This window comes from Schistocerca gregaria, chromosome 8, assembly GCF_023897955.1.
Source record: "Schistocerca gregaria isolate iqSchGreg1 chromosome 8, iqSchGreg1.2, whole genome shotgun sequence".
NCBI lineage: Eukaryota > Metazoa > Arthropoda > Insecta > Orthoptera > Acrididae > Schistocerca > Schistocerca gregaria.
The window spans coordinates 174,539,142-174,683,320 of NC_064927.1; the positions used below are offsets into that span (position 1 = coordinate 174,539,142).

The 144,179-nt window shown below is 40.6% G+C and overlaps 1 protein-coding gene across 1 annotated transcript; it reads left to right on the forward strand.

Moving 5' to 3' along the window:
• Window positions 1–30,093: 30,093 nt before the first annotated feature.
• Window positions 30,094–87,484, forward strand: LOC126284728 (protein takeout-like). The gene is made up of 6 exons (XM_049983862.1): window positions 30,094–30,202; window positions 55,448–55,540; window positions 63,690–63,840; window positions 72,219–72,355; window positions 80,944–81,093; window positions 86,952–87,484. Exons 1-6 carry the CDS (start codon window positions 30,139–30,141, stop codon window positions 87,104–87,106), a joined length of 750 nt encoding a protein of 249 aa, XP_049839819.1. The 5' UTR covers window positions 30,094–30,138; the 3' UTR covers window positions 87,107–87,484.
• The last annotated feature ends 56,695 nt before the right edge of the window (window positions 87,485–144,179 follow it).

The following is a 144,179-nucleotide window of genomic DNA, read 5'->3' on the forward strand; positions in this document are numbered from 1 at the left end:
GCGCAAATACTGAATGAGCACTTTCTTATTGTCAAATGGCTTGTGAGGGCCAAAGATATGATTCCTGTAGATTTAGTTCTCTGGGGAGCACTCAACGATGCAGTCTATGACGTAACCCCAATTACACGAGACGATGTGTGTCGTCGAATCACCAGTGCATGAACTACCATATCATCCACTGCAATTACATCTGTTCATCGTTCTTTCGAATGGCAGATGTGTCTTTCACGCCATGGTCAATAGTTTGAACAAACGCTTAAATAAAGGACAATTTTTTTTAAGATAAAATTAATGTTATGTGATTTGGACAGTTACAAGATCATTGTTGGTAAATTGTTTATTTCATTTCCCTGTGTACGAAATTGCACTGTAATGTCAAATAAGTGGACAGCGTGTATTATACGTAGTTGGTAAGGCTGTTTGATATACTTGCGTCCGGCATAAAACGATGGTTCGCCAAGAAAAAGCTTCGTGGTGCACAGATGGTCACCAAGCTATTTTCAGAAGAATGTTCAGTTCCACGAAAGTATCCCATATGATATAATTTAGATCAGTGTAGATAGAGACAACTGTCCTACAGCATGTATTTTATCTTTAAGAAGCACACATCCACGTACAGGAAAAGATGAGTGAAATCTTCCTTGTAACATTTAGATATTTAATACAGTAGCTGATTTTTGCAGCATATAGGACCATTTGAAGCGCTCTGACGAAATGAGAAAAAAATGTGCGGTGATCTCTCCTGTACGTACGAATAACGGAAGTTTTGACATTAAATTATAATTTAGATGTGAATAAGACTACACAAAGAATGCCTGACTTACCACACGTGAAAGCCTCGTAGCAAACGCTACACAGTACCAGAATTTTACAGTTTGCCAGAATCCGTCAGTGCCTTGCTTCGGTATATATAGCGAAAGACGTTTCTCTGAAGCTGGAATTGTTTACAAAAACAAACGAAATAGCTTTATATCTAATGACAGTTTCTGATTTCAATTAAGTGGTCCTTTCTAATTGGGAGAAACCTTTGTTTGACTACGAGACATCTGACTCTAAAATGGTACCAATTGCGTGCAGTAGCAACTCGGTAGTTATCCTTACACTACGGACTTCGCAAAAAAATAATGCCAGGAAGCTAAGACGCAATAAATAATTAATTAGAATTTTTATGTGAAGAAAGAGGGTGTTACTAATTGAGCTGATAATTGCAACACCACTTTTAGATGACTGACGATGGAACATTAACCCAAAACACATTAGCAGAAATACTTGAGCTTATCTGTGTTTACCACCACTGAAGATATGAACACTATGTAACTAATTAGCATTCAGTAACTAACAGCACAATTACTCAGAAATAGCTTATTGCTCATTGCAGACTGTGGTATTTTAGTTATAAGTGTAGGAAATATTTTTTTCTAGTACATGGAAGTGTACAGCAATTTACTGTAGAGTAAATATGTGACACACAAGGTTTTTACTGAATGAGATAAAAAGACTTTACTGATGATATTGAATGACAATTTTAATTTCGTCGCACGCAATATAAGTAACGTTTCCACTAAGCTTCAGTCACCGTATTGCCTACACTTCTTGATAAGGAAGCTGGCTGGCACTTTGCATTTTGAAGTCTACCTCGTTTCATGTTCCTCAGCCATTTGGTACATTTTATAAAGAAAGGTTAGTTACCATTTAGCTGATTTTGTTGTACTAGAGGATTTTAGGAGATATTAACTTTAAATTATATTGGTTCAAATAGCTCTTAGCACTATGGCATTTAACTTCTGAGGTCACCAGTCCCTTAGAACTACTTACACCTTACTAACCTAAGGACATCAGACACAACCATGCCCGAGACAGGATTCGAACCTGCGACCGTAGCGGTCGAGCGGTTTCAGATTGTAGCGCCTAGAACGGCTCGTCCAATCCGGCCGGCCTAAATAATATTAGCTTCCTTTTGTAGCTGCTGAGTACAAAAACAAATTTTAGGTGTATGGAATATAGGTTAGGTGTCACTCATTAACTACACGATGAAGCGCTTAAGCCATCTTCACTGAACAAAAAAATATTCAGAATGAAGTACCACAGTTGAGAGAAACTGGATTCACAAAACGACAACTGACTGCGCAACACATATGCTAAAAATAAGTAAATCTGCAGGTACTTTAGAGACCAGATGGTTTGCCTCTGTCGGAGACGCCACGTAAATTCACATATTACGCATTAGATTCCATACAACAGCTTGCAATTCGCATGTACCAATATACAGTAACCATCCACAAGATGCATTATCATATCCATTCCACCTAATTGATATAATAGCTATTCCTTTGCATCTTTTACACTCTCGTAAATTGCATACACATTCTATGGCCAATGGAAAAAGTTGTCAGGACGGATACCACATTGCAATACACCGCCGTCGGACTGGTTGCCAGCTCAGCCCCTACGACTACACGACGTTCGGGCTACGTCATTTGCAGCGCGGCCTGCAGACGGCCTTCGACTGCACCGGACCAGAGAAAAGAGGGCGTGTAAATCAGCAACAGAGGTCGATCCCGCCACAAAACTTTTGCTGCATCCACAAAAGTCAAGTGCAACCAATCAGGCATTTACGACCGTACACCCGCCGATTACGGCGGTTACGACGCAGCCAGCCAGAAAAAGAAGTCTGCGCCGGATCCAGCGCCTCCACGGCGCAAGGCGCAACGCACTCCCCAGCCTGTTAGTATTCTGTCAAATTCATTGGCAAGACTGCAGAAACTGCGAACTCGAACAGATCGTAACTTACGTGTCAGTTCGTTTCGATGTGCGCCGCTCAAGGGGAGCGAGCACTCAAAAGTTTGATAGTCAAACTAATGGGAAACGAACTCTGACTGTAGAAGCGTTCATTGCGTTGTTGCCTCAACCAAGCCTTGTGTTCCAAGTATTTCGTCTGGTTGTGAACTTACTTTCCTGATAGGAGCTGGTTACTGCATTTGTTACTTGTTCGTGTTTGGGGTAAAATACTGGGAGCGAAAGGCTATTTACAATTTGTATAGAAACCAGATGGCAGTTATAAGAGTCGAGGGACATGAAAGGGAAGCAGTGGTTGGGAACGGAGTGAGACAGGATTGTAGCCCATCCACGATGTTATTCAATCTGTATATTGAGCAATCAGTAAAGGAAGCAAAAGAAAAATTGGGAGTAGGAATTAAAATCCATGGGGAAGAAATAAAAACTTTGAGGTTCACCGATGACATTGTAATTCTGTCGGAGACAGCAAAGGTCCTGGAAGAGCAACTGAACGAAATGGACAGTGTCTTCAAAGGAGGATATACAGGGTGTTTCAAAAATGACCGGAATATTTGAAGCGGCAGTAAAAACTAAACAAGCAGCGATAGAAATATACCGTTTGTTGCAATATGCTTGGGACAACAGTACATTTTCAGGCGGATAAACTTTCGAAATTACAGTAGTTACAATTTTCAACAACAGATGGCGCTGCAAGTGATGTGAAAGATATAGAAGACAACGCATTCTGTGGGTGCGCCATTCTGTACGTCGTCTTTCTGCTGTAAGCGTGTGCTGTTCACAACGTGCAAGTGTGGTGTGGACAACATGGTTTATTCCTTAGAACAGAGGATTTTTCTGGTGTTGGAATTCCACCGCCTAGAACACAGTGTTGTTGCAACAAGGCGAAGTTTTCAACGGAGGTTTAATGTAACCAAAGGACCGAAAAGCGATACAATAAAGGATCTGTTTGAAAAATTTCAACGGACTGGGAACGTGACGGATGAACGTGCTGGAAAGGTAGGGCGACCGCGTACGGCAACCACAGAGGGCAACGCGCAGCTAGTGCAGCAGGTGATCCAACAGCGGCCTCGGGTCTCCGTTCGCCGTGTTGCAGCTGCGGTCCAAATGACGCCAACGTCCACGTATCGTCTCATGCGCCAGAGTTTACACCTCTATCCATACAAAATTCAAAACCCCTCAGTGCTGCTACCATTGCTGCACGAGAGACATTCGCTAACGATATAGTGCACAGGATTGATGACGGCGATATGCATGTGGGCAGCATTTGGTTTACTGACGAAGCTTACTTTTACCTGGACGGCTTCGTCAATAAACAGAACTGGCCCATATGGGGAACCGAAAATGTTGCTGTCCCATCGTCCCTGCATCCTCAAAAAGTACTGGTCTGGGCCGCCATTTCTTCCAAAGGAATCATTGGCCCATTTTTCAGATCCGAAACGATTACTGCATCACGCTATCTGAACATTCTTCGTGAATTTGTGGCGGTACAAACTGCCTTAGACGACACTGCGAACATATCGTGGTTTATGCAAGATGGTGCAAGGCCACATCGCACGGCCGACGTCTTTAATTTCCTGAATGAATATTTCGATGATCGTATGATTGCTTTGGGCTATCCGAAACATACAGGAGGCGGCGTGGATTGGCCTCCCTATTCGCCAGACATGAACCCCTGTGACTTCTTACTGTGGGGACACTTGAAAGACCAGGTGTACCGCCAGAATCCAGAAACAATTGAACAGCTGAAGCAGTACATCTCATCTGCATGTGAAGCCATTCCGCCAGACACGTTGTCAAAGGTTTCAGGTAATTTCATTCAGAGACTACGCCATATTATTGCTACGCATGGTGGATATGTGGAAAATATCGTACTATAGATTCCCAGACCGCAGCGACATCTGTTGTTGACAATTGTAACTACTGTAATTTCGAAAGTTTGTTTGCCTGAAAATGTACTGTTGTCCCAAGCATATTTCAACAAACGTTGTATTTCTATCGCTCCTCGTTTAGTTTTTATTGCCGTTTCAAATATACCGGTAATTTTTGAAACACCCTGTAATATGAACATCAACAAAAGCAAAACTAGGATAATGGAATGTAGTCGAATTAAATCAGGTGATGCTGCGGGAATCAGATTACGAAATGAGACGCTTAAAGTAGTAAAGGAGTTTTGCTATTTGGGGAGCAAAATAACTGATGATGGTCGAAGTAGAGAGGATATAAAATGTAGACTGGCAATGGCAAGCAAAGCGTTTCTGAAGAAGAGAAATTTGTTAACAACGAGCATATGTATGTGTCAGGAAGACGTTTCTGAAAATATTTGTATGGCGTGTAGCAGTTTATGGAAGTGAAAGATGGACGATAAATAGTTTACACAAGAAGAGAAGCTTTCAAAATGTGGTGCAACAGAAGAATGCTGAAGATTAGATGGGTAGATGACATAACTAATGAGGAGGTATTGAGTAGATGTAAGGTGTAAGGCAAGTCCAACACCTTGCATGAAAACCCTGACATGATAAGCAAATCCAGTAGTATGTCACATAGCTCCGAATAAATAGTGACATTAAATTAACCAAAGTAATACGAGTAACGAGCGAACATATGGAATACCACAGACTAACACAAGAATGCCTAAATGCATGTCGTACCTTCCCACCGTGACACCGATGCAGTTCCGTGGGGAGAAACGAGAACAGAAGCCGAGAGCAGAACCGTGTTAAGCTAGAAGGCCCTACGATAAGGGACGGACTGGACATCTACGTCGCCAGCTAACCACTAGGGCCACACAACCCGCAAGTTTTAGTGTGAGACTTTTTCGCGTCTCTGTTACATTATGACTACCCCACAGCCCATGTTAAAAGATAGAGCCCTCCAGAAGAACAGTATAGATCTTACGATAACGCTAAAAGGACCACACCAGCTGCAGGTTTTAGCGTGAGACTTTTTCGCATCTCTGTTACGTTGCAAACTTTACAAACATTGCCCCACCACGAAAAGTATAACGTTTCTCATTGGATAGACAGAATTTTTGTAGGCGGAGCTTAAGGTTAACATTGAGACCCTGATTGGTCAGATGAAAACACAGCCAGATAATTTTTTTTAAACCAACTTCGGTAAATTGTAGTAAGAAGAAGTTAGGAGTGAGTTAGTTCCGAGACGGCGAGCTGGATGGCTGCTGCGCCGGCCGCTACCCCCTCTGAAGCTGCCTAACCAACGACAAGGTAATGAACGCACGCGATGCCGCATAACAGCGCATAAAGCTTCACTCAGAACTGCAGAAGTCTCATCTGTTACACCCCCTTTTCGCGTAATACTAGTGTCGATCGTTAATTAAAGCTCATGGTGTTCACATTTGCCACTTGAAGTAAAAATCTGAAAAGCGATGATTTTTCTGTTATATACTTATTGAGAAGCCACATCAGCCACTGTAATATACGACAAGTTAGATAAGTAATTAAAGATAATTGAGGGTCACTGTAGACCATTTTGACAGTTTGCTCTTTTGTGAAACTTAATTTAAACCTAGATTATAGATGTGATATGGCATAGGTCATCCTTCGATCCATTGTAGAACTTCTAAACCCACTCAGGGAATATTCGTTCACATTTTTGTTGAACGCAGTTGGTTTTTACCAACCTGTATTAAAACACTTCCTTTTATCAATAGTGCAATTTATAAAGAATGTTTTGTGAATAGAATAAAATTTCCAATGGTAAACTTAACTCCTTTTTCGACGTTATTTTACCAGCTAACTAAAAATAGGAAAGCCTTGAACCCCTTCCACTAAATTTAGTTAGTATTAAGATTCTTTTACAGGGAGTGCAGTGGAGCTGAAGCTGAAATCATTAAGTATTTGGTTATATCATCGCTAGTCTCACAGAACTCTTCTGAATTCTACATGTCATGTGAGGTCTGACGTCTCCTTACCTGCAACAGGTCCCAGGTTCAAACTAGTCAATTCCCTAAAAAAAACGCGCTCAGAGCGTCGTTGCGCGAAAGTGGTAGGGAGACACGATATGGAACAAACAGACAACACCATGAATGTTTAGATAGTATTGGAGCGAAGAGAACTTTGTGGCGCAACTTGATTAGAAGAAGGGATCGGTTGGTAGGGCATATTCTGAAACATCAAGGGATCATCAATGTAGTAAAATAGTTTAAATGGCTCTGAGCACTATGAGACTCAACTGCTGTGATCATTAGTCCCCTAGAACTTAGAACTACTTAAACCTAACTAACATAAGAACATCACACACATCCATGCCCGAGGCAGGATTCGAACCTGCGACCGTAGCAGTCGCACGGTTCAGGACTGCCCGCCTAGAACCGCGAGACCACCTCGGCCGGCATCAATGTAGTATTGGAGGGCAGCGCGGAGGGTAAAAATCGTAGATGGAAACCAAGAGATGAATCTACTAAACACATTCAGAAGGATGTAAGTTGCAGTAAGTACCGGGAGATGAAGAAGCTTGCAGAGAATAGAGTAGCATAGAGAGCTGCATCAACCCAGTCTCAGGAATGAAGACCACAGCAACAAGTTGTTCGTGACGGTCAACTAAGACCATTTGTGATGAACTCATAATGCTCTTAAATACAAAAGATGAACTCAATGCTCATGTGTTCCTTGCGCAAGTGTTCCAAGTCCAGGATACTCAATTTTCACAGTAAAATTTCATGGTTTATGTAGGTACTAAAACTCTTGACCATTAACAATAATTACATAAAAACAACAACAAAGAGTACATATGATTCATTCACATCTTGGGCGCTAGGTGGGAACAACTTGCAGTACTGTATTGGTGGGTCATTTCTTACTTCGATAACCTGCAAAAATGCAACTAGATATAATATTTATTTTTATCCGACTAATATCCATACTGGCATTCCCCTTATGACAGATTGCTTGCGCTGCAGATGGATGTTGCCATCTCACGAAATGAAAATGGATTCTGAAAAATTTAAGCGGATGCTAATATACTGCTGTCCAAAATTACACCAAACCTAAATTTTGCAAGGTTGCGTTTATTTTGCCACAAATTGTTATAATCAAGTGATAGCAAAGTAGAAACAATACAAAGAATACAGTGCGTAAAGAACTGCAACTTGCGAAACTGTGGCCAAAGACGATCTTCGTTTATTCCAACTTAACGAATTGACACACATATTCCGACAAGTGGTTGTTGCGCTCAGTATGTGATGTGACTACCTGTGCCAACAACACAGGCATGACAAACGACGTGACATGCTGTGAATGACGCCATCAGTCTCACGTTGAAGCAGTAGCGCCCATTCTTCCTGTAGCGCTGCTCGCAAGTCTTGGAGAGTGGTTGGTGGATGCTGACTTGGTGCAACCCGTGTCCCTAGTCCATACCTGACGTACTCTATGAGATTCAAATCGAGAGAGCGAGCACGCAATGTCTTCCGTTTCCAGGAGACGCGTGCTCTTTGAGGTCAAGCATTTTTGTCCAACAATACGAAGTCAGAGCCCACAGCATCTCGCAACAACTGCCAACATCTCGTCATGGTACCTGAGAGCCGTTATAGCTTGCCGATGACACCGCACAATTTCTTGAAGAGGTGTTCGAGCGGTCAACATAATCTCTGGTTACATTATTAGGGATCATCTTCTATATCGGTCTCTTTCCATAATTTTCTGGATCCCGAAACCATCTTTTACGTTCCCTCCAAATTCGAATCCGCCGAGAATCACTGTCCAGACCAAATCGGTACACATTTGTGAAAAGACCATTGGTCCTCTGACCGTCCAGGTAGCATGTTGACGACTCCGCTCTATGCGTTCCCTTCTGTAAAGAAGCGTCAGAGGTTCACATACAGCAGGTCTCCGACAATAAAGGCCACTCTGACAAAGCCTTCTATATAACGTTTGCTTCGCTACTATACTTCCAATGGATGCTGCGATGTCAGATGATAGTTGCTGTGCACCACTAATGCAGTATCGTAGTGCTCTAGCAGCCAAATATAGGATCTCTCTTTCTGATATTACACGTAGTGGCCGAGCCTTGGTCTCCGATATACAGGTCCTATCTGTATAAATTATCGCCACGTATGAGAAAGAACAGACCGATTCACATTAAGCCATAGGGCCAAATGAGTACGTGACTGTCCTGCTTCCATTCTTCTCATAGCCTTCAATGGCAGAGAGCCTGGTACACGTCTTGTCTGTTCCATACTCCACCGTCTGTGATTGTGTACACAGAGGTTGTGGATGTGGGATAAACCGCCAAACACTCTCCTTTTGATAGATTCCCTGAGGTCATAGTTGTCGTGGTTGTGCGTTGACTGGAATGGCATTTTCGGTGCAGAAAACATATCTTACAGTCATCTAGTGACGGTTTCTCTGATTACATCGTGAATTAGTCACAAGATAAGTAAAGAATGATTCGTTGCTTTAATTTTGGACAACAGTGTAAATGTATCATCACAACCTATTAATGTAGATAAATTGATGTTATTCACTATTATTTTCCCCTTGTTCTATAAGAGTACTGACGTAAGTTTTTGTTAAAAGGAATAGTAAACGTCCGCAGCTCGTGGTCGTGCGGTAGCGTTGTCGCTTCCCGCGCCCAGGTTCCCGGGTTCGATTCACGGCGGGGTCAGGGATTTTCTCTGCCTCGTCATGACTGGGTGTTGTGTGATGTGCTTAGGTTAGTTAGGTTTAAGTAGTTCTAAGTTCTAGGGCACTGATGACCATAGATGTTAAGTCCCATAGTGCTCAGAGCAATTTGCACCATTTGAATAGTAAACGGCGTGTTGATTTGAAGACATTGTGGTTCAATTTATATTTAACGTATCTAACATGTGGATTAAATAAAATAGATTTTAAAATATTTTTGTAATTTATTGGAAATTCACTATCTACCAGATATTGACCTCCTATCTGAGGAGATAGTATATTAAGCCACAGCCGGATTCTCATCGCGTATCTGTTTCATATGTTGCCTACAAGGCTTACAGAATCTCTTATATTGGTAAAAACCGAATTACTGTGCCTTCGTTAACGAACCAAGCGTGAAAAAGAAGTACATTTAACTGATAAATTAGTAGAACTGTCATAAATAATTTTCAGGTTTGTGAAGGCAGAGATTACTGTGAAGCAGAAGAATAAAATCTGTCAGTGACAGTTCATCGACTTCCAGGTTTACGTTTTTCATTTGTGTACTGTACAAGCACTTGGTTTAGTATTACAGTCAGTTCAGATTATAAACGATCTTCACGGTATTTTGCACTAAAACGCCAAAGACGCTGGTATTGGCATGCAAACAAGCAGAATACGGCGACGCGGTTGGCAACGTCTATGTAAGTCTAGAAGTGTCTGGCGCAAATGGTACATCGGTTACTGCTTCAGACATTGGGTTTTCAAGATTTAAACGAGTTTCAATGTGATGTTACAGTCAGCGCACCAGCCATGGGACACAACATTCGAGGTAGCGATCAAGTGGGAATTTTCCGGCACATTTCACGAGTGTACCGTGAATATCAGGAATCCGGTAAAGCATCAAATCTCAGACGTCGCTGCGGCCGGCCTGTGAGAACGTGACCAACGACGACTGAAGAGAATCGTCCAGCGTGACCGAAGTGCTACCCTTCCGCAAATAGTTGCAGATTTCAATGCTGGGCCATCAACAAGTGCCAGCGTGCGAACTATTCAACGAAACCTCATCGATATGGGCTTTCGGAGCCGAAGGTCCACTCGTGTATCCGTGATCACTGCACGACACAATGCTTTACGCCTCACCTGAGCAAATGAACACCGACATTCGATAACTGTAAGCATGTTGCCTAGTCGAAGGAGTTTCTTTTCAAATTTCATCGAGCGTATGGACCTTTACGGGTATGCATGGATCCTGCATGTCAGCAGGAGACTGTTCAAGCTGATAGGGCCCCTTTAATGGTGTGAGGCGTGTGCAGTTTCAGTGATATATGGGAGCCCTCTTGCATCTAGATACGACTCTGACGACACGTACGTAAGCATCCTGTCTGATCACTTGCAACCAATTTTGTCCATTGTGTATTCTGATGGACTTGGACAATTCTAGCAGGACAATGCGACACCCCACATGTCCAGAATTGCTACAGAGTGGCTTCAAGAACACTCCCCAGACATGAACATTATCAATCATATCTGGCGTGCCTTGCACCGTGCTGTTCAGAAGAGATCTCCTTCCCCTCCTACTCTTACGGAGTTATGGACAGTCCTGCAGGATTTATTGTAAGAGTTCCCTCCGGCACTATTTCAGACATTTGTCGAGTCCATGCTGCGTCGTGTTGCGGCACTTCTGTGTGCTAGCGGGGGCTCTACACGATATTAGCCAGTTGTAGTTGTTTGTCTGGTTCTTCAGCGTATTTTGCGTATTTGCGCGCCGTGAGTTACACTACCCGAGGACGTTTACACATTTTCAAACTTTAATAGTAATGTTATTGTTTTAAGCCCTTAACAAAAGACTATGCCTCTTATGAATGGGTTATTCTAGCATGTTAACTTTTTAAAATTGGACAGAAATTTCAAAAAAATGTGGAAAATTTTTGTTGCTTCGGGAATCCGTTGCATGTGTAACTACCAACTGGCCCTTGAACCATGGACAATGAAGCGAGTTAGTCAGTTAGTAACACAAAGTTAATCAATACTCTTTGAGCGAATGAAAAGATTGCTTTGGAGGGATAACAGTTCATAACATAAAACTAATACCACTTACTTCGGTTAATGTGTTCGAAAGCAACACATTTCCTGACAATATTTAGACCGAACCGTGATGATATTAGTAGTTTAATTCAGCTTCCCATTCACGCTGTACTGTGCGGCTGCTTTAATGCTTGTCGCCATTAAAATTTGACTGTGGTTCAATAATTTTTGAAGTAATATGAAAGTAGCCAAATGAGAACAGAACATGCCCCATATGACATCCGTTAACACATTTATCCAACTGGGAGAGGAGACGGTCAGTTCCTGTTTCGCAGAACGCTGTCGGCCGCTGACGTATCTACAACGGTACCCACTCTTGCAGTTCCTCATTCGACTGAAACCGACGTCCTCTCACGTTTTCCTTCAGGTCGGCGAAGATGTGAATATCACGCGGTGAAAGATATGGGCTGCACGGAGGATTCCTGAAGCGAAGCCTTTGTTCGATTGTGGTTCTACGCCCGAGAAACTTGATCGCCGGAGTCCAGGTAGCGAGCCGGTGAGGAATGCAGGCCGCGTCTGTTGCACAGCTGTCTGAAGGATAGTCGTTCCGCAGGCGCTAGAAGTACGGTATAGCGAGCGGGCGAGGAATGCTGGACACGCCTGCTGCACAGCTGGTTGAAGGATAGTCGTGTCGTAGGTGCCAGTCGTACGGTACTATGACAGGTGGACGAATACACTACATCAGTCAGCCAACATTGAAGATCAAGACCCAAGAACTGCGCGTACCCTACCACACTGACAGTATCGACGCGTTTCAGTAATGGGGCCATATGACGCGCGTTCTGTGTCTCACTGCCGGTGTTTGGTTTTGATTTGGCTGTCCTTTATAGTATAGCACGACAACAGATCCTACAGACAAAGAATGAAGACCCAGGTTTGTCCACTGATTCCAGTGTGCCATGACGCACACGCTCTGCGAATATACTGTTTACTCCTCAATTGTCCTAACATTCCACGCAAAACTTTCATATCCATAGCTGCAAAATGTTTATAATTTTCGACGCAGCTCGAATGTATATCACTGTCCCACGCGAAACCTGAACAACTGCCCTCGCCTCTATAAAGATACACGAAAAATAGTGTTTTGAGAGTAGTAGAGCTCTGATGGGCGGACAGCGCTGCCTTCTTACTAGTCCCAATAAAACAATACCAGTTGCCTTTATTTAACAATGATTGGTATTGTTTTATTGGATATTGACCAACCTTAGTCCTACACTCCAGCCAGAAGATGGAGTTACATTCATACTGGTCCCTACAAATGACACACTTAGGCTGTGAATCCATGTGATACAGATCAGCATCAGACAGCAGTCTCGAAAGAGTGGACACTACGCAGTACAAAGCATTATGTGGATGTCGTCCTCGAATGATCCACTATTAAAGCTGCAGCGAATATTCCTCTGTGAGATATTCCTCCTGCGGCTCTGTTTCAAAGCATACGAGTCCGTTGACAAACAAAACCCGGGAATTAACATCCTACTGTAACTGCGGAAGATATTGGATCAATAAGCAACTTCCACTCACCGCAGCTGAATAGATGGAGATGCAAGCAAGAGGTCCTAGGGCGTAAAAAAGTCATCTTATACGGCATTACAACAGGCCATACGGAAGTTTACAGACTGATGCCAGAACCAATTTGACGCTTCAGAACCACGACCCAGCAAACGCAACGGCAGTGGCATTCCTGGCTCACTATCACGACCCATGTGTGTTGTATATAGATGAAACCTAGTCTAATGATGACTCTAGTAGTGTATATCGGTAACCTCAAGCAAACAAGGAGGTCTGTAAAGCTGGATGCACACTCCACTATTATGACAGCCAAGCTGATTGCCAGTTTGGAAGCCCTGATATTCTCACAGACGACAACAGCAAACACACTAGTCACAATCCCCGATAGCATATCAGGTTTGCAACTGATTAGAAACCACCCTTTTAGTTGAACCAAACCCCATGCATGTAGCAATTATCAACGTCGTGTCTCGGTTGTACAACAACTACAGCAACGTCGTTGTAGGATCGATGAAAGGCTACTGTGGGACATCTGGAACTGAACAAGTAGATGTCGTAGTAAAGCACGCATTTCTATATCGAGTTACTGAATAAGATAAAATCCCTCTCACAAATATGATACCATGCTTAGAAAGTGGTTGCCATCAGTCAGGCAAGAGGAATGGTCGAGGACATCTGAAACTAAATGCAGTCACTAAGCACTAATTCATCCCATGGTATAAAAATAAACAAACACAAAAAGACGCAAACACTGAATATTTCCACAACACTTATTGCAAGACTGAAATTTAATCTTTGGAAGTTCAACAAGACCTCTGTCGGCTCAATATAAGTGCCACCTTTCTATGTGTTTCTGGAGAGGAAGGAGATCCAAACCAAACGTTCCTACAATGCCCTCCGACCGCGCACCAAATCAAAGTTCTTGTAAGAAATCTTCACGCCCTTGGCCATCAGTTACAAATCAGCAGCCAAACTTTTTTTACATCCAATGACATAACAAAACAAATAAATGATATGTACGAGCTCGTCAACGGTGCCAACATCCACATATATTTCCAAGCGCTTCTGAACTAATCGACTTAGTAATTAAAATGACACGGGATCATCAAACCATAATTAACTTACTTATGCCCTGCTGCTCCGCAGGATATGGAACGCTCAGCCCATAAATGTAGGTCACTATGTATCTCCTATATGTATGTGTCTCAATACTGGTGTATACACACATATCATTGTTATGTCTAAATCTGACTCTTACATCGAGTTCTCATGTTCTGTCTGGATGGTATGTGTAGATCTGCACAAGATCCAATCCGCTGTCCGCAACTTTTGACACTATTCTTACACTACTTACAAAAGAACATTTTGTTTTTAATTTAGATACATTCCATTATTATGAATTTAACTGGGAATGTCCCAATTGTAAACCAACGACGATATATCACTTCTTATTTTGTTACCGGCAGTATTTTGTAGCATACTACCTCTGTGTATCCTGTGTTACATTTTCGTCTTGTTTACTCAGTCTAGTACAGTGTGGTTGTAAAACTCGCTTTATGTCGGAACTGCCCTTAGTTAAGCCTGCGTCTTCGTACCAGGATACGACTTAGTGTAATATGTGCTCTGAATAGTCTAAAGAAACTGTAGTAGTTTGACGTTTTCAGTGTTAATATGGCTGAGTAAGTTACGAAAGCCAATTTAAAAATAATAAAAAAATATTGCTTGGCTATTGTTGGACGGAACAATAAGATAGTGCCTCCTGTCGGAAAAGACGCACTCATCTAAGAATACTTCAGAGAATCAGGGGTGCGTAAGTGGTACGATTCACTACGTCATAGTACAACTGATGCCATACGTTTGTTGTCAGGAGATATGCAGACACAGAGACTTACGGATTTTGAAGATTTCATAACAATATGATGTGTTGAAGAGTCTCCAAGTATACAGGTAATTGCAGGGATTTTCGAGCTTTCTGATTCTTGTGAAAATTTAGAGAAAATCATGTTTTGTTTTATTGACTTAAGAGATACTTTGAACCTTCTAAAATTTGAGGCAAAAAATCTAATCCCCGAAAAAGGATACTCTATGGAATTCTGAGCTCCTCTTGTAGCACCTCGGATGACCCGAAACGGCCGGCCTGCACCATTTCGATATACCTGTAACATCTGGGTGTAGTTAGAAGCATTTCAATAGAATAACGCGTTAGCTTGGCGACATCAACCGTTAGTACTTGTACGAAAAAGACAATTCTTTCGCTTGAAATCTTGATGTTACAGACACTTTTGTTAGTTTATTTGAGATCAAATGGTATAAGGGTGTCTTTCAAGTAAGAGTGAGTGGTAAGAAAGTGTGCTCGTGCAGAAAAGATACGAAAACATCGTATTCAATACGCTGTCGAACCAGCACGTCATCAAAGCGTCCGAAGAATAGACGTGAGACGAGAGCAGTTCGAAAGTAGTTAGTGCTTCTGCTATGAAATTCAAGGATAATGGCCAGTATTTTGATATGAATAAAGGACTGAGCTATATTATTAAAATTTTCATGCCTTTTTCTCTTTTATTTCTTAACGTGCAATGCAGAAATCACGTTGCAAGAACGAAATCCTCCAGACTTAGGCTTCACAATAATTACTACTTGTCCAAAATGCTTGGAACTTGTTATACCAAGTAAAGGGTTTATACTGAATGCATGTGAAATGAGCCGCCGAATCGCTCTAGCAATCGCATCCTTGGAGTAAGCCTAAAACGAATTGCAAAGCTTCGGGCATTCTTATAACTGCCACGAATAACATTTCAGTAGTTCCATGAAAGGATATAATGTTGATAGCAACGGCAAAAGCACGACAGTTTAATCGGAAGACTTTTTTAAAACTATTTTTCTTCGTTTTTTCGTATGTGGAACACATTTGAAAACTTCAAACGCGGTCTTCACTGCAAGCATTATTAACATCTTCAAGTTCTGTAGTTCCGTCTTCCGCAGTTGCTTGTAATATTACGGTATATTGATAATTTTACTTTTGGAAAGCACTAGGAACTGAATGTGAAATGTGGAAAGCAAAAACCCCAAGTGGCAGCTATAAGTAGAGGACTAGCACGAAAAATGGAACAAAAACATAACATATAGAAAATCGTCCACACAACTTGAATGTAGAATTTAAAATATTGCTACGTCATAGAAAAAACAACCACCAGAACTGTTTATAACCTCTAGATGCATTGCTCCAAAAAGTAAACTAAATATTAAAAATGTATACGTATTACAGGGGCACTGAAGATGCCTTGCAGAGAATAAAGGTGAAACTCGTATGGAACGAAAATTGTGTTACATTCAGTTGCGTACACACGGTCCAAAAGCAAAAATCATCAATATACCGTAATATGTCACGCAGTATATTTCCAAAATTTTCAATATTTTATGTTTTTCGTAACATGACACTCAGTATATTTCCAAACTTTTCAGTGTTTTTTTAAAAATTTATCCACAATTATGAAACTACTTGTCAATGTGAACCATGTAGGGGCTTTAGGTTAGTTAATTTAAACAATATTTGTTAGTAAACGAGTGTGTTTTTTGCGAAAATTGAACGACTTTATTTTAACACTCGCTAATTACACAAAAAGCAATATTTATAATACCTCCTACATCGTTTACTAGCTACTTTCACGTTTATTATATAGATTTTTTTCTTTTCTCTTTTCTCCAGGTTCAAATTGGCACCAGTTGCGGTGTATGCAGCAGATCGCTTCAAATTAAACATGTCTCGGGAGAATTTCTGCATTGTCGCTATTTTGTAATATTTTTTCACAGTATTGTTTATAAAGCATATAAATAATTGTCATGAAAACGCTTCTTTTGATGACGTTACAGATGTGTTATCCCTTAACATAGATATGCACGTGTGCTCTTTTGAACGTAACACTGTTACAAGTTAGGATGATTAAAACATTACAGGTCTGAAAGGAACCTTGGCGTCAGCTTTGAGACTGTACCCTTGTCACAATGGTTACCACCAAAATCGATTAAAATATTGATTAGTGAACATTTTTATTTATCCTTTCTGGAGCATCACAAATTCACACAAATATTTAAAACAACCTTGGTGTCAGCTTTGAGGATGCGCATTTGTCAGAATCTGAATGGTTACCACCGAAATCGATTAATATATTGATTAGTAAACTATTTTTTATTCTCTCTGTAGTATCACATATTTACACAAATAGTTAAAACAAACAAAAATTACCCCACATTTTGTCACATGAACTAACAATTAATTCACTGGCCTTTTTCATTTCACTTCATCACCATTGACACACTTGACTAGCACACAAGTACATATCAGTATTGAGCAGGTGACAGAGAGCTCGCAAGTCACTAATGTGTGTAACATATAAAATGCTGTATTTGAATAACCTTAAACGCCTCGTCTAGTCCTAAAAACTTTCGTTAATGTCGCGATGGTTGAAACAAAAGTCGCTGTGTTTACTTCGCTTCCCATGTTCCCAGTATGAGTCTAGTACAGATATCGTTACAAAGACCAACCTTTTGCTGACTGCATTTGTTACACGTTTCGGAAATTTACGGAATCCCTAGAAGAAGTTTGTTACTTGGATGTGCATACCCGAAAAATCTGATCATTGCAAGGGAAAAATATGTTCGAAGGATTGTGAAGTGTTTTACTTGTCTGAACATTTCTGTGGACTAGACGGTGCATCTTTAGAAGAGAAGAAGTAACTGGACAAGGCGATGAAGAAGTTCGAGAAGAAACTAACCCAATTATCCGAGATATATGTGGATGAAATGGGGAATCTTCACATGATTTTGTTACAGTGATGCTTCACTCCAAAATGTGAACACGACATTGGGTCACCTGCGGTGTCAAGTACATGGGAGCTTACAAGAGTCCCAGGACTGTTTTCAAACTGCTCTTCATGGTGGTCTCTTAAAAAAGTTGATGACAATGGTTTCTTTCCAGAAAATGGTAATTTAGCGGAGGGAAATGAAGGACACAGTATTCACACTATAACTGGTTATCTGTAAAATCCACATCAGTCTCCGTAAATTATCACAAAACGTACAGGTGCATCCATACTTAGTAATATGCTGACCAAAATCTATATTTGTTTATACAGTAGAACTCCAGTTATCCGAATTCCAAATATCCAGATCGTCAATTACCCTGATAGCTCTGAGGAAAAAGAAATTTTTACTGTATGATTAAAATATTTGGTTTTATACGGTACTTATTATGGTGTTGTACGCTTTATTATCGTTCTAATGTCAATCGGCAGAGAATGTTGTAAGAGACAAAACTTTCCAGTGAACAACGGATGCAATACACACATAGTTGTGTGTACAGTATGAGCATTTGTGTTGTCATGCTATGCGGCCTATATATATCTCTATTGTACCCGTAACGTGTACACAGATTTTTCGTTATTCGTTCCGCCCCACATGTCTTTCGCTTTGTTTTGTGCATCTGTTTAAATTTACTGTGAGAAATGTGTCTTCTAAAAGGAAACGTGATGTCGTATCTTTGGCAGACAAAGTAAAAGTTCTTAAACACTTAGAAAGTGGTGTGAGTGATAAGCAAATATCTACAATGTTGACGTGGGAACACTAAAGATATCAGCCAGAGAGAAGGAAGTCCGCAATTTTAAACTTTGTGTCTGTTCCTGAGTGAAGATGGGTGTTCGTGGAGAATATCGATGAAAACAGGAGAAAACAAAGACCTTGAAGAGGTTTCGGAAATTGCGAACATTGGGAAATCCTCTTCCACGACCGATTGTTTTAAAAAAAGACGAACTTTTATCTGAGAAAATCGACAGTTTATCTTCGATTAAAGCAGAAAAAACCGATATTTGTAAGTTGAATTTAAGTGGCAAAAAACTATGAGCAGACCAAAATACAGCAGAAAAGTTTGTTGAAAAACTAGAAGCTGAGGTTTGATCTTATGACCTTGAATTGTTGTACAATGCGGGTGACAAAGACCTTATTTGCAAGGCGCTGCTGAAAACATCTTCAGCTTCTAAAATGGAAAGCAGTGCGCTAGGCGGTAAGATTGATAAACACCACGTTACTGTGTAATACTGTCCTAACTGTAATCAAAAAATACCCGTAGAGTTGATAGGAAGATAAAGAAATCAACAACCTTTCGCATATATTAAAAAACTTGTCATATTTTACAATAGTTAACAACAGGCCAAGAAGACTGCAACTTCGTTTTTTGAATCGTGTGACTAAATTTTCATACCTGAATTGAATACATACAAACTGCTATAGGGAAAGAAGCCAGTAAAGTGATGTTACTTCTGGACAATACACCCATCTACCCTACAGAAAACCTTCATGGTAGGGAAGATGGACATGTCAAAACAATCTTCTTTCCGCCAAGTAGCTAGTTTGCTTCAGCCAATGGACCAATTTGTTATCCAAACTACACTACTGGCCATTAGAAGTGCTACACCATGAAGATGTGCTACAGGCGCAAATTTTAACCGACAGGAAGAATATGCTGTGATATGCAAATGATTAGCTTTCCAGAGCATTCACACAAGGTTGGCGCCGGTGGCGACACCTACAACGTGCTGACATGAGGAAAGTTTCCAACCGATTTCTCATACACAAACAGCAGTTGACCGCCGTTGCCTGGTGAAACTTTGTTGTGATGCCTCGTGTAAGGAGGAGAAATGCGTACCATCACGTTTCCGACTTCGATGAAGATCGGATTGTAGCCTATCGCAACATTGCGGCTCGGTATGGTCAAAATCGAATGACTGTTAGCAGAATATGGAATCGGTGGGTTCAGGAGGGTAGTAGGGAACGCCGTGCTGGAGCCCAACGGCCACGTATCACTAGCAGTGGAGCTGACAGGCATCTTATCTGCATGGCTCTAACGGATCGTGCAGCCACGACTCGATCCCAGAGTCAACTGACGGGGACGTTGGAAAGACAACAACCATCTGCACGAACAGTTCGACGAAGTTTGCAGCAGCATGGACTAGCAGTTCGTAGACCATGGTTACCGTTGACGCTGCATCATAGACAGGAGCGCTTGCGATGGTGTACTCAACGACGAACCTGGGTGCACGAATGGCTAAGCGTCATTTTTTCAGATGAATCCAGGTTCTGTTTACAGCATCATGATGGTCGCATCAGTGGTTGGCGTCATCGCGGTGAACGCACATTGGTAGCGTGTATTCGTCATCGCCATACTGGCGTATTACCCGGCGTGATGTGCCATTGGTTACACGTCTCGGTCACCTCTTGTTCGCACTGACGGCACTTTGAATAGTGTACGTTACATTTCAGATGTGTTGCGACCCATGGCTCTACCCTTCATTTAATCCCTGTGATACCCTACGTTTCAACAGGATAAAGCACGACCGCTTGTTGCAAGTCCTGTACGGGCCTTTCTGGATACAGAAAATATTCGACTGCTGCCCTGGCCAGCACGTTCTCCAGATGTCTCACCAATTGAAAACGTCCGGTCAATGGCGGCCGAACAACTGGCTCGTCACTACTCTTGATGAACTGTGGTATCGTGTTGCAGATGCATGGGCAGCTGTACCTGTACACGCCATCTGAGCTCTGTTTGACTCAATACCTAGACGTATCAAGGCCGTTATTACGGCCAGAGGTGGTTATTCTGAGCGCTGATTTCTCAGGATCTACACCGAATTGCGTGAAAATGTTTTCACATGTCAATTCTAGTATAATATATTTGTCCAATGAATACCCGTTTATCATCTGCATTTCTTCTTGGTGTAGCAATTTTAATGGCCAGTGGTGTATAAAATGACATTACTGAAGACAATTATTGAGAGGCTTTTCATGGGAGATGGTAGTGAATAAGGCATTGTGGCTCATCATCAGAAATTGAATTTAAGAAGCAGCTCTTACGGTGGCAGAAGTGTGGAGTTTGATTAGGATAACCACCTTAAAAAGAACTAAACTAAATTTCGCCTGAACAGGCCATGAAGGTCCAACGGTACCAACAGGCCAGCCTGTCATACTCACCCCACAGACGTCACTGGATGCGGATATGAAGGGGCATGTGGTCAGCACACCGCTCTCCCGGACGTATGTCAGTTTAAGAGACCAGAGTCACTAATTCTCAATCAAATATCTCTCCAGTTTGCTTCACAAGGGCTGATTGCACTGCACTTGCCAACAGCTCGGTGGACACCTTCAAAAGAGAAGGAATCTGAAGCACGGATGGGGTACAGGAAGACGAAGATGGAACGAGTAACGCGAAAAGGAATAGGAAGGAAGAGAAGAGAAGCGGCAGAGGATGAAGTAACACTTGAGGACGTCACAAAGGTCATTTGGAAAATTCCTGGGCGTTCCGACTGCGGTGCAGAGGATGTAGGCGAGCGACGTGTTTCTAATTCTTCGAACACTCTATTCCAAATTCTCAGTGCCAATGAACTTACTCAAAGAGACTGACGGCCAGAGGAATAACACTGTCACTGAACCAGATTCAGCTGATGAGGAGTTTGTGTCCCTTGACACTGCGCTAACGTATATGGGGCGGAGGCCTGAGTGTGACTGCATACACAGCTGCTCGCAGTCAAGCGGTTGCGAGATTTGGTACACGTAAACGACGGAACACAGGAAAACAACTGGCTCTGACCTATGTAGTACTGATACTACTTGAAAGTACAGTACTGTACAAAATGTATGTATACACAAAAGTAGCTTTTTATCCAGTTATCCGGATATTTGACAATCCGGGTCGGATCCGGTTGCGAGACATCGGGATAGTTGAATTTCTGCTGCTTCTAAGACATTTTCTCTATTCTTTTATAGAGGTTGCGGCAGAAACGATGACCTAAGGACTTGTTTTAAATTGCGCGCCGCTCTTAAACATGGCCGCTTCCAAACAATAGTTGGTGTGCGCACATCCCTGGCAAATCCTGCAGTCCGCGTATTTCCGTGTCCGCATTATTCTGGCGTTCGTACTTCTTACGTAGTCACGTCGTGTTAGTCGCGAAACAAGTTATGAAACCACTCTCAATGCGAGTCCATCGAGCGGCCTGTTAACAACTGCACTGCGTGTTGTGAGCTCCAAGTTTCTAGCACTTTACAAATTTTGTCGTCTTACGTGCCACTATTTTTTAACTAAATACACCGACTTTTTCTGCCTAAAAACATCGTCTCTCATTATTTATTACTAGCATGCAAACGTAACCTTACTATAGGATGTTAATACAAAGGCAACTACAAACAAGCAGAACGCCGAACCCTTAAAATATTTGAGAAAGCTATTCCTGTATTGCTTTTCCAAATTAAACTACCATGTGAGTCTTCTTGACAACATTCATCCATAACATAATGTACGAATTTATTGCGTTCATAGAGATTCACAACGTGGAATGCTTTAAAAGAAAATACTCATGTCAATGGAACTAGGATTCGCGAGCTGAAGCTTTCGCAATAACTTAGTTATTGTAATATATTATGTAGGTGTACAGTTGATCTATATGTTTTGATGAGCGAGTTTCTGAGTATCAAAGTACGTGACATAATTGGGCCTGTCTACTGACTGCATTGATTTAGGTCCCTAAATGTTTTACACTACCAGTATAAATTTCAGCATAATACCTCTACTCACTCCTGAGAAGTGAGGGTTCTAACAGACGAACTAACAGAAAGACGGAGAACAAATGCTAAAAAAGATTTTCTTTATGTTTTGTAATTAGAAATTATCAGTCCTGATATTTTTTCCTTACTTTTACTCTGAACTTGCTTCTTTACACTACCATAGTATTGGACATAAATGTCAACTTGATACCTCTAGCCGTTTCTGAGAAAAAAGGCATCTTAAGAAATAGGCAGAAAGACGAGCAGATATCAGCCTTCTCCAATAAAGGTTCCGTTTTTACTGGATGGGGAGCGGACCCTAAAAACTGCTCGGAAGGCTAGGTGAACCTCAGTATTAGGTTTTCGGTATATGTCTTCGTTGGAATCCCAAAATGATCGTGAATTACTGTTGTAAACTCTCTTCTACAGAGTCTTACTGACGTTTAATTGAAACAATTTCGGCGCGGCGATCAGATGTGCGTAACTGGTGAGTACCAAAGATAACTCTATTCTACAAGACCTAAATTTGTTACACAATACGTGTTGCATAAAGCTTGTATCTTTTCCTTGTTTTTGTTCTGGTTTTCAGTCCGAAGACTGGTTTGATGCAGTTCTAAATGCTCTGCTACCCTGTGCAAGCCTCTTCGTCTCTGAACAAATAATGCAATCTATATCCTTCTGAATCCGCTTACTGTATTCGTCTCTTGGACACCGTCTACGATTTTATAAGATATCTGAGAGGCAATATAATAAAAAGAAAGTTGTAATGAATTTCATATGTTATTTGTCTATTTACTAGTTGTAATTATATTTTCATGGATGAGGGACGGGCCTTGAAACCCCAAGTCAAACCTAGATAAATAATTATGCGAATGACGTCATTCCGTAATATAGTAAGTCACAATGTGCCAGACCATAGTATGTGTTCTCGACAACACATGTTGCAGAATCGTATTTGTCAAACAGACATGGAGAACATAAATTGAAACAAAGAATGCAGTCCTCCCGCATTTACAGGGAATGCTGATAGTTTCTATGGGAAAACATGTCTGGGTGGTATTGTGAAAAAATTTCTCCTTCCCGACAGTACAGGCCGCCGCCTCATACACGTCTGTCTTTCCAAGCTCAAACGCTAACCACTTGACCAACATGAAGTCTAACGCCGAGCGCCACTCATAGTTACGTAACACACTTAATAGACCCGTTAAACTTCTCTTGCGGTTTTCTCGGAATTGCCAGAGTAGAGCACCTTACTGTCGGCACGTTATGTTGTCTTAATGGCCTATTAAAGGTGTACAAAGTCTGAAACACATCTGTGATCCCAACATCGTGACCTCCTCTTGTTAGTTTAATGAGCACATATCTGATCGTATTATGAGTTGAAATTACTTTCCCTCTCCCGTTGAATTTTATCATGGCTATATTTCTTTTCAAAATCAAATTTTCACCGTATATTTATTAATGTTTACGATTCCTTACCTCAATCGTTAAAACGGTGCGCTTATAGGATCACTTTGTTGTCCGTTGGTCTTTCCTTCTACTAAGAAAACTTTTTCTCAGAAACGGGTACAGACATTAGGTTGAAAAGGTATGCGGTCCTTCTGTGGTGTCAACCATTTTGAGACTCCCAGTCAATGCAGCCAATAGTTACTGTCATTTATGTCACATTATCCCAGAACACAATCCTCAAAATCTAAATACGAAATACAATATCTATACACGTGACTATGTATGTGCGGATCCCTCAGAGCGCTAGTCGTTCTCGTACTTGCCCGTTTTGTTTTTTCATGTAATGATGCAGCACTTTAACAGATGATCCTGACTAAAACTAACGATACTGGTTTTTGCGCTGATTCTCTGTGTAATTACTGTGCAGTTGTCACCAATAAACGAATTGCAGCCCTACAGATTGACAGTAAGGTTTCAATCTCATACGTCATAAATCTTCATATAATCTTACCATGACTCGTCTGCATATGAACTTCCTACGCGAAGCCGTAACAGTGACTCGCTCCTCGGATACAAAGTCGGATGAGCACTAACGTTTGAGCACTTCAGAACGAAACAATAAGGCGCAACCTGATGCTGAAGAATGTGCAATCAGCTCTCAGCGTTCCCGCGAATTAGTGATGTGTGCGGGATACAAATGACTACATTATACCACTGGCGACAGGACTAACCTTCGCCATGTGGTCTGTCTTAGTGAGCAGCTGATGTTCAGTGTGCTTCAGCTGCTAACTACAGAAAGACAAGTCCTCTTTTACCATTATCAAAGTGGAGAAAAGAAACTGCTTTATGCAAAAACTCTGAAGTAAAATCATTTTACATATTTTGTAAATATAAATAGTTTCCAGTGCTTTGGATTGTGAAATTTGTGTCCAAATTTGTTTCATCAGTAGCTTAAACTTTTTTACCATAAACACTACGGTGTAGAAACTAACAGCCTTATATTCTGAGGAGACAAATTTATTATACGTGTTTTCCTCAAACCAAATACACTTGAAACATTATTACAAAAAATAAGGTCATGGACTTAAAATTCACTTAAGTTCCTACTATCTTTGTTGGTGGAGATGGGAAAATTTCATTCTAAACTTACATCTTTTCTTCCAGAATACAAATTAAACTTTTTTAAAAGCATTCATTGCAAAGATGTTTATGGGTAATCTGGCTTTGTAATGAGCTTGCTTGAGGAATTCTAAATTCATCTGAATATTCCTTCAACTAAAAGATGGCGGCTCGGAGACCATTGATGTTCATCTTACATTGAGCTACCTTTGGTGAAACTAACTCATGTCGCTTTGATAGGACAAGAGACATCTTTGGTTTCTTTGGAACACCTTTTCCATAGGAACAAGACAAAAGTTGTCTCTGAATCCAATATGACGAGCATCATCCCACTAACAGCATAATATTCTTTCCGTTTTCTCAGTGTTTTACAGTATTGATATCACACTAGCCAGAGACAAACTAATGTAATGGAAAAATGGGCACAACAGACAAATGTACGTACAGCGACAGTACTCCTCATCAAGAAGAGAAAATCATTACTAAGAACTAAGCTACAAACATCAGGACAGAACATCCTGTGGACAAAGAAAACCAAATACCTTGGTATATATTTGATGAAGCACTGACATTCAAAGAAAATACGACACAATGGAAAAGAACAGCGAAAAACATGATGAACACGAACCATTTTTAGAAGCAAAGAAGTGAATATCAAAAGAAGAATGCAACTTCATGACTAACACTTTAACTGACAATTCTACACTGAAGCGCCAAAGAAGCTGGTATAGGCATGCGTATTCAAATACAGGGAGATATGTATACAGGCAGAATTTGTCACTGCGGTTGTCAATGCCTACATAAGACAATAAGTGTCTGGCGCTTTTGTTAGATCGGTTACTGCTGCTACAATGACAGGTTATGAAGATTATAGTGAGTTTGAACGTGGTGCTATAGTCGGCGCACGAGAGATGGGACACAGCACCTCCGACGTAGTGATGAAGTAGGAATTTTCCCCTACGACCATTTCACGAATGTACCTTGAATATAAGGAATCCGGTAAAACATCAAATCTCCGACATCGCTGAAGCCGGAAAAACACCTGTCTAATATCGTGTATGGCCCCCGTGAGCACGCAGAAGTGCCGAAACACGACGTGGCATGGACTCGACTAATGTCTCAAGTAGTACTGCAGGGAATTGACACTATGCATCCTGAAAGGCTGTCCATAAATCTGAAGCACGGAATTGACGCCTGGATCCAGCACGTCTGTCCATAAATCCTTAAGAGTACGAGGGGCTGGAGATCTCGTCTAAAACAGCACGTGGCAAGGCATCCCTGATATGCTCAATAATGTTCATTCCTGGGGAGTTTGTTGGCCAATGGAAGTGTTTAAACTCGGAAGAGTTTTCCTGGGGCTACTATGTAGCTATTCTGGGCGTATGAGGTGTCGCATTGTCCTCCTGAAATTGCCCAAGTTCGTGGGAATGCACATACACATGAATGGATTCAGGTGATCAGACAGGATGCCTACGTACGTGTCACCTGTCACAGTAGTATCTAGATGTATCATGGGTCCCTTGTCACTCAAACTGCCTACGACCCACGCCATTACAAAACCTCCACCAGCTGACGTGGAGGTTCCTTTGATTCATGAGGTTATCTCCATACCCGTACACGACCATCCACTCGATACAGTTTGAAAGGAGACGTGTGGCCAGACAACATGGCTCGTCACCAACAGTCCAGTGTCGGTGTCGACGGGCCCAGGCGAGACGTAAAGCTATGTGTCGTGCAGTCATCAAGGATACACGAGCAATCCTTCGGCTCGGAAGGCTCATATCGATGACGTTCGGTTGATTGGTTCGCACGCTGACGCTTGTTGATGGCCAGCATTGAAATCTGCAGCAATTTGAGGAAGGATTGCATTTCTGCCACGTTGAACGCTTGAGTCGTCATTGGTCCCGTTCTCGCAAGATATTTTTTCGGCCGCAGCGACGTCGGAGATTTGACGTTTTACCTGATTCCTGATATTTACTGTACAGTCGTTATGTGGTCGGACGGGAGAATTCTCACTTTATGGCTACCTCGAAGGTACTGTGTCCCATCGCTTGTGCGCCGACTGTAACACCACGTTGAAACTCATTTAAATCTTGATAACCTAATGTATGAAGCAGTAACCGATCTAACAATTGTACCACACACTTCTAGTCTTACACAGGCGTTGCCAACCGCAAGCGCCGTATTCTGCTTGTTTGCATGTCTCTGTATTTGAATAGGCATGCCTATACCGGCTTCATTGGCGCTTCAGTGCAAAATATCGTGAAAATCGTTTATAATCTGAACTGACTGTAACATTAAACCAAATATCGATATTTTCATGCAGTGCATTTCCTGTCCTTGTGCAGTACACAAATAAAAAACGTAAACCAGCAAGTCAATGAACTGTCACTGATAGATTTTATTTTTCTGAATTATTCAGTTAAATGCACATTTTTAACGCCTGCTTCGTTAACGAAGGCACAGTAATTCCATTTATAGCAATTTAAGAGATTCTGTAAGCCTTGAGGACTACATATGAAACAGATACTCGACTAGTATTGGGCTCTGTCGCCGTTGGTCCCGTTCTTGCAGGATCTTTTTCCGGCCGCAGCGATATCGGAGATTTGATGTTTTAGCGGATTCTTGAAATGGTCGAAAGAGAAAATTCCCACTTCATAGCTAGCTCGGAGATGCTGTGACCCATCGCACGTGCGCCGACTGTAACACCGAGTTCAAACTAACTTAAATCTTCATAACCTCCCATTGTAGCAGCAGTAACCTAACAACTGTGCGAGACATTTGTTGTCTGATGCAGGCGTTTCCGACAACAGCGTCGTTCTCTGCCTGTTTACATATCTATGGATTTGAATTCACATGCTTATACCAGTTTCAGTGTATATGGCGATTCACTGATCGTACCAGCAGTAAGTGCAAAATGTTTAAGCAGGGATGGCTAGAGGACAAATGTAACGATGTAGAGGCTTATCTCACGAAGGGTAAAATAGATACTGCCAACAGGAAAATTAAGGTGATCTTTGGAGAAAGGAGAACCACTTGCGTGAATATCAAGAGCTTTGATGGAAATCCAGTTCTAAGCAAAGAAAGGAAAGCAGAAAGGTGGAAGGAGTATATAGAGGGTCTATACAAGTGCGATGTACTTGAAGACGAAACTCTACCATCTAGTGATCAAGATGTATGAGACAGGCGAAATACTCTCAGACTTCAAGAAGAATATAATAATTCCAATCCCAAAGAAAGCAGATGTTGACAGATGTGAAAATTACCGAACTATCAGTTTTATAAGCCAGAGCTGCAAAATACTAACGCGAATTCTTTACAGACGAATGGAAAAAATAGTAGAAGCCGACCTCGGGGAAGATCGGTTTGGATTCCGTTGAAATATTGGAACACGTGAGGCAATACGGACCCTTCGACTTATCTTAGAAGCTAGATTAAGGAAAGGCAAACCTACGTTTCTAGTATTTTTAGACTTAGAGAAAGCGTTTGACAAGGTTGACGGGAATACTCTCTTTCAAATTCTGAAGGTGGCAGGGGTAAAATACAGGGAGCGAAAGGCTATTTACAATTTGTACAGAAACCATATGGCAGTTATAAGAGTCGAGGGACATGAAAGGGAAGCAGTGGTTGGGAAGGGAGTGAGACAGGGTTGGAGCCTACCCCGATGTTATTCAATCTTTATATTGAGCGAACAGTGAAGGATACAAAAGAAAAATTCGGAGTAGGTATTAAAATCCATGGAGAAGTAATGAAAACTTTGAGGTTTGCCAATGACATTGTAATTCTGTCACAGACAGCAAATGACTTGGAAGAGCATTTGAACGGAATGGACAGTGTCATGAACATCAACAAAAGCAAGACGAGCATAATGGAATGTAGTCGAATTAAGTCGGGTAATGGTGAGGGAATTAGATTAGGAAATGAGACACTTAAAGTAGTAAATGAGTTTTGCTACTTGGGGAGCAAAATAACTGATGATGGTCGATGTAGAGAGGATGTAAAATGTAGACTGGCAATGGCAAGGAAAGCGTTTCTGAAGAAGAAAAATTTTTTAACGTCGAGAATAGATTTAAATGTCAGGAACACGTTTCAGAAAGTATTTGTATGGAGTGTAGCCATGTATGGAAGTGAAACGTGGACGATAAATAGCTTAGACAAGAAGAAAATAGAAGCTTTCGAAATGTGGTGCTACAGAAGAATGCTGAAGATTAGGTGGGTAGATTACATAAAGAGGAGGTATTGAATAGAATTGGGGAGGAGAGGAGCTTGTAGCACAACTTGACTAGGAGAAAGGATCAGTTGGTTGGACATGTTCTGAGACATCAAGGGATCACCAGTTTAGTACTGGAGGGCAGCGTGGAGGGAAAAAATCGTAGAGGGATACCAAGAGATGAATGTACAAAGGAGATGCAGAAGGATGTAGGCTACAATAGGTACTGGGAGATGAAAAAGCTTGCACAGGAAAGAGTAGCATGGAGAGCTGCATCAAACCTGGCTCAAGACTGAATATCACAACAACAAACGGTGTGCTTACCCATTTGGACTTCTTTAACGCAATGAAACGAATTCTTAAAATATTGGACATCTTTATCTTCGGCACTTGGCAATTTAATTATATATTCGCCTGTATCCCAAATCGATCGGAGCTTGCTGTTTCGTTCTTATCTAGTGCTGAGCCTGCTGTGTATCCTGCACGAAGCAATCAACTTTGCAGCGAATGAAACCGGGTTTCAACAGAGGTTGCAGGGATCTGGTACCTGTAGCCAACAGACGGGTGCTGGCTCACCTTCAGCTTCGTATGTGCACTTTTGTCTACAAGTTGTGCGAAATCGTAGCCTTGATGCGACTACGCGGCGACCGGTTACTCTGGGGTTCTGCAACGACCTTGAAAGCGGACATTTAAGAAGTAGGGACAGACCTGCCTTCTCCGCCACACGTGCTCCAGCTCCAGAGACGTCGCGTTGCTGTTACAGCCACCATGGGGTCCTCACCGCTGGCGCTAGTGCTTCTCCTCGTCGCCTTCGCCGGCGCCGCTCAGCTGCGTGAGTGCTTACCGTGCTGGTCCGCAAAACTCAGACAGCCGCGTGGCGTTCTGAGCTGAGGAGACCTGTACACTTTTGCGTCACTACTGCCGTGACCAACAGCCAACAGCCAACAAGGTCTCCATTACCGTCGTTTTCATTTATCGTGGCTCTTTGGATACGTCCAACAGATGCTATTGCCCTTCTAAATTGAAAGTGCTTTTTCATTTGGTGACCGGTAACCCACGGTTACTGTAGCACATATTAGGCCTTCTTCCCGTTTAATTCACGTCTACAGTTCGAGAAGAAATATTGCCTAAAAGCCTTAATACGCCCTTCGCGATACTTAGAGGAGTGATACGCAGAGGACAGCAGTGTATTCTCAGATTTGCCAGATTTGATTCTTGAATCTTACTAGCAAGGGAACCTCCCCATCGCACCCCTCTCAGATATAGTTATAAGTTGGCACAGTGGATAGGCCTTGAAAAACTGAACACAGATCAATCGAGAAAACAGGAAGAAGTTGTGTGGAACTATGAAAAAAATAAGCAAAATATACAAACTGAGTAGTCCATGCACAACATAAGCAACATCAAGGATAGTGTATTCGTAGGAGCGCGTGGTCCCGTGGTTAGTGTGAGCAGCTGCGGAACGAGAGGTCCTTGGTTCAAGTCTTCCCTCGAGTGAAAAGCTTGCTGTCTCTATTTTCACAAAGTTATGATCTGTCCGTTCGTTCATTAACGTCTCTGTTCACTGTAATAAGTTTAGTGTCTGTGTTTTTCGACCGCACCGCGAAACCGTGCGATTAGTAGACGGAAGGACGTGCCGCTCCAATGGGAACCGAAAACATTTGATCGAAAGGTCATAGGTCAACTGGTTCCTCCACAGGAAAACACGTCTGATATATTCTATACGACAATGGTGACGGCATGTGCGTCACATGACAGGAATATTTTATCGACCCACCTAACTTGTACACTTGGCGAATGGGTAAAAAGATTCTTCTACCTTGCCCGATTTAGGCTTTCTTGTGGATGTGATAATGACTCCCAAAAAAAGTGATGAAAACATAAGAGTTTGTCACATAAACTGCAACAAATGAATGCAACAGTTTCACAGTCTCACCGTTTTCCTTGTGCTCTGTCAAAACGTATGTTTTTAACGTTTTCAAATTTTTCCGTTTGTAGACCGTCAAATCCTGCAAATGTCCAAGCAAATCTGAACATGTCCATTAATTTTGCAGAGCGAAGTTGATTATGTGTGAGTGCCTGAACTTTGATAATTAACGCAAGATCACGTAAACAGTACTGCTCTGTGTACCTGTGCAGCTTCGCAAAATAATAGAATCTTTTCACAAAGTATTTCACTTGCCGAAAACCAAACACATCTAACGGTTGCACAAGAGGTGTACAACCTGGAGGAATGGTAATCACGTCTACTCCCACACTAAAATTGTCTGAAAACAAAAAATTAAACTTTTCACTCGAGGGAAGACTTAAACCCAGGACCTCCCGTTCCGCAGTTGCTCACGCTAACCACGGAACCACGGTGCTCCCGAGCTCAGACTGTTGCCTATCTTGCTTAGGAACTACTCAGTTTGTATATTTTGCTTATTATTTTCATAGTTCCACACAACTTCTTCCTGTTCTCTCGATTGCTCTGTGTTCAGTTTTTTAAGGTCTATCCACAGTGCCAACTTATAACAAAATCTGAGGGGGGTGCGATGGGGAGATTCCCTTGTAAGGGATTCACGAGATTGTTTGTGTCAATCTGCGTGCGTTTGCCAGTTCAGGTCTTTCAGTATCTCCGTGACGCCCTCCGATGACTCCAATAAACGGGTGACCAACTGTGATGTCCTTCCGTGTTCAGAACCCTCTGTTAATAGTAATTTGTAGAAGTCCCACACAACTGAATAATTTTGTAAAATGGCTCACAAAATGGTAATAAAGTAGCGAATCAGTATTGCAATTACCTGAAACTATATTATCAGCTTTAATCGCACGAAACAAATATGGCCACGACTTCAGTGAAGAAAATGTAAGTTAAAATGTTAAAATCACTGCTGTGTGCATGTACATCTGTATGATCACTCTGCAACCAACAATTAAGTTCCTGGTAGACGGTTCATCGGATCACGTTCGAGCTATTTCCCTACTGTTCCACTCTCGAACAACGCGCGGAAAAAGCGAGTGCTTAAATCATTCTGTGCGAGCACAGATTTATCTTAATTGTTATGGTGATCATTTATTCCTATGTAGTTTGGCAGCCAACAAAACATTTTCGTCCTTTGAGGAGAAAGTTGCTGATTGGAATTTTGTTGCGAAAACATCTTTGCTTTATAGGCTGACATCCCAGGTAGCGTATCATATACGTGGCTTTCTCTCTCCTATTTCGTGATAGCACAAAACGAGCTGACCTTCTCTGAACTCTTTGAATGTCCTCCATCAGTCCTATATGATGCGTATTCCACACCTCACTGCAATACTGCAAAAGAGACGGACGAACGTTGTGTAGGTAGTCTCTTTAGTAGATCCGTTGCCTTTTCTAAGTGTTCTGTCAATGAATCACAGTCTTTGGATTATCAGTGGGATCGTTTCTTCTTAAGTAATTAGCAATTCTAATATTTAAGTAATTTGTAGATTTTACAGCCTTTATATTTGCGTGATTTGTCATGTAGCCAAAATCTAGCGCATTCCTTTTATGAATCGTGTGGAAGACTTCACAGATTTTTTATTTAGAGTTAATTGCCACTTTACGCAGCATGCAGATATCTTGTCAAAGTCATTTTTTCGTTAGCTTTGATCGTAAGATGAGTTTACATGACAATCCATGACACCATCACTCGAAAACAGTCTCAGAGGTATTCTAATGTTCTCATGTAGATCATGAACAGCAGATGGCTTGTAACGCTTCCTTGCGGAAATCCAGATATTGCTTCTGATTTAATCGATAATTTTACATCGGTTACTACGAACTGTGACCTTTCTGACGAAGCCGTTGCAACTGAGTCGTCAATCCATAACACGCACTTTGATTGGAAGTGTCTTGCGAGGAACGGTGTCAAAAGCCACCTGGAAATCTAAAAATACGAAATCAGGTTGACATCCCTTGTCGACAGCGCTCATTAACTCCTGAGAATAAAAGTCTGTGTTTCACAAGAACGATAGTTTTAAAATCCGTAGTCACTCTTTGTCCTCAATCCTTTACTTGAGAGGCAGTTCACAATGTTCGAACATAGGGTATATTTCAAAATCCTACCGAGAATCGGTGTTGGTGAAATGTATCTGCAATTCAGAGAATTGCTCATATTTTCTTTCTTGGGTACTGCGGTGATTTTTGCAGCTTTACAATCTATAAGGTGCATATGATTGTTAAGTACAGAGCTAATGTGTCAGTATACTCTGAAAGGAAATCGAGTAGAATACAATCTGATTTAACCTGCTTCGCTACAACAAGGATATCTACATCTTATTTCCTCCTGTTGGCAGTTGTTCTGCAATATTATCTTCGTCTTCTTTGGTGAAGGAATTTCAGAAAACCATATTTAGTAACTCTGTTGTATAGGCTCTATCTTTAGTAACATCGCTATTGGTATCGCACGGGGAAAGTATCGACTGCGTCTTGCCGCAGGTGTAGAGTACATTCGACCAGAATCCCTTTGGGTTTCCTGCCACATTTCGAGACAGAGCTCCGTTGTTGAGACTATTTGAAGGAATATCGCAGTGAAGGCCCATAGAGTAAATATCTCTGGAGTGAGCATCCACATGCGCAGAACAGATTTTTTGTTGTCAACATACATTGCCGGCCTGGTTACGTGTTCTAGGGACGTCGTGTGTTTGTCCGTATAGCGCCCTGTACGTTTAGAATGCCACTACATCCCTAGTACAGACGGATTCGTTCAGTGATTAGCACACTGGATAGCATTCGGGAGGACGACGGTTCAATCCCGTCTCCAGCCATTCTGATTTAGGTTTTCCGTGAATTCCCTAATTCGTTTCAGACAAGTGCTGGGATGGTTCCTTTGAAAGGGCACCGCCGATTTCCTTCCCAATCCTTCCCTAACCCGAGCTTGCGCTCCGTTTCTAATGACCTCGTTGTCGACGGGACGTTAAACACTAACCACCACCACCAGACGGATTTTTTCCGTACGTCTCGTGGATTATTTATATTTGTTGCCCAGACATTTTAACAGTATCCATTTAATACCGGGAATAAACCAGCTACGTAACTTTTAAGGGCAAGTGATATTGCATTCTGCTTCTTTGCGATAGGTCTCACAGTTCAGATGCACTCGGTTTTTGATAGTTTTCGGTATGATACGGCGCTTTATAGTATTACAGAGCATGACGTATATTTTTGCAGTGTCAGTCATGCAAAACGACTTGACAGTACGCTAGTACTTTTGCAAGTGTCCGAAAAACACCGCATTTGCCACACATTAGCGACTATACCCCTGCTAATTCGCCCTTTTTTCTGCTATTACTGCGTATTTATTTTCTCGTTTTTCCGACCTAAAGCACATTTCTTTTACTGGTGACACTCTGAAGTATTTATTTAATGCGTTTTACGTACTTGCTCCCAGTTTATTAAATAAATAGTAGACTGAGTAATCTATATACATAATCGACAAGTCACTGATAAATGCATAGAAGATAGCATTTGCTGAAACAACTAGCCATTCCCTTTCCTGTTCCACTTGCAAATTTACGAGAGGAAGCGATTGTTTGTAAGGTTTTGTACGAGCCGTAATATCCATTATACAGTCATAAAATTGTAGAAAAGTAGGTCTCATACTAATATGGAGGAGGAGGAGGAGATTAGTCATTAGAAGCGGAGCGCAAGCTCGGGTGAGGGAAGGATGGGGAATGAAAGCGGCCGTGCCGTTTCAAAGGAACCATCCCGGCATTTGCCTGAAGCGATTTAGGAAAATTACTACTGTGATAACTACAATTACATCTACATGGTATGTAACCATGAAAAGGTAGTATCCCCCCTTTCACATATTTTTCTTTGCATCCGTAGCAACAAGAGTACTTCACCATCGCTGTTACTCTATCAACAAACGGTCAAACACAACAATAAATTTTGATATTATAAACTTCAAACGCTGCGGAAAGCACACACTCACAGCGCAGTCCCAAAAACACGTGACAATCCTGGTTTAATATTGACAACGTGCGCATGTGAAGGCCGCGCTGAATTTTGGGCTCGTGTAAAACTTCACAGATCTTGGTGGATCTACATTCTTTTAAATTTGGCATGTTTCTTTCGTTGCTTCTGTAACAGTGTTCTGACCTGTTTTGTGTACCATGTGGGGTCAGTGCCATCTCTCATTATATTACACTGAAGATGGTCACACAGCGACCAAAATCTAGATTTGCAAGAAACATTATTTGTGAGTTTTTGCTACACGCTTAATTACTTGAAATTGTATACATTTACTCTCTGCCTAAATAACACCGACGCCAAATAATATGGTAAAAGCCCGACCCAGTGACACTGTATGACCATTGAATCTCGTTTAAACATAGTTTCTGTAGCAGGTGATGGTTTTACTAACTCGCTGTCTAAGTATCTGCACTACAGCTTTCGGAAGCTCAAATAATTCACGTATGTGCTAGAATGACAACCTGTTGCCACAGACAACCACTGCGATTTGAAATGCTACTTCTTCGCTCGCACCAAAATAATTCAATACGAGATCACTAATTCTATTCAGACTATATGCCGCTAGCCTCAATATTGCTTTTGTCTATGGGAGGCGACCTAAGACACACACATATGCATACATTCACACTGACATGAAAGCAGATGGAAATTTGATATAAAAATACTTGGGCAGATAAACTGGAGACTACTGAACTGACGTGTGTTATTATATGCAGGGTGTCTTTTTTTGTATAGGACTAAGAGTGTATAAATCAAAGTGAATTATCTACTTGTGTTGGTCCAGCGGTATGTCAAGATCCAATTTAAATAAAGATCGCAACAGGGACATTCTATAGAAATATTAATACTGTTGCATGTGACACCGTGTCATATCAGTCATACTCTGTTTTTGTCAAAGATAAGTTATTTACATTAACCATCTGGAAACTACAGTGTAACAGAATGTTGAAATGGCAAAATTTTTGTTCTATTTAGTGCTTTACAATTAAACTTATATGTTTTCACAGTCCACAAAAGCAGCGTGACTATAGATTTAAATGTTGAAAATTTAATTTTGACAGGAAAATGTTTGGAGTAACTATTATTCTTTCACGTAACTGTTGAAAATTCTCGATGGTCTTTTACTAATGTAACATCAGAAAGTCTGCTTTGAGATAAACATAAAGATGCAGAAAATAATGTCTGCCGTTGAGAGGAATCATTGTCATTTTTCTGGATTCATCTGGGACGCCGTTTTTCTAGCTTAGAAGCACTGGTTTCATCGCATGGCAGACGTTCGATGACCCATGGGAGGAAGACAATATGCCACGATGCTATCTTCTCAACGAATGAATTAAATAAAAAAAACGCAAATAATACCCACTGCCGCTCCGATGACATTATCGTCGACGAATTCTCATTGTGAAAACCTTTTAAATCCCAGTAGAAATAGTTTGGGTCTACAATGTGCCGGGGGTTGCAATGTAAGCGTTATTTCATGCAAATAGCTATGGATGGTCGTGTAATGATTTATTTAAAAAACATGTCCTCAGTTTATTAATATCTTTCACAGCTAATGCACACTTCGGGCCTCATATAAACTAAATTAACGACAGCCAATCTATTCACAGTTATCCTCTTACGATTACTAGATAGCCGATAACAGCCACTTTTCGCAACACCTTCCGTATTACCGCTATAGTTTCCAGTCCCTCCTCAACCAAAATAAAGTTGACACCTGTTCAGTACACTGCCTCGGCGAGTTGCCAGTGTACTCGAGTTTTCTGCTGACGAATAGTTCTCCTTGTACGTTCGTTGTCTTGATAAAGTTCTAATCTTCTGTGTCGATCTACCGTCAAACTCTATTGTGTAGTAACTTACCTCTTCCATTTTTTTCTCTTGTAATTTTCACTGCAACAGTGCAGCTAGGACGGCTGTTTGGGGAATACTTCCGACCCGTTTGTTTCTATGTATTCAAATAGTTTCTCCGTGTCACTACTGTGATTATCACGTCCACAGACAATCTTCTGACTTTCACCTAAAAGAAAACTGTCTCATTTTCTGGGAAATTGCCACTCTTTTCACAGATTAAACTATAAGTCTTCATCCATCCATTATTACACGACCGAGCCCCAGCACCAACTAAGTTCGCTTGCCACGTCCTTCTTAACAAAATTTAGCACTGATAAAACTTTTTCTACCGGACTAAAGAAAATTTTCTGCATAAAAGTTGTATAAAATTAAAGTTACATAGAACATTATTAGAAATTAACGTGATACATCAAATTTCGTTTACATGCAGGTGAAAATGAAAGGTGAATTACACTTGTGCAAAATATATGTAGTAATTATTGAAAATAAACTGTTTTGTTCTGTGCCAGAGAAAATAATATTTCTAGTCACAAGACTGTTTTGTCAGCTACCTCTTCTGCTGACTAATCGCATTTTACAAGTACCTCATCAATGTACTGCAGTCTGTTATCTACCATGGAGCCCACTGCATTTTTTTCATATCCCATAAATTGTTACACGCAGATATTAACATGAGTATACTGATTAAAATTTCGACTCTTTGATACTGTAATTATAGAGCACTTTTTGCCTTTTTGTAAAATGCAATTTTTTATGTTTATGAACATTCAGAGGAAGTTGTCAGTCTTTGCAGCAATTTTCATTCATATCAATATGTCACTGAATATTTCTTCAGCTTTTTCAGACATTAATTCATTAAAGAAAACTACATCAGATAGGTAAAGTCTGTGATAACTTTGGTACTGACTAAAATAATGGTTCCAAAATTTCCTGAGAGCATTGTCCCTGAGTGTAAGCAGATATCAGTTAATGTCCTCAGTCCTTCTTCTCGCATCATCAGCGTTACCGGCTAAGTGAATTTTAGAATGAAAAAGAATTCCCTTCGAACAGAAGACAAGCAAAATTTAGTTTTTCTAGCTGATTAGCAACTTTCAGTGCCTCGCGAGTGCTACGTAATAGTCATAAAGCCGGCCGCGGTGGTCTCGAGGTTCTAGGCGCGCAGTCCGGAACCGTGCGACTGCTACGGTCGCAGGTTCGAATCCTGGCTCGGGCATGGATGTGTGTGATGTCCTTAGGTTAGTTAGGTTTAAGTAGTTCTAAGTTCTAGGGGACTAATCACCACAGCAGTTTAGTCCCATAGTGCTCAAAACCATTGGAACCAATAGTCATAAATGAAAACTAAGCGTCGACAATGGGGGTAGAACTTACTAGAAAACATGCTTCTTCTACACCAATCCTCTCCCTACCGATATCTTATATTCCCATATAAACCAATCAAATTGACATGTGTGCATTATACCTACTGCTTTTAAATCACATGGTTGCTGGTCTCCTTACTTCTGAAAATATAGGAACTGGAAGTTTTCAGACATACCGCTAATGCCTTGTGCTTGACCAACGCAACCAATAATAACTATAATAATAATAGTAATAAAAACCTAGGAGCAGTGCCAGAATATTTCAGTTTGCATTGATAGAATATCCATCTGGAAAATACAACAAATTCTCCTTACTAGGATATCAAGAATTATCTGTGGATACATCATGCAGTGCCAGGGGCTCGGCTAGTGTCCAGCTGGTGATAAAATATTAAATCCAGGAGAACGAACTCTTTTATTGTATTTATTGTTAAAAATATGTAAATATCACGAAAATTATCAGTGTTTGAAAATACAACAAGGACAGATAGAAATATGCTCATCAAGTGACGACAGGAAGTAACAACTACATAAGATGTGGAAATGCACAAGTCTTCGGAACCAGTGGCTATTTCTTTTGGCAGGAGGTTCTAAGGGAAGAAAGTATAACAATAATACTGTGTAGGCGCTATAACAGTGAACCAGCTATTACGTGGTTACTGTTGTTTAGTTTTATTTTAGTTTAGTAATGTCATGTTCTGTAGATCATTTACAAGATTATTTTATCGATATTATGAGGAAAAAGTCGGATTACAAGATATATATATACACACATGAATAGTGCTAATATTAATATTACTGAAAATTTCAGTTCTACACATGCAACTACATTTAGAGGTACCATTTTTTTACCAGTTTTCAAACAGAAGCTCGTTCATGGAATAGAGATTGTTGTCCAAAAGAAATGATTTTAAGCCAGATTTAAAACTAGATCTGCTACCTGCCAATAATCAAATGATCAAAGGTTTTTGTTGCTGAATAATGTACTTCTTTTTGAGCAACTGATAGCTTCAATAACGGATAGTGAAGGTCATTTTTCCCTTTAGTGTTATATGTACGAGCATCACTGTTCTTCATGAATTGAGATGGATTATTGATACTGAATCTCATTAGCCAACATATGTAGTCTGACGGTGCAGTTAAAATACCCAACTCCTTGAATAGATGTCTGCATGACGTCCTTGGGTGAACAGCATTATTTATTCTGACTGCTATCTTTTATACAATCAATACTTTATGTCCTTATACCCCATAAAATTATTCCATAAGACGATAATGAGTGGAAATAAGCAAAGTACGTTAGGATTCTGATCTGTTTATTACCAAGACTGGTGACTATACGAAGAGAGAAAGCAGCAGAACTTAATTGTTTGGGAAGCTCAATAATATGCTTCTTCCAGTTCAAGTTGTCATCAGTGTGAACTCACAAAAATTTGGAGAAATCTACCCTGTTAACTGAGCCTTGGTCATACGCTACGTCAGTTATCGGTATGACTCAATTCAGTGTACAAAATTGGATATAGTGAGTTTTTTTCAAAACTAAGAGAGACTCCATTTCCTGAGAACCTCTTAATAATTCTGTGAAAGATTTCCATAGCAATATCCTTAGCTGCTTTTTCTGGAGTTGGATTTATCATAAGACTCGCGTCATCTGCAAAAAGTACTAGTTTTGCATGCCGAGCATTAAGTGAGAGGTCATTCACATGAATAGACACAGCAGAGGACCAAAAATTGAACCTTGTGACACTCCCTTTGTGATAACTCCTCGTTCACTAGGATTTACCACCCTCCCAACATTATTTGTGTTATTCAGCACATCGTTTTGCTTTGCGTTCGTTAAGTATGATTCAAACCAGCTGTGTGTGTAGCATTCTGTTCCATAGAAACTGAGTTTTCTCAGAGTGTAGCGTGATCCACACATTAAAATACCTTGGAAAGATCACAAAATATACCTACTGGAAATAATTTGTTATTTAGGGCTTGTACTATCTGATGGGTAAATGTGTAGATAGCATTCTCAGTCGATTAACCTTTTCAGATTCCGAATTGTTACATGCTGAGTAAAGTCCGCAATGAGATTGGTGTATAATTATTTAAGTCACTCTTGTGACCTTTCTTATGAAGAGGGTTGACAATTGCTTATTTAAATCTGTCTGGAAAAATTCCCCTTGACACCGAAGCATTACAAATATCACTAAGGAATCCATTTATTAAATTAACACATTACTACAAAATTCTGTTAGAGACTCCATCAATACCACATGAGCTCTGGTTTCTCAGTATATTTATAATTCCCTTAACTTCAGTGGGGGATGTTGGTGCTGTTTTTAAAGGCCTAAAGTCCCGGGGAATTACATTTTTTAACTGTTTTTTGCTTCTTGAACTGAACCCATTAATCCTAATTTTACTACTACATCCAGAAAGTGATTGTTAAAAATACTTGCAACTTGTGAATTATCACTCACAAAATCATCATTTCGCTTTATTGTTATGATATGCTGCGCCCTGCCAGGCTGCCCCGTCTCACGTATGACAATATTCCATATAGTTTTAATCTTACTATCTGCGTCATTAATTTCTGCCAGAACACATAAGCTTCTCGACTTTTTAATGACCTTTCTTAAAATATTACGATATCTATTGTAGTAAGCAAGTAATGTCGGATTCTGACTTATTCTGGCATGTACATGTATTACTCTCTTCCTCTTACACGATATCTTAATTCCCTTAGTAATCCATGGCTTACTTGACTTTGTAATGGCTTTTTTGGATAACGTTTCAGGAAAGCAACTCTCAAATATTGAGACAAATTCACGGTGGAATAAATTGAATTTGGGCATCAACATCATTTTCTATGCATACTTCATTCCATTCTACATCCTCCAGGCTACTCTTAAAACTCTGTATCCTGAAACTTCCTGGCAGATTAAAACTGTGTGCCCGACCGAGACTCCAACTCGGGACCTTTGCCTTTCGCGGGCAAGTGCTCTACCATCTGAGCTACCGAAGCACGACTCACGCCCGGTACTCACAGCTTTACTTCTGCCAGTATCCGCCTCCTACCTTCCAAACTTTCCAGAAGCTCTGTAAGGTAGGAGACGGATACTGGCAGAAGTAAAGTAGCGAGTACAGGGCGTGAGTCGTGCTTCGGTATCTCAGATGGTAGAGCACTTGCCCGCCAAAGGCAAAGGTCCGGAGTTCGAGTCTCGGTCGGGCGCACAGTTTTAATCTGCCAGGAAGTTTCATATCAGCGCACACTCCGCTGCAGAGTGAAAATCTCATTCTGGAAACTCTGTATTTTGTTCGCGTCAATAAGCCTCCCTGCCTATTATGAACCTGTTTCAAGCCTGTAAGGTGCTATATGTGTATTTCCATTTACTGTGCAACATGATCAGTTTACCCATTATCAGCTGCTTACACGTTAATAGTTTCTGCCTGAGGAGAGTGTATGAAAATATTATCGATAAGTGACCTACTATCCTGCTGCATACGAGTTGGAAAATTTACTACAGATACTAGATTGAAACAACCAAAGATTGTAGCTCATTTTTCCTATCCATATCTTTTAAGAAATCTAAATTAAAATCACCACAAACCACTAACAGGTTCCTTTCTGTCCGACAGGTAGCTCAATAATGCTTCTAGGTTTTTCTATGAATAGCTGAAAGTTACCCTGAGGGGATCTGTAGATTGTTACAATTACTATAGTAGTAAATTGCAGTAGCAACTAAAAACGCACATGCTTCAAGGATCAGATCTACAAAAAACAAATTGTTTCAATATTTCTGACTTTATGTCCATTTTTTATATATGTAGCGACTCTTCCTCTTTCCATGGTGACTATATATGAATAAGATGCTAATCTGTAATCCCTTAAATTTAACTTCTCCATCCCTGCCGTTACATGGTGTTCAGAAAGATAGGAAACTTATATACCTTCAGAATTTACCAGATTTTCTAGGCATACAAGAAGCTCATTTATTTTATTTTTCAATCGTGTAATGTTCTAATGAATCACACAAATTTTATTTCTTTGGATTCTGATTCAAACATTATGGCACTGTTCTGTTTTAATATCTTTCAATAGTCTCTGTCTGTAACCTGACTCTAACCTAAAAAATGTGTCCCTCTGATGCCAGTAATCACAGGTATTTTGTCTTGTGTGCATGTGGCCCCCCTTACGTTTTCTGCAAGAAGATCCACTAATCTATATTTCTCCCTCCTATTCAGGTGCAGGCCATGACTAGTGTAGCCCCACCTCCCAATTGCATCATCAGGCACAATACAGATATGAGATTTAGTTTCTGCCAACAGTAACCCTCACAGCTCTCTGTTAACACAGTTGACATCCGTATTAATCCAGGGCTGGTCATAGCGCTGCAAAAGATACACAAACCCCACATGAGCGTGAGCTGTTGCTGCTCCTATTGCATTCAGCTCACACCTAATACCATAGTCCGAATTGCTAGCCAGGCTGTTTCCTGCTCCTCCTACTCTACGAACATGGTCCTCACCATCAAAATCTTTGCACAAGGCCCCTAGGTTTTCTTTAACCTGGCTAAGCTTAGCACAATGCTTGTGACCTGGTACTCGGCTCCTAGCCTATCCTGTGGCAACTGGCCTTGAGCTCTCCCGTGACTGCTACCTAACAACAGGACTCTTTTCTTTCTGCTTGACTTTACTCCCGACCTAGCATTACAATTGTTACTACGAGATTGCTGCACCCTACTTTGCTCAAAAACTGTTTGAGGCTCTTCTACGTCAGGTAACAAATGAAACTAATTGCTCACAGAAAAGTGATTTCAGGGGTTTCCTCCTTCTGACTAAGACTTGTTACCTGTTACCAGCTCCCATGGTCTCTTCCCCCTTCAACCTGTCTAATTCTAAGTACTCCATTTCTATTCAGCCTGAAGGGGACAAATGTTTTTTCTCTGTTCCGCGATTTTCTTGTCACGGCTATATGATCTACAACTACATCGGCGAGCCTCATCTGTCACTAAAACAGCTTCCCCGTTGCTATCACCCCAGAGAAACACCAACCCACAATCCTGACATTTCACTCTCGTGCTCACTAATCTACGACAACATCCACATTTGTCACACATGACGGTAGATTAAACAATACAAATTGCACTACAAACAATTCCGCTACATCAGTTAATAACTAGTAGAGAGTAACTTAGCCTTCAGTGAGATGAGCAGAGAACTTCTGGACGTCAGGCGAATGTAGCACCAAGCGAATGTAAACATCGTGAAATTAATTGCTAAAAAAAAAAAAAAAAAAAAAAAAAAAAAATCAAATGGCTCTGAACACTATGGGACATAACTGCTGAGGTTATCAGCCCCGTAGAACTTAGAACTACTTAAAGCTTACTATCCTAAAAACATCACAAACATCCATGCCCGAGGCAGGATTCGAAGCTGCGACCGTAGCGGTCGCGCGGTTCCAAACTGAAACGTTTGCAAACGCTCCGCCACCAGCGGCCGGCAGTTAATTGCTGGCGTAGGTTACAGTGGCGGAAATCACAAAACGAGTAAGAAACTAAAGAGGCTCGATATTTTCTAACGACAAATTTGAACAGGCGCTATCACTGAATACCAGATCGAAAGAGGAAGGAAACCGGCCTCGCTCTTTTGAAAGGAACCAGGCCGTCGTTTTGCTGAAGCGATTTAGGGGAACCACGGAAAATATAAATATGGATGATCGGACGGGGAGTTGAACCGCGCTCCTGCCGAATGTCAGTCAACTGTGATAAATCCTGTACCACGTCGCTCAGTTTACTCCGTGTGGTACTATCAATAGTGCCGTGACTTCATGAAGTTTAGTATGAGTTTCTCCTCTCGTTTATCGTTTAATGCTGGTATTATCGTTCGATATATATATGTTGATTGCAGTTGATTTTATTTATGTATTTCTCGTCTTCAAAAGTTGTGTCACATCCTAGGTAGTGGAAGTGGGACACCTATTCTGTTATTATATGATGATTATTCTATTATATGATGGTTATCCTTGTTCTTATGGGATGATTTCCTAAAAACGACATTCTTTTTATAGTTGGTGGTATCTTCAGGATCTAATCTGTCATTCACGCATTCCGTAATTAAGCAAGTCGTTGATGTAAATGTTCAACAGTATTGCTAATGTGCTACAGCCTTGCCTTATTCTCTGGTTTGTTTCTAGTGTCAACTTTTGTTAGTATATATTCTTATTTTTGTGCTTTCACCTTGGTATACTTATATCAGGCACCTGGGGAAACATCTTCTTCACTATTGGCCGGAGGTTTCCTGTGATGTGGATGGGTTCAAATGATTTTTTGGGTGAATCTGTAAATTATTTATTTAAAATTTTTCCCCATCGCCTGTTGGTGCTGGGGCTTGAGATTTTCGGTGCAAGATTCTCCAGTAATTTTGTCTGCCGTTTCACGGGCAGGAGTGGCTGACGTCGCTCTCCAGTGTAGGAGGCGTCTTCAAACATGCTGTCGAAGAGACAGGAAATCCAGAGATCCATCATGAAGCTTATTTCAAAACTTGTCTTCCGTTACAATTTTTCCACCCGCGGTCCTCTCGAGTGCCACAGTACCTCCTCATGAACGGTGAAGAACACTGTCCGTTACTCTGTATTTATTGATATGGTTGTTTTACTATATTTTTCCATTCTTAAATTGTATATAACGCCTTCGATTAGACATTTCAGGTTAGTTCTTAACATTCTTCGGTAGCCTATTCTCACAGTTTCCAGTTTCTCATTTTCTGATCTTGTTGCTACCCACGCTACTGGTTCACGCATTTAGGAGCTCCGTATGCAAACTATTAACCCAGTTCCATGAGCAGATAGCAGCGGAACTTAACTAGTCGAGTGGGCTCATGAACTAACTACTCGAAACAATTTGCAGAGAATACGTTTAGCACAATTTCAAATAATGTTTTATGTCTACCTCCACGCTTAAACATATATTTTCGAAAGCATATGGAGGGGTAAGTGAAATCAACACCAATTACAATTTCACGATTAGCGTACTTGTTTGAAATTAGACTTAAGTTTTCTGTGAAGCTTTCAGCATTTGTGTCCTCTGCGTTGGGAGATCGGTAGAAAGATCCAGTTTTTTTTCCGGTTGTCTCTACATTAACTAACGGGAACCACTCACTTCAATTTTGCTACAAGTCAAACTACTTCTAACAGCAACAAACAAGCCACCGCAAACTGTATTAACCTGCACTTTCTAAACAATGTCAGCTCCTTCTCAAAGTAGTCTGCTGAAATCTCCTGCTTTAGCCAGCTTTGCCTAAACGATTTGAGCACCAGTGCTCTCTATTAGCGCTTGGAGCTCTGGTACTTTTCCAACACAGCTACGACAGTTCATTTCTCTGGCAGCCTTTACCACTTCTGATACTCACTCGAAACCAGGTAGAAAGCGACACTACCTGAAGTTGACAGCGGCCTGTGCTGTTCATGGCCTCCAGAAGGACCCGCTCCACGTCTGAACTGACTCCACCCGGTATACACACAATGTACACAATGCATTTCTTCCCCTCTTCAGCAGCTACGCCCCTTAGGTGTCCAATAAAGCGCCAAACGTCGGAGCCAATAATCCCACAGTCTGTGACTGTCCAGATCTTGCAGAGATAGAGGTTTCCTCTGAAACTGACAATCGACTCCATGTTGCTGAGGGACAGTGTCAGTCACTGACACCGCCTGGAACCTGTTTGTCAGGCTAACCAGGGATACCTTACGTGTGGCCCCCTGGAAAGTCTTTCGCCGGCTGCCGCGCCCATAGCCGACTTCCCACTCTACCACGGGTGAGGAGGTAACCTCAGTGCGAGCAGTAACTGGTCTGGACACCAGTGCGGACTAATCGGCTGACTTGTGGGTCGTGCTTGACGTCGGTTGGATCCCCACAGCCAGTCCACAACAGTGATGCCTATCCACTGCAGCTTCAAGCAGTGTAATTGAAGGCAACACAGTCAGGAGGTAAGAGCGACGTATCGCCAACTTGGCTCGTATCCACACTCAGCAATCACAACCCCTATCCATACTAACGTTCGTGGAAAACCACGCTGCACAGAGAAATAAACGACTATAGCGTATGCCACGAAACTCTACTGTAGACACTCACGGAAACGCAAGAACTCTGTCTAATAAATTTGAGTAACAACAGAGATTCGGAAACTAGACTACCAAAGCACACAGGTAAGACCAAATAATTCTCTCCTGTTTAGGATCTCGTAAGACGTCACAATATCAGTGTCTAGTAAATATTAAATTAACATGCAGAAATCCAAAAACCAAACTAACAAAGCACATAGATGAAACCATGCAATTCGCTCCTGATTAGGAACTCGTAAAATGTCACAAAATCGGTTACTTTCCTGTTGCTGCTGTTGCTCAACCACAAGCTGCTGGCTGACAATTGTTTTAGTCCATTATGTGGAGCACTAGTGCAGTTGTCTTGTTACACATCACACCGTAGCTATTTCGTAGTAGTTATTCCGAGTCTAATCCTTTCGTCTGGCGTACCACAAGTCTATATTATTTGTGGATCTCTCGTCTGAGTACCCTTGTGTGGGTATGATGATGAAATGAAGTAACGAGAACTACGCGAACAACAGGTCTATTATTTGTGGATCTCTCGTTTGAGTCCCCTCTGTGGGTATGATGATGAAATGAAGTAAGGAGAACTGCGCGAATATTGAGTACCCAAGCAGAGAAAGTTCTCAGTCCAGCCGGAAACAAAACAAGAGACTCGAGGATTTAGCGACATCAACTCTAACCAGCATACCACCTCAGCGCATACATTTTTCAACTGCCCCGTTGATATTTATCAACGCCTGTAAGCAGCTAAAGGTCTGATTTCATTGTAATTTCAGAATTATCTGTGGTGTAAACTGTAGGCATATGTGAGCAATAGACATTCGGTCGTGTTTGGTTCGCATTCACCTCTGTTATTTCTGGTTTCGAGGCCGGCCGGAGTGGCCTAGCGGTTCTTGGCGCTACAGTCTCGAACTGCGTGACCGCTACGGTCGCAGGTTCGAATCCTGCCTCGGGCATGGATATGTGTGATGTCCTTAGGTTAGTTAGCTTTAAGTAGTTATAAGTTCTAGGGGACTGATGACCTTAAAAGTTAAGTCCCGTAGTGCTCAGAGCCATTTGAACCATCTGGTTTCGATGGTGAACTATCGAAGGTAGTTTGTGCCCCTCTGCTTTGTTGCTAGCAGTACAGAAATCTCTTTTCTGCTCTCACGTCTACTTTTGTTGTTTATAAAGTTTTTTTTACCTTACTTAAATGCTTAATTGTTATACAAAAGCCAAGTTAGATGTAAGTGGAGCGCAGAATAACACCAAAGGATATGAGCCAGGAGATCAATCCCCAGAGCAGGATTGATATTCGTATTGAACAGGGGTGGCCTAGAATTCGTCTCACGAGCCATACATTGGCACGAATTCAATAGTGCTCAGCGTCGGTGGCACACTTTTTTCCCTCCACCACGCCATGCTGTCTGAGCTCTAGGAGGGAGAAGAGGGGTAAACTGCATTTAAATGGCAATGCAGTCCCATGGCATAGCACTTGGTTTTATATTTTACGTGTCACAACAACACAAATCACAGAAAAAACTGATTTTCAGTCTTATTTAATAATTTTTTGTGCACTTAAGACATGACAAATTTTAATCGTGTAAAAACTGGTGGCATGTGGCAGACACATAAAAATTTATGGATTTTAGCACCCAGAATGCGACGTAATCGTGAGATATTTAGTTTCATATTGGAAAAACGTCTTTCACACACATATTTTAGCAACTTCATTATGGGGGTTGGGAGACTATAAGAGAGGAAAACATTGTAGGCTTCCTGGACCGTTTTAAGCGGTTTCTATTTAAAATGGGGATTAACTTGCAGATCGGTACGTTATATCTGCACTTTCAGGAGTGCTTTCAACTCAAATGGTAAACGATTTCGAAAAGAGTTCTGAAACAGAGGTGTGATTGGCAGTGTCCTCAAGACGGTTAGACAATTGTCCTTGTGCATGCTTCAACACCAACATGAATTTTTCAAACCTCACGTTTTCTTTAACGTCAGTTACCATTGGTAACTGGACTATGTTTCTCAGATTGCGTTTCTTTTACTAAGCGATTTTTTATGAAAATGCAAACCCCATCAAATCAGAAAGAAATTTTTCCCCGCCTTGGAGTGTCTTCCTGTGGACAGTGTGCAGTCAAGACCACATGAAAGGAGAGGTTAGCAGTCCATTTCGGATGTTCTGCGTTTCATTCCTACACTCCCGTTTCCTTCATACTTTCAACAATAGCAAATTTTAAATCGAAAAATAATTCCAAGCCCAGTGACTTTAAAAACATTTATTGCAGATATGGAACCTAGATATTATCCTTCAGCTGCATCGAAAACTGCTGGAACAGACAATAGAATCACGTACGACTTCAGAAACTTCACTATTCGTATCACTGATATCATCATGAGCTCTTTGCGTGCAAATTTAGTACAAAGTGCTTCTGGATGCACAGAACATTAAATCCCGTCTGTCGATAGTTGTAATTTCATGCTATTTCATTGTCAGCGAAACTTTTAAACTCTTCATTATGTTCGATTCCATGGGAGTGATTGTCCCCTACGGCCGCGATATAATCCAAAACAGAAAGACGTATGAGCATCGATCATAACGTCACTTGTATTTCTTATTGGATGACAATTCAGTTATCATCAGCGCTTTATAAGTAGTCATGTAGGCTGAACGTAATTATAAAGACACGTATTCGGATCTCACATACTGAAATTGGAACATTTGTCGTTGTAATTACGTACATTACTACTTACGACGCACGGATGATATCTCGACTGTCAGTTGAAATCTAGATCTCTATTGGAATAAAGAGGCAAATCGCACTACGGCTTATGCTGACACGTATGAATGTCCTTGAAATTCTTTCTTCGTCGTATTGCAATATCGTTTTATAGAAAATACTCAATACCCCTTGGTTATGAGAGAGCATAATACACACTCAGAATTCTCATCCCTCTCTTCTGTCATTCCCACTTATTTTTAAAGGCTTGTACGGTAGATCGCTGGACAGTCTCTTTTCGTGCCACGAACAACAAGTGAAGGGTAAATCGCGCTGACACCACGAATCTTCCGAAATGAAGAGAGTTCGCCGACCGAAAATTGCCACTCCACAATACTGAAAGAAGTGTGGTGATCCTCCGTGGACTTCAGAGATCGACCGAGAAAAGTCGAGAGAGATCGACCTAGGATTGCAAAAGGCCGGATCACCCTGCCTGCTTGGAGTTTTACACGCCGTAGTGAGCCCTGGTAACTGGTTATAGCACATGTAGCGTCCTATACAAGACTGACTGCAGTTACTTGCTTAGCTCCGTGCTGTTATCAGATCGGTGCATGTGAGGCGCAGTCGTAGCCCCAAAACTACTAACTACTGTGCTTCTGTTCCTCTTTCGATCATATCAACTAGCATGCTGCCAATGTCGGTGTCAGCGTGGGTGAGCAGACGGATTGGCAGTATCTCCACCAGCCGTCAGCCCCATAGGAGAGCATGCAAGAGCGATGGAGATGGCAGCGTGGCCCCAGCAGTAAACTACCAGACAGTCACACGAGTGAGAGAAGGATGAAATGCAGGTAGTGGTTCCATCTCTACGGGTCTCAAACTGTGATCCTGTCACTCACCCACGTTCGAGTAGGGGCATGGGAGCAAAGACTTTACCGTGCTGCGGGAGGCATGAGGAGAGGGCAAAAGACCCTGATGGAGACGACCTTGGTGTCCTGCCTGAGGGTCAGAGGTGTAGGAAAGAACAGGGAAGTCAAGCAGGACGGCGGTTGGGGCCGTAGGTGTTTGCCGTGGTCGATCAGGTGAACGTGCCCAGCCGTTATTTTGATCAGTTGTCGGCCTTTGTAGTGTACGACGAATACCTTTGGTCCACCCAAACCCGGAAAAATGTCCTTGGTTTAACACTGGCATCCTTTGTGTAAACAGGTCAATATACCTGTGTGGGATATAGGATGTTGAACAGGGTGAGATACCTGCACCTGTGGAGTGTTGCTCTTAGATTGATCTCGTTGTTAGGGATGGATTAATAAGTCGTGAGGAATCTGTGCAAAGCGTTCTTGATCTACGATGTCCGCAGGCCTTCTACATCTGAGTATTGAAAGTGTGGGTCACCTGTCCAGCCTCCATATTGAATATAGGTGGAAAAGGATCAGGTAACATCTCAGTGGCGACAAAAGGCCTTGATCTGAGTCAATGTAAACTGGAGCCAATTGTCCAATACTGGGATGCAATAGTGAAAATTCTGTCAATGTCATGGATGGTAGCAGGGGTGGTAGTGGACAGCAAGCATTTACAACAGAAAGTCTGATATGGCGTCCACAAACTGCAGCCACAGATCTCCACGAAATGGCTCTACGAAATCAAGACTGCACCCTCTCCAAAATGTGAGGGTGGAGTAACGGCGAATTGCGCCAATCTGGGGCTGTCTAATTGAGGGAGTAGGCACAGCTGGAGCACCAAGCATGTTAAATGTCGGCATCAGTGCCGGGCCAGTGACCTGCCTTGTCAACGGCTTCAGGCACATCATTCTCCTCTTTGATGCATGAAGCAACTGAATGATTCTGTGCCAGATTGGTCACAGAATGACGACCTGGCAATCACACTTCTCTATGGGCAATATTAAGACATCCAGTGTGTCGAGCAGCCAGTAGGGCATGCGAAATAACTGCAACAAATAGGGGTGGCCAGGCAGAATACATATTCTGGTTATCCATTCTGGAGTGCCGAGAAAACTTTGCATGATCAGGGAAACGTAATGACTCCAAGTGTACCTCAAGCACCCTTAGCGGAAATTCTTTCCATTTAGTGGTTGATTGGTTGTTTGGGGAAGGAGACCAGACAGCGTGGTCATCAGTTTCATCGGATTAGGGAAGGATGGGGAAGGAAGTCGGCCGTGCCCTTTCAGAGGAACCATCCCGGCATTTGCCTGGAGTGATTTAGGGAAATCACGGAAAACCTAAATCAGGATGGCCGGACGCGGGATTGAACCGCCGTCCTCCCGAATGCGAGTCCAGTGTTTCCATCTACTGATTAAGGGTAATATTGATAGCGATCGAGTCATGCGTCCAGGCAGGAGGGAGATGAAACATAAGGCAACTCCACTGCCGTGTTGACTGGCGAGGCAGAAATGGATTTCACAATCAGTACCTAATGAAAAGCAGTGTGCAGCACTGAAGCCATTGTGATGTGTGATCTGATAATCTAGACCAATGGCTAAACAAGGAAGTCAAGAGTTGTGTGCGAAGTTTGCTGTCATACAACTAGACATGCATTTTCTTGACTCTATAAATGATTGCCAAAGCTTCCATCACAATTTTGAAATAGTTGACCTGTACAGTGTTTAACGTTTTGGAGTTGAAGGCAACTGGGCGTTTTGAATCATCTGTCAAGTTGTGTGACAAAACTACCGCAGTGTCGTGTGGAGACGCCTCTGTCGCCAGTATCGATGGCAGACGATTGTATAGGGCTTTAGACACAGAGCCATACTGTCGTTGAAAGGCCTACTAAAAAGTGGCCTAAGACAGGAATTTGACGCTCTTCTTCTGCAGCTGATTGAGAGGAGATGTTTAAAAAGATATTCATGATTTTTGTGATGTCTACTGTGCGTCGCCTTCGTAAAGATGATATCGTCCTAACTGTTAACACAGTGGGCAATGACTCTAGTCGTCCGTTACAAATAATTTGAGAAATGGCGAGCGCACTCGCAACGCTAAGCAGCATTAGGTTGATCTTGTATAAGCCGAACTGCACATTTAAAGCTAGCAACTGCCGTGAAGCCAAATCATATTGACTTCGAGGTACGCATTCATCAAATCAATTTTTCAAAAACTTTATTACCAGCTATTTTAAACAACAACTCCTCTCTACAAAGCACTGTGTACGGATCAGTGCTAGACTGTGAGTTAACAGTGGACTTAAAATCACCACCAATACGTAACGAACAGTTCCATTTCTTAATGATAGCCATACGCGTTGCACATAGACTGAGGGAAGTCTGGGAGAGAACTCCTTGGTCCTGAAGCCTTGTGAACTCCACCTGAACAGCCTCATGAACCGGAAACGGCAGCGGTCAAGCTCAGCAAAAAGTTTCAAGGAAATTTAAGCCGTAAACGTACGTGGGCGCCACAGTAGCAGTTCAAGAATCTCCTTTCACGACATGCACACGGGGAGAAGCTCAAAGAAAGGCACTATGGCCGACACGACTTTAACTTTGTGAACGCAAAACCATTATAGACTCTAAGCCATAATGTTATGTTCTTTAACAACCAGGATAAACTGTGTACGAATTTGTCTGTGAAGTATGAAGGTCTGGTACATAAATAATCTCTTAGTTTCTTTAAACTGAAGTAATATTTTGAAACGGAAGTTAGTCGTACACATATCGTTAGAGTAATTTACTACGGCTTACTAATTTCGTATTGGACACATTTGTAGAGCATTCAATTACAGATGAGCTCTCCTAGAAGTAAAAATGAGGGACACAGACCACGGGAAGCATCACTGTATAAGAGAGTAGCAGTATTAATGATTCTCGTAGTTCCCCCATTTAATAGCTTTTGAGCCCAAATTATCAGAGAACCAACCACTCGCTTACCAATTAGTGTACATGCGAGAGACTAGGGAACTAATCGGAGTTGGAAAATTATCATACACGATTAATGACAATTGATCTCCTGCAATATATAGTCTAGTAACAGATTACAAATATCAGACACAATTTTAAGAGAACACAAGAAGCTTTCCTTTCTAAACCTCACTGAGACAGCTCACTGAATTAAAATAAGAAAATTTACAAAGCAAAACGTTTTTACTGCCTTTGGTGGAAATCTGAAGCACATGAAATGTCTCGATTTACTCTAGAATACCATTCTACCCTCAGGAAGGGTATCCGGCCATAGTAACACTCTCACGAGAAAACACCTCAGACGTGATACCTGCAATGAAATGGCGATAACTTCAAAGAAACCTTGTCTGTGCAAGTTTCATTTTGAGAGAGTAACTAAATTGCATATTTTCTGGGAGTATATCTCCTCATACCCTTCACTCCGTGTTCTACCTTATAAAAGAATATGTTAATGTCGTGAGAGCGTTGTCCACAATCGATGTGTGGCTGCTGGTGTAAACTCACAGCTTGAATTCCACCTTATCTCTCTCACATTCCAGTGTGGGTAACAGGTCATCTCTAGATAGCTGAGTCACTAAGAGCGTTGGCCACCACAATGTTATGACTCGCGCATGCCCTCACAGTTTTATTACTGCTATCACCTCTCCTGTTTTCGAGGTAAATGGGGGCAGTTTTGAGTCATTCGTAGACAGCTGAGTCGGTAAGACCACTGCCGCCATGTAGTTACTACTCAGATCGCACCACTGCACCTTTATATCCACCAGTAAGTCTCCCGCTTACCAGGGTTATGACAGCATGTCATGAATCATTCCTAGATAGCTGACACACACAGCTTTGGTCTCCACTGAAGTATGACTTTTGGAATGCATTCATAGTTTTACTTCCAGTTGTACTTCCCTACATTTCAGACTGGTAAGAACGTGTCGTGAGTCATTCCTAGGCAGTTAGGTCAGTAAGAGCATTTGCCATCATCCAGGCGTGACTCCAGGAATACCCATACACATTTTAGTTCTCTTGCACCTTTCCTACGCTCCAGACGTATAAGGGAGATAAGGGTGGGTTGCGAGTCATTTCTAGATATTTGAGTTGGTAAGAGCATTGCCCACCGCCTAGTTATGCCCTCACAGCTTTACTTTAGCTTTCACCTCTCCCACTTTCGGAGTATGGAGGCAATTGTGGGTCATTTACAGATAGCTGAGCGGACAAGAGCATTGCCAGAATCCAGATATGTCGCGTAACACACTATTGCACCTTTAATTCGGCCACTACTTATATTACATTCCAAACCTGTGAGGGCGTGTCCCGTTATCCATCGTACATTCCAGACCTGTGAGGCTGGGTTACAGGCTGAATCAAACGAATATTTTCCACAGTCACAGCTTTATTTCTGCCATACCCTCCCCCACATCCAGATATTCGAGGGCAGATCGTGAGTGATTCCTAGATATTTGAGGCACTACGAGCATACCCAACAACACTCCACGCTTCACAGACAACTCTTACAGTGTTCGTTCTGCCACACCAGTAAGAGTGAGTCGTCAGACATTCCTAGCTAGCTGAGTCAGTAGGAACATTGCTTGCAATCCAGACACGACTCATGACCAGCCATGTCACCTTTACTTCTGCCCTGGTCTCAGTTACCTACCAGACTTCCGAAGAAATTTCGTGAGACACTCTTACGTAGTCGTATCAGTAAGAACATTACCTGCGAAAGACTGATTTCTGCTTCGAATCTCAGCCCAGCGCACTGTATTAATCTGTTAACAAGTTTCAAAACAGCTGCATAGTGAAACATTCATTCCAGAATGAAAAATGTATCTGTTCCTTTGAACAACTGACGAATCTCTGAACAGCTTCTTTTACTACTGTATTTACATTTCCTATCTAATGGTACTAGCACTACAAATCCTTGAAGAATGGTTACAAATAATCGCTTTTGCGCCATTGATGTACACAGATCTTAGTTTCTCAACAATTTTCTGTCCTGAATTACCTGTACAGCAAATCTTTCGTTATTTCCAGTTTTAGAACACGTACTTCTGTACGTTTAAATCTTAATTTACAAATTTGTTCTACACATTATTTCATAAGAATTATAAACACTGTTTTGTCACTGCCCTTCACGTGTTTCTTCAGTTTTATTTTATAGTACGATGCGTTCTAATTCCTCAATTAGCTTCTGTTTTATTGCAGCATCATCTCTGAAAACCTGCAAGCAGACTGACCCTGACTTCAATGGCTGCTTGAAGAAGGCCATTATGGATGCTGTGCCAATACTGAAAAAAGGTAAGTACCGCTACCTTCGGGATGCTTTTCATGACTTTTAAAAAGTTAAGTGGCACGACAGCAATAAGTCTTTGCCATCCGTACTCCTAGTATACGGCGCTCACGCGTTGGAGCTAGCTTCGCTACGGACCTCATGAAGTTATTTCAGTATTGAGGAGAAATATGGTATTTGAATCCCTTTGACTGCATTACTATGTTGTTCAAACAGGGGCAATCCGACTGTAATAGCTTCTTCCCAAAAATTTCTCTAAAGCTAGGTGAAAATGTGCATAAACCATGTACGATATAGGAGGGACGTTGCCGGTAATTGATGCACTGAAATAAATGTTTCCAATGATTAATGTACAAGAATAAGCCTTGTCATTACACATTAGCAATACCGCTGGCAGGCAAATTAAACTGTTAAAACAAATATTTCAAGCCCCTTAATATAGGCTACCCTAATTACAGCGTACGCAATCAACAGGAGATGCTGTAAGTTGGGTTGCCAATCGTAACGGACAAGAAATATTTTCCCACGACAAATCATGTACCTGGGGTTGCCGATTTTAAGATGCACGATGTTTCTTGGCCAACTTTATTTCGATCATCCTGTAGTAAGAATTTCTGAGTCTTATTGCTTGAATTTATGTGTGCTTTCTTAACTCAAAAGGCTAGGACAAATAGGTTTGAGTTTGTTCTGCATCTATCCAAATATACACTCCTCAACCAACGGAAAATTGACTGTCCACATTCATCTTTATGGGTCAGTATCTCTTTTATCTATGCCTCAAGATCACAGTGCAAGTAGGTGCACAGCAGTCGCAGACTCTTTTACAAAAACTGGTTATCTAACTTAATCCAGCAGGATTTCATGAGAATTGTGTCATATTCCTTGCAAATATTCCCATTTCATTGATGATTAACCGCTCCGGCTGTTGAAAAAATATTTATTTGAATCTACGACCGGCTGTGGTTCTTATATTGAGAATACTGAGGCTATTTTCTAGTGGTAACTAATAACTGTGCTGTGTGCTTTCTTCTTCACCAAGCGATATTTTCATATTCTAATAGAACGTGGTTTAAAATAAAAGCAAAAACTTGATGGAGAATAAAATAAGTAACTAGTTAACATCTGGAGAAGTTGTTCAGCAATTCGATACGCAGTTGTAGTGCAACAGCGCTCTCCAAACACTGGTAAACTAATAATTCCCTTACAACTATTCCGATCAGCTCTGTTACACTATTATTTGGGCTACATCTGAATGCGATGATCCTAGTAGCGCGCCTGAATTCATTCGTAACTTTTTTTCTTTTTCGCTTCATAAGGACTCCAAACACTCGCGTAATATTGCAGGTCTAGCGACAGAAGCATTTTTTATGCGGTTTATTTTTACAGATTCACCCACTGTCCAGGAATCCTTACATTTTCCGTTCCCCTTTCTAGTAGTGTATCTATGCCAGTTTCAGAACACTTCGTTTGTATGTGTAAATTAATGTGACCCAGGTCAATGTCCAACCTAAGGCATATACAAGGACACAGAACGCGAGCGCGCTTGTGCGCGCGAACACACACACAAAAGTCTTTATTGCAGGAGATCATAGATTACGCGACACTACTAGATAAGCAAAGTTCAGTTTTTGTACCATACTTCGTGTAATGAAGCAGAGAAAACAAATTATGCCTTTTCAACTTCTAAATAGGTCGATTTTACCTGTCAAGTCTCACAATAGCCTTCCCACATAAAAAATCTCTGCAAAAGCATGCAGAAACATGAAAAGTGCAATGTTACATTAAGTGCCACAATGTTATTCCAATCACTCACGAACAAATACATATCATTAATGATGGCTAAAACGTGTTTTTGAATTTTCAGATTAAGTACTCCAATGCTATTTTCACGCTTGACCATATTTGAGTAAGTAATAACACGACAAACGCCCATGTAAACGTCTTGTAATCTAGGGGATGCAGTAAAAGTAACCTGAACAAACGTATAACTGCACCAAAAACATTGTGGCTAAAATATTATGCTATGTAGGCAAGCAGAAATACTTACAAGCAGTCTGAATTACTTGTAGGTACCAGAGGAAAGTAATAAATTCCGTTATATAAAAATGGTTCAAATGGCTCTGAGCACAATGGAAGTTAACTTCTGAAATCATCAGTCCCCTAGAACTTAGAACTAATTAAACCTAACTAATCTAAGGACATCACACACATCCATGTCCGAGGCAGGATTCGAACGTGCGACCGTAGCGTTCGCGTGGTTCCAGACTATAACGCCTAGAACCGCTCGGCCATCCCCGCCGGCTCCGTTATATAGGCCTACATTCAGTGTATGACGCAATATGCATTCAAATTAAATATTTCCATATTTAAAATTTTGTATGAATCTTCCGAAGTGTTCAGTGGCATCTCCACATAAAAAATACGTGAGGTGTGTTTTTGTATCAGTCTGACGAAATAGGTTATTGTGGTTCATACAACGAACCAACACCAAACAGTATTTTTGCTTGTTTCAGTAATAGTTCATATTCGATGGGCAACGTATTGCAGTTGGAGTGGAAGTTGTTACTATTTCGGAGAACGGATTTACAGATGGTTGGCAAGTTATTACGCTTGCCTGGCGAGTTCTACAGGTCTGGGTTAAATGTTTACAGTTGTAGAGCACGTTGTGGTACGATATTTTATATTTTAGTGCCACTAAAGTACTATGCTATGGGTGACTACACTGGTATTGGATGGTGTTAGGAGGGACAGGAGGAGCGGAAAAGGGAGGGATGTGGTATGTGATGTAGTAGATAGGGGAGCTGTGGCTTGTCACATGATAGGTTGCCCTGGTTGTCAGCATTGTGGATTGTGACATCACGTGTAGGGTACTGACTCAGGTCAGATGACTTCAAAGACGCAAAGAAAGTGGTCTGGAGTTCGCATAGAACACTACTCTTCCATAATATTGAATTTTGTGATCACCTAATTTTCCATTACCAAAATGACAGTTAAATGATGCCTCAAGATGTGCTAGCTGATCCCTTCTTGTACTAAAGTTGTTACATTAATTTCTTTTCTGTTCATATTCATTTGTTAATTGATATATGCATCAATTCTTCAACAATCTTCTGTAGCATCATCTTTAAAAAGCTTCTATGCTCTTCATGCCAAAAGTGCGTATCATCTACGATTCGCGTCGCACAAAGATACACACCAGACAAATAGCTTCAGAAACAACTTTCTCATTGATATTAGATGTTAACAAGTTCTTCTTTTTCATGAATGCTTTTCTTGATATTGAGAGTGTGCGTTTTAAATTTTTCCCTAATTTGGCGTTCATCAGTTATTTTGCTGCCCACAGTACCAAACTCGTCAACTATTTTATCTGTTCATTTTCTAATCTAGTTCCCTGTGAATCGCCTGATTTACTTCATTTTAATGTTTTATATTTCATCTTATGATTTCTTTTCAAGCTACAACCCGTTTCATTCACCTGCTCTTTGATGTGCGTACGGATCTCTGTCAGAGCTGCAGTGTCAAGAGTAAACTGTAAGGCGTTTCTTTTTTCTCCTGAAATGTAATCCCTTTTCTCAAATTCTCCTTGTTTTGCTTTATATCCTCTTCAGTGTGTACATTGTATAACAGCGGGGATAGGGTACAATCCCGTCTCACTCCCTTGTCAACTATTGTCCCTGTTTCATCCCCTTCGACTAATACAACTACACTCTGGTTCCTATATAAGTTGTAAATATACTTTCGCTCCATGCGTTTATTCCCTGGTACCATCAAAATTCCAAAGAATGTACTCCAGACCACACTGTTAAAAGCTTTCTATAAATCTACAAGTACTATAAAAGTAATTCTGCCTCTCTTAAAACTATCTTCTATGATGAGTTATTGGTCAGCATTACCTCGCGTGTTCTTGCATTTCGCAGGAATCCAAATTGATGTAGTCCAGCTTAGACTGTTATCGGCTTTTTTATTCATCTGTAAATAATTTGCGTATCTTGCAAGTATAACTTACTAAACTGATGGTTATGGGGTATTCACACTTCATTCGACCTGAAGCCTGAGGTTGTTTCATCTGTTTCATATATCTTTCACAACAGGAGAAATAACTTTCTCACAGTGGATTCTCCCAAGGATCTCAATAATTTTGAGCGAATGTCGTCCACTCTAGAGAACTTGTTTCCAATTAGGCGTATTAATGGTATATTAAATTCTACTCGTAGTAACGAATCACCCTCCCATCTTCACCTGTTCCTTCTTCTGTAATACTGTCGTCAACTTTGTTCTCCTTACATTGTTGTTGTTGTGGTCTTCAGTCCTGAGACTGGTTCGATGCAGCTCTCCATGCTACTCTATCCTGTGCAAGATTCTTCATCTCCCAGTACCTACTGCAGCCTACATCCTTCTGAATCTGCTTAGTGTATTCATCTCTGTCTCCCTCTACGGTTTTTGCCCTCCACGCTGCCCTCCAGTACTAAATTGGTGATCCCTTGATGCCTCAGAACATATCCTACCAACCGATCCTTTCTGCTAGTCAAGTTGTGCCACAAACTCCTCTCTCCCCAAATCTATTCAATACTTCCTCATTAGTTATGTGATATACCCATCTAATCTTCAGCATTCTTCTGTAGCACCACATTAGGAAAGCTTCTATTCTCTTCTTGTCCAAACTACTTATCGTCCATGTATCACTTCCATACATAGCTACACTCCGTACAAATACTTTCAGAAACGACTTCCTGACACTTAAATCTATACTCGATGTTAACAAATTTCTCTTCTTCAGAAACGCTTTTCTTGCCATTGCCAGTCTACATTTTATATCCTCTCCACTTCGACCATCATCAGTTATTTTGCTCCCCAAATAGCAAAACTCCTTTACTACTTTACGTATCTCATTTCCTAATCTAATTCCCTCAGCATCGCCCGACTTAATTCGAATACATTCCATTATCCTCGTTTTGCTTTTGTTGATGTTCATGTTATATCCTCCTTTAAAGACACTATCCAACCCGTTCAACTGCCCTTCCAAGCCCTTTGCTGTCGCCTTACATTAACCCTCTATATATTCCTCGCATCTCCAAGGCTTCCCTTCCTTACTGGCTTCGTGCATGAGCTCTTGATATTCATACAAAGGCTTAACTTTGCCCACACCCCTCAATAATATTTCTATAGGCCGCATCTATCTTCGCCAAGTTACGTAAGCCTCCACAGTCTTTCTTTTGATCTTCAGCCATGACTACCATGCCATTATACAACGTGCGTCAATCTTGGTTGTTCCTTATTTGTATTGTATTTCACCTCCTACGTTTGCTGCATCTATATACACACACCAAAAAAAGTTTTTCTATACCACGGTTCCCAGAACTCCTGAAGAGAGACGTTGGCTGTGGATGTTGTATCACAGACACAGTACCTTTGACTGTTCTCAGGTGTCACTTAACCCGCCCAAAGACGTAAGAAACCATGCACGAGCAGCACCTATTAGACGGAAGGGGTTTGACAGCCCATCAGTTCCAGTCATTCCACCAGGAAGGAGGTACACGGCTCGTCTGTAGTTCAACCACGCCTAGACGGTCAGTACCGTGGTTTCATCGTGTCCATATTGTTACTTTGTGCCAGAAAGGCCTCTCTACAAGGGAAGTGTCCAGGCGTCTCGTAATGAACCAAAGTTATGTTGTTCGAACGTGGAGGAGAAACAGAGAGTCAGGAAATGTCGATGACATGCCTCGCTAAGGCCGCCCAAGCACTCGGAGAATCCTGACAGTAATGCCACATGTTGAACACTGCTTTTCGGGCAGCCACAGGACGCACTGTTACGACTCAAACTGTGCGCTATAATAGAATGCATGATGCGCAACTTCACTCCCAACGTCCATGGCGAGGTCCATCTTTGCAACCACGACACCATGCAGCGCGGTACAGATGGGACCAAGAACATGCCGAATGGACCGCTCAGGATTGGCATCACGTTCTCTTCACCGATGAGTGTCGCATATGCCTTCGACCACACAATCGTCGGAGATGTGTTTGGAGGTAACCTGATCAGGCTGAACGCCTTAGACACACTGTCCAACGAGTGTAGGAAGTTACGGCTGTACGACGCGTGAATGCCACCCTTTCACCGACAGTGCAACCATATCGGCAGCATACTGCCAAGGCATTCGTCTTCACGGACGATAATTGGCGCCCTCATCGTGCACATCTTGTTAATGACTTCCTTCAGGAATATGACATCGCTCGACTGGAGTGGACAGCACGTTCTTCAGACATGAACCCTATCGAGCATCCTGGGATAGATTGAAAAGGGCTGTTTGTCGACGATATGACCCACCAACCTCTCTGAGTGATCTACGCCGAATCGCCGCTGAGGAGTGAGACAATCTGGACCAACAGTGCCTTGATGAACTTGTTCATAGTATACCACGACGAATACAGGCATGCATCAATGCAAGAGTACGTGCTACTTCGTATTAGAGGTACCTGTGTGTGCAGCAATCTGGACCACCACCTCTGAAAGGTCTCGCTGTGAGATGGTACAATACACAACGTGTGGTTTTCATGTGCAATAAAAAGGGCGGAAATGAGTTTATGTTGATTTCGACTCCAATTTTGTGTACAGGTTCCGGAAATCTCGGAACCGAGATGAGGCAAAACTTTTAAATGTGCTATTTTCTCCTTTCGACAGTTACATTTTGTATGTCAGCTATCTAATGATTTCTACTACAACTTGCCTTTTTACTTGTAAGAACCTCTGCTGCTTTCCCTGTTTCATTTCTCGAAGGTCCTCATGAAGCTTTGCATAAGGTAACGAAATTTGCCTTTTTTTAAGGTATGAAAGTAATCTACAAGTATACTTTGAAATGATACTGGGTGATTATAAATGAGTTATATAAAAGTAACTTTAATTGTAGAAGGGGTAAATAACATACGGAAACTTTTGATATAGCATTGAATGCAGTACATATTCAAATTTTATTCCTACCTAACACTTTTACATCCAGACGTTTCTGGTAGGTGGAATGCTCGAATAAGCTATTCCAACAACTATCTCGTAGTCGTATAACGCTGCAGAGTGTGTGTAGTATTGTTTATGGTTTAATGAATCCAAATCCGCTACTATAGTTCGGAGACAACTCAGTACTAAATATTGCAAGCCAAGCGACCACCTCGAAGACAAACTGCCATTCGTTTGTCCAGTCGCTTAACCGAAACTGGCCACGTATCAAATAGGGTGCTCAGTAAGCGTCGGCCAGCAGTCTCTTAGCTGTAATTGACATATCGTACCTGGATACGCTTCAACATTAATGCCAACCTCACAACAGGATATGAGCACATAATTTATTTTCTAACATGTTGGCGCTCCACCACATTGTCGTCGTAAAGTTGTCGCATAACTCCGTATGAGTGTGCCTAGTCGGATTGGATTGTTAGCCACTACGATCACCTGATTTAACCGCAATTTACTTCTGTGTATGGAATTATTTAAAATACGGACTGTTTGTTCTTCCGTTTCCGGGACAGTCGACGAGCGGAGGCAACGGATAACATAGGCAGTTGCATCACACACCGTGACTTCGCTTCGTAGTATTTTGTAGGGAAATCATTACCGATGGGATATTTGTCGTGCTACAAAAGATAGCCGCAACTAACATTTGTAAACAAAACCTGGAGATATACTGCACTCAATGCTGTATCAAATATTTCTATAAGTTACTTATCTTTTCAACAATTAAAGGTTATAAAAATCCTTTATTGCGTGGATACGTATCTCTCCTCTGAGATTCAGTGCGTTTTGTATATCTAGTGTAATATTTAGTGCTTGGTGCACATATCGTATACAAATTAACCTAATTAGCTGCATCAGTAATTGAGACTTTAGATTTGTACACCTCTTGTATAAATTTTTGTGGACACCCAGGACACAATCAAGTCGCAACTTACTGTGCTATGCAGAGGAGTTGTTGATCCATATTTCAAGGCAGTGCTATTAATTCTTCGGAATAATTTATTCTGCTTTTTTTTTGTTTTTTGTTTTTTTGTCCAACTAGTAGTATCTCGGCACTTTAGAACTGTTGAGCCAGTTCATTTCTCTGAGCCATATTATTTATTTACTAGTGCTGTATCGCATCTGACATTCCGCTCAAATGCACTCTTCCTTTCCAGGTATTCCGAGTCTCGGCCTTCCGCCACTTGACCCGCTGCACTTTACGCAAATCAAAATCAACGACTCACCTGACCGGCCAGTCTCCCTTAGCCTGGAATTCAACGAGGTGGACATTACCGGCATTGGCAATGGGATCGTCGACTCCATTGAGTAAGTACTACACCGTTGCAAATAGCAGGGATGGTCGTTACACTTTCTTCTCCTCCCGAAAAATGTTATTGTGGTGTTTAACAATCGCTACGGCCTCTATCGACTGGCTTTCACGGAATCCGCTAGTGGCTGCCAGAGCCTCAGTCTTATCTAATCGAATGCGCTGCTGTTCTGGCCACAGAGCGTTTCCGCAACGGCTGAAATGTCTGTTTCTCCCCTCCTCGAGAATTCAAAACATCTGAGGTGTGCGGTAGGACGCGGCAACGTAGCGAGCCAGGGCGTGCATTGGACCTTCAAAAAGGTTACAACACCTCTTGAGGTTGTCCTCCGTAGATGGAAACAACACGCTGGTTATAAGTTAGAAATCTGACCGCGGTTTAAAGTCCTGAATGTTTTAACATGTGTGAACTTGTTTGCTGGAGCGCATTCTACAAGCTTTGAGTCACATCTATTTAAAATAGTTGATAATTCAAAATATTACGTCGTTAATGGCACCCACTCAGTGATTATATTCGCAAAGGAAAAGAGGGGCGAGGCATAAAGTGACCAACGTCGTACGTAGGTATGCTGGGCATGTTGAGCACATAGCCAGTTCTGCTAAGTGTACCAACATATGTACTTTAACGCCCATTGTAGTTTCATACTTCTTGGGTGGGCTCCATCTGTCAAGAATTAATTCAAAAACAGTTCACATCTCCCGGTCCTGTCAAGGTTTTCAGGAAGATTCCTTTGATTGCGGGGCCAGTGCTGGACCTGAAAATCCCCTACCATATATTGCCAGCTCGTGCTTCCTCAACCCCAATATCAATTCACCTGTAATGTAGCTGCAAACATTCCTGATTCTAAAATGTGCCATTATTTCAACAACCCGCTCTAACTAGAGATTGATATAATTTTTTCCACAAACAGTGAGCACAGTGTAATCATTACATTTACGAAATATCCAAAATGACTGAAGGTACGTACGTTCGAATTTTAGAAAGGAGGTTACACGCGTGTTCCCACGCTAAGACTATTCAACTTCAAGCGCGGCGCATTCTCTGAAGAGAGTGGGGAGAGACTGTTGTAACTAGAGGATACTGTAGTCCGAGAGACATGTTAATCGGTCAGTACTTCAGTCTAGCCACAGGTTTTATAGACACGTGGTGCAACTCGCATTAGGGTTCGCTGTAAGCAGTTTCCGACGTTTTATACAGTTTTCTTCTTGCCAGACACAGGGCAGCGCTTTATGAAGCATTTATAAATATATGCATATATATTCTTTCCCAACGTGTACTACTTATCAAATCATCTCCGGCTTCGATCCGGGTGACTTCGTAGTCCGGAACGTTTCGATGGGTATCAGCCTTGTCATCTTCTGGCGAAGCGTCCCTCTAAAATATCGCATGATTTTTGGCTTCCAGGAGAAAAAGAAACTGCAGTTAGAAACCGTCATCCACCAACGCAACAGAGCTTTGCGTTCATGGACATCAGGCCTTTGTACGCAGCAGCAAGGCGCACCTTCTCCATGTGCGACCGTGGCAGTCAGTCGCGATCACTGAATAACGAACAACATTACGGGATGTTACGCCTACGGTCCTTCAGCATACAAATTTACGTTTGATGCCGAGATGGTGGCCTAATGGCAAACATAGGCGCTTAAGGCTTCAACGCTCTGCAGCGTCGTTGGGTGACGTTACCAGACACGGGTTCTTATCCTCGATTAGTTCCTCAGGACACCCTCTACAGTCCCTCGAAGCTTGTCGCAACATTTCTGGGATTACCTATATAACGTATGGATAGTTAAGCCACCTTCTTATACCTTGAGACTTAAGAGGATTCATTACCACGTAACATCTGATATTGTCTTACCAGTTTTGTCTGACCTGAGAATGGAAATTTGTATTACTTTCCAATATCTTCAGTTTTAAAATATATTTAACTTGTAGCTACTTCTGCTTAATTTAATTTCACTTAGTGATTATTGGCTGGCAGTAAAGTAATAATGTAATATATAGTTTGGTTATTACAGTACTGATAAGATTTTCTCAATTGCTACACTTTTGAATATTAATAGAAAATTTGTTCCTAGTTACACAATCAACTTGTAGCTCCGAACGTGTTTTAACATTTTAGAAATTCTTATTTTGTGGAGAACTTTGTGTAATTTCAGAAAAATTCATTAAACAGTGGAAAGGTAAGCAAAGACAATATACACATAAAACAATACGAAAGCTCTTCGGAAGCGAGAAAGGTGGACACTGGGTGAATTTCACAGACTTTTCGACTTCTGTCACACACACGACTTTCATCATGAAGACCGTTCGTGCTTTTCCGCATCTACATACATACTCCGCAACCACCATACGGTACATGGCGGAGAGTACCTCGTACCACTACGAGCGAGGAGTAAACGACTGTCTATACATCTCCGACGAACTATAATCCATCTTACCTGTTGTTCACGGTACTCATTTGAAATGTGTCTTATCGTTCATAGAATCCCTCTGCGGTCTGCCAAAAGTGCCAGTTCTCTAACTTTTGTCAGTACTATTTCGTGAAAAGAATATTGTCTTTCGTACATGGGCCCTCATTCGAGTCCAAGAAATATTTCGAATCAATATATCGAACCAACGGGTAACAAATTTATCAGTACGGCTCTGAATTGTTTAGATGTATTTCTGTAATCCGACCTGGTATAGGTCCAAGCCATTGAAGCTGTGGTCGAGAATTGGCCATAGTAGTTTTCTACACATATTTCCTTTTATAGAAGAGCTGCACTTTTGCTAGAATTCTTCCAGGAAACCGAAATCCATCATTCACCTTCCCTACTGCCGATCTTACCTACTCATCCCTATTTATAGCTCTTTTCAACGCTACACTCAGATATTTGATCGAAGTGATTGTATGCAAGTCATCACCAGTTCTCTATTGGATTGTTACATGATTGTTTTCCTATTCATTTACATTAACTTATATTTTTATGCATTTAGTGAAAGCTGTGGTTCATCACACCAAAGTTACCCTGGATCCTCCTACACATACTCATTGACAACAATTTCTCGTGCACTGCAGCTCCATTAGTAAAAAGTGGCACACTACTGCTGAACCAATCCGTGATATCGTATACGTATACAGAGAATAAAAGCTATCCTATCGCACTTCCCTTCGGAATTCATGACTTGTCTTTGATGAACACTCGTCGTTTAGGACTAGGTAATGGGCAATATTACTTCGAACCATTGTTACGCCGGAGAACCTGTTCCGTATGGTCAGATCTACGTTAACAATCTGCAGTGGGACACTGTGTCAAACGCTCACCGTAAATCTGGGAATGTGGAATCTGTCTGTTGTGTTTCATTCATCGTTAGCAGAATATCGTGCGAGAAAAGGGTAAGCAGACTTTCAAGCGATTAGCGCTTTAAGACAGGGGACACGCTCGTGCAACGGAGGAATTACTCAGTCACGCATACGCTTTAGTCTTTAGTCAGCTCGTTACAGATAAGAGGCACATTACCTACCACACTGTTAAATAAACAGTTCGTTATTTGGACGTTCCCTGCGCCGTATTTACCACCTCTCAATGTCGCAGGACGGTTCCTGATATCGGGGTTTGCTGGTCATATACATTGTTTCTTAAATTTTTTTCCCTGTTTACAGTGATTTATAGCTCAATGTCTCTCATCTCCTCGGAAACACACACACACACACACACAAACACACACACACACACACACACACACACAGAGAGAGAGAGAGAGAGAGAGAGAGAGAGAGAGAGAGAGAGAGAGACAGAGACAGAGAGGTGCACCACAACACGCAATGGCGTACACCATACTCTTTACATATTCAGAAATTCTTGTGTGGAATTGAAGAATGTGATTTCATTTTCTGTTACTTACTAATTTCGTTATCTATTACATCTATTCTTGCGAACAATCTACATCATGGGGTAAATGTACCATGAATTTGTTCAGAGAGATGCCTCCAATAGCTCCTGAGGCGAAAGCCACATATTGGGCAGGCACTCCTGTAAGCAACAAAAAAGGTTTTCATTTATAATGAGTTAACTTTCATTATAACGCCGTAAGCTATTAGTGGATGAAAGTATGGAAAGTAGACCAACTTATAGACAATGCCACCTCCAATGTATAACATAAGGATCTCGAAAGTCACAGATATTAAACTTTTAGGAAGATCTCAATTATGTCACTTCGAGTTCATGTTCCTATGAACAGCTGATGTCCCTGCTAGTTGAGAGTAGGCGATATGAAGGTAGCTCTTAGCTAATCAAAGTCATTCTAAATAAATTCATAGGTTCCTTTTAAAATAATTCTTTAATTACACTGAAGAGCCAGTGAAACTGGTAAACCTGCCTAATATCGGGTTGGGTGCCAGCGAGCACGCAGAAGTGCCACATCACAACGTGGCCTGGACTCTACTAATCTCTTAAGTAGTAGTGGAGGGAACTGACACCATGAATTCCGCAGGGCTTTCCATAAATCCGTGTGAGGGGGTAGAGATCTCTTCTGAAGGGTAAGTTGCAAGGCATCCCAGATATATTCAATAATGTTCATGTTTGCGGAGTTTGGTGACCAGTGGAAATTTTTAAACTCAGGAGAGTGTTCCTGGAGCCACTCTGGACATTTGCTATGTCGCGTTGTCCTGCTGCAGTCGCCATATTCTTCGGAATGGAGGACAGAGATGAATGGATGCAGGCGATCAGACAGAATACTTATGTACGGGTATCTTGAGTTATCAGGGGTCTCATATCACTCCAACTACACACTCCCCACACCATTACACCATTACGGAGCCTCCACCAGCTTGAAAAGTCCTCTGTTGACATTCAGGGTTCATGGATTTACAAAGTTGCCACCATACCGATACATGGCCACCCGCACGATGAAATCTGAAACGAGACACGTCCGAGCAGGTAACATGTTTCCCATCGTCAACAGTCCAATGTAGGTGTTGACGGACCAAGGGGAGGCGTAAAGCTGTGTCGTGCAGTCATCGAGGGTGCAAGAGTAGGCCTTCGGCTCCGAAAGCCTATATCGAAGATGTTCCGTTGAATAGTTCGCGTGCTGACACTTGTTGATGGGCCGGTATTGAAATCTGCAGCAATTTGCAGAGGGGTTGCATTTTTGTCACTTTGAACAATTCTCTTCAGCCGTCTGTAATCCCTTTCTTGTAGATTCTTTTTCCGGCCGTGGTGATGCCGGAGATTTGGTGTTTTACCAGGATTCCTGATATTCAAGGTACATTCGAAAAATGGTAGTACGGTAAAATCCCCAGTTCAACGGTTCCTTACACTGACAGCAGTGTACCTACCGTCTGATCTGAGTCCCTAACTAGAGGACTGTTCATTTACCCAAATGTCTGACAGAGCCTGATAGACATGAAATAAAGAAAGAAATTGTTTTCCCCTAATAATACTTTCCCTATCAGTAGAATAGTAACCTGCAAATGCCCAGCGTGTAACCGTATGTATACATATATACATACACACCCTGAAATACCAAACGAACTCTTACAGGCATGCGTAATCGAATGCAGAGATATGTAAACAGGCAGTACACGGCGCTGCGGTCGCATACGGCAATATAAGGCAAGAAGTGGCTTGCACAGTTGTTAAATCGGTATCTGCTGGTGCAATGGCAGGTTATAAAGATGTAAGCGAGTGTGAACGAGGTGCTATAGTCGGTGCACAAGAGAAGGATGCGGCATCTCCGAGGTAGCGATATAGTGGGACGTTTCCCGTACTACGATTTCACGAGTGTACCCTGCATATCAGTAATCTCGAAAACATCAAATCTCCGACAACGCCACGGCCGGAAAAAGATCCTGCAAGAACGGCGCCTGCAACATGTGTATCATCACAAGAGAGACAGGACAAGCACCAAGACTCAGTAGGGGGTAATCACTTTGCGTGTGGTTTACCTTTGCCAGCGTTGTTGCTGACAACTTCGAAGTATGTCACGTATTTACTCGAGAATGGAAAGAGGTAGGGCGCTCCTTCCAGCGTTGTAAGCAATTTCTGTATGTTAGCTACATTTGGTACACTGCATTCTATAATTTAAAATGCTTCAAATGTAACCTGATAAGCGACTACAGTCTTTAATGGAATATTAGCTACATTTTACTTAATTCCAAAGTATCACAATAGCTATGGGCAACAGTGAAAAGAAAACCAATTCATTATCAAAATGTGTAAATAGGCTATAAGTGGGCTAAGAGTATTTTTTACTTAATAGTTTCCTTAGTAAGAACCGCTTCTAAAGGGTCGAAAAGTAACAAGTAAACAGCCAAAAGTAGACGACGCACATATCTGAGCACCAGGCTGCGTATTGAAACTACACCTTGCAATAAACGTGGCTAATGAAGTGAAATTGTCTATAACTTTTTATTTCAGGGCTCAAGTCCTTTTACACTATTATCAGGAAGCAGCGAAGCAGAAAGTAATAAAATAGGTCGCCTTTGTGTTAATAAAGAATCCTTGCTGCTAATGCAAAAATACTTTATCATTTTTATTTTGTTCGTAGGAAGGTGGACGTATGTCTATTTGAAAATGGGTAACTGTAATATGGTCGTTCATGTCATGATAATTGTTATTTCATAAGGCATGTGAGCAGTCTGGGGAGTTAAAAACTATCTATTTCCTTCGTTCAAAATTCAAATAGCCTGATATAATGGTAACATTACGCAATACGCAGTGCAGGCACGTGGAGCAGAATTTTTAATGACCGACTGCCTAGGTCGATCGTACTTGTTTCGCCTTGACACTTGTCTTCTTAATGCTACAACACAAAATAAAATTTTATACTCTGATTGTTGATTCAGTTAGCTGCAGGTTGTGGGTGCATTCATTCAATAAGGACCACGAATATCCAGTAAAGGTTCACGTATGTCTTTCCAGTGAACCATATTGTGACCAGACGGAACTACAATCGTCCGATCAGAATTGCCAGGTGTTTGATTGCTCAGTGAGGTGGCACGATAAATTAGAAGACGTGAAAGATTAGTTCAGTTTATTACACAAGTGAATAAATGATTTACTGAACCTGGACACAGATCTTTGCCATAGTGCTGCTTGATGAGTTACAATTTTTTCTGACTGTGAAAGCATTGTTTAGTGCAAAGATTAACAAACTGTTCTCTTATTGTAAAATGTTCAACATTTAAATGAAGAAGTCCATCAGAAACATTAACTATAAAGTTGGTCCTATGATGCTGACTCCTTCAAATGAGGTCACAAACTGGGGCAGAGGCGTTGCTAGGTCGACAGTGTATTGACAACAGAGTGAGAGCACTGCTGTGCTGGGAGTCGAGGCGTAATCTTTAGGAGAGCTTCTTATATGTCGCGCCAGACTGTAGAGAGCTCTTCCTGGAGTGTGCGGTATCGATTCGTGTAGTCAGCATTGGTGTGCAATGCAATCCTTGCACGATACCACAACATTAAAGTGGACTGCACTTTGCACAAATTGTTTTGGTCAGACAATAGATGTAACTAAACACACATAAAAAATTGCATTTCACTCACATTTGTCTAAACTTCCAGGACATTAGAGCCCTTTGTCATGCTCGCATGTTCGTTTACTAACATCTCGTTCACTTAAAATCTGTGTTGAGATAACTAGTATTGCCTTTCGATAGTCGGCACAGTTTGTTTGACTATAGTTCATTCTAACGAGGCTACTCATCACCGTTTGGTTCTCTGACAGGCTGTTTTCCTTGCGCCACGATATATCTATGAAAATATCTCCACTTGTAAATCTTAATCACTCATGATTTATAAGTCTCACTTAGAATGCTGACTGAATTATCATTAAGTCCATATCTGTTGATTCCGTTATAGTCGCAGCGCAATTGATTCTTACCTAGCCGACATGGCACACAAATGTGGAAAGTATGCTTTCAATAATACAAAAATACTTCTAATGATTAAGACTGAAATAAATACATATGGTGAAGGGTACCATTTTTGGCAACACAGCAGTTGGCGCTTTGTAGGCCACATATCCGACAATAGTCTTTGTTCGCGGAACGAAGCCTCACGCACTCCAAACTCTTGAGAGAGGCAACCATCAGTCAGTAGGCAGGCAGCGATACGACAGCTTACAGACTTGCCAAGCTCAGAAGATACTATGGGCTGTTCCAAAGCTTAGTTAGGAAATACAATGTAGGTCATCATCTTTCGGTGAATCTAGTACTCTCCAACATTCACCTCTGATAGTGTGTTCCCTACGTCCGTGTGCCGAAGAGCCGGCTCTGAGAGAGTGTCAGCATACAATAATGACACATTCATATGTTATTACTCGGAGAAATGAGTATTCGCCAAATATAGGCTTACAACGCAACAACGTTGATAACTCTGGTCAACATGACTGTGTTCACAGAATGAAGCCGGGAAGTTACAACTTGAAGGCAAAGCTGCATGCTGATTCGCCCTTCTCGCTGATTGGACAATACAAGGCAGATGGCAAGGTTCTGGTGCTGCCTGTTAAAGGGGAGGGAAACAGCAACATAACAGCACGTAAGTACCCAGTTTGTCGCTTCCTCCTTTCATTTCTTATGACAAAGGTCCTCGAGATCTTTTTCTATCAAATGTAACATACACTTCGATCCATCCAGTGTTCTATGACTATCTTCTTTATACTATACAACCATATATTCCACTTTCTCTCATACGCATTTGTTCTATAGGAATTTATAAAATTACCCGTATATCGCCCACCCTCTATTCTCAATACTTGTAGCCTCAACAAACGTGACACTAAGCACCGTATTGCCCTTGCAAGAGTTTCCATCTGCTTGACCTACATGATCATATCCCGCTGAACACATACCTATCAATTCTCCACATATTCTGACGAAGATAGTTTAATTACCTCTGCTATCTTACCACGAAACCGAATAAAAGATCTATCTGTCCTTTGAAATTGCACTATTCCTCATCGTGATACGAAGTCTGATCAATCGATTCCTTTTTTCTACAACAACGGTTACTCAGGAGCTCTTCCTCAAAATACAAAAAGTCCTCTCGTTCTCCATCCTAACTTCTGTTACCTTCTCATAAGCATCGTTTCGTTTGGCATCTCAAAAAATTGTCATACCATGCCAAAACAGCACTTTCTAATAAGTCACCAGCAATATTTGATAACTCAGTTTCTTAGTTATAAATATTTTTACACCTTTGTGTATTATCTTCCCATTCAAAATATTTTGCGATTGAATCGCACATTGGAATGAGGACAATAAAACTAATAAAAAAAGAACATTTTCAAATACCGAAACCATCTCCCAAAGAATACATTTCCAGTAGTGCTGCAAATACAACAGCCTCCTAAAAATTGACATTGTACATATAACTATCAGTAAAGAACAACTCATCCAGGCTAACTTTTCCCAAAACTTAATTCTCTGATCATTGTTGGTAGCAAAAAACTGCCGAAAATGTTCGTTTACTGGAGTGCTTTATAATGGAGTGACTTCCAGTAATGCAATACTAGAGTCTTCTGCTAAGATGACTTACCTAACAACTGAAATAATCTACTCATTTTGTATTAAAAAATTTATTAAAAATATGACAGATTTGGAAACAAACTTAAAAATCCCAGAAAATGAATCAAAAAATGAACATGCCAATCTCTTACCAAATTCTATTCGATGTGCGATAATAGGTCCAAGTTTTTATGAAATAACTGCAAGATGATTGAATTGGAAGAAAATTATATATTTCTATTTTTACTCCAGAAGTTTAGATCAACCCTACTCCTCAGAATTTATAAAAAGGTGTCAAAAGTTGAAGGTAAACATAAGGAAGCAGTTACTACTTTCATTGACAATAAAGATAAAATTATTCCATCTGATTAATGTCTTGATAATTTGGTAGTAGTAGTTGATGACTTCATTCTTGAAAATCAAGGTATTATTAGAGAATAGGTTCGTAGAAAACACATAAACGTATAGATTGTTTTTGTTTAGCATAAACGGACTTAAACATAGAAAAACAATTAGTTAGAGATAATCTCATTTTTAAATATATTCAGACAAGATTAAACAGATTTGAAACATATTTATGATAAGTTATTGGAAGTGATTTAAAATTTGAGGATTTTAATGAAACATGTTGTGAATGTTGGCAAGGTCAGTTTGGATTTTTTGTAGCAGACATGACTAGGAAAGCGCACGATGGAAAGTTCGGATATAAAACGAAAACATTCTTAAACCAATTATTTCAAATGTTTTCTACTGTAATAAATGTTTGCAACATGCAACCTGAAAGTTGTTACAAAAGCTAATGTAAATAGAATAGTAAAAGCACAAATAAAAGAGAAATTTAGAAATACAAAACACCAATGAACATGGTATGAAAAATGTAGAAAAGATCAACGTGCTATTGATACAACTGAACACGTTATACAAGGTATTGAAAGAATATGAGATAATGGGTTACAATCTAAAGCAGAAACTAAAATGTTGAAAAACAATTGGTTCCTAATAATCAAAATTGTTTAGAAGAATTAAAGTATGTTCCAACAACCAAGCAATATGACAGTGGCAAAAGGGATTATTCATTAAGTAAATAAAAAATACAAAATTTATTGACAAAATATGAAGAGAGAGAAAGGATACCTACTAGAGGAGAACAAGCAGTTAAAAGAATTAATTTGGAAATGTTACAACATATTAATCACAGTGAAGATGAAGTTCTTGGATTGAACCCATTGGTGCATTTCAATTTGTTCATAAATTAACAGTAAAATTTGATGGATTTAAAGTAGCAATTGGTCATAGAAGATATGAAGTTACTGATGGGTTAATGAATCTTTTAATTAAAAAAGATATAATTATGGATCATATGAATACATTACTTTCAAGTTCTGATTTATTGGATTATGCAGATATATTGATTCATTCATGAGCATTATATACTAATAACAATCTGAATAAAATAAAATCAAATTAAGGTAATAATAACAAATATTTCATAATAGAAATGGTTGATCTATAGCTTTAAAAAAATTGGCCTCATATTTAGATTCAAATATAAATACAAAAGTGGTGAAGGTTTAATTAAAAAATTCATAACAAAAACAATGCAATATGTTTCGATGAATGATGTCCATCATTAGCAGTAGTTTATGGAGAAGTATTAGCTTTAAATGAAAATTATCAGAATGAAAAAGTTGGAATAATTCAAATGTTAACAACTAAATTTACTGATTTCATGACAAAATTTCGAAAAGAAATCCCGCATTTATTTAGATTTTTGAATAATCTACCTCACCAATTTTGGAAAAGTGAAAAAGATGGGGAGGTCTTGTAAATAAGGCTTTAAATAATTTATGAATGCCAGAAAAGCATCTACTACAGTATTAATGGACAGTGACTTACACATTAGTAAATGGCTTACTCCAAGCTATTAACTGATGTAGGAGGTAATAAATAAATTAGAGTTAATGCTTGATGGTGTGTTTTTAATATCGTATTATGAATGCTGCCATACCCTGTACTATCTAAATACATATGTAAAAATACTGTTTCTGTATTGGGTAAGATAAGAAAAGATAAGAAAATTACAGTGAAGAACGCATAGCTTAGTTATACAGTTCAAACAATAATAATATTTAACATGATCTTAATGGCGATGGACTAAAAATGGCTGCAGCAAAAGTAGATGGATTTGATAATGATACAAATACTATTTATCAATATCTTGGCAGTTTCTGGCATGGTTGCAAAAAATATATCTTATAATTGAGACAATTAACAATCAAAGTGAAGAAACAGCAGGTAACCTGTATCAAATGACTTGAACAAGAGGTGCAGAAATAAGAAGTGCTGGATGTATTTGAATAAAGGTGTGTGAATGTGACTGGATTAACACAACAGAATATGAAATCCTTGAAAAATTAACACAGTTACCGAAATTTATAAAACCAACAGATGATTTGTATGGTAGTCGTACAAATGTGATGAAATTAAGAGCCAGAGCAGATGAAGCTAATGCAAAAATTAGATATGATAATATATGCATTCTTTAGTCGACTGTACAGAATTAGGAATATTATTTTGAGTGACATGAAAGAAAAGTTTATATACCAAGACATTATTCTAAAAATGGTATGGTATCATAAAATGTAATGTGTTGCCTCATGGAGGATTGTATCATCGAGTTTTGCCTGTAACAATGAATGAAAAACTAAGTAATTGAAAAAAATGAATAAATGTTATCATCATGATGAGGAAGGAAGTTTTGTTGGAACTTGAATAACATATAAAGTAAATAAAGCTGTGGGAAATGGATATTAAATTTTAGATGCCTATGAAACACGGGATTTGAAATACAAATGCAAATATAATGTGGACACTAAATGAAAATACAGACCTCAGAAAGACGATTTAAAATTAAAGATGAAACATAAAAACAGTGAAAGATAGAAGAAAATTGTGGAGAAAGAGCACTTGGTAAAATACATTTAAAAAGTTTATGTGGTAAATTTGAACAATGACAAAATATGAGAAAAACTGAGTATGTTACAAATTTAAACATTTTTATGAGAGGCTATTAGATGACTGATTAGGTAACATAGATAAAAATTATATTAATGAGTTTATGTTACAGATGAGGTACAACTCCCAGGATTATTAAATAGAAATTAGTGCAATTACAAATATTTTAATGGCTGCATTCACCACAGTGAATGCAATCTCTACATTTTATTGTCTGTTAGATAAACTAGGAAAAATGTGATATATTTTGATATCGATTCGGTAGTGTATATTGATGATGGCAAAGTTAGCTTAGCAAAAGCTTGTATGTTGGGTGAAAGGAGAGTTGAGTTATGAGATAATAAATGAATAAGAAACTGGTCTTCAAAGCTGTATGGTGAAACCATAATAACATTACTAGAGAGTGAAATGAAGGAAAAGAGAAAATTAGAGTACTATCAGATAACTGGAGATGGAGATACTAAGAATTTAATAATCAAACATGTTAAGGAAGAACTCTCATTTCACTGTCATAAGAGTAGTTCTAGAACATTATGACACAATGCCTTATGGCAATTAAAATTACTTATTGTTTAATAAATTTAAATAAGATTAAAATAATTTTTCTGTATCTTCTAATATAAGAACAAAATACAAAATTCATTAATGAAATTCTGTATTATTTTTGGTAAATTATGTATTGATAAATTAAAATTCATTACTTTTTAATCTGTGATAAAAAAGAGAATCTGAGTTTTCTGTTTCCTCCCATATTTCAGTCTATTTCATCATAACTATTAAATCTCATTTTGTATTCTTCTTCTTTATAAATTTGCTTTAATACATTAATACTGTTGGTATGTTTCTGGCCTCTCAAATGTTCTATAATTAGAGATGGTTTAAAATATTGTTTGCAAATATTATATTCCACTTTGTTTGTTATTTCTCTCAACAAAAATTTAAAATTTAAATGCAACACTCACTATAGTCATATTTATGAAGATTAAGAGTTTTTATCCTTAATCCAAAATTTTTCTACCTAAATGTGAGAATTTTCTGAGAAACAACATAATCAACACAATTTTGTTTAAAAGATTAGTGAGATAGAAGTAAATGCTTTACATAATATTGAAAACAAGTTATGAAAAGGAAATTTTTACAGGCCTCAGGAAGGATTTTAACATTATTTTACATGATAGATATAATACATTAATTTCTGGTTGTGATTTTCAGTATTTGGAAGATGGTTATATTAAGCTAAGATAAAAATGGAAAGACTTATAATAATGATAATGAAATTCATGGTTTATAATTCAAAACGTGAAAAACATGTATTTCGTAATTATAGGAATTTTGGGGTGGGTTGGGTTTGCTCTGTAAATTGTGTCCTAGTCCGCTTATCCTATCCATTTACTGCTCCTCCATAGCTCCCTCTGCAGTAATGAAAATCATTCCCTGAAGTCCTAACAGATGTGCTATCATCGTGTCTTTTCTCCTTGACAGTATTTTCCACATATTCATTTCCTCTCCAATTCTGTGCTGAGCTACTTCATTCATTACCTTACCAGTTCATCTAATTTTCAGTATACATCTGTAGCACCACATCTGAAATGTTTCAGTTTTCTTCCATTCTGGTTTTCCCACAGTCAAAGTATCATCATTCTGTTCTCCAAACGAACACTCTAAGGATTTTTTTCTCTCAAATTTCTCTTTGGAAGGAACACTTTCTTCCAGTGCTAGACATTTTTGATGCCTTCCTTCCTGCATCCTTCATTACTTATTTTGCTGCATAGGTAGCATAATTCTTTAACTTCATCTACTGTGTGACCATAAATCCTGGTGTTGAATTTTCCACTGTCCACATTTCTGCTACTTCTCATTACTATCGTCTTTCTTCGATTTACTTTCAACCCATATTCTGTACTCATTACACTGTTCATTACATTCAGCAATTCATGTAATTCTTCTTCACTTTCACTCAGCATAACAATGTCATCAACTAATCACATCATTAATATCCTTTCATCTTGAATTTTAATTCCATTTCTGAACCTTCCAATTATTTCCATCATTGCTACAGATTGAAAAGTGGGGCGAAAGACTACACCCCTGTCTTACACTCTTTTAGTCTGAGTGTTCGCTCCTGGTCGTCGACTCTTGTTATTCCCTCATGGATTTTGTACATTTTCTTAACCAAGTAACTCCCCCCATACCTTACCCCCATTTTTCTCACAACTTCGAACATTTGAGCCATTTTACATAGTCGAACTCATCTTCCAGGGCGACAGATCCTAACAACGTGTCTTGAGTCTTCTCTTCCTTCTGTAATGAACCCCAATGTCAGAATTTCCTCCCTTATGAATTTTTCTTTCCTAAAGCAGAGCGTATCATAATGTGACGTTCTCAGCTTTCATTTTCATTCATCTGTGTGTTGTTTCTGACAGTAACTTGGTTGGATGAGCTGTTAAGCAGATTGTGCGATAATTCTTGTACTTGGCAGCTCTTTCAGACTTTATTGTAGTGTAAATGATATTTTACTGAAAGTGAGATGTTATGTCGCTGGGCTCATTCATTCTACACACCAATGTGAATAGACGCTTTGGCGCCACCTCCCCCAGTGATTGAACATTATCCATCCCTTCCGCTTTATTTGATCTTAAGTCCTCTAGAGCTCTCTTAAATTCTGATTCAAGTAAGGGTCCTCCATTAATTCAATAGCGATTCCTGTTTTCCTTCCATCACATCAGACAAATCTTCCCCATCACTGAGGCTTTCAGTGTACTCTAGCCACCCTTAATTTTAATTTCACTGAAGGCTGTTATGACTTTCCTATGTGCCAAGTCAGTTTCCAACAATTCTTCCTTTCGGTTCCTTTTTAAAATTTTCATGCATCCATTATTCCTTAACTAATTCCTCTTCCTATTAGTTTCATTCCTCAGCGATTTCTATTCTGTATTTTTGAATTTCCTTGAACATATTTGTACTTCCTTCTTTCATTGATCAGGTGAAGTATTTCCTGTGTTACCCATCGTTTCTTCAGAGTTACCTTCTTTGTACTTAAGTTTATCTTTCCAGATTGTGTGATTGCCTTTTTTATAGATCGCCTTTCCTCTTCAACTGCACTGCCTAGTGAGCTCTTCCTTAGTGCTGTATCTATAGCCTTAGATAACTTCAAGTGTATCTCGTCATTCCTTAGCAATTGAATACTCCACTTCTTTGGGTATTGATTCTCGTTCACTCATCTCTTAAACTTTGCAGTCTGTGGCAATATCTGCTTCTGGTACACTTTAAAATCTAGTATCTGACTTTGGACTCTCTGACTGTCCATGATGTGATATAGCTGAAATCTTTCCGTATCACCTGCCCTCTTCCAAGTTTACCTCCTCTTCCTGTGATTCTTGAACTGAGTATTCACCATTGCTATCTGCCATTTTGTGCAGAACTCCATTAACCTTTCTCCTCTCTCATTGCTTGCCCTCAGCCCAGATTCTTCTATAACCTTTTTATTTACTTACTACAACATCATTCCAGACCCCCATGACTGTTAGATTTTCATCTCCCTTGCCATTCTGTATTACTCTTTCAGTATCCTCATTTACTTTCTCCGTCTCTTCAGTTTACAGCGTCAGCACGTATACCTGAAATATCTGGTTGGTGTTGATTTACTGTCAATTCTGGTGAGAACAACCCTATCTCTGAACTGTTCACGCTAACATACTCTTTGCCATACTCTATTCATAAGGAATCCTACTCCCACGGTAACATTTTCTGCTGCTATTGATATTACCCCATACGTATCTGACCAGAAATCTTTCTCTTCTTACCATTTCATTTCACTGGCGCCTACTATATCGAGACTGGGCCACTGCATTTCACTTTTCAGATTTCCTAGCTCCTCTTTCACTTTCAAGCTTTTGACAATCCATGCCCTGACTCATAAAATGTTATCGTTTCATCGGTTACTCAATCTTCTTCTTATTGTCATTCCTCCTTGGCTGTCCCCTCTGCAAAGTTGAATGGAAGACCATTCTCAAATCTTTTGCCAATAGAGAGATCTCCATGACACTTTAACAATTACAGCCCAATAGTCCAGTGGAGACACGTTATGTGTCTTTAATGCAGTTGTTTTCATTGCATTCTGCATCCTCATACCGTTAATCAGTGGTGATTCTTCCGCCTTTAGGTACAGTTTCCCAACCCTAAGGACGAGAGTGTATTCTGAACCTCTGTCCGCTCCTCTGCCCTCTTTGACAAGGTCGTTAGCAGAATGAGGGTGACCTTTTATACAGGGAGCCATCAGGTCCCTGTGCTTGAAAACCTCATAACAGTTTATTAACTGCATGTAATGGTTTTATAACCACCATTTTTCAACTGAAGTCACTTCCTTTAACTTGTAAATAACCATGTATTTCGCAGATTTTAAACACAGTACCGTTATGTCCAACAGTAAAATCGTGATTTCCCCCCCTCTTCCAAAATGCACCCTGTGCAAACTATTTTTGCCATTTCATGACCAACAAATATACACTTTTTTGCATTTAGCTGCCTTTAGAAATAGACTTTTGTCTGTTATTGTGAGTTTCAGTGCAATTGTACTAATATTCATTCTGTCCCCCATACCTGCAGCTAGACTGGAAACCGATGTGGAGCTAAGTGGACAGCCAACTGAACGAGATGGACAGGTGTTCTGGGACGTGACGGACTTTAAGGTCGACCTCAAGTTGAACAAGTTGTCGATAGACTTGACAGGATTGTTCAACAATGACAAGGCATTAGGTACGTGACTAGAGAGATGTTCTTGTCCTCAGAGAAATTATGTGCCTGCTTGTTCCATCTGTTGAAATATTAAGATACACGAAAAATACAGTAGATAGTTTGTGAAGTGTGGACTCTATAAAATGAAAGTCTAAGAGTTCCACTGAAACCTCTTCGACTATGGTCAGTTGTTAGGCCTGGGATTATTAGATTACTGCTAAGAGGAGTCACTGTGTTACTGATTATTGATTCTTAGAAAGAGTAATTTGAATGTGTTGTAGAGGAATTAGTTTACTACAAAAACTGAGTGAAAATAGATTCTTGCTTTTAGTGATCATTAAAAGCTGGATTTTATCTGTTAAAAATATGCAATAAAGATAGTTTCTGTTGGTTTTCTCAATTGTCAATGTTTAGTACATACAAACAAATTAAGCAACAGAAATCACTTGCTAGAATCGTTAGTTGATGTAGTAGATTATTTAATTAAGACAGAAAAGTTAATTTTTTTTACATTCATTGATACCAGATGAAACCAGTTCTGAGTTAGAAAAACAATAAGGATATTTTATGTTGTTTTAATTGTCAAAATGAAACTGAGACTGGCACTGGGTATCAATATAGTGGGATGTGACTATAAATGCAGTTAATAAACATCGTCCAGTTCTTATCAATAGCAAAGATGTAATGGTTTCATTATGCTTCATCTACTGTAGTATCGAAGACACAATACACTTTTGTGAAATACTAAGGGTGTTCAAAATGTTTTGCACAGTCATCTCTGATTTTTTTATTTTTTGCAGGAGACGAAGGAAATTTCTTGTGAACGTACTTGGAACATTTACCTGTAAATTGAACCTACCAATGTAGCCTCCATCACCTATGATGCATCTGGCCCAATGTTGTTTCCATGATGTACATGCACTTTGGCGAAATTCTCGGGGTTGACTTTTACACCATCGCTTGACATAGGAAATAAGGTCTTTCTCATTATCAAATGTTTTACCACGCAAGCAAAAATAAGATGGAGCGAAGTACAGACTGTAGGGACGTTGAGGAAGATTTCCAACCCACTTTCCTGATTTCCTCCTGCGTCATAATTGCTGTATGGGGGTTTAGCATTGTCATGGTAGCTTGATGAGCTGACCCTGAAGCTCTGACCTGCGGGTCTTGACGGCACATCGCAGCTCGCCCAGTGACAAACAGCAACGGTCCCAGTTAATTGTGGAGCGAGTTTCCAAAAAGTCAGTGAAAATGACACCACGCTCATTCCAGAATAAGGAGGCCATCATCTTTCGGCGTGCTGTTCGTGAACCTCTTGATTTCTTCTTCCAATGGGAACCCAGATCAAAACACTGTTTCCACTCTTCAGTAAAAGTCTTCATGAGACCCTCGCACACATTCGTCCTCATCGTTTTCATTTCTCTTGTGAATTATCTAGGCACCCAACGTTCACAGATTTTTCTGTGCCCTAGTGATTGTACCAGTGATACCACACTACCCAATGACAAACGAGTAATTTCGGCAAGCTGTCGTGTCGTCACACATCTGTCATTTTGGTTGGTTTGATCAATGGTCTCCTTATTCACATCACTCACAGTCGTCAATGGTGTACCACATCTTGGATTGTCCAGTAGAGAGATAGCACCTTCTGTAAACCCCTGCAACCGCCGCTGGATACTGATGCGATGCACTGTGTCCTCCACCACATAAACAGGGAGACTTCCTTTGAATCGATATGGCAGAGTCATCACCAGTCTAAAAGATGAACTGCATCACCGACGTTGCAAACTGACATCTACTTCGTGATACATTATGGCTCACCTGTAAATAAAAGAAAATACATTTATACACCACTTTATAGCTAAGTGTTCCAAGTATGATGACAAAACGTTTCATTCTACTTGTGTAAAAAATACAAAAATTGGAGACGACTGAGCAAAACTTTTTGAATGTCCTTTAGACAGCTAGTAAGGTGACTGTCTGTGTAGTCGTTATACACTTTGAAGAACTTTAAAAATATTTAAAATACCATATACATTCCCCAATGACTCTCTTACCTTCTTCTGTGTCGTGACAGCCTCATTCCTCATATACACAATATTACAATAATTTTCTTTACATCTCCCTGAATCCATTGCACAGACCTAAGATTCCCACAGTGAATTGTTACTGAGATGATGCAGCATTTCTTTGATTACTTTATTGGTTACGGATTTAAGACAGGTAGACTTTGTGTAAAACACCGTCGATTAGGGTGTCATTAGAGACTGACTGATCGTAAGCTCTAGTCAGATTACGATGAGGAAGGAAATGCAAAGTAAGGTTCTCAATTGAATCGTTTGTGCTAAGTGATGTTGAGGTAATCATCGCAAGAAAGAAAAAAAGAAAGTAGTTATTACGCTCTAGACAGGAATGTAAGCAGTCATCCTCACAAATATGAAGACTCCAGTATATTAAGCACTGCATCTCCTCGTGAGAACAAAACTAGCACTCCTTCAGGAATTTTAATTATTGGAAGTATTGAAAATCCTAACCATCCTGTGAATAGTCGTTTCCCTGCATAGCTTCACATGTTACAAAGGGCACAGGCTAGCTATAAACTCGAATAATAACAAGAAAGTTCTTTTCCTTTTGGTTGTGAGTTATTATTAACCTTCAATGTTCGTAGTATACGCTGGGTAGTCAAAGTAGTGTCCAGCCGCTAAGGTGGAACTCGGTTGTCACAGATTATGTATATTCAGCATCTATACTTGTCAGTAAATCGTATCAGAAGCGATAAACTGGGATTGCGCCGTATTTTTGTTCACCAACTGTGCTGTCTTAATAGAAAATAGTAAGATGAAGCAAATTAATACTACAACATATCAGATTATCCCAAAACTCTCTGATATAGCACTTCCATAAAATACTTTGGTTCTATAAATCCTGATAACTAGTTACAAAAAGTCATTAAATATCCCACATGTGTCTTATAATGGTTAGCACTTTTTCAAAATCTGGTCAAACGAGGAACTGTTCATCAGTGTTAAGGACATTACCAAGGAGAACCTGCATACTGAAACAAAATGTACAGATGAACCTTTAGCGAGTATGGGAGTCGACAGTTCGTCATTCTCCAAAGCTTCAATCAAATTTACTTATATGTAATTTTTGTAAAATTTTCTCTAATGAAAGCTCTCTTTATTTGTATCCTTCGTTGTGTACAGCTGATAACTGATGATTCCCTACTTATATGAATATAAGTTGGTTGTATGCTAGTATTTTCATATGAATACAGTGAGATCCATAGTCTGTAGCAACTGTTTGCTTTCTCTCCAAAAAATTCCTGGTACCTTTTCGATTTTTATCAAAATATTTACTAAAGTGGACAACAGGAAGAAAATTCGGTTGGAAATGTTTACAAAAGTGGACAACCGGTACAAAATTCGAGTTTTGACGTTCTGTATCATTGAAATTAGGCTTTTTGAATCATACATCCTGTGGATTAATTACTGCTCAAGATTTCATGGTAATTCTATGCAAGTATTCTGGTAACTGTGTGTAGGATTTACTTGATACCATTTTAATTTTTAGGTTTTCTATACCTCAATCCATAAAAATGGAACTCTTAAAGAACGACTTTGTTGTCCCTCTGTTCTGTTTGCCTGTCTGTCTAACTTTTCTCAGGACTCAGTACACATATTGAGATTTATGTCACATACTGACTGAGGTCTACCAGCCCCTGTTGGTGTAAAATAGTTAACCTGCTATGTCAATGCAAACAAAATATGTGTCCATTTATGTCACATATTTTGCTACTCGTGAAGTCACTCATCAAAAGCATTGAATAATAAAATTCGCGAAGAAAAAAGGTTTTATAGTACAACTAAAGGACCAAAATATGTTAAATTGTAGCCTTATTACATAAAAACTCTTTTTGCCATTAGTACTTAAATTTCTTTCATCCTCTTTATGAATAATAGAAATGTATTACTCTATTTACTAAAATGTAGACTTTCACAGCCGCAAATATCATGTCCATTATAATTATCTAGGCTGTTATGCCTTGGTCGGTTGATAAATTTTGTCTCAATTCCCAACGTTTCGTCAGTCAGTAGCGAGCCAGTGGGTGTGTTGGACCTTCTATCGAGCTACAGACCCCATTGAAGATGTCTCCCGCAGTCGGAGACGAAACGTTGGGAATTGAGACCAAATTCATCAACTGACCATGGCATAACAGCCCAGATAATTATAATGGAGATTAGTCTATTTAAACATAAAATGGAAGTTGTAGTCATGATTTAATAAGTAAATATCAATATTTTTTCAATACTTCTCTCTCTACAATGTAGACATAAGTTCTTTTCTCTCTTGTATTTGAATGTCCAGGCCAGTCTGAAGGACTATTTTGATATGGTTTTTCTTAATGGTTGATTTATGTGTAAAATTTATGTACACAGTTTATGAATATTTCATTCCGATTTCGCCTAACTGTGAAAAATTACAATAGGGAATGCGAAAACACACAAATATTTTAAACTTAAAACTTAACATTAAAATATTCTCGAACGTCTTGGAGTTACCAGGAGACACACTTCGCAATTTCTGTATCGATAACAGGAAAAAATCGTCGATGGATGAGCTGGTTATAAACATATTTAACTACATTTGTAAGGAACCCTCAGAGAAAGAGTCCTACTCGCACTTGGCCTTCTTGTTTTACTTGTAGTCGAGTTTTGACTTAATTCAGCAGAAACTCTATTCTATTTTATGGTACAGTTATTGTTGGTAGGCACTCCATTGCTTTTAGTTAGTACCTATGTTCCGGCTAATGAACCAAAAGCTAGTTATCTCCATATTCTGTACGTGGTACATATGTATAGATGGATGCACTCAGTTTACAAATCAATAAATATCTCAGAAGCTCAAATTTATTAACAAATAAGGACGTTTGTATCTTACACATAAATTCTGTTGTTAATAACCATAGTTAAGCTACAAATTGAGAAAATATGTATTTTTATTTAATTTGTGTATTTCTGCTAAGAACTACTTCCATTTAAAAATAAAAAAAATTATGTTGTATATGAACTAAGCACCATTTAATTTAAGGAAATCATCAATATGTTGCAAGAAGCGATCTAAGATGGGACGATTTCAGTTTAGATTTCTAATTTAGTTTGTTACTTGTCAACATTTTTATAAGTTAATATTTTTGCGACATCATGCTACATATTTCATGGTTTACCAACAGCTTTGTGCTGATTATTACTGTTTGTGAATTATAACGAATTACTTAATGCAAGTATGTGTCAAACAGCCTAAATGCAAGAAAATAACAATACCAAAGTCAGTGGTTAAACAGCATTAGTGAACTGTGGGAAAATGCCATAGATGAATGCACCTCCCACACTCTTGTAATAAATAGTTTATTTTAACAATTAATTAACTTTTTCCAGAATATTAAGACTTTGATAGGAAACATGTAAAACATGTTACGAATTGGATTTGCTTCTCTTTGAAAGCTGCAGTGATGTGAAGAGCAAAACTGGTGAACCTAGCTGTCTCAGAAATACATTTAATGAGTTTATAAGAATTCAAATTTTCGTTGTTGTGTAAATATTAGCTGCTGAGACATCGAGCGTATTCATAAACTCCTGATAATAGGCCACATTTGTCTGTGGTGTTATCTGATTTATTGCATACTATACTTCCTAGTGTTTTGATAAAATTTACATTCTTTTAAATACATTTGGACTTAATTCGAAACTAAATATATGAAATTTCAGAGTAGTGAAAAACCTCAGTGTTTGACATATTAATTTGATAATTTGATGCTGGAGAATGAGTATGGCTGCGTGAATGTAAAAGTAATTGTGAACTGTATGTGGATGTTACAGCTGACAACACACTCAAGTTTCTGAACGAGAATTCTGAAGAGATTACAAAGGAGCTGAAACCGGCTATAGATGAAGCTCTGGGCGTCTCCTTCAAGGAAATGGCCAGGAAGGTGTTTGGAAGTGTTCCCTACAACTCAATCTTTCCACCTTCATGAAGTGGCGCGAGATGTAGGTTTTGCCTTAGAAAAAGTACTTTATTAGCCCTTCACATAGGTGAACGTTAGCTCAGTCCAATATCGTACACTGATGTGCTCTATCATACTTCTACTTCCTAGAAATAAATGATTTTGCTTCAATTTCTGTAGCTATTTTGCCCATTAATAAACTACTTTGCAAAACTTTTGTTTCAAAATGTATTCCAGAAAATGCTTTGTTAAGTCTTTAGGGCGTTCTAGTCCATCTACTCTGATGCCATTAGACTTTAATAAACAAGATACCAGCACCATGTAAGCGATGTTTAATGTGTGTGGTTCAAACGATTCTCGTTCTATAATTCATATATTTCGAATAATAAATTCCTTTTTCAAAATCATGGTATAATAATCGTTATAAATTATTTTGTTACATATTGTTAACATGCAGAGTCTAATCATAAGACTGAGTAGCTCCTTAAAAAGAGTTTCATCATAAAAACATGCTATTGTATGCCATCACAAAAATATATTTCCATCATTTGTAAGATAACTGTAAATAAATTACACTCCTATATTTAAAATTAAAAACAGGTGTTATAATTTCAACCTGTTTTGGTCATTATATTTGTATGTTACCATGTGCTAACGTTGTAAGACACGCTTTTATTCGTTCTACAGCAAACGTTGATGTATTTAAACATCTACAGAAAAGACATACTCAAAGTAAAGGCTTTGATAAAAGTTTTTGAAACAGAGTTCATGTGCATTGATTCTCTTAGTATTGTTGTCACTTCATAATGCACTACACCGAATTTAAAAATAACATGCCGGATTATATTTACTGCCTGCTACTCCTGCCTTTTGGATATGTATCTATGATGAGTGTTCTCATGTACTAATTTAGTACTATTCGCTTATATTGATTTAAATTTCACATTAATAAATGCATACATTCACAGCAAAGATGTATATAGAGCGAGGCCTTTGTTCAAAGTTTAAAAATAATTGTACATATGCAGCTATGTCTTCAAACTCCTCAAGGAAATATTCTAACACCTGCATATCAGTGAACGTCTGAAGTCGTAAATCCAAGGAAAAAAGGGATTGACAGAATGACCTTATGTGTTTTAAAAATATTAATTTGTGAGGCAGTGGTGTTAAAATCTGTTCTACACCCCACTAAGCTAGTGGCAGTACTGCCTAACTGGAAACCGCCAATACAAGATACAGTATTAATGATGTGTCTATCTGGTACCCTGGAAAGTCCAAACGAAGCAATTTGGAATCTGACTAGAGAAATGGCTTCTTTTTTCAACTGGTGGAAGAAAAAAGTGACATTCGAAATTATATGGGCGTTAGCGCCAAGGTCTCTCTGCAAAGACCTTAACCTATCAACAGCACATACACTTTATCAAACGACTGTTCAACCTATTATATCATACTGTATTGTAGGACGTGCGCCAACTTGCAGTAGTAACATCAAAGACCTTCAGATCCTAAAATCTTCTCTCTTTTTTTAGGATTGACGATCTACCACACATCACTAGGTAACTAGAACGAGCTAGAACAATACACTACACAAGGTGGCATAGATATAAAGTGCCCCGCTGCTTACAGCCAACTAGGAAGCGCACCCAGACTACACCAAAAAAACGTCCCCTATACCTTAATCTCCCCAGAGTTGATAGGGACACAGCAGTGTGGCAATACCCCTCTTAAAGTGTCAAATAACGAACTTTTTTTGTGAACTTCAACACACCGAGCTATAAAAGCTGTAAGACTTCAGGTCACACATTCTCTCTCTCTCTCTCTCTCTCTCTCTCTCTCTCTCTCTCTCTCTCTTTCTCTTTCTCTCTCTCTCCTCACACACACACACACACACACACACATAGAGAGAGAGAGAGAGAGAGAGAGAGAGAGAGAGAGAGAGAGAGAGAGAGAGAGAGAGAATGACTTTTGAAATTACTACGGATATCATAGTAGTAGGACGAAATGACTTTGTCCCATTTTGTATGCTGAGTCTCGCCCTTATGGATTTTAAATACCTCTCATAAAGAAAACAAATTATACTACGAAATAAAAAAATAGCTAAAATGGAGTTAGCTGGTTAGATAATGAACATCAGTGTAATAAAAATCTTCTGCGGGTTAACACTGAATATTGTGCCTATTAACGTATTTGGATCGTACTTGTCATTGTGCCCCGAAGTTGGTAGTGCCGTCGCTGCTCATGGGAACCTCACTCTTCGACAGTGGTTGGGCTGCTCCTGAGACAATCCTGTGCTTTCACAAAAAATAACATAGTGATAACAGAATGCCAGGTAAAACGCTATTCTAGATGACTTCATTTGAGCGAGTACCTAGTGGAAAATAACAGGCGTGTCACCTACGATATCTCCCCTATGCCAAACAACATCGATTATAAAAGCATCGGACCTGCGAATGCCAAGTCAAGCTTTTCTCACATGACATCCATGGTACAAGGTAGTAAGAGAGATGAAGACCATTTGACACAGCCCAAAACCTACCCATGTTCTCTAAAGTACGATCAGACGTCGCATCGATTGACAATTGAGACTGGATAACATGTCTCGGTAGGGAGAGTGTACATGTTATCTTGGATTGAGAGTTGCTGAAAAATTAGAAGTAACTTTGTGAATATTCCAGAAATGTGTGTCGGAATCTCAGTGGCGGACGCTGCATGTTAATGGCCTCGCCGAGAATACTGATAGTAGCCCCATGAGTGCAAGTGAAGGCTAGCCGAGAGCAGTAGATGCTCGTGACCTTTCTGGTGTTGGTAATATTCTGCTGTTGCTGAGTACGTTCTACCACAAGACACTTAGATACCTTTTGAGGAGATAATACCTTAATCACTTGGTCTGTCGGCAGAGCAGTCATTGTGCTTACCTTGTAGTACTATTAACCAACTGCTGTAATTTTCTGCACTTGATTTGGTGTTCCTTGCGTCTGGTGAGGCAGTCACAGAAGGTATGCTGCGAAAGACAGTTGGAAGTTATGAAATGATTTAGTAGTAATTTCTGTGTGTGCGCAGGTTTCCTTTAAATAATTGTGAGACGCCCTGCTTCAACTGCAGAACAGGACAAGTAATTTAAATTGTCTAAAAGGGCCAAAATAAGGGGCTGTCAGCTACACTCGAACATACAACTTTATTATTGGATCAAACATTACAAGAGCCCAAAAAATAATTTTTTTTCAAACACGCAACTTTAATCTATGAGACTTAATTACTGGCTGAAAGCTACTTCAATTTAAAAACGGCTGAAGGCCAGTAACTTAAAACGTAAGTATAATCACAAATTTAGAAAGCAAGCCTTACCTTACAACAGTTATTTATTTAGGCTGAAGTTTTTCAGAGAAAAAAAATTTGAAGTCAAAACCAGCTGAAAGCCCAACACTTAAGGCTAAACAACATTAAATTAAAAATAAAACAAAGGCCTTAAGTAAAACAGTTCTTAATTAGGCAAAACTCAAACAAAATAGAAATTTAAAAGCCAGTTCTTTAGTTAGGCTGAATACCCAAAGAATCAGATACTTCAAGAGCAAACAAGTTAATTTCGAATTGGCTGAAGGACTAACACTTAAAAGTCCATAACACTTTTTTTTTATATCAAAGGCCTTACATCAAACAGTTCTTCAGTTTAGGTTGAAGGCCTTAAGAGCAAAACAACTCAAACACAAAATCGGCTGAAGGCCCCACACTTCCAATTCAACAACATTAAAATCTTTAAAGAGAGACAATCGTGCCAACCATTCACGATCCGACGACAACCCACCCGATCGACAGTAAACAGACACACCAACAAGATAACTTCCACTGCACCGGACCAGAGCAAAACAGGTAGTTCATCGGAGGAACGTAGAAAATATTGGAGCCCACAACCAATCACACATGGAGCTATCGAACTGCACACCGTGCTGGACAGCAGCAACATGATGAGGAAACTATTCTGCCTGGAACTTTCGTCAACGGCCAGGACAGGTAACCGGGACCTTAACGACCACAAGGCAGATGATTCCTCTGGCAGATACAAATACAGTGAAACTCCAACGGAGGGTGGCTAGAATTTTCCAACTTGAAAACAACAGTGTTGATCGCGGGAATATCCCAACGGCAGACAACGAACTCCAAGTGACGCAATGTGAACAGTCTTGACCTCCTGGTAAACTCAACTTTCGTGTCCAACTCCAACACCGCATAGGGCCACCAGCGGCCCCAGCCAAACTGTGTCCCGCAGAGATTTCCTCGCTGCTCTACGCCAACCGACCGACTCCTCGCACACCACCCAGCCGGAAACTACAAGCGACGGGTCAAGGATAGTCCAAGGTTCGAATATCGTCACACACCACTGCTGCCATCCGCGGAAGGAGAGGATAACAGCAAAATCGCGATAACGGCAGGAGACTAAACACAGATTCGCAACGAATGTTTAATCTAGCGCATAGCATGAGCCAGCCACGGCTCAAGTTCTCGAATAGAAAACTTATTTGCTGAGATACTGTGTAGGTTTCTGTAACTGTCCTCGCAGGCTTCAACCACTTTATTTAAATACACATCTCCTATAAATAGTAAAAAACTGACATTTGAGGGAAACACTCATGTCAAAGAACACGAAGCTACGAGGACTTGGTGAAATGTAATGCCTCGAAATTTTTTATGTGCAAAGTATTAAAACATTTGTAATCAATCAAACATTATTAATATTCTACATCTTTGTTCTTCAAGTCTACATATTTATTTCTCAACATAGTCACCCTCCCGACCAACACAGTTCTCTCAACGCGGGACCAGTTTCTTTATACCGGCACTGTAGAGTATTTGACTTTGTCGACGGACCCAGCGCTTCACCACTATCGGAGTGAACTTACCTAAGGTTTCCTGAAGTTTAGTAACCAGATGAAAATCGGATGGAGTCAAGTCAGAACTGTAAGGAGGATGATCAGTGAAGGTGTCGGATTGTTGAAGATGTCGCAGTGCTAGTGAGTGGTGTGGCATTGTCATGGTGAAGGAGAGGGTGCTCCATGTCTGGAAGAACTCATGAATTAAAAAATCGGTTTCAGCACGCTGTCTCTCCCTTACGCGTATAGCTACATGACACACCTGTATGATATAAACCACAATTCCGAGCTCTCTATCGACCGAATGCCGTATATATGAAGAATAAAGATGTAGACTGTTAGCAACGTTTGTTTTATTTTTAAAGATTTTCACATGAAAAATTCGGTAACATTAGTTTTCAGCACGCCATTGCATGATTAGCAGAAAGTTACACCAGAGTAATCAACAATAGTAGACAATGGAATATGATTACAAGTCAGTAGAGTTTACTTAAAAGTTAGAGGAGCATCCAAAAACGTTTTAGGGCACAATAAGTCCAATCATTAGACATGACCACAGGCAAACATGAAACGTGAATTTGAAGATTGGCAGTCCTCTGCTAGAGCACTGATGACCGGTACTGGATCCTTACCAGACAAGATTGACAAAGGACACTCAGAAATTCCAAATTAAAAAGAAGGGCAGCTCGTCTTGTACTATCGCGAAGTAGGGAAGAGAGTGACACAGGCATGACAAGCGAATTTTGGGTGGTCATTATAACACAAGCATTTCCCGTGCCGGCGAGATCTTTCATGGAATTTCAGTCAACAACTTTGTTTTATGTATGAGAAAACATTGAATTGGCTACAAATTACCCAGGGAGAAATGATCGTCAGAATAAAGTATGAGATATCATACGTCATATCAATTTATTTCTTTATTTATCCTGTTCAGATTAGAGCCTTCAGTCTACCTTCTACATCGGACCAGGGATTTACATATACAGTACATTTTTACACCTTAGTTAATTAAGAAATCAAAACAATTTTAATAAGACGAAAAGTCGTGATCTGAGTGTCTCTAGATACAATGTAAATAAATAGTACTGCCTGATATCTGGTACAGATAATACTGTCTGTATTTCTATTACTGCTGTCGTAAGGACAATAATAATAAAAACAATGACAGTAATAATAAAATAGATATGGCAGTAGTAGATATGAAAGAATTTACTAGTGTACAAAATATAATACTGACTCTACTTATATTAACGCTGCTTTCTGTAACAGTAATAATATCCACAATGATAATAAAAATAATGACAGTAGTAATAATGATAGCAATGACAGTAGCTGACATAAAAGAATTTATAGGTGTACAAAATAGGAGTTTTCTGATATAGCCAGTTCTGGGAAGGGAAATTTAAGGAGACGATACCAGCTACCAACAGTGAGAAATTAGGCAGATCTGAATAGAAAGAAGGACGCCAAGAGGCGACGAATGCGAACAGGGAAAACAGTTGTCACTATTGCTGCTTCAGTAGATTTGTCACTAAGTATCTTTTGAAAATGGCGATTTTAGTCAAATTCTAATACAGTAAGGGATTTTACTCCAGAGTCGGGTTCCTATTTTTCAAAGGACTTCGAGAAAACAGGTGAGCGATGAAGTGGAACGGAAGGGATTTTGCTCTGATGGGAACGGATGTTTGTCTACACACAGCCAGGATGGCTATGCATATGATGGTAAAATATGATCAAGATACATCAAACACTTTCGTTTGTAGCCAGATTCAGGCGCTGTGAGCTTTCCTGAGAATGTCCTTTCCGGATAAAATCGCTGTTATTTGATGTATAAGTGTTTTTCCAAGTTTTTTTCAAATCAAGATAGAAGACTTCTCTATACCTTTGTAGGGCATGGAGAGATGTTAATGCCTTGTAGCACCCTGCAGTTTCGTACCAATTTAATTTAGATCTTCATCTATTTATTTACTTATTTGTTTAGACATCAAGTTCCGTAGGACCATATTGAGGAGCAAATCTCCAAGGTCATGGAATGTGTTAGTACATGAAATTACAACATGAAAGTAATAACAGATAAAAATCAAATGTTTATAAACCCAAAAAAAGTCAGTCCGTAAGTTTAAGTAAACACAATCAACAATACAACAATAATTAGGTTAATTTTTCAACGAACTTCTCGACAGAATAGAAGGAGTGACCCATGAGGAAACTCTTCAGTTTTGATTTGAAAGAGCGTGGATTATTGCTATGAATTTAGAATTCGACTGGTAGCTTTTTGAAAATAGATGCAGCAGTATAGCGCACACTTTTCTGCACTAGAGTTAAGGAAGTCCAATCCAACTGCAGGTTTGATTTCTGTTGAGTATTAACTGAGTGAAAGTTGCTTATTCTTGGAAATAAGCGAATATTGTTAACAAGAAATGATAGTAACGAATATATTTATTGAGAGGCCAATGTCAAAATACCCAGACTCGTGAACAGGGGTCGATAAGAGGTTCGTGAACGTACACCACTCATTGCCGAACCGCCCATTTCTGAGACAAAAATATTCTTTTAGAATGAGAAGAGCTACCCAAAAATATAATACCATACGACATAATGGGATGAAAATAAGGAAAGTAGACTAGTTTTCATGCCGAACTATTACTCACTTCAGATACCATTTTGAATACTAAAAATTGCAGCATTAAGTCTTTCAACAAGATCCTGAACGTGCTCTTCCCATGACAGTTTACTATCGATCTGAAAATCTAGAAATTTGAACTTTTTAGTTTCATTAATCATATGCCCATTCTGTGAAATCAAAATGTCAAGTTTTGTTGAACTGTGTGTTAGAAACTGTAGAACTGAGTGTTACTGTGATTTTCTATAAGCCATGAACTTCGGTCATGAAGTGCACTATTTGAAACTGAGCCAAGGTTGCACACAACATCCTTTATTACCAAGATAGTGTCATCAGCAGACATAAATAGTTCATAGTTACCTGTAACACTAGAGGACATATCATTTATATAAATAAGGAAGAGGAGTGGCCGCAACACTGATCCCTGGAGCACCCCCCCCCCCCCCCCCCCTCCCATTTAAGTGCAACCCACTCAGACCCCACATCACAGTCATTCTCAAGGCCGTCAATAGTCAGCTTCTGCTATCTGTTGCTAAAGTAAGAGGTGAACCAATTGTGAGCCCTTTCCCGTATTCTGTAATGGTCCAATTTCTGGAGCAATATTTTGCGAGCAACACATTCAAATCCCTTAGTTAAATCAAAAAATATGCCTAGCGATTGAAACCTTTTGTTTAGCCCATCCTGGACCTGACAGAGAGATTTCCCCCTTGTCTGTGTCACAAAGGAAACTCTTTTCTGAGGGAGAGATATTGGTACTCACCTGTCTGGGATTAATCATGGTTAGAATTCCCCAAATTTCGAGCTAGCTATTCTGGAATGACTAACGAGCACCATTTGGGTTTCGGCTGGGCTGAGCTTTAACCCTGTATCCTACTACTATTTAGATACTGCCCAGAGGCCAGAACTGAAATTCTCGATAGCTGTCTTCGCTCTTAGGTACGACCGGAGGTCATCAGCATAGATGTAGTATTTCCAGTAGCAGGAAATGACACATATTGACATACAGTGAAAATATTGTAATACGTAATGCCAAACTCCGCGGTAAGTCTGATGCTGCCTGCCTCCCCTGTCGCATTTTGTCGCGGCCCACGACGCAGTACTGGCGAAACGCGAAACGTGAGTGAAAACATTGCACTGGACTTCGCGAGAAATTTAGACTGCTAGTTGCTCCACAGCAAAAGAGACATCTCAAACGCTTTCAAGGGTGGGCGACGAAAGACACCTGGTGAATCAGTAGAAGACGCCAGTATTCCTGGCATACTGTGGAGCAACTAGCAGTAACTGAGGACGTTTGCTGCAGAACCATTGGCTAAGACCAGTGTTCCGGCCCGCCCCCAGAGATTCGAGATATGTTGCGCCCTGTTAAAGACGACATTGCTCTTCGAGTGTACGGTGTGTATGGTGTACCCTGTGAATGTGGCAGCATGTATATTGGAAAAATAAATCGCACTTTTGCCGGGAGGTGTACTTAGTACAAGCCCCATATAAAACAAAAGGAGCTTGAGAAGTCGGCCATAGCGGAGCATTGCCAAAAAAAGGGACACAAAATACAGTTCGAAAATACAGAAGTGCTTGCCCATGTGTCTATATATTGGGACCCTGTTATTAAGGATGCGGTAGAGATTCGTTTAAGCAACAATGATTTCAACAGAGACCAGGAATACACACTCAGCAGGGCATGGGGACGAGAGTTAGACATTGAAAGAAAGCCAAGAGAAACGCGCGACGTGGCAGTTCCAAACGTGGCGCATTCCCCTAGCGCTACCTGGCGTCACCGGTGCTGCCACGGACAATAGCTCTGCTAGCTGCCGCGCGCGCCTCATTGGGTCGATCTGATTGGCTGCTGATAATGTCATCATGCCTATATAAGCGAGAAACCGTAGCAGCCCCGGCAGTCAGAGAACTCCTGACGACGATGACGGAGATGGCCATCGAAAGTTCGAGGATTTTATTCGAACTTACGCGGCTGGAAAACCGAGAAAATTTTATTCATACACTCCTGGAAATTGAAATAAGAACACCGTGAATTCATTCTCCCAGGAAGGGGAAACTGTATTGACACATTCCTGGGGTCAGATACATCACATGATCACACTGACAGAACCACAGACACATAGACACAGGCAACAGAGCATGCACAATGTCGGCACTAGTACAGTGTATATCCACCTTTCGCAGCAATGCAGGCTGCTATTCTCCCATGGAGACGATCGTAGAGATGCTGGATGTAGTCCTGTGGAACGGCTTGCCATGCCATTTCCACCTGGCGCCTCAGTTGGACCAGCGTTCGTGCTGGACGTGCAGACCGCGTGAGACGACGCTTCATCCAGTCCCAAACATGTTCAATGGGGGACAGATCCGGAGATCTTGCTGGCCAGGGTAGTTGATTTACACCTTCTAGAGCACGTTGGGTGGCACGGGATACATGCGGACGTGCATTGTCCTGTTGGAACAGCAAGTTCCCTTGCCGGTCTAGGAATGCTAGAACGTTGGCTTCGATGACGGTTTGGATGTACCGTGCACTATTCAGTGTCCGCTCGACGATCACCAGAGATGTACAGCCAGTGTAGGAGATCGCTCCCCACACCATGATGCCGGGTGTTGGCCCAGTGTGCCTCGGTCGTATGCAGTCCTGATTGTGGCGCCAAACACGCATACGACCATCATTGGCACCAAGGCAGAAGCGACTCTCATCGCTGAAGACGACACGTCTCCATTCGTCCCTCCATTCACGCCTGTCGCGACACCACTGGAAGCAAGCTGCACGATGTTGGGGCGTGAGCGGAAGACGGCCTAACGGTGTGCGGTACCGTAGCCCAGCTTCATGGAGACGGTTGCGAATGGTCCTCGCCGATACCCCAGGAGCAACAGTGTCCCTAATTTGCTGGGAAGTGGCGGTGCGGTCCCCTATGGCACTGTGTAGGATCCTACGGTCTTGGCGTGCATCCGTGCGTCGCTGCGGTCCGCTCCCAGGTCGACGGGCACGTGCAGCATCCGCCGACCACTGGCGACAACATCGATGTACTGTGGAGACCTCACGCGCCACGTGTTGAGCAATTCGGCGGTACGTCCACCCGGCCTCCCGCATGCCCACTATACGCCCTCGCTCAAAGTCCGTCAACTGCACATACGGTTCACGTCCACGCTGTCGCGGCATGCTACCAATGTTAAAGACTGCGATGGAGGTCCGTATGCAACGGAAAACTGGCTGACACTGACGGCGGCGGTACACAAATGCTGCGCAGCTAGCGCCATTCGACGGCCAACACCGCGGTTCCTGTTGTGTCCGCTGTGCCGTGCGTGTGATCATTGCTTGTACAGCCCTCTCGCAGTGTCCGGAGCAAGTATGGTGGGTCTGACACACCGGTGTAAATGTGTTCTTTTATGCATTTCCAGGAGTGTATATTCGACTTGATTACCTTTGTTACCGTTGCATGTGTGTAGCACAGTACGTGATAAATTAGAACATATGTACACCTCTACTCCAACCCTTAGTCTGCTACATCTATGATTTCATAGAAAGACGTAGGTGTCTAGATTTATCGAACGTTTTAAAATGTTTGGTTATTTCTGAAATAAGACTCCGACAGAGGTAAAACATGGTCTTCAGATAAATGACGGAACTCGTCGAAATCAGCCGACCGTCATTTGCCAGTCACTTAAATGTGATTTGCAGAGTAAACATGTAGATGTAGGTATGGAGCCTAGTGTGTTCAGGTGTAGAAAGTGCAAGGATGCTGTTGATGGATCGTTCCGACTCAGGGTCAGCGCTCCCAAGGAAACAAAACATGAGGAATGCACTAGGCTGGAGCAGCGCAGTTTCCAGGAAGCGAAAGCAGCAATAGGTTCAGGGAAAGAGAGATTTACGGCCAAGGCCAGCATGGTTTACAGCAGTCGTCGAATAGCTGAGAGGTGAAAGAAAAAGAATATCGCCAAACAGCAAAATATTGGCAGCAAAACAGAGTATATTATTACTGGTGATAATGATAAGTAGTATCAATAATTTGATAATGAATGGCTAAATAAAAACTGAAGTAAGGGAATCTGTTTAGTAATTCAAAAAGTAAATGAGATATAATAGAAAAACGTAAACAGTATTTAATAGTGAAGTGAAACAGAACAGTTAACACATTAGTTAACTTACGGTGCACTTCAGTCTACAAAAACAACATAACCACGCAGAATAGCGGAAGCACGTGTTGACATGTTCTGAGTTCCCAGAGTATCGGATTTCAAATTGATCTGAATTGGAAACTAATTATACGGAATGATCGATGTGTTATTTTCTTCCACGCGCTATTCGAGAGTGGAATGGCAGAGAAATTGTCTGAAAGTGGTCTGATGAACCCTCTGTCCGGCGCGTAAGAGTGAATTGCAGAGCACGCTTGTAGAGCTAGGTGCCCTGGCACAAGCAGAGGCTGAGCGTGTAAAATAGGACCTTTTGGAAATACCTCTTTCGTCTAATGATGCTAACCAAGATTTTTCTCTAATCTAAGTAGTGAGATGTGTCTTGGTGATGTGCACTTGCAAGAACGGGAAGTAGGTAGAGTTATGTAATGTAGTATGTAATACCGTTGCTTTTGCAAGCTACGTACTCGTTAAGCGTGAACGTAACTATTTGGTCAGTCCTGCCTGTTATAGGGAGCACTTGTCGTCTTCAGATGCTCTTAATCTTCTGGAAGATTTGTACAGATAAATACACAAATACGGTTAGGAACTTTGAGCACCAAGATGTCATTTAACATTTCAGTGATTGTACAGCATATTGACACATGATGAAAGAGATGATGTCAGGTAACTAACGCCACTGGTATTTAGTCGTACAATGAAGTTATAGATTACAATTATTTGTGCTGATATCTTCATAAAGGTACAATTAACTTAAAACGAGGGTGTCTATCAATATAGCCCACGAGTGAGAATCATGGCTTAACTAGTGGCAGCAAGAACAGTTTGTGACAGGAAAATGCTGAAGGATAGGAATTTTCCGTGGCATTACACACACCAGTCAGAATATTATTGCCACTGGCCTCCTACTAAAATGATCTCGTCCAGTCGATATCAGCGTCACCTGGCTAGGAGTGACTGCCAATCGGACACACGCACCTTGCACGTACTATTAATGAGCGAGCTATCCGTGGACGCATTAGCGAAGGCCCGTGTCCTATCTGAATTTGACCGAGGCCGTATTTTTATGAAACGGAAAATCGGTGCGAGCATTTCGGTAACTGCAGGACATTTCATGTGTTCAAGGAGTGCTGTGGTGAATGGTGAAACAACGTCCACATGTCGTGAGGTTCGGCATCAACCCTTCGCTAATGATTCGGACGTCGCAGGCTGGACAGACTGGTAAAACAGGGCAGGCGGCGAACTGTGTCGGAACTGACTTTAAACTTTAATGCTCTGCAGTTAACAAGTGTGTCCAAACATACACTGCACCGAACAAACGCCCCATGCATGTACAATGTTAACACCACAATATCGGCAACTATGGCTGAAATGGGTACATGACCATCGGCAGCGGACGTTGGCACAGTGGTAGAGCGTTGCATGATCCGATGAATCCTGATACCTTCTACATGATTCCGATTGTATGGCGCGAAACCGTCGTCTTCTAGTGCAAAAGCTCCTTGACATCTGTATGGCGGGACGGAGACAAGCTGGCAGGGGCTCCATTATTCTCTGCGGAACATTCACAGGGGTATCTACGAATCCACGGGAGCTCATGCAAGGCACCATGGCCGTCAAAGAGTATCGTACACTGTTTGAAAACCACGTACACCCCTTCATGACGATCATGTTTCCCGACAGAAGTGGCATTTTTCGGCAAGGTAATGATCCATGTTACGAGGCCGGGAGCGTGACATAGTAGTTCGAGGAGCACATTGACGAGTTCCAATTGACATGCTGGCCCCCTACTCGCCAGATCTGAACCCAGTGGAATACATCTGGGATGAGACAACGTGGCGGCATAGCTCATCGGCCCTCTTCACGGAATCTGAGCTCTCCGAGGCCGGTGGTGTTAATCACTGCATCTACATAAAAAAGAGATTTGTACAAAAATCGATCTTTACGAAGCAGTATGGACTGTGAATTACCATTTAAAGATAGAAATTTAACATGTGTGAAGTTCAACTAACAAATACATAATTAAAGATGTAAGAAATTATACTAATTTTATAATTTCGTCTCCGTAACTATTCGACCATTTTCTTATAATATTTACGAAATAATTAGATAAGAATTATTTACACAGTTTTGTTGAGTACGTAAATGATTATAGTCTTTGTTCTACATGTATAACATAATCTCAGTCCTTCTTCCTTGTGAAAGGACGGACGTTATGCTCTGTTGTTCTAAGATGCAGACACTTTCTAGCTACTCGTATTATGTATAGCTCGTATAAGAGAAAAACATTGTCTTGGGAATCGGTTTTAAAGGAGAGATATACCTGTAAATAGCTGTGAAACAGTGTTTTGGAAGTGCACTGGTGTGGAAATGAAAGAACTTTTATCATATCGCATTTAAAGTCTTCGGACAGAGAAGAGTTATAGGAATTTTACGAGATTTATGACATGTCTATGAGTATTCCTGCGAACGAATGTAAAGCGTACTATCGCATGTCATTCAATACCAACAAGTAGAGGGTTGAATATGCCTGATCGAAAGTTCGTGAGTTAGAAACCGAAATAAAAGGTCGAAAAGAGTTACGCATTCGAAAGGTTTTATCAGGTCTAAAAATACAATGAAAGCGAAGAGACCCCTTAAAAGGTACTGGGAAGGGATAGAAATTTTCGGGATATTTAATCGTTTGTGAAGACGTACAGTTTACATAGGTCACTTTGAATTTTGTGTAATGTTAGTCGCAACGTAAGTATACAACCATCTTTTGACACGTTTATCAACTCACTCTGAAGTGTTTAAAATTCATCTATACACTCTTCGTACTGGTCTTTTAGGAAGTGTAGTTTTCAGAGGCTATCTCTTCCGTAAAACAGGGGTGAACCAGTGTGCTATATTTTACTCAATTCTAGTTTCAACATTCGATTTTTCCTGTGCTGGTATTTTGATCCCAAGCGAATTTAAAATGTATTTTTCTGGAATACGCACCTTGCGTAGCCACGCTCTGTGTCTCCTAACCTCTGACAAAAGTTGTGAATAGTACTCATAAGCCTTATTTAATAAAGACAGACATGATATAGATTCTTCTTCACAGGTAAGTGATTTGCTTTATGTTACAGCCGGTACTAAGATATCGTTCGCTTCAAGTGACAAACGTGTAAAAATACAACCGCTAATACAGAAGATAAATGTTAGTTAAGTCACCTGAATTACATACCTATATATAGTCATAATATAGAATCATGGGCTGAAGAAACAGCATTTGCAGGAATAGTAAAAAGTAAGGTAGAGTTAAGATCCGAAAATGAGGCTGGTATTGAATAAATGCAGCTGCAATACATATCAAGGAAATTATGAGTTTCTCTCAGTAATCACTATCGATTTCGCTTTCTTATTTTTGGTGATTAACGCCACGAAATATTTTCTGCTTTAAGAAGAAAATCGTCTTCTTGTTGTCCTCCGTAAAATTTCGATAATACTCAATTTCTTCGTATAGTGACATTATTAGAGGGAATCGCTAATTAAACCACTAATTTCGTTGCTCAATTACATGCAGATCTAAATGGAATCAGTGGTGTGTTCCTTCCTTTTAATGCCTGAATAAAGACCGAGGTTTACAATCTCGTCGGCCACGAGGTCGTTAGAGACTGAGCAAATAGGATGTTGACAAACGAGAAGAACTAACGTAGATGTAGCGTTTAGAGATAGGGAGTCCGCCTCTCTAATAATTTTCGTCGTCACCTGCTATAATGTGGCCTTAGGAATTCCATTCCTTTCTGTGTATTATTTCCTGATGGTTAGTTTTCGAGGTGACTACGAGGTAGGCATCCCCCTGAGAAATGCCATCTATGTCTCTTCTTATGGTGTACCTTGCATAAATTAAGTAGCCCTCTCGCCCAGAAACGGTGCTGCATACGTTGAGTCGCCAACGGCGGAATCGTTTTCCATTACTATATTCGCGATCGATCCCATTGAGAGCACGTACCCATGCGACTTACTTCTTTGTTTCCGATCACACAAGCATTATGACCTTTCACAGAAGCCAGTGTTCCTGCCTTGTCTCCTCGATGCGTAATTTGTGTAGCGAGTCTGGGTCGGGTCGTGACGGTGGGAAGGGGGGGGGGGGGGGGTGGCGGCGCGGGGGGGAGGGGGGGGGTTGGTCAGAGCTGAGGATGAGGGGAAGTGGAAATGTTAGATCTCCTGGTCTACGCCGCACACTAGAGCTGTAGCGTAATGTGTTCCAGCCACAGCACGGATCTGACGCCAATTATAACTGTTTTCGCAACGGTCTAGCAGGCTGTGTGGCCGAGTTCGCTAACGTATTCTCAATCTTCTGGCAGCCTGTTACAGTTACTCCATTGGACTCATCGTCGCGACTTTACTGGCGACGGCAGCAAAGATGGCAAGGAAGTCTTCATTAGTTCCCAAAGTTCTCAGCCTACTCTAAGCGCGTAGGTCAAGTGCAAGAAACGTATTTAGCGCTCTCTGTTCCTTCTTCTCCTTCATGTAGCTCGTGTTTTCCACCAATGGAGATGGATCAAGGGTTAAGGCACTGGCCTCATATGCTGAAGAAGCGTAAGGTGAATGCAGGAATGGTCCTTTCTTGAAGCACATGGTCGATTTTCGGCTGTCCTGTTTCACTTCGAGCTCGTGTCTCTGCTAGTGCAATCGACCGATGGCACGATAACATCTGCTCTTCCTATCATTTCTCTTCTCACTCCAAGTATACGACGCTACCATAAACACATAAACACGCTGTCGCACAACAGTCTCATTTCTGAAAATAAACTTGGCGGTGTGAGCGATGGACAAGTCATTTCAGTTAGGTGACTGTACAACACTTCGGGGATTTCAGACCTGCATTTCCAGGTTACATCCTGTTATCGGAAGCTCAGCTATCGTGATTTTTCACGTAGGCAGTTAGCTACGAAGAAAACAGAACCAAGGATACTAAATGTTGGATACCTCCACACGAGTGAACTAGTAAAAGCGAGAAAACTGGCCACTATCATTACTAGCCTTCTGAAACAGTGTATTACTGACAGAGTTTCGCAATGATTGGTTGTGGCCGGGAACTGTGGCCGAGCGGTTCTAGGCGCTTCAGTTTGGAACCGCACTGCTGCTACTGTCGCAGGTTCGAATCCTGTCTCGGGCGTGGATGTGTGTGATGTCATTAGGTTAGTTAGATTTAAGTAGTTCTAAGTCTAGGGGACTGATGACATCAGGTGTTAAGTCCCATAGCGCTTAGAGCCATTTGAAACTTTTTTTTTTTTTTGATTGGTTATGACGTGTAAATATGTGTCACTTAACATGCCCTATGAGTAACGAATATCTGTCTGATGACGTATCGATGGATGACTGTCTTTTCTGAGTGAAATCGAACTGCGTGCTAACTTATTTAAATGTAAGATTTTTATACTTAGATGGGTCTGTTTCTGGTGTCATCCTCTTGTCACGAGCATAACGAAATGCCACCTTCCCTCACAGAAAGCGACAACAATTTTCCACGGAACTAAACAATGGAAGCTAAAATTACGACCTTATAGATTTCAAGAGGGCGTAACAGTATGTCACTCAAACGAACGATATGCCACTTTCCTTCCCAGCTAGTGGACCTCATTACTGAATGTGTCTGCGTGGTTCACTTATGCTTGTCTATGTACACTACGTATGTGTGACCATGTTAAGAAGTGACTGGTAAATTTGCTTTAGAGAAGAAAAGAGAACGAATTCCTAGTCCCTGGGAAACTAAAAGATGACATACAAAAGAAACAAAACCTGAAACTACAACAGACGTACCAAATAAATAATTAGTGTAAAAGTGGAAAGTGTTATATATACAAGCAGCGCAAATCGCAGTATTCTGCCGCAATTCCATTATTTGTATGTACACACATCCAAAAAAAAAAAAAATTGGATCATCCCGGTTCCCAGCACTCTTGAAGGTAGATGTTGACTGTGGATATTGTATCACAGTCTATTTGACTGTTCAGAGATGTCACCAAACTCGCCCAAATATGTAAACAACCACGCATGAGCAGCGCCTATTGACGGAGGAGTCCGAAAGTCGATCAGTTCCAGTCATTCCACCAGGAAGGAGGTACATGGCTCGTGCTGCCTGCAGTTCAACCATGCCTAGACAATCAGTGCCGTTGTTCGATCGCGTCCCCATTGTTACTTTGTGCCTGGAACGGCTCTCTGCAAGAGAAGTGTACAGGCACCTCGGAGTGAACCAAAGCGATGTTGTTCGGACGTGGAGGAGGGACAGAGAGATAGGAACTGTCGATGACATGCCTCGCTCAGGCCGCCCAAAGGCTACTACTGCAGTGGATGACCGCTACCTAAGGTTTATGGCTCTGAAGATCCCTGACAGCGACGCCACCATTTTGAATAATTCTTTTCGTGCAGCCACTGGACATAGAGTTACGACTCAATCTGTGCGCAATAGGTTGCATGATGTGCCACTTCATTCTCCACGTCCATGGCTAGGTCCATCTTTGCAACCACGACCCCATGCAACGCGGTACAGATGAGCCCAACAACATGGCGAATGGACCAGTCAGGATTGGCATCACGTTCTCTTCGGCGATGAGTGTCGCATATGCTTCAATCACACAATCGTCGGAGACGTGTTTGGAGACAACCCGGTCAGGCTGAACGCCTTGTCATACACTGTTCAGCGAGTGCAGCAAGGTGGAGGTTCCCTGGTGCTTTGGGGTGGGGCCGACGTACGCCACTGGTGGTCATGGAAGGTGCCGTAACAGCTGTAAGACACGTGAATGCCTCCTCCGACCGATAGTGCAACCATATTGGCAGCATATTGGCGAGGCATTCGTCTTCAAGGGCGACAATTCGGGCACCCATCATGCACGTCTTGTGAATGACTTCCTTCAAAAAACAACATCAATGCAAGAGGGGACGTGCTACTGGGTACTAGAGGTACCAGCGCGTACAGGAATCTGGACCACCACCTCTGAAGGCCTCGCTGTATGCTGGTACAACATGCAAAGTGTGGTTTTCACGAGCAATAAAAAGGGCGGTAATGATGTTTCTGTTGTTCTCTATTCCAATTTTCTATACAGGTACCGGAACTATCGGAACCGAGGTGATGAAAACTTTTTTTGACGTGTGTAGTTTATGCGAAAACACAAAACAAAAGAACTGTTTACTGACATCTTCAGGTAAACTGTAGTATTAATTAACACTGACAAATAATGTGAGAGATTACATTTCAAGCAGTTTTGTTTGAATATAGACAGCAACGCAAATGGTAATTATAAAATTATATCTCACTTAAAATTAAGTTCTTCTGAAAAAAACTATATGTACGTATTACAAATGTCGATCTAATCAATTTTTTTAATGAGATTCAAAATTATTACCATGCAAATAAATAATTTATATTGCATATATTAAAATTATATCTTGCTTCTAGTTGTAACTTCTAAGCTACGTACAAGTAAATCCGTCACCACTGAGTTTTGTGGACTTTTCTTTTGCATTCAGGATATCGTGTTGTCAAAGCTAATATGTTACGGATTCATGAAATCTCGGTGGAGTCGTTAGAGCCACCAAAGTTTTTAGAAGTTTCTTCTGCATCCTGTAAAACCGCAGAGGTATATGAAGGCTAGTGCCGCTATGAAAGTCATCAACACAATAATGAAGGAAAATATTACTACTGGAAAGCTTTCCGTATTGAAAAAGCGATGTATACATTTGGATGTCTTGCTTTGCCCAGAATAGTGTAGGGCCTATAAGGGGAAAACATACATCCACTACTTAACACTGTCTCTGCTAACAGGATGTCTTGTGAGAAATACATAGTGAGGTGATGAAAGCCGTGGGCTATCTCCAAACATAGTATCGGCCTCGTCTTGCCGATCGTAGTTCCTCAGATCAGCGCGGCATGTTCTCAACAAGTCATTGGGAGATCCCTGCAGAAAGAATAAGCCATGTTGCCTGTACAGCCGTCCATAATTGCGAAAGTCTTTCCTGTGCAGGATTTTGTGCACGATCTGACCTCTCGATTATGTCCCATAAACGTTCGGTGGAATTCATGTGGGTCGAATTCGGTGACCGCACCATGAGCTCAAACGGTCCACAATGTTCTTCAAACCTGTCGCCAACAACTGATGCCCGGTGACAAGGCGCATTATCATTCATAAAAGTTCAATCGTTATTTTGGAACATCAAGCCTATGCATGGCTGCAAAAGGTCTCTAAGCAGCTGAACGTAGCCATTTCCAATCAATGATCAATTCGCTGGACCAGAGAGCCCGACCCATTCCAGGAAAACACAGACCACACCATTTTGGTACCACCACCAGCTAGCACAGAGCGTTATTGACAACTTACGTGCATGTCGTCGTGGGGTATGCGCCTACTTGAACCTCCCATTAGCGCTTACCAACCGAAACTGGGGACAACCTGGCCAGCTCACAGGTTTTCTGTCGTCTATGGTCAAACCGACATGGTCACGAACCCAGGAGAGGCGCTGCGGGGGACAATATTGTGTTGGAAAAGCCAACCGTGGCTGTCGTCTACTGCCATAGCTCATTAACGTCAGATTCCACCGCACTGCCCTACTGGATACGTTCGTCGTACGTCCGACATTGACTTCTGCGGTAATTTCATGCAGAATTACTTGACTATTATCAATGACAACGCTACGAGAACGCCGCTGCTCTCGGTCGCTAAGTGAAGGACGTCAGCCACTGTGTTATTCGTAGTGAGAGGTAATGCCTGAAATTTGCCATTCCCGGCACAGTTTTGATACTGTGATTCTCGAAGTATTGAATTTCCTAATGATTTCCGAAATGGAATGTTCCATGGATCTAGCTCTCCAACTACCCATATGTGTTCATAGTCTGTTAATTTCTGTCGTGTAGACATTATCACGTCGAAGCTTTCACTGAGGAGAAATGACAGCTCTACCAAAGCACTGTCCTTTTATACCTTGTGCCCTATATACTACCGCATCTGTATATGTGTATTCACTATCTCATGACTTTTGTCACATGAGTGTGTAAATATGGGTTGCATAGATTCTGAATTGGCATGTCATTGATAACAGCAAGTGTTCCACAACTGCTACTCATGGTACATTGCTACGATTGCCGTTCGATCTGGCGTGGCAACTCTTTTTAAAAACAGTTACCCCCATATATTATATGTGCATAGTGTGGCCTACCGGTTAGCTCAAGCAGTCAGTCAAGCAGCTGAATACTGTTCGGATCTTGAAAAATTTGAAGTTATTCTAAACAGAATCTGCAGCTACTGTGAACAGTTATTGAAGAATACCAAACAATGAAAAGATATGTAAGAAATTCTGAATGCGTCAATGAAAAAAGAATTGTTAAAATGTTTGCTATTAGATCAAGGACCTTGAACTGAAACGTGGTCAAAATTAAGGTTCTTTTCGTGATATGATACCTCCAGAATTTTACGAAAATGACTTCGAGTTTCTTGGAAACGTGATACAAGATTCATTGCAACATAGAAGGGTACAATTTGCAGATTCTTAAATAACTTGCTTATAAATTAAAGTTAGAGACTAGGGGATTTAGATGAGTTAGGAATACTAAATATATTTTATACTAAAAATTCTAGAAATGATGGTAAGTATGGCAATAAGTAAATCACAGAAATATATGGAATAATAAATTCTGCCACATATAGAATTTGAAATGATCTGTAACTGGAATGGGCGTTGTTTGACAAGGTTTCGAACAGTTGACTCAACTGAATGAATTTCAGAGAGATGGTAGAGTTCATTTATGTTAATAAGGTGAGTGAAAAATTCCTCTCATTCATTTCATTAAAGAATATGCCGCTACTATTTCTCTGCACATAGTTGACTGAGAGGGAGGTTTTAGCCACAGGAGCAGTATAATAACAGAAATCAGAAATGGTCTTTGTGTGGAAAGAGTCAGTGAACTTTTAATGACTAATTCTGAATGGCCATTTTGCAATGAGTATTAGTTCCAAAAGGCGTTCACTATGTTGAGTATGGCTAAAAACCAACGCATTCTTATGTGATGTGACATAATGTAATGAAAAATACGCAGATCAATTCGGACAGTTTACTGTAGAGTAAGTTAGACATGGAATGTGTGGATCTACATGTGCAAAGGCTAATGAAAATGATTAAATTTCAGATAGAACATAGCTGTTAGCTTCAATTCAATATACAGATTGTTCACTTTTAAAACCTTCATTAATATTATTTCTCATAGTTTGAACCAATGTAAATTTTGATTTTTGCAGTTTTGGAAGCGCTGGTCGAGACCACACTTGGACCTGGAGGGAGGAGTCGGGGGGTGCTCTGGACCATGCCATACTGGCGAACTCTAACACGTAGGTATAAACGGGAGGGGGAGGGGCGCGCCTTTAGAACGAAATCTTAAACACTTGGGTGTAAAGGAAACATTAGGTTACAAATGCCTGTCCAAGAAGTTTACAGATGTCGAAGTGTGGTGAAGACGTTGGCTATAGGAAAGAAAGACCAAAGGCGATAGTGGGATATCCTGCAAATCAGTGAAAGAGGAAACACTGCAGAGAGACGTATATAGACATTGGCAGTAAGAGGGAGTTGCTGAGTATGAAGGCTTAATTTTTAAAAAAGGAGTCTGGCTAAACTGATTTAGAATGATCTACATGTGCAAAAGCATGCTAAACGTTTTGGTGAATGATATGGAATGAGGATTGAGGCCGCTGGCTCGCCAGTTTTATCTCGCAATCGCGTCTCTTGTGCTCCAACAGGAGCCGTTCTCCGCTGCTATGTCAATGCTTTATCTTGAATACTTTAATCTTTAGACAAGGAGTAGTCATTTAAAATTTAAGTAGCGACCAAGAAATTTGACAATGATGTTTGACTTTAGTCCTTCCCTGCATATTCACGCTTCAATGCGACACATTTTTTCAAAAGGTGAATGACTTAGTGAATTTTTTATGGTAGAAGTCAGCATTATTAGAGAAACGTTTCGCATTGAAAATTACAACATTTCCGAGATCCCTGCAGTGCAATGGTTCCTTCATCGGACAAAATAAGTAGTTACAGGATGCCGTATAAGACGATTACTCGGAGGCCCGAGGAAGAGTTCGACAGCCAAAAGATGTTTTCACGAACAAATGGAAATGGAAATTTGTTTGATATCACAGTACAAACATAGTTCACTTTTTTTTCGTTTGTAATAGAAAACCCGCAAATCAGTACCCAGGCGATGCCCGGATTGTCAGAATACTTACAAAATGTCGAATCACATCAATGTCAAAACTCTGAATAATCACCTTTTGCAGTGCGGACTGCTGCGAGACGAGCAAGAAGAGTCAGCGAGTTCCTGTAAGCTATCGACAGGGATATGGATCCATACAGGCTCCAATGCTGCAACCAGCTGCGGGAGGTTTGTGACTTTATGATCCATGGCATAAACAGCTCTATCGAGGTGGACCAACAGATTCTTGACTGGATTTAAATTCGAAATCTTTTGTGCACAGAGGTGGATGATAAACACACCCTGATTCTCTTCGAACCACACACGTATACTGCAATCTCTCTGGGATGGTGCATTGTCCTGCTGATAGATGCCATCGAGCCGAGGAAAAACGAACTGTATGTAGAGGGAAATGTCCCAAAGGATACTTGTGTTGATCCACGGTGATTTCCAGAATGACGAGACTACCCAGGGAAGGCCACGAAATAATTTCCCAGATCATAACGCTCCCTCCTACAGTCTCGACCATTCTGATAATTATAGCAAGGTGTCTGTTACTTGTCCAATGGAGCAAAAAACCGAATTCATTTGATAAGGTCACCTGTCACTGGACGTCCAGCTTCGATATTTGTGTGCAAATTCCCGCGTTGGTTGCCGATGAACAGCTGTCTGTATCGTTCCTTGAATCAGGTGCTTTCTATGGAGGCTCATGTGCAGAAACGTTTGCATATACGTACGTTTTGAAGTGGTATGCATGAAAAAGGAGTGTAGCCCACATAGTACGAAAGCCAATATTTTATTCATACATTGAAACAATATTTCCACATAATACCATGACTTTATGATTCCTTTCTAGCTGAAAACCTCACGAATTGATTAAAGGCAAAATAATTATCGCTTGCTGTATTTTCGATGCTCATGCAGTAAAACTACCACATGAGGCAGAACGTTTTAATTTTTTACTTCTTTACTACTAATTGTGTTTACTGGTATATTCACATATACCAGTAAATGTATATTTTATAGTTCAGGAGATACTACGTCATAAACACTCAGATGCGTGGAAAATTGACGCGTCATCTATGACTGAAATTTATTGCTTTTTTTCTATTAGCTCTTTTCACAACACATTTCGCACACAGTATCTGTATACATATAATTTACGTACCTGCAAAATTATGTCATCGTTCGACACATAGTTAACCATACACGACGTCATAAACATTCAACTGTGTGAAAACGAATCTGAAGGTTAAATTCGCTCGAGAAAAAGTTGATATATCAGTACAAATATGTGTGAAACAAGTGAAATACATGTGAAATATGTTTGAAATGTTTGTATGCAGCTAACGCCACGGGAAAAGCTCATCTTAAACACCTAGGACGATTTCAAACAAATGAGCCAAATCAACCAAAATGAACACATAATTCGATACTGCAACAGCTAACATTGCAAGCTTTCCTTTTTATTTAACTGATAAATAGTTTCCGGCTACCCGGACCCATTTTCAAATCAACCATGTAGACAAACCAGTATTTTCCGAAATAGCATAAATCATTTCATGATTATATGACATTTCTACGTATTAGAAACTCAAGATTTGCCATGAATGGTGACGGAACCGCCAAATATATAGCAAAACAAATGTATATCGAGAAATGTTGTTTTGTCTATCTGGATCATTTGAAAATTGTTTCAATTAACCCAAATTTGCTCGTCACTTGAATAAAAAGGGAATCCTGCCGCTGCTGTTTCTGTATCAAAATGGCAATGTGTCCTTTTTGGCTGATCAGGTTCATCGCATGTTAAAATGTTTGTTCCCAAACGTTAATGCTGTGCTCCAAGACGACAGGGTCAAAATGTTGCAGAAGAACTTGTAAGGTAGATGAAGATTTCTTAGAGCTATTGTAAAAAATTTGTTTATGAAGAAACTGCCTTCGTACATATACGCTTCTTGACATATATTAATCTTTTCAGTGGTTTAAATATTGGGAAGTTGTTGTTTCCACACTTCCCATTCTGAGACATTAATTTCGTTGCTTGCAATGGTGAAATACACTTTAAAACGCAATGCTTCTGAACCGTACACCAAAGGTTCAGTACTATTAAGGGAATAAACATAGCGTGATATCTAAGACCCGTATGATTACACCACTAATTACACAGAGATAGATTCGAAACACAATACTGCATGTGTTAGTTTGGAGACGTAAGTCTGCGTATGAATCACTGCCACGTGCTCACCTATATTGCTGAAACAAACGTCCTGTTTCATGTACATGTTAACATGGATATGGAGGCCCAAAACACGGTACGAAAAAAGCCCTCAAAACATTAAACAGCCTCTGGCTTGAAAAATATCCCCCATGCACGGTGGTTTAAATGCCTCATTAGATTGTTGGAGCACTCGTTGCCTTTCATCATTTGCAGAGACACCAAATAACGACACTTAGGATCACACTACCCACGTCTGGCCAGCGATTTCCCAGTTTTTGTGCCTTTTGGCCCACTGCTTTCGTGCAACTTTATTGACGCTGCAACCAAAGGCTTTTGCGTGGTACCATAGTACAAATGTCAGTCGTATGCCGTTTCCTTTCCAATGTTCGCCTGTATACCATTTGAGATGGACCTGAATTCGTTCAAATCAGTTATTCTACTCGGATGTGAAACTGACTGCAATTGTGACACTCGTCTTAGTGCACTGTTGCTTACGATTATTTTGCGTCCGATGTTTATATGTCAGTAGGGTGGCTTGGCAATTTCTTGCCCAAAAATTATTGACATTAGCATCAGCATTTCTGGAATCACTGATGTAAGCCTTATCAGAGTTCCCTCCCACCCTCCGCTATTTCCATGAATTTCCTCCCGAACCCCCCCCTCCTTACCCCTTCCCCAACTCCCGTGACCAAACGCATGATGTGTGAACGTCGACGACATCAAGCTCTAAGACAGTTGAGTGAGGCACCACACTGTTGATATGTCACCCAATGGCGTCCCAGTTTGGCCCTCCCACTACCCCTCGAGCAATTTTAATTTTTATAATTCGATTCTGTGAGCACCATCATTTGCCACCCGTTCTTTGTAGTATGAAATGCTGCCAGCAGCAGAAAGCAGCGAGATAGAAGATGCCTGACAATAACTAATTGTCGGCTGTCTTTGTTGTAACAGTATGGTTAAGACACGTAAAGAAATCTAAGTTGGTGCTGTGCTTAAGGTATTTATTTCTTTATGAATGAGCCACAGACAAAACTATAAAATATTCTACAAGCAAACGTTTGAACAGTCAGTCAACACAATTTCTGGTTTGTTGTTTGCTTTGCTATAGGCCTGCTTCGGCTACAGTGACATTCTCCTACGGCTATTCCTGGCGTGTCTCGATATCTAATTCCGAAATATTTTCCTGTTTATCCTATAAAAAGTATCACAATATTGATTGTGTACATAAATGAATTTGTGTGGACTGTTAGTTCTGTTTCCCTGAATTAATTTGTGTTTCCAGATACCATTTGGTTTTGTAGGCTAATCTTACTCTTGTATATTTCATTAATGCATTTAATTTATCACAAATATTTCCAATGTATGTTGTCAGTAAGTAAAGGATTTTTCGGTTTCACTGCAGATTCTTTTAGCTCTTTAATGTTGTTTTACATATCATGTGTACTGGTTTGACTTGTTTTTTGTTGAGTTGAGTAATTATGTAGGGTCTATAGTGATTGTGTTATGTTATGTATTGTAGAATTGATACTTCCTTTTGTACCGCTCTTGTTCTAGTTGTAGGCTGATCATTGTATGGAAATATGATTGATTATGTGCTTTTGGGTGACACGATTTGACATTTATGATGTTGCCTGTTATTGAGGATTTTTTGGAAATTTCGAAGTGGCTTGTGTTGTTAAGCTTTTTCATTGTCTGTTCGAGAAAAATGTATTGTCTTACTACTCACTGATTCCATTGAAAAGTTGATTTTTGGGTTTAGTTAATTGAGTGCATTATGTATTTTTGTATGTGGTGTCAGTCCTTTCGGGCATGTCCAAGATAAGAGACACCAGTCTGAGTCTGCAGCCACAATGAATCTTACACAAATGAAGTAATGACATTAGCTGCCAGTGGGCAATTATTTAGATCAATTGGGAAAGTTGAATATCTTCTGTTTACTAGGCAGATGTGCTGTCCATTACGCTATCTAGATAAAGTGGCCACTATAACAGCGTGGGTTACCCTTGCACACGCCATGTCAAACCTCTATTCTCAACTTACACCACACACCACTGAAGTAATGCCCCTGCTCAATAGCTTCATGACTCGTTGTATCAAGCCGATTTCTGTACGAGTTCGAGCCTGCTGTGCATCTACACTGAAGGGATCACTGTTCGTCATCGCCTCAGCTATATACGTGAGACCATTTTTTTTCGGGACATGTCCGATTTCCGCAGTTTTAAATTGCGTATTTGAAATTTTGACCATGCAAACAGATATGCCTGCAGCTCAGGCTGAAATTTCAGCAAAGTAGTACAATATCACGGAAGTTTTTGGAGAAGGGTGGACGTTTTGTCGTCAATTACGAAACTAAAGTTAGCTGAAGTAGATCTGTCAGGAACAGTCCGCAAATAACTGGTAGGTTGTAGCAATAAACGAAGCGCAACCTGTACTATCTATATTACGAAATGGTTTACATAGGGAATGGCTCCAATTGCTGTTTGTGAATCTAATGGCTTTCAGGCGCAACAAAAATTTTCTTTCCAATATTTAATATAGCTACTAACTGAATTTAAAAATTTAAAATGCTATGATGATCCAAGACTTGAGATCTATAATGCATCTTAAAGATTTAATACAGTAAATCAAGTACGAGAATTAGAAACTGTGTATACGTATGAGTTGATACAGCGTATCTAACGGTGCAACAATTACCCATACTGTATCCACTCAGCATTTGAGAATCTGAGTACGTAGCGGTATCTCAAATATCTTTCACATAATTTGAAATCTTCACGAAATGTACGATCCCTGACACATCCCATACAACGATGAAAGGGAAAAAAAAGGTTTACTACATTTTTGCTGTTCATGCACTTAATCTACTGCATCATACACGTCGTTTTGACTTTTTACTTCATTACTAATAACTCTTTTCGTAACTCAATTTGCAGATAGAACTCACACATATGTCACTGAATGCATTTGCATTTTTTTTATTGCACTTCACGCAGTTCAGGGGATACGATTTCTTTGCAGAAGTCAGCTCGCGTGTCCCTGAACACCTATCCATTGGCAACGACGCGAACAATTAATGCCAGAAAGCCCGCACCCTCCAGCAGAGAGAACATCAGTATAAGTTAGAACATGGGTCTTGAAGTGTATGCAGTTGTTAGACCAGTGTTATGGAAAACAACCAGCAGAACAATAATAGTAATTACGAGTTAATAGTTGCAGACCAATAAAGAATCGAGGGCTCTAGCTAACAGTTTTTCTGCACTGGAAACTGCGAGGACTGGAGTGTCAGTGATTGATGGACAAGCGGCATGGAAAATAGCCAGTGGCCATTAATTGTATATTAGGTGCTACTAGTCATTCATCTTATATTTGTGCTTACTAATAAATAGTCCTATATTTACGTAAAGTGTAATTATTGAGTATCCACAAAGTAGAGAGCGTAACTAAGGTTTCAAGGAACAGTGACAACAATAGCTACATTTTCCTGTTGTCCTTCTGGGGATGTGGTGTAATGTCCTCAACTCACAAGTTATGCCAAACCTATCCACTGGCAACGTTAAGTACGACTAACACCAGCAATGCCGCTCTCGCCATCTGGCAGTACACAGCTACGTGCCAGAGTGCGATGATTAGAGTGTGTGCAGTTGTCAATTATGTGCTGTGGGAAATATCCATCAGGAGAATAGTAGCATATTATGTGCTAATATTTCTTTATCTTGTTGTGCGGACCTATAAAGGGTCACACTATGAAGCAGAGAGTCCATCGCTAATGGCTGCGGTGTGTGAACTGGAGTGCGTGTAGTTGTCGTAGGTGCATTATGAAAAATATCCGTTGACGCAATAATGCGACGGCTGTTCAATAAAGAATGAACATAATTTTTTATGGTCCTAATTCTCGCACTAAAATTTAATCTTATGATGTTCTGTTAACTTAATGTGCAACAAAGAAGCAGTAGTAGTTTTACTGTTGGCAATCCTGGTTCCCTCCTGTGAGAGGGAGGCAAGGTCAGACATGTTCAGTATCGCCTTCCGCTGCAATGGAGGTAACACACGACGAACAATATGCGTCTTTGAAATTCTGCTTTCGTCTCAACAAATCTTCAACTAAGGCCTATATAATGTAACAGGAGGCCTATAGACAGTCTGTTCTCTCTGCGGCACGGCTCGAAGGTGGTTTAATATGTGTAAAGAGGGGAGAAAATCAATTTCAAAGGAAGGTAGACTCGGTGCTCCAGTTACTACTCTCAAGGAAGAGAGGATCGACGAATTACCTTAAGATCACTTTCTAAAGTACTGAACATATCATTGGTTGCCACCCACAGGTTGGTGACAGAAAAATTACACATGGCACGTGTTTGTGCGCGATGGGTTCCAAGACTGTTAGTTCCCGAACAAAAGGACTTTCACATGCAGGTCTGCATGCAGTTAAAGTTGATGTTAGAGGAAGATCTAGAGCTTGTTCCGAATGTAAACACTGCTCATGAAACTTAGCTACATCATTTTGATCCTGAGAGCAAACAGTGTGGAGGTCTCCTTCATCACCAATCCCCAAAAAATCCAAAGTGGTGGCTTCTGCTGGGAGAGTTATGGTCATCTCATTCTTCGATATTCATGGAATGGTTTATCAGCATGTTGTACCTGCACACACATCAGTAACTGGACAATACTACAGGTATGTCCCCAAAACATTCCAAGTCCACATCAGGCACAAAAGACTACATTTCGGTGAAGCAGGCTGGATGCTGCACGACGATAATGCGCGGCTGCATATTGCCATTGTTGCTGCTGAATATCTTGCAAAAATCAACGTGAAGTGCATCCCTCACCCTCCCAATAGTCCGAATTTAGCCCCACGTGACTTTTTTCTATTCCCTGATGTGAGGAAACGCCTTCGTGGGAAGCATTATCAGTAATCAGAAACAGTGGTGAAGGCTGAGGACCGATGTTGAAGGACCTATCAAAAAATGGTTTCCAGCATGAATTTGAAGACTGGCAGAAACGCTGGGACAAGTGCATGGCATTCATGGGAGGCTACTTTGAGAAGGACCATCAAAATTATGAGGATGAGTAAAGGTATGTTGTCAAAAGAAAATGATGATCATTCTTTATTGAACAGCTCTTGTAGTATATTATGCGCCAAGAGTAATTTATCTCGTTTTTGTGCAGAATATAAAACACTCTTATGCATACGTGAAGAGTACTGCTTGTGAAGTCTATATAAAGTTTTACACAGCGAATTTGATTCTTTACTGAATCAGAGGTTGGAGAGTGTTGGTCTGACACTCTGTGCAAGCTTTCTGAGAAAGTAAATAAAATAGCTGTTGAGCAAGAAAAAATGTTGCATAATTGATCCGAAACTCAAAGGCAAAGCATTGTAGACCGATTTGTTGCCTCGACCTCTGGAACGAACATACAAATAAACAAGGTTAGTGATGCGAAATTCCAAACAACATTTTGTCAGACTACAAATTAAGACACACTTGAACAGGACTTTTAAAATGTCTAATTGAGACTGAATTACGCGGCATTATGCATAAACTAGAACATGACTATTCAAGACGGATTTACACCGTAAGGAAACGAATTTAATCAGTAGGCAAATAATTAGTCACGGGGCTCAGGAGACGTACACAAAATCAAGAAAATGTCTAACACAAGTATTCAGCAGAAACCACAGTACGAACCGATGGCTCAAATATTGAAAGAATCATCACAAAGCATTTGGGTTGCGCCGAGATTTTTTCACCATTGCTGATATATAATTTAATAAGAAATAGACATTTACAGTATTTTTAGATGGCAGAAAGAGCACACTTCCTGCAGTTTTCTGAGGTCATTCTGTAGAGAATGCTACGCTCATGGTATTTCTTAAGTGGCTTTATTCAAGGGAATACTGCCCACTGAGCTGCAGAGGCACCAAGTACGTATATTTAATTTTTCACAATTTCACAACAGAATATTATTCTATAAGGATCCAAAATCGACTCAGCAAGGAAGTCTCTATCCTCGAACGATTTCATACCCTGCATGGAAGCCTAAGACACTGATCAAAAGGCATATTAAGAAGATGAAGTATCGGGACAAGCCCATATGTTATCAGGCTATTGTCAAGGTATTCAAGATAAAACTGTTAATGCATATCTGGAAAAATTTATCACTGTATCCAAGATAATTTTAGAATAGTTAATGACGGTTTTCGATTCATAAGGATGCAAACACCAGAACGAACGACATCAGAACATAGCTGCAAACTGTGACCAACAGTATCAGAATAATTACGATAGGTAAGCCAAATGTTAGGGCACTATGTATTCCGCATACCACACCGAGCAGCAAGAAAATCTGAAAAGCCAACAGCACAACCACAATGATTCGGCTTTCAGACACAGACAGACCATCTTTAGCTCAGACAGCACGAGAGTCTTTCTTGAAACCTCGTACAATAATATTCTGGGTCTTGGTCTAGCGTATTGTGTCCAAGTTGTTCCCCGATGTGCGTCCTTTGGTTTGGAGCCTAGTCGACTCAGTGATGGTCTTGGCTGCGGAATTATGGTTCTGAGACATCAGGTGGGGAATTGGACCCCCCCCCCCCCCCCTCGATAGGTTAAAGAGTGCAAAACGCAAAAAAGCCGGTATACTGTGTAACCGCCATCCGTCGATCTGCAGCCGTTGACTTCTTTGACGGAAGATATGATGTTGTTATCTACTGTATATCCCTGAGAAATTTAGTTATATCTATACCTCAGGTGTAGCAACCACAAACATCTCTGTAACGGTGACTAAATCTCGGGTTTTCGTAATAATTAATGTTATTTTGCTCAGTAGATCACCTTTCATTTGTTGCTGCGTTACCGAAGACAAGATAGTTAATAACGTCTTTGGATATCAGTTATTATTTATTAATACATCCCTAATTATGGTAATCACTTTAGTTTTTTATTAACGATGTTCAATATAAATTAAATGATTATGAATGATTACGATTTGTATAGAGGGTAAAAGAGGGTTGATCTTACAATTACTTTCAGTAATTACGGTACTAAAACGTCCGTGACTTTTATAGTTCGTCACTCAGATATTACAGCTAGGACTATGATCCATTACCATACTTCGATAAAGTCATTCAAACCTCGAACACTTTTATTTTTACAAAGCTAATCATCTAGTTCCGTTCTTATATTCAACTTAACGTTCCTTCGTATAGTCCACAGATCCTACTATCAATTATTCAGCATGTAATAGAATGTAATACTGAGCGCTACGTTTTCTTCCCCACATAATTCCTCAGTTATTCTTCGTCGGTGACCTTATGGCAAAAGTCTGTCCTACATAAACTAACTATTGTTAATTTCCTTGCAGTTTAACAAAAGTGCCCTGATCCTTTACGTAGAATATCACACGGAAATGGCCTCTATATCGCTCGCCACAGTTAGGAGACTTATTCATAGCGCAGAAAACAAGACAAGAGAACCAACAATATTCGCGCATGGTTTATATAATAAAATTTACAAAAAAAAGTTGTTGCGTTAAACCCTTTTTGATTTCCCTGAGGCGATGATGGAAGATTATATATCGGTAATTTTAATTAAAACAATTTCAGTGCTATTAATTACTACTGATAATATCGATCACCTCTCCCCTACATGAAAATACGACTGAAAATATTGTTCTTCATTAAGAGAGGAGTTATATCTGATACCAGGATACTTGTGGAGTGCAAATGGGGGATTTGCAGCTCACGCGGTAGTTCGAGATACTCTGATGAGCACTAGACATATGATACGCAGACTGAGAAATCAGACCGCCTGCAGAGTAGACATTTCCGTGTCAAAAGTTTGTCAGTAAACTGTCGAAATATTTAGCAACTAAGATTTTGAATCTACCTCCCTCCAGAAAAGTCCTCACGCTCTAATGATTCTCGGGGGCCAGAGTTGGCTGAAAGCCGAAGTAGGAAGCTCTGTAAAATTTAGCGAATCATGGAACATTTATCGGAACAATAGATTACACGTCATAGGAGATAAATGTTCATTGTAGTTGATAAATATACTGTCTATATTGAGGTCGAATTTGAGTGTGAAAGTAAAGTTATCCGGTCACGTATAACATATCTAGGTGAACCAACGTAATTTTTGGATGCTTTTACCACCCACCCGACTCCATTGTGATAGTTTTAGAGTCATTGAAAGGAAACCCACTCTCAGTAGCAGTAGCACGTAAATATGCAGGTAATGCAGCACCAGCCTGAGGCTACTTCAACCTACTATTTGTACATGGAGACGTTCATGGATTCATTGCAGGGGGTCCAGACAGACAGTTCTGAGAAATACTTCTGAAAACGTTTTCCGAATATTGCCTTGCGTGGATGGTTCGACAACCCACACATAGTGGAAGTATTTTAGACATTGTATCTACAGACAGGCCTGACCTCGTCGACTTCATCAGTATATAGACATGGACTAGTTATTATGATGTCGCCAAAGTGACGATGGTTATTAAAGCTGAAAAATCAGTCAAGAAGGCCAGGAGAGCATTCCTGCTTCAGAGAGCACATAAGTAGGTGTTACCATCTTACCTGTAAAATTAATTACCTTTATTCAGTTTCAGTGTAGTAGACGCAGAGGAATCATGGCCAAAGTTAAAACGCCCTATACGTTGCGTCCGGGTGACTGTATGTGCATAGGAAATGGATCAAGGAGGGAAAGAGCCGATCGTGGTTTTACAACGAAATTCAAAAACATTATGAGGAAGCAAAGGCTGTTGCACATTGAGTTCAAAAGAGAATGCGCAATTGATGACATGCTAAACTTAGTGGAGATTCGTGCATCTGTAAAATTAGACCTACGAATAAGGGCAACATGCAGCTTTTACATTTCTAGCTTTCCGGAAAGCACTAGGAGCGGTGCCTCACTACAGAGTGTTATCGAATGTACTAAAGTATGGAATAGGCTCCCAGATACGTGACTGTGTCATATATACGCCGTAGTAAAGTTAGCTTTGAAAAGCGCGCAGCAGCGCGTAGCGTAAAGCAGTCGCCCTCCGTTTTCTGGCGGTGGCGCCGTTGTCGCAGTTGATGGCTTCGGTGTCTCCCTCTATTGGGAAAGGGGAAAAGTGGGCTGTTCGCGGTAAAGAGTTGGCAGTCGGGGCATCAAGAAGCGACTTTTCTGCCGGTGCTAGAGGGGCAGCACTCAGACCACGGCATCAGCGTAAGCGACGCGAGCAGCGGCTTCGTGGTATGGAACGTTAACTGCTCGTCGCGAAAGGAATCTTCCTGAGCGTGACTTTTTCGAGGGGCCTAATTTACAGTTCTGGCGGTGGCGCCGTTGTCGCAGTTGATGGCTTCGGTGTCTCCTTCTATTGGGAAAGGGGAAAAGTGGGCTGTTCGCGGTAAAGAGTTGGCAGTCGGGGCATCAAGAAGCGACTTCTCTGCCGGTGCTAGAGGGGCAGCACTCAGACCACGGCATCAGCGTAAGCGACGCGAGCAGCGGCTTCGTGGTATGGAACGTTAACTGCTCGTCGCGAAAGGAATCTTCCTGAGCGTGACTTTTTCGAGGGGCCTAATTTACAGTTCGGCAATATGCTGTCGACCGACGAGGAGGTTGTGAAAATCGGCGCCCCTTCCTGCGTCCGTTGAAACGGGTGACAGGGGCGGCTCGGCAGAGTATTTGGAGGTGTTGCGTTGGTTCAGTCCTGGGAGTCGTAACGTACCAGAAGTTGAGAATTGATTGTTAACAGATTTTATGAAGTTTAATTGAATTCAATTAATTTATTCTTGTTAATTGTACCATACCCATATTTTAGGGTTTTCCCCGCATTCATTCTCGTCTGCCCACCTGCGGGAAGGTGGTAATATTAGAAAGGGTGGTCCGTTTGTCCCCTTTTTAGAACAAAAGGGGGGTCCGGGGGAAGTGAGAGTATATCTGTGGTTCGGATTTCTTCTTTCCCATCCCAGCTTACCTACGGGTCTATTCGAATGGTAGCCTCTGCCATGCCTGTGTAAGTGTAAGGCACCAATGGCTGTACTGTTTAAAATGCAAGGCACTAAGACCCATTTTCTCGCCTGCCATAACTAGTATTACTCGACTCATGTGTAAAAGGTACTCTAAGAAAGAAGAAAATTCCTTTTGTGTCGTGGTAAGAACTAGTCAACTGCATAATGAATTCTGGAAGCTGTAACTTAACGTATATTTGTGTTTATGTATATTTGGCTATAATCAAGCAAGGTTTTCAATGTACGCCGTAGTGGATTTTTTTGGTATTGTTTCTTGTCAGCAAAAACTGTTGTGTGGTTTTTCCAATTCGATACCTTTTAAGGCTTTTACTCAACGTGCTTATGTGTTTTATACTGGTAGTTGGTTATTAGTGTGTTTTCTTGCCTTTCAAAAGTTTGCCATTTCATTACAGGTAGAAATTGTTGCCTTGAAAGGAGAATGTTGTAAAGCTTCGAAAGTCCTATCTTGCGAGCGTGTGTGGTTGCCGTAAGTTAAATGACAGAAATTTGTAAAATTTGTTTTTTATATATAACTTGGAAATGTTAATGTTTATGAACTGCGAGTGTCCCCCCACCCCCGTCTGCATGATTCATGCGTTTTGGTTTTTCTATTTTGAGACCTTTTGTAAACAGGATTGTCTTTATATGTCGCAGACAAGTTAGATTCTGCGCCATTTATTGAGCCTAAATGATGCTGTTGTGGGCGTCCGTAGCTACGGCTGTTGTAACCAAATGTGAAATTTTTCTACCCAAAGGTGTAGCCACATATTCAAATTATATTCATTTATTAATGGAGTGAAATTCACCTGTAATTTAGCTGAGCTTGAAATATTATACAGTGTCGCGTTGTATACATTAAATTGCTTGCCTGTACTTGCCTCTTACTGGCTTGCAATTTTCTATAATAATTTACAAGTTCTTTCCTATGGTAAATTGTGACTTATTCCTTAAATGATTGTTGTTTTTTTTCTTTTAAATATCGTTAAGTCTTGTACAAAATTTGAATAAAGAGTGTTAATGAAAATTGTGTGTAATTTACCAGTTATTCTTTGGCACCTACTTCCACATTACTTTTTGTGTATTAATTGTGATTGATTAATAATAACCTTTGTTGAACCAGTAGTAAATTTACGGTTCCTTACACTTCTTTAGTTATAAAATCCAGTACGATTTCCTCGACAGAGAGTGATTATGAAAAGCAAGGGTATCGTCAAGGAGTGTCATAGGATCCTTATTATATGCTGTACACATAAATGATCTGGCGAGAACGATGGAGAGCAATCTTTGGCTGTTTGCTGATGATGCTGTGGTGTATGGGAGGGTCTCGTCGTTGAGTGAATGTAGGAGGATAGAAGATGACTTAGACAAAGTTGATGTGATGAATGGCAGCTAGCAGTTTGTGCAGATGAGTAGGGAAAACAAAGCTGCAATGTTCGAATTAGTAGTGTGCTGCCTGACACAGTCATGTCGTTTAAATATATGCGAATAAAGCTGTCACCACATAGACCGTGCATCAGAACGCTGAGCGTCTGGGGCAGTCCCTATCGGTGGGTGAACTTGTACCAATGAGATGGAAGTACGACAATTACGTCGCACGCACGCTATCTCTTACCAGCACAGGGTCGGGAAACGTTTATTGGCTCTCAATTGAAGCCCATATGCCTATGTTGAGGATCCATCAAAAACGCATTGTTCTTGATTTTGTGTGTTCTAATTAAGTAGCAATTAATAACGCACCTTCGATTAAAGCTTTCAGGTGATGGTAAGATGCTACGGATCTTGTCCTCCTTAATCCGTTTGCTATGTTCATACGTCACCAGGGCGCAATTTACAGTCCGTTTTAACTTTGGTCGTAAATCATTAATGGTTGGTGCAGCGAAGCGAGCAGCTACATAGAATTGTCAGGTGAAGTGTTGCTGGTTCACGACTCAGTGGATTGAATATCTTTTCAGTATTCTTCATGCTTCCTGACATGTTCTGAGACTTTCATATTAGTTTAATAAACGTATATACTGTAATATTCGATGTTACCAAATGTATCCGACCTCTTATTCGGGAGTGAATTTGCTCGATTGGCTTTATTGAAAAGCCATTTTACACTTTCTTAAGTTTTGTATTTCATATGTTGTAAAGGTTGAGATGTTGTATTTTCACACTGCCACATCTTGTCACATAAAATACTGATTTGAGTAACGAAAGAGGCCGAGAGCCATTTATTTGTCAATGTATAATATTTAACTACGCATTTTATTGATGTATTTTGACGATTTACAAGGAGAAATGAATCCATCGCCACTGACGTGCCTAAGAAACTATAGACTCATTCAGCACGCATGTAAAAACATTGATATTAAAGACAGTCTGAAGACATTTAAATATTAAAAACAAGCGCGCAACCTATCGTCCACTGCCGGACCGTATCACTCTTTTTATCTCCTGTATAATACGGACGCACCATTACATAGGCGTCATTATAAGATTTGTAATTTGTGTAAATCTATTGATAAATACTGTTACTTTGTTGGATGTGAGAGTAGTATGTGTGAAAAACATAGAGTGGTTAATGAATGAACATTTATACGTGATTTATAAACTTTTATGGAGATAACAAACCACTCAGGTTCTGTCATTGTTATTGTGAAACGTCCCCTTAGAAAAATTATACAAGACTGTGCTTAAACTGACACACAATATCTTTAGCGCAACGCAATCTGACGTCCAAAAATCCCTACGAAAGAATGGCCCTGACTAGCATTAATCTATACGTTTCACAAATCACTTACCTCACAAAAATCTTCGTTACTCAAGCTACTGCAATACAGCGAGCGCCACTACTGCCAGCTAAATAAAAGATTCAAACTACTGAAGGCACTAACTACTGATAGGCATAGTTAGCAAATGAAAGATTTTAATAGAGAACAAACAATGTATTTACTTCACTAGTCATAATATATATATCAGTTCATGACACCAATTCTTACAAATTTCAAAACTCCGCCATCTCTCTCCCCACGTCCACCACTGCTAGCGGCTCACCTCCAACTGCGCAACGCAGTACATCATAAAATGATTCTTTACTGGGTCTGTAGACAGAAAGTAGTTATATTAGTACATGTATGAAATTTTAATTTAAACGATGCTGCATTGCAACAAGAAACTAGATATTAAACAAAATAGGCAAAGCAAGGCGTGAAACGTCATTCGCTAGCCATAAGGCATTTCATAATGCAGTAAACAATCTCCCAGCTAGCAAGGCAATAGATATGAAACATTTCTCATCATTTCATTTCAGTAAATATCATAAATTAAGAACTCTACAGTGTAATCATGTTTTCAAGTTTGAGGGTGTCGTATTTACGATGCTTTCTACAAAGGAATGTCAATAGCGAGGATAATGGCCTCTTTTTTTTTCACCTGTGCCTCTGACAGGCACACACTAATAGCTCTTTTTCCAGGCGCCTGTCGCGCAGCTGGGTGCCCACGACGCATTACGTGCAGGTGGTCACTTACCTTTCTTACTGAAAAATTTACGACTTCAGTTTCCGCTACAGTGACAGTCACATATAAAAATATTTTCACAGGTTGAGAATTTGCGTTACAAAATTGTAGAAACAAAATCCTTTAAATATAATAGTGTCCAAAAAATTTTCATCGGCATTGTAATACATTCACGCATTTACATACATTTCATAACTCTTAAAGTACGATTCTTGGTTTCCAACAACCTTTTGCACAAACCAGAGTCCCTAACCACTGCTCACTATTCCTTGCTTTATTACACATATACATATTTGTCGACACTTCTTCAATATTTAATCATAAGAAATACATAGCATAATCAAATACCTCTCATAGCATCAGCCTATTGACCATAAACATACCACAACAGCGTAATACACATCGTCATCATAACATCATAAAACCTCAGCCAAATCTCAAAATCGTCGTGGCTTCCTATTTCAAAACCTAAAAAAAAATCTGTGCTCATGTCAAAAGTGTTATCTACCTCAAACGTACTTTAAAAATCATGACCCCATACCACATACATCATTCAAAGCTCTCATAGTATCACAATGGTTCTGAAAAAATATGAACAGTTCACAAAGTACAGACAAAATACAACTTCGTAAGTGTGAAGTTATCCAATGGTGTAATTACGTAAACATCTGTCACTGATGTAGTAAAGTAAATGTTTGTCTCTCTCAGTTAAATGATCAGATAGCTGTGTAATTTATGTGTTAGAGAAAAATGGTACCGATGTGTAAAGTTGTATAAGCAAATACCATATTAGCTAGGGCTCCTTGTGCTTGCCAAACACATGGTACACAAAGTAAGCGTGTACCCCCTGAGGAATAATGTAATTATATCCTCAGGTGTTACAGATTACAGCAATGGAATGAAATGTATCACTGGAAACTCTCTTTGTAATTCAAATATGTTGAAAAATAAATAGTTTAATGCGTGTCCTGTAGCGCTAAATGTGCGTCTTGCTGTAACACAATCTCTGTAGAAGTGTCGTAGTTATTGTCCTGCGAAAGCTAAGTTCTACAGAAGTCAATGTACTTACCTCATAATAAACAAAAGTGAAATGCTTTGCGTATAAATATCTTAGTTATTACGCTTATTGCCGTGATGAAGGAAATACTGTGCTGTAACGTATTGTTGTGCTACGGAAAAGGCTGTCTCATTGTAGCTATACCACAAACATTACTACTAAAACATGTTTTACTTTCCAGAAAAATTCAGAAAAACTGTGCAGATATAAAACAGATAAAGTGCAAAAGCAACATTGTAAATTGTCACTCATTAGTAGCGTCGTGATAAAATCGTGTAGCTGTCACATAAACTAACCACTGTGTCATCTGGTATCTCACAGAAAGTACTTTAAATCCAGAATGTACACTACTGGAAATTGAAATAAGAACACCGTGAATTCATTGTCCCAGGAAGGGGAAACTTTATTGACACATTCCTGGGGTCAGATACATCACATGATCACACTGACAGAAGCACAGGCACATAGACCCAGGCAACAGAGCATGCACAATGTCGGCACTAGTACAGTGCATATCCACCTTTCGCAGCAATAGAGGCTGCTATTCTCCCATGGAAACGATCGTAGAGATGCTGGATGTAGTCCTGTGGAACGGCTTGTCATGCCATTTCCACCTGGCGCCTCAGTTGGACCAGCGTTCGTGCTGGACGTGCAGACTGCGTGAGACGACGCTTCACCCAGTCCCAAAAATGCTCAATGGGGGACAGATCCGGAGATCTTGCTGGCCAGGGTAGTTGACCTACACCTTCTAGAGCACGTTGGGTGGCACGGGATACATGCGGACGTGCATTGTCCTGTTGGAACAGCAAGTTCCCTTGCCGGTCTAGGAATGGTAGAACGATGGGTTCGATGACGGTTTGGATGTACCGTGCACTATTCAGTGTCCCCTCGACGATCACCAGAGGTGTACGGCCAGTGTAGGAAATCGCTCCCCACACCATGATGCCGGGTGTTGGCCCTGTGTGCCTCGGTCGTATGCAGTCCTGATTGTGGCGCTCACCTGCACGGCGCCAAACACGCATACGACCATCATTGGCACCAAGGCAGAAGCGACTCTCATCGCTGTAGACGACATGTCTCCATTCGTCCCTCCATTCACGCCTGTCGCGACACCACTGGAGGCGGGCTGCATGATGTTGAGGCGTGAGCGGAAGACGGCCTAACGGTGTGCGGGACCGTAGCCCAGCTTCATGGAGACGGTTGCGAATGGTCCTCGCCTATACCCCAGGAGCAACAGTGTCCCTAATTTGCTGGGAAGTGGCGGTGCGGTCCCCTACGGCACTGCGTCGGATCCTATGGTCTTGGCGTGCATCCGTGCGTCGCTGCGGTCCGGTCCCAGGTCGACGGGCACGTGCACCTTCCGCCGACCACTGGCGACAACATCGATGTACTGTGGAGACTTCACGCCCCACGTGCTGAGCAATTCGGCGATATGTCTACCCGGCCTCCCGCATGCCCACTATACGCCCTCGCTCAAAGTCCGTCAACTGCACATACGGTTCACGTCCACGCTGTCGCGGCATGCTACCAGTGTTAAAGACTGCGATGGAGCTCCGTATCCCACGGCAAACTGGCTGACACTGACGGCGGCGGTGCACAAATGCTGCGCAGCTAGCGCCATTCGAGGGCCAACACCGCGGTTCCTGGTGTGTCCGCTGTGTCGTGCGTGTGATCATTGCTTGTACAGCCCTCTCGCAGTGTCCGGAGCAAGTATGGTGGGTCTGACACACCTGTGACAATGTGTTCTTTTTTCCATTTGCAGGAGTGTATTTTCAAGTAAACCAAAATGTTGCATTAAAATCTCATTAGCAGTACTGGTAAATGTTCTAAGTATGTAAGCCTTATAGTCGTTCCGTAATTGTGCAACTAACGAGCAAGAATGTACGCATACAATAACACTGTGTCATCTGTTCACAATAACAATACCTTCGTAAATACTGTCTAAATAAGTTCTCTAAGTTCTAGACTGGATATTTAACTTCAAACATGGTTGCATGTTAACAAATTGTACTAGTAGCGTGAAGTGAAAAATTTTATGGCAACGACAAAGTTAAAAAGCAGATTATCTTTCAATGAACGGTTTTATGTGTGAAATGTGGTGTAAACCTTTCCTCTTCCTAGTACGCAGTCTGTCAACTGAAAAGCAATTATCATGTGATTACGTCGGTAAGGAACACTGGAATTTTGCTCAAGGTTAGCTTATGTTATTTTTCTCTGAGCCAGCCGGCGCACGCGGCTGTCTGCGGTGCGAGTCATTGTCTGTTTCTTTGTTGGCGCGCGTCGTTATTGGGATTTGCAGACCTAACTTCTACAAATTCACCTTGTCGAGAGGGCCCTGCTCTGTTTGAATCCCGCCAGTTCTGCTGCAATTCAGGTCTGTCGTTACGATCATATTGTGTGTCATCATGTCGGTAGATTCCATAGTTTCTTTCTTGTTGGTCATGTGGTGGAGAATTTCTCCCTGAATCGTAACTGCGCGCTGGACCGTTGCGTCTTAAGTTATTCCGTCTCCCTTGATAATAATTATTTTGGTTCCCATATTGTCTGTTTCTCTGATTGTCTCTGTGATAGTTATTACCGCGGAGAGGTGACCTTTCCCTGTAATTATTACTACTCTGCCAACGGTTGTCATACGGGTGGTGTCTGTTTTGGTCACGATTTGTATTCTGAGAATAGCCTTGTCGTGTCCAGTTATTATTTCTTTCATCGCGGAATTGCGACGGATGTGACCTGTAATTGTTGTGTTCCTGTTTTGGCGTTCCGCGATTGTCAGTGTCAATTTCTAATTCTTGTAAGAGTCCCTGAAAAGCTTCAATGTCGTCTTTGCAACGGCCTGCCAAAATAATATGCCGTAAATGTTCAGGCAATTTGATTAAGCAAATGCGGATGAGTTCCGACGGGCTGTATGGGTTTGACAGGTACTGATTCTTGTGCAACATGTCTTCAAAATATTTCACAAGGCTTGAAAATTCAGATTGTTCGAAATGTTTCATCATCATGATGCCATGTTTTACTCGGTCTTGTGTGGCTTGGGACCAATATGCTGAGAGGAAGGCATGGTAAAATTCTCCTTCACTGTGGCAATCGTGAATGACCGATCGCATTCTTACAGCTGGTTCATTCTCCAAATAGCCACACATAAATTCTAATCTGTGCTCTAGTGACCAGTTGGGAGGAAAACAATGAGAGAATTGATGGAGCCACGTTTGTGGATGAATGTCGTTTCCAGAATTCTTAAATGTTTTGAATTTAGGTGTAGTAATGAACAGCTTATAGTCAAAATCATCGTGTCGGCGGGTCGCATATCGGTCATTGTTACGTCGTTTCGGCGGTTCCATCTCAAAATTCGGTGTACTTTGCCAATTTCTTTCATAATCTCCAAAGTGCCCTGTGTTGTTATTTTGTGGCAGTTCCGTATTTTTATGTCCCTCATCCCGTATTGGAGTGCGAGTGTCCTCTGAAATACGTAATTCTTGTATTACCTGTGTCAACTGATCTTGTACTTCCCGGATTTCTCTTTGGTGTTGCGTATTAATTTGATTCTGATTTTGTTTGAATTTCCTAATTTGTTCGAACTCTTCTGTGTCATTAAAGACTACCGGTTTTGTGTCATTCAGATTATCATCTACCTTCGTAAATAATTAGTGAACTGATCCGAAAGTTCGGCTACTTTCTCCGATAGCGAACACATTTCCTCAGTGTATTTTTCTGAACCAAGTTTCAGAGTGTCCATTTGTGTTGAAATCGAATCTACTGTGTCCTTTAAGTTTTCCTGAGTTCTTGCAAGTTGCGTAACCGATTCGGTGGATGCAACTGAGTCCATTTTAGCTTGCAAGGTGTCGTGATTTTCACGAACAACAGTTTGAAATTCTTTTATGGCTGCTTCGTCATTCTGTAATGAGTTTTCATGCCGCGAAAAAATAGGTTGAAAATGCTCAGTAATTTGTGTTTTTACGACCTTACAGATTTTTTGACATTTCGATTCAATGTTATGTAACTCAGTAGTTAAATCTTCACGTGTTTGTTCAAGTGTGGTGTCTAACTTCCGAAGATTATGTTCCATTGTGTCCAACTGTTGCTGTGTTTGTCTCTGATTTTGTTCCATTGTGTCTAACTTATGAAGATTATGTTCCATTGTGTCCAACTGTTGCTGTGTTTGTCTCTGATTTTGTTCCATTGTGTCTAACTTTTGAAGCTTTTGTTGTGTTTGTCTCTGATTTTGTTCCATTGTGTCTAACTTTTGAAGATTTTGTCCCATTTGTTTCTGATTTTGTTCAAGCGTTGTGTCTAACTTTTGTAGCCTTTGTCCCATTTGTTGCATTGGTGTCTGAAACATGTTCCTCAGTGCTTTTCGGCATTGCATTTGAACCGGCAATATTCGCATTTTGAAAAGCAGATAATGTGTCTTGATTTATTTGAGAAAACGGTGAGGACCCAAAATCTGAATCTACAGTATTTGCAAGATTGTGTCCTGTCATTTCGGAATACTGAGGCGAGCTGTTGCCGACCGATCGATCGATAACGCTTCCCTGTTCACTAATTGTTTCACTGCCTACACCATTATTTGCAACCCGCTCCATTTCCCTATACACAATTACCTAATTACTACTTTGAACATTAGTTAATTCATTACATGGTGGCGCTAACACACTGCTTTCGTCTTCACTGTCATTTCTCAGTTTACTTAGGAGCCTAGTATTACGTTTTTCACACGCCATTATTGTCACAATTTTTCACACGACAACACAGAAAAACACAGTTTGAAGAACAAAAATAAGAAAACACATTAACATAGCACTGAAAATAATATCTAGTTAATTGCAAGCGCAGCTGCGAAATACTTGGTGCAACTCTAAATGCATGCCACAACTGTTGTACTGTACAACAATGAAAGACTACAACTATAAAAGAAATTCTCTCTATGATTACACGCTAGCAATAAAAAAATTCTAGATTAATTACACAAACTACAAGATAAAATCAGAAGATTCCAGTGAGGTATCCTCGGCTAAGGGTCGACATATGGAACGTCCCCTTAGAAAAATTATACAAAACTGTGCTTAAACTGACACACAATATCTTTAGCGCAACGCAATCTGACTTCCAAAAATCCCTACGAAAAAATGGCCCTGACTAGCATTAACCTATACGTTTCACAAATGACTTACCTCACAAAAATCTTCGTTACTCAAGCTACTGCAATACAGCGAGCGCCACTACTGCCAGCTAAAACTACTGAAGGCACTAACTACTGATAGGCATAGTTAGCAAATGAAAGATTTTAATAGAGAACAAACAATGTATTTACCTCACTAGTCATAATATATATAGCAGTTCATGACACCAATTCTTACAAATTTCAAAACTCCGCCATCTCTCTCCCCACGTCCACCACTGCTGGCGGCTCACCTCCAACTGCGCAACGCTACGCGCTGTTAGCATCCAGCTGCCGCTGCCCAACACTACAATGGCAGACAACAATGCAAACCAGCCACAGACTGCACACGGCACAGCCAGTGATTTTTATACAGAGCGCTACGTGGCGGCGGCGTTACCAATAACAAAACATAAACAGCCTACTTACATTGCCCTCATGCTCCCCACAAAAAAATTTACAAATTGTTTTGGGCAGTGGCCAATACAGATTTGAAAAATTTTTTCATAATTACAATGACAAAGAAATGAAATGCACACACTTATTGATACAATGTTGGTCAAAAGCTAAAATTTTCTCACAGTCCATAAAGACAGTCCTGATCATTCATCAAAGTAAAATTGCAGTGTTTTTCTCAAAGTCTGAGTAGTAAAAGAAAATGCACATGGAAGTAGTGTATTTCCATGCAGTCTTGAAGAAGTAGTGTTGTCCTTCCAATGGAAAGACAGTGCTGACTCTTGACATGCAGACAGGTAATGGGCCACAACAGAGCAAACCCACAGCAGAGTCAGTCGAAGTTTTCAAGAATATTGTTAGGTAGGTCGTCACAGAGTAGACCCATTGTAGTCCTGGTAGAGATTACTGGTATTGGTGGGCCACCAGAGGTGCAGACCCACTGCAGTCCTTGTAGAAATAATGGGATCAGTGGGTCGTCAAAGGTGTAGACCCACTGTAGTCCTTGTAGAGATGGCCAGCAGCCATCTGTTTGACTGTGCAGGTGCACAATCACCATTGAAGAGTCTTGCGGATAATATAGCAAGTCCATAACCACCACTTGTGCACTCAGAAAAAATGTTTTTGAAATGTTCTTACAACCAGCAATGCTGTTATCCAGTCCCTTACTGAATTATTAACACACGTGCAAACACTATCAGTCCCTACTTCTCACATATTTTCTATATACTATGACCAACAGAAATGTGTGCAGTGAAATGTAATTTACAAGTTACTTGATTTGATGAACTGGTGTCAATTACAATTTTATAACATAAGAATACAATAACAAAGGTACAAAATACATTATTAAAGAACATAACAATACAGATAACATTAGCAGTAGTACAGGCTTTACAAAAGAATCGAAATAGCAAATACATCAGTGTTACAAAATTACGACATAAGTACATACATAAAAGATCAGAATAACTTTTTAAACTTCAACTTCACACATGAGCATTAAAACAGAACAGAATAAATAATTTCTGAACATATTTACAAAGAAAACGACATATTATTAATGCAAATTATATTTGAGGATAGGAGTATTCCTCATCATAGTGAATTTAGCTGAATATTAGAAAATTCTACAACATAAGTCTTATCAGATGAACATATAAAGACAGGAAGAACATAAATACACAAGGGTACACAAACACATAGTGGGATAACACAAAAGGAAAGGACAGGGTTTGTTTTCAGTGTAACGTTTGGTACTGCAGTATAACCCAAAACTTCATTCTGTAGATCTTTCGTCATATCTCAACATTTGTTTCCACCAAAAATATCCTATCCAAGCATGCTTTCTGTATTTTGCTCACATCCTCTTTCAAAAATAGTTTTTCTCCACTGTACACAACTTTTTTGGCCAAATCATTTTCTTATAGCTTCTCAATGCATTTCTTCCAATTCATAACTCGTTCTCTTATATAGCCAACCCCATCTTAAGCTAACTTAAATCTACTGAGCTCAGATGCTAAACCAAGGGACGAGGCAAAGCAGCGGCACAAAACAATTAATACAAACAGCAATGACAAAAAAATGCAAATAAGCATAGCGAGCAGCAATAAATGTAATAATTTATATCTAAACACGACAAAGCTGAAACAGAAAAAATATTACAGTAAAAATGTGTAATACCTATGTCACATCTTAACACTATAGTGATGCATCACTAGAACATACGCTAGCAGATAAGATAGCAAATCGTAAAAAAAATTATTTTTGTAAGTCCTGTGAAGGGAAATGTCTATTTGTGCTCTCTTTTCTAAGGAAGTACATCATAAAATGATTCTTTACTGGGTCTGTAGACAGAAAGTAGTTATATTAGTACATGTATGAAATTTTAATTTAAACGATGCTGCATTGCAACAAGAAACTAGATATTAAACAAAATAGGCAAAGCAAGGCGTGAAACGTCATTCGCTAGCCATAAGGCATTTCATAATGCAGTAAACAATCTCCCAGCTAGCAAGGCAATAGATATGAAACATTTCTCATCATTTCATTTCAGTAAATATCATAAATTAAGAACTCTACAGTGTAATCATGTTTTCAAGTTTGAGGGTGTCGTATTTACGATGCTTTCTACAAAGGAATGTCAATAGCGAGGATAATGGCCTCTTTTTTTTTTCACCTGTGCCTCTGACAGGCACACACTAACAGCTCTTTTTCCAGGCGCCTGTCGCGCAGCTGGGTGCCCACGACGCATTACGTGCAGGTGGTCACTTACCTTTCTTACTGAAAAATTTACGACTTCAGTTTCCGCTACAGTGACAGTCACATATAAAAATATTTTCACAGGTTGAGAATTTGCGTTACAAAATTGTAGAAACAAAATCCTTTAAATATAATAGTGTCCAAAAAATTTTCATCGGCATTGTAATACATTCACGCATTTACATACATTTCATAACTCTTAAAGTACGATTCTTGGTTTCCAACAACCTTTTGCACAAACCAGAGTCCCTAACCACTGCTCACTATTCCTTGCTTTATTACACATATACATATTTGTCGACACTTCTTCAATATTTAATCATAAGAAATACATAGCATAATCAAATACCTCTCATAGCATCAGCCTATTGACCATAAACATACCACAACAGCGTAATACACATCGTCATCATAACATCATAAAACCTCAGCCAAATCTCAAAATCGTCGTGGCTTCCTATTTCAAAACCTAAAAAAAAATCTGTGCTCATGTCAAAAGTGTTATCTACCTCAAACGTACTTTAAAAATCATGACCCCATACCACATACATCATTCAAAGCTCTCATAGTATCACAATGGTTCTGAAAAAATATGAACAGTTCACAAAGTACAGACAAAATACAACTTCGTAAGTGTGCAGTTATCCAATGGTGTAATTACGTAAACATCTGTCACTGATGTAGTAAAGTAAATGTTTGTCTCTCTCAGTTAAATGATCAGATAGCTGTGTAATTTATGTGTTAGAGAAAAATGGTACCGATGTGTAAAGTTGTATAAGCAAATACCATATTAGCTAGGGCTCCTTGTGCTTGCCAAACACATGGTACACAAAGTAAGCGTGTACCCCCTGAGGAATAATGTAATTATATCCTCAGGTGTTACAGATTACAGCAATGGAATGAAATGTATCACGGGAAACTTTCTTTGTAATTCAAATATGTTGAAAAATAAATAGTTTAATGCGTGTCCTGTAGCGCTAAATGTGCGTCTTGCTGTAACACAATCTCTGTAGAAGTGTCGTAGTTATTGTCCTGCGAAAGCTAAGTTCTACAGAAGTCAATGTACTTACCTCATGATAAACAAAAGTGAAATGCTTTGCGTATAAATATCTTAGTTATTACGCTTATTGCCGTGATGAAGGAAATACTGTGCTGTAACGTATTGTTGTGCTACGGAAAAGGCTGTCTCATTGTAGCTATACCACAAACATTACTACTAAAACATGTTTTACTTTCCAGAAAAATTCAGAAAAACTGTGCAGATATAAAACAGATAAAGTGCAAAAGCAACATTGTAAATTGTCACTCATTAGTAGCGTCGTGATAAAATCGTGTAGCTGTCACATAAACTAACCACTGAGTCATCTGGTATCTCACAGAAAGTACTTTAAATCCAGAATGTACACTACTGGAAATTGAAATAAGAACACCGTGAATTCATTGTCCCAGGAAGGGGAAACTTTATTGACACATTTCTGGGGTCAGATACATCACATGATCACACTGACAGAAGCACAGGCACATAGACACAGGCAACAGAGCATGCACAATGTCGGCACTAGTACAGTGCATATACACCTTTCGCAGCAATAGAGGCTGCTATTCTCCCATGGAAACGATCGTAGAGATGCTGGATGTAGTCCTGTGGAACGGCTTGCCATGCCATTTCCACCTGGCGCCTCAGTTGGACCAGCGTTCGTGCTGGACGTGCAGACTGCGTGAGACGACGCTTCACCCAGTCCCAAACATGCTCAATGGGGGACAGATCCGGAGATCTTGCTGGCCAGGGTAGTTGACTTACACCTTCTAGAGCACGTTGGGTGGCACGGGATACATGCGGACGTGCATTGTCCTGTTGGAACAGCAAGTTCCCTTGCCGGTCTAGGAATGGTAGAACGATGGGTTCGATGACGGTTTGGATGTACCGTGCACTATTCAGTGTCCCCTCGACGATCACCAGAGGTGTACGGCCAGTGTAGGAAATCGCTCCCCACACCATGATGCCGGGTGTTGGCCCTGTGTGCCTCAGTCGTATGCAGTCCTGATTGTGGCGCTCACCTGCACGGCGCCAAACACGCATACGACCATCATTGGCACCAAGGCAGAAGCGACTCTCATCGCTGTAGACGACATGTCTCCATTCGTCCCTCCATTCACGCCTGTCGCGACACCACTGGAGGCGGGCTGCATGATGTTGAGGCGTGAGCGGAAGACGGCCTAACGGTGTGCGGGACCGTAGCCCAGCTTCATGGAGACGGTTGCGAATGGTCCTCGCCTATACCCCAGGAGCAACAGTGTCCCTAATTTGCTGGGAAGTGGCGGTGCGGTCCCCTACGGCACTGCGTCGGATCCTATGGTCTTGGCGTGCATCCGTGCGTCGCTGCGGTCCGGTCCCAGGTCGACGGGCACGTGCACCTTCCGCCGACCACTGGCGACAACATCGATGTACTGTGGAGACTTCACGCCCCACGTGCTGAGCAATTCGGCGATACGTCTACCCGGCCTCCCGCATGCCCACTATACGCCCTCGCTCAAAGTCCGTCAACTGCACATACGGTTCACGTCCACGCTGTCGCGGCATGCTACCAGTGTTAAAGACTGCGATGGAGCTCCGTATCCCACGGCAAACTGGCTGACACTGACGGCGGCGGTGCACAAATGCTGCGCAGCTAGCGCCATTCGAGGGCCAACACCGCGGTTCCTGGTGTGTCCGCTGTGTCGTGCGTGTGATCATTGCTTGTACAGCCCTCTCGCAGTGTCCGGAGCAAGTATGGTGGGTCTGACACACCTGTGACAATGTGTTCTTTTTTCCATTTTCAGGAGTGTATTTTCAAGTAAACCAAAATGTTGCATTAAAATCTCATTAGCAGTACTGGTAAATGTTCTAAGTATGTAAGCCTTATAGTCGTTCCGTAATTGTGCAACTAACGAGCAAGAATGTACGCACACAATAACACTGTGTCATCTGTTCACAATAACAATACCTTCGTAAATACTGTCTAAATAAGTTCTCTAAGTTCTAGACTGGATATTTAACTTCAAACATGGTTGCATGTTAACAAATTGTACTAGTAGCGTGAAGTGAAAAATTTTATGGCAACGACAAAGTTAAAAAGCAGATTATCTTTCAATGAACGGTTTTATGTGTGAAATGTGGTGCAAACCTTTCCTCTTCCTAGTACGCAGTCTGTCAACTGAAAAGCAATTATCATGTGATTACATCGGTAAGGAACACTGGAATTTTGCTCAAGGTTAGCTTATGTTATTTTTCTCTGAGCCAGCCGGCGCACGCGGCTGTCTGCGGTGCGAGTCATTGTCTGTTTCTTTGTTGGCGCGCGTCGTTATTGGGATTTGCAGACCTAACTTCTACAAATTCACCTTGTCGAGAGGGCCCTGCTCTGTTTGAATCCCGCCAGTTCTGCTGCAATTCAGGTCTGTCGTTACGATCATATTGTGTGTCATCATGTCGGTAGATTCCATAGTTTCTTTCTTGTTGGTCATGTGGTGGAGAATTTCTCCCTGAATCGTAACTGCGCGCTGGACCTTTGCGTCTTAAGTTATTCCGTCTCCCTTGATAATAATTATTTTGGTTCCCATATTGTCTGTTTCTCTGATTGTCTCTGTGATAGTTATTACCGCAGAGAGGTGACCTTTCCCTGTAATTATTACTACTCTGCCAACGGTTGTCATACGGGTGGTGTCTGTTTTGGTCACGATTTGTATTCTGAGAATAGCCTTGTCGTGTCCAGTTATTATTTCTTTCATCGCGGAATTGCGACGGATGTGACCTGTAATTGTTGTGTTCCTGTTTTGGCGTTCCGCGATTGTCAGTGTCAATTTCTAATTCTTGTAAGAGTCCCTGAAAAGCTTCAATGTCGTCTTTGCAACGGCCTGCCAAAATAATATGCCGTAAATGTTCAGGCAATTTGATTAAGCAAATGCGGATTAGTTCCGACGGGCTGTATGGGTTTGACAGGTACTGATTCTTGTGCAACATGTCTTCAAAATATTTCACAAGGCTGGAAAATTCAGATTGTTCGAAATGTTTCATCATCATGATGCCATGTTTTACTCGGTCTTGTGTGGCTTGGGACCAATATGCTGAGAGGAAGGCATGGTAAAATTCTCCTTCACTGTGGCAATCGTGAATGACCGATCGCATTCTTACAGCTGGTTCATTCTCCAAGTAGCCACACATAAATTCTAATCTGTGCTCTAGTGACCAGTTGGGAGGAAAACAATGAGAGAATTGATGGAGCCACGTTTGTGGATGAATGTCGTTGCCAGAATTCTTAAATGTTTTGAATTTAGGTGCAGTAATGAACAGCTTATAGTCAAAATCATCGTGTCGGCGGGTCGCATATCGGTCATTGTTACGTCGTTTCGGCGGTTCCATCTCAAAATTCGGTGTACTTTGCCAATTTCTTTCATAATCTCCAAAGTGCCCTGTGTTGTTATTTTGTGGCAGTTCCGTATTTTTTGTCCCTCTTCCCGTATTGGAGTGCGAGTGTCCTCTGAAATACGTAATTCTTGTATTACCTGTGTCAACTGATCTTGTACTTCCCGGATTTCTCTTTGGTGTTGCGTATTAATTTGATTCTGATTTTGTTTGAATTTCCTAATTTGTTCGAACTCTTCTTTGTCATTAAAGACTACCGGTTTTGTGTCATTCAGATTATCATCTACCTTCGTAAATAATTAGTGAACTGATCCGAAAGTTCGGCTACGTTCTCCGATAGCGAACACATTTCCTCAGTGTGTTTTTCTGAACCAAGTTTCAGAGTGTCCATTTGTGTTGAAATCGAATCTACTGTGTCCTTTAAGTTTTCCTGAGTTCTTGCAAGTTGCGTAACCGATTCAGTGGATGCAACTGAGTCCATTTTAGCTTGCAAGGTGTCGTGATTTTCACGAACAACAGTTTGAAATTCTTTTATGGCTGCTTCGTCATTCTGTAATGAGTTTTCATGCCGCGAAAAAATAGGTTGAAAATGCTCAGTAATTTGTGTTTTTACGACCTTACAGATTTTTTGACATTTCGATTCAATGTTATGTAACTCAGTAGTTAAATCTTCACGTGTTTGTTCAAGTGTGGTGTCTAACTTCCGAAGATTATGTTCCATTGTGTCCAACTGTTGCTGTGTTTGTCTCTGATTTTGTTCCATTGTGTCTAACTTATGAAGATTATGTTCCATTGTGTCCAACTGTTGCTGTGTTTGTCTCTGATTTTGTTCCATTGTGTCTAACTTTTGAAGCTTTTGTTGTGTTTGTCTCTGATTTTGTTCCATTGTGTCTAACTTTTGAAGATTTTGTCCCATTTGTTTCTGATTTTGTTCAAGCGTTGTGTCTAACTTTTGTAGCCTTTGTCCCATTTGTTGCATTGGTGTCTGAAACATGTTCCTCAGTGCTTTTCGGCATTGCATTTGAACCGGCAATATTCGCATTTTGAAAAGCAGATAATGTGTCTTGATTTATTTGAGAAAACGGTGAGGACCCAAAATCTGAATCTACAGTATTTGCAAGATTGTGTCCTGTCATTTCGGAATACTGAGGCGAGCTGTTGCCGACCGATCGATCGATAACGCTTCCCTGTTCACTAATTGTTTCACTGCCTACACCATTATTTGCAACCCGCTCCATTTCCCTATACACAATTACCAAAATAACTACTTTGAACATTAGTTAATTCATTACATGGTGGCGCTAACACACTGCTTTCGTCTTCACTGTCATTTCTCAGTTTACTTAGGAGCCTAGTATTACGTTTTTCACACGCCATTATTGTCACAATTTTTCACACGACAACACAGAAAAACACAGTTTGAAGAACAAAAATAAGAAAACACATTAACATAGCACTGAAAATAATATCTAGTTAATTGCAAGCGCAGCTGCGAAATACTTGGTGCAACTCTAAATGCATGCCACAACTGTTGTACTGTACAACAATGAAAGACTACAACTATAAAAGAAATTCTCTCTATGATTACACGCTAGCAATAAAAAAATTCTAGATTAATTACACAAACTACAAGATAAAATCAGAAGATTCCAGTGAGGTATCCTCGGCTAAGGGTCGACATATGGAACGTCCCCTTAGAAAAATTATACAAAACTGTGCTTAAACTGACACACAATATCTTTAGCGCAACGCAATCTGACTTCCAAAAATCCCTACGAAAAAATGGCCCTGACTAGCATTAACCTATACGTTTCACAAATGACTTACCTCACAAAAATCTTCGTTACTCAAGCTACTGCAATACAGCGAGCGCCACTACTGCCAGCTAAAACTACTGAAGGCACTAACTACTGATAGGCATAGTTAGCAAATGAAAGATTTTAATAGAGAACAAACAATGTATTTACCTCACTAGTCATAATATATATAGCAGTTCATGACACCAATTCTTACAAATTTCAAAACTCCGCCATCTCTCTCCCCACGTCCACCACTGCTGGCGGCTCACCTCCAACTGCGCAACGCTACGCGCTGTTAGCATCCAGCTGCCGCTGCCCAACACTACAATGGCAGACAACAATGCAAACCAGCCACAGACTGCACACGGCACAGCCAGTGATTTTTATACAGAGCGCTACGTGGCGGCGGCGTTACCAATAACAAAACCTAAACAGCCTACTTACCATTCACGCAAGTGTTAACATTTATATGTATTTCAAATCCAAGCTCGTAATTATAGTGAAAATTACTCTAAAATTATGTATGCTTTAGTTGTTGGACAACGTTAATCATTTAATTTCTATGTGCCAAGGTTTTTCCACTGGGCCAACCGTGTCCGACGTGTTATTGTGTGGACAGAACAGTCGAGGCCGACGTTAAAATACCATTTTATTCCACACACCCCCTCCCCTCCATTTGTAATATTCTTCAGACTCAGTTGTAAACTGGCCCTTAGGTATATTTTCAATGCGAGTGACGTCCAGAAATTTCTTTGCATACTTCACTTCTCAAATCGTACATCGCTCTGACAAAGCCTCACTGTTCCACAATGGTACCCGGCACTTTCTAAATGGGAAAGGGAGCCACGCTAGTATATGTTTCTTCCCCTTCTCAAACTGATGCTTAAATAATAATAACATTTCCTTACATCAGATGTGGAGCCCAAACTGGCACCTGAATCAAAATCATAGCTAATCCTCCTGTTTTTAATTTCATGTGGGTCCGGAGTCGGAAATTTTCTGGCAAAGACGGATGTGGAAGATAATATGGTGACTACCACCAGAATAGTATTGGAGGTGTAATTGCAGTTCCGACTCGGTGTTTTAAGAAAACGCAAAGTGAGTAGAATCCTTTGTGTTTGGTGAAATCCCGCTTCCGTAGTGTATTTTCTAACATTCAAGTACTGTGCTCATTTAAAATCCAGCTTTCCCGCCAAACCCCGCTTCATTTCGTAAATTTATTCAGATTAATATCTCAAAAACGTTTCTTTGCAATTTTAAAGTCAATTTGGTTAAAGTGCAAATTTTTTTTTTTGTTTTTCTGTAATTGTCAGTATACGTTCTCTTGTTGTCATTCAAATCCAATATGATGGAAATACAGCGTTGGTGACAGACAGCAGCGTTGTCTTCAATTTTTTACATTTAGTGGAATCTATATTGTCTCTTTCGTGTTGTGCTATTAAATTTTCATTGCCGCCAGTGACAATAGACTATTTTAGTAACTCAGAGATAGACACCCAGTGTGAGCAGTACAGTAGTGTATCTAAAAATATTGCCAGTGGTTTTATTGCGAAATCTTTGGTTGAAAACATGGCAGAAGACAAGCGAGTGGATAATTCCGCAGATGAGTTTTCCGAAACAAACGCGGGCACATACCGGCGCCGCTCGCGTGTAATTTCTAATCGCTCGGAGTTATGGCAAGGCGTGTTAAATACAGAGGACGAGGAGAGTGAGATAAGATACGGAGAAACATCGTAGATGTGTCAATTGGATAAACTTGACATGTGTAGTGAAATGTGGCAGAGAGATCGACGCGAACGGCAAGAGGTAAAGCAGAGAGAAAAACGCGAACGTGATGAGAAGGAAAGGCAACGTGAAGAGAAGGAGAGGGAGAGGGACTGGAAACAAGCCTTGTTATTCTCCAATTTAAAAACGGACATGGAAACTAAACTTGACTCAATGAATAACAATTTGAGGGCCGAATTAAAAGCGGATATTGGCAAACTCGGATCACAAAAGGTTACAGTAAAGGTAGAAATCGACTTAGTTAATATGAAAACCAAATTTGGTACAGTGGAAGGCAAAATAGATTCGGTAAAGATGAACTAAAAGAAGGTCTCAAACATGAAAAGTAGATCGGTTAAAACCAACTTACGTGTGTAAATGGATAGTAACATTTCCAAGGTAGCAGACCAAATTTTGAAGTAGGAAAATGGCACGAAATCAGTCGCCTACCAACTTCAGGTACAAGTAACCGCGTGCCAGTCTGAGGCGGCGAAGACGCTGAAAAAGTACGAGGAAATATCTGGAAAGGTCAACAGGCTTGAAGATAATATCAAGAAAATAGGCGATAAAATGACAGAATTTGCAGATGACATACCTAAGTTGAATATTGAAAGTAAAATACAGCATGGCTTAGACACGTACATCATAGAACTGAATAAGACATACGAAGATTGGGTGGAGACCAAAGACAGAGAAATTTCTACAAGTTAACGGACGAGCTGAAAGACGAGGTAAAATCAGGCACAATAGAAGTCTTAGCTGCTCCCGGAACATCAGGAGACACAGCCTGTAGCGAGTTAGGGCAGATTCGACGTGTCTTCATGAGAGATTTACCAGAGTGGAAACGCAGACCTGACCGTCAAATTGAGACAATACAACACCGCTTAAACGATCTCCAAAACAATGACGCGCAAGGTGAATCCCAGAGCGAATTACCAACCGTAAACAACTCGCGGGAATATTTCGACCGCCAACATACGATCAGTACCAAAGCAGGACGACCAACCTTTACAACTGGAAGAAATCGCACAAGTATCGCTCACGACTCTATTGAAAGAAGAGAGCGTTTTGAAGCATAGTCTATCAAAGATTCATACTAGAAAAAAGAAACATTCACCCTGTCGTATTTCTAAAAGGATTTTCTGGCGTATTCCCAGAAAGTTGGTCAGACCGCCATCGCATACAGTTTGTTATCGGATTCATTCAAGGAGAAAAGGCATTCTGGGGAATAGTGACGTAAGATTCGCTATTGGGATATACCAATCACAACTAAAGATGTAATAATGATTCTCAAGTCGAAATTGCCTATATCGATACGGGAAGAATTGGTAAACGTTCCGGATGACGATCAGAAGATGTTCTTATGCGTGTTGGACAGCTTAGACCTCATCCACGAAGACGCGCGTGTTCAGAATAACCACAATTACGAGTATCAAACGCCAAGTGCACCGGCCACCGTCTTACACGGGAGTGCGAGCGGGAACGGTTAGGGTAGCCAACAAGTAAACGCGAACTGGCAGCCAAGCAACGGGAAGAATAATGGCAACTATAGGAATGGGATCCAGCGGAACAGACGTAACAATAATTACAGCCACAATCCCATTTATAATGAAGTCCGAAAAACTATAGCAATGGCTACAATCGAAATAGATTCGGCAACGATTACCAACGTAACAACTTCGGTGGGAACC

What these genes read in the sequence shown, in the direction of transcription:
- LOC126284728 (XM_049983862.1), top strand. Translation starts at nt 30,139, where the DNA reads ATGGGGTCCTCACCGCTGGCGCTAGTGCTTCTCCTCGTCGCCTTCGCC. An exon ending in TGTGCCAATACTGAAAAAAG is followed by an intron (nt 55,541 to 63,689) that starts GTAAGTACCGCT and finishes CTTCCTTTCCAG; the next exon opens with GTATTCCGAGTCTCGGCCTT. An exon ending in CAACAATGACAAGGCATTAG is followed by an intron (nt 81,094 to 86,951) that starts GTACGTGACTAG and finishes TGGATGTTACAG; the next exon opens with CTGACAACACACTCAAGTTT.